General features: G+C 43.8%; 1 protein-coding gene across 2 annotated transcripts; it reads left to right on the top strand.

Annotated features, from left to right (window-relative positions):
- Window positions 1-26,997: 26,997 nt before the first annotated feature.
- On the top strand, window positions 26,998-78,290 carry LOC147890874 (uncharacterized). 2 transcript variants are annotated; one of them, XR_015542548.1, is made up of 9 exons: window positions 26,998-27,174; window positions 30,285-30,469; window positions 41,833-42,208; window positions 42,309-42,585; window positions 42,738-43,444; window positions 43,573-44,586; window positions 64,304-64,676; window positions 77,588-77,765; window positions 78,096-78,290. XR_015542548.1 is itself a non-coding variant. In XM_087389071.1 (8 exons), exons 1-8 carry the CDS (start codon window positions 27,019-27,021, stop codon window positions 77,686-77,688), a joined length of 3,189 nt encoding a protein of 1,062 aa, XP_087245197.1. In that variant the 5' UTR covers window positions 26,998-27,018; the 3' UTR covers window positions 77,689-77,979. The 2 variants fall into 2 exon arrangements, 1 of the variants encoding a protein (XP_087245197.1); XM_087389071.1 differs by lacking the exon at window positions 78,096-78,290 and having other exon boundaries at window positions 77,588-77,979.
- Window positions 78,291-116,107: the final 37,817 nt, after the last annotated feature.

The following is a 116,107-nucleotide window of genomic DNA, read 5'->3' as shown; positions in this document are numbered from 1 at the left end:
TAATTTGCACTAGATTGTTACACGCACACTCACTGGCATATGCATGTTTTTGCACATTTAGGAAGACCTAATCAATTTTGTATTAGGGATGATTGAGTCTTAATTTCCCTATTAAATCCCACAAATAAGCAAATAGTTAGACACATCACGTGCACTCACATGATTTTGCATAGGCACATAATAGATTGCATCAATAATAGTATCACACACTTTCATTCCATACTCTTAAAGCATGCAATGAATTCACAAGCAGGACAAGAAGCTATGCCAAAACTCAAGATGAATTGGCAAAAGAGTCTGCAGCCTCAGCAACGAGAGGCTCACCAAACATAACAGCCGTCTCCTATATGCAAAAATATCAGACTTGCATACAAATTATCTACAAGCTCAATGATACGGGCGCAATCGCATCTAAGATGTATGCAAGATAGCAAGAAATGCCAGCCTAAACAGCGAGACCCCTGCCAAACCTCTTCCCAAGAAGATTCGATGGTAGAGTCCACAACCTCAGCAACAAGATCCCCTTTGAAATTCACAGTCATCTACCCCTCCTTAAGAGGAGATAAGCTTCCTGACTACATACCACAAATTGTGCGGTGCAAAAGCATTACAGCAAGAAAGACTTGCATGCCACAAGCTCAACAACCACCGGGTTATGCACATGGCATCCCAACTCTGAAATCAAAATAAGCCATAACACGAGGACGGGTAATAAAATCGATCCGGGAGTATGTTGACTCTGTGCCAACATGGACTTAGGTAGAATAGAATGTGTGTGTAGAGGAGCGGCAAAGCTCCACTTGTACTTGGATAAGGCTAGAAATAATCCCTCTTAGAAATCCAACTTGCATGTTCTACATGCAAGTTCTACATGCAACTCCTACATGCGAGTTGTACATGCGAGTTCTACATGCAAGTTCTATTGGAGCATTGTGTAGAGTTCTACTTTGGTATTCCAAACAATTGTCTCAAGTGTCCATGCTTCCTTGCACTCCACGTCCAAAAGCATGTCCTAACCTTGCAACTCCTCCCCTCTCCTCCAACCTTGCAAACCGTCATCTCCCTCTCCTCCTTCCTCCTCCTTCTCCCTCCTCCTCCTCCTCCTCTCTCCTCCTCCCTTCTCCTCCTCCTCCCTCCTCCTCCTCCTCCTCCTCCTCCTCCTCCCTCCTCTCTCCTCTCTCCTCTTTCCCCCATGCTCTTATACCTTCTTCCTCTCCCACTCCTATACTCCCCCTAAACCCTTAGTTCCTCAACCCTTAAACTCCATGATCTACGAGGGAGACGAGTTCTCCACCATGTACTCTACCCTGAACTTGGATCCTCCTTCTAACCCTAGACTCCTTCTAAACCTTGGAACCTCCTTCTAACCCTGGAACCTCTCCTAAACTCTGGAACCTCTCTCTAAACCTTGGAACCTCTGTCTAAACCTTGGAACTCCTTTTAACCCTGGAACCTCCTTGTAAACCTTGGAACTCCTTCTAACCCTGGAACCTCCTTCTAACCCTTAAATTTCTCCTAAACCCTGCAACCCACAATGAAGGTGAAACTTCTATATGCAAGTTCTACATGTAGAGAGAGAATGTGTTACAATTCCTACATGCAGAGAGAGAAGCTCTCCAACTTGTATAAATACCCCATAATGGAATGAATCCCACACTCTTTGGGGCATTGTGTTGAGTTCTACTTTGGTATTTCAAACAATTGTCTCAAGTGTCCATGCTTCCTTGCACTCCACGTCCAAAAGCATGTCCTAACCTTGCAACTCCTCCTCCCCTCTCCTCCAACCTTGCAACCCATCCTCTCCCTCTCCTCCTTCCTCCTCCTCCTCCCTCCTTCTCCTCCTCCTCTCTCCTCCTCCCTTCTCCTCCTTCTCCTCCTCCTCCTCCTCCTCCTCCTCCTCCCTCCTCTCTCCTCTCTCCTCTCTCCTCATTCCCCCATGCTCTTACACCTTCTTCCTCTCCCACTCCTATATTCCCCCTAAACCCTTAGTTCCTCAACCCTTAAACTCCATGATCTAGGAGGGAGATGAGTCCTCCACCATGTACTCTACCTTGAACCTTCGAGCCTCCTTCTAACCTTGGACTCCTTCTAAACCTTGGAACCTCCTTCTAACCCTGGAACCTCTCCTAAACTCTGGAACCTCTCTCTAAACCTTGGAACCTCCTTCTAAACCTTGGAACTCCTTACCCTGGAACCTCCTTCTAAACCTTGGAACTCCTTCTAATCCTCGAACCTCCTTCGAACCTTGGAACGTCCTTCTAACCCTTAAACTCCTCCTAAACCCTGCAACCCCAATGAAGGCGAAAACCTTCATTACCTCAATCATGATGATACATGTTCCTTTTACACATGCATGCACTTTGTTTGCTTACCACACTTAAGCCTATGTCTCTCATCGGAACATGACTCGAGGTCCTAAGCTACACATATACTACAACCGACAACCCCAATATATCTATAGGTGACAAAAAGCCTTGGAACCCTGCATACTGAGAATACCCTGCTCTTCCTATGAAAGTCGTAGGAAAGAGCCAACATTTGGCACCATTGTCGGGGAGACTAGCATCTCAAGTAATGAGTAAACATACACAAGTATGTGTAAAAAATACAAACTTCTTCAAACTTTCACGAACATAACACTCAAGGGCAAGGAGTGTAAAAAAATTTCCATTTCTAGCCAAACATATCTACCCCAAGCATACTACCTTAAGAAATTTTCTTTATTTCTTAAATAGAAGCCACTTGCTAAACAATCAGGCTAGATAGTGGACACGAATGCGTAGAGCTTGCAATTTCGATCATTTCACCTTTTTGCAGAAGAGCAAACTGAGCTATCCATAAAAAGTTACGGCTCGGGAAGAGTTTAGGGTTTAATGCTAAACCTAAACTCATTTCCTATAAAAACCCACTCCACCCCCTCATTCTTCATCTTTCACATTTTGCCTCCATCCTCTTCTTCATTCTGAGCCCTACGCAAGACACTCCTTCCTCTCCATCGACCACCACCTTACTCCCATCCTCACATGGTAAGTGACTTCGAGCCCACCTCGCAGTGATAACCTAGCCATCCACCCATCGTCCATTGTTCCTCAACAATCCCATTACATTGAGTAAGACTTGGAGAGCATTCAAGTGGACCACCTCTTCCTCCCTTTGGGATTTCTGTCCTGGATTTCTGTCCATCAAGTTTTTTTTTTCTTCTCTCTTTTTTGCCCCTCCCATTTCCACCACCCCTCCCCATCCCCCCCTCCATCTCCACCATCCCCTCCCCCCTCCCCTCCCCCTCCATCTCCACCACCCTTCCCCCTTTTCCCCCTCCATATGCATCTCTACCACCCCCTCCCCCTCCCCCCTCCCCCCTTCCCCCTTTTCCCCCTCCATCTCCACCACCCCCTCCCCCCTTCCCCCCTCCATCTCCACCACCCCCTCCCCCCTCCATCTCCACCACCACCATCATCCCCTCCCCCTTTTCCCACCTCCATCTCCACCACCCCTTTCCCCCCTCCATCTCCACCACCCCCTCCCCCTCCCCCCTCCATCTCCACCACCATCCCCTCCCCCTTTTCCCCCCTCCGTCTCCACCACCCCTTTCCCCTTTCCCCCCTCCATCTCCACCACCCCTCCCCCCTCCCCCCCTGCCCCCCTCCCCCCTCCATCTCCACCACCCCCTCGCCCCCTCCCTTTCCCCCCTCCATCTCCACCACCCCCTCCCCCCTCCCCCTCCACCACCACCCCCTCCCCCTTTCCCCTCTCTCTCTTTCTTTCTGTCTCTTTCTCTTTCTTTCTCTCTCTTTCCCTCCCTCTCTCTCTTTCTTCTCTCTCTCTCTTTGTCTATCTCTCTATCTCTCTCTTTTTCTTTCTTTCTCTCTCTTTCTCTTTCTTTCTCTCTCTCTTTCCCTCCCCCCTCTCTTTCTTTCTCTCTCTCTTTCCCTCCCTCTCTCTATTTCTTCTCTCTCTCTCTCTCTCTCTCTCTCTCTCTCTCTCTCTCTCTCTCTCTCTTCCCCCCCCCCTCTCTCTCTCTCTCTCTCTCTCTCTCTCTCTCTCTCTCTCTCTCTCTCTCTCTCTCTCTCTCTCTCTCTCTCTCTCTCTCTCTCTCTCTCTCTCTCTCTCTCACTCTCTCTCTCTCTCTTTCCCCCCCCTCTCTCTCTCTTTCCCCCCCCTCTCTCTCTCAATCCCACCCCCCTCCCCTCTCTGCTCTCCCCTTCCCCTCACCACAAACCCCCCCCACAACCACCCCCCCAGTCGAACAAAACCCCCCCCCGCAGACCCGCCCACCCTGCCCTACCCCAGCCCACCACTCGTGCTCACCGCTTGCCCCCTACGCCCCATCACCCGCTGCCTTGCCTCGCCCCGTGCCTGTTGCCCGCCGTGTCGCCCCGCCCCACCCACCCGCTCCCCCTCTCCAACCCTCCCCTTTCCCCCGCCCCACCGTCGCCCACCCCCCGTGCCACCCCTCGCCCTTGTCCCCTCTCCCCCCTACCTTACATCCCTCTGCCCCCTGCCCCCCTCCCTTCCACCCTCCCTTGCACCCCCCTGCATGGAACCCCCCCCCCTCGCCACGCCGCTGCCGGGGAAGCCCCCCCCCCCCACACGGTTTATTTATTTAAATTTTAAAAAAAACTAACCTAACCACTAAACTAACCCTAGGTTAGATTAACCTTGATTAGGTTAGTCACACCTAGGTTAGGTTAGATTAATCTAGATTAGTTTAATTAACCTAGGTTAGTTAGGTTAGTTTAAACTCGGTTAGTTAATAATAGTTAGGTTAGTGTAACTAACCTTCAGTTAATAACTAACTATAGTTAGTCAACTTAGTTAGGTTAACCTCCTAGTTCCAATAACTGGGAGGATCTAGGTTAGTTAACCTAACTAGATTAACTTGGTTCCAACCTCCAGTTGGACTTAAAGTCCATTCATACCACCCTTAGGACCCCCCCTCTCCATAAAAAGAAAATTTTATCCCTACTTTAACCCCCGTAACTCATCCGTTTGGGACCCAAACAAGACCCCGTTTGAGCCCAAATTTCACACACAGAAGCACAACGCTATGGGGTATTTTTCTAGCCCATTGCACACCATTTTGGCATCCCTAGCACTCTCATTCATGCCCCCGTGCGGGCCTTGTTTCACACAAATTCATTCGTATCTTCACGCCGTGACCTCCGATTAATGATCCGTCTACACTGGCACAGTTTCCTACACACACGGGACAATCTTAGGCACATTCTTAACATGACGGTCCCTACACAAACTACCACCACTCTAACCCTCCCCACAAAAAATCATCCACCCCCACACTTGTGTCAGACACACCCTTGGCAAATCTCACCCAATCTGCGTGCAGCTACGTTTCGGCCAATGCCTCTGACTCCAACGCTCGCCACATCCACATATAACTCCACTGCAACCACCACCCCCACCAATCCTCTACCCTGAATCCCTCCCTGACATTCAATCACTCCCTTTAACTCCTCCACACCCCAACATGGCTGGATGCCGCCATCGCGATAATGATGGGGATATCGACCTCGATGCAAAAGCTGACAATTTCTTTAATCGAAGAAATAATAACAATCAAGGCAGACGCCCCTTGGGAAAACTGGAACTTCCCAAATATAATGGTAGGGGAGATTAATCCAGCATTTTGATGCCACATGTCGAGCAAGTGGAGATCAATCCCATGAAACCAAGGTGGCTTGGTTTCCCATGGCCTTAACTAATGAAGTGTCTGAATGGTACCTAGACCTTTTAGTGGAAGAGCACGCCACATGGGACCTACTTCAAACAGAATTCAAATGACACTTTCAAATGGAGAGGCTACAAGATGATCCCGCTCTCCAAGTAAGCAAGATCGAACAAGGCTGGTGAGAAGATGTACGCATGTACCTAGGTAAGATGAAAAGATTAATCACCAAATGTGACCCACACCCAAATGCAAAGTACCTCACGGCATGGTTCATTGTAGGACTAAGAAAGAAAATCCAAAAGAATATGAAAAAGATAAGCAACTATAAAACGTTTAGTGTTGCTAATCCGGTAGCCATTGACATCGATGATGGCATGAATGACTCAGACACTAGTAGTGATGACGGCATATCTAGTGCACATGATAAGCACTCAAAAAAGGGCAAATCAAAGGCCACTACCGAAACATCAAATGAAGATTGCCTAGAGGCCATGACCCTGAAGCTGAAAGAAGACATGATGCAGGCCATGGAACTTGTCTCAGCCGCCAACTTAGACATATCCACAGTGAGAAAATGTCTGGTGTCCACACTGCATGGCCAATCATACAGCAAATGAGTGCCCGATCCTAGGATCCAGGAGCACTGCACAAGAAAATCCACCACCAAGCTTGTGGTGCCATATTTGCATCATCGGCGGTCATGATGAAAATAGTTGCATCTTCAACATGCGCAACAACCCGCCTCGACCTCAACAATACCAAGCACCACCCATGCCAGTGTACAGGCAACTAACACTTGCACAAGTGCCCCTAGCTCCGAGGCTAAATCTTGTTCCCGTTCGAACACAAGTCCCACAACTACTCAAGAATCCGAATCCACGACCATATCCAAGAGTACCAAATCCAACTCCTCAGGTAGTTCCAATACATCAATTACAAGCCGAGGAAGTAGACTTGCCATTTGAGTATGAAGCAGAGTACCCAGTGTACTACGTAGAAGGTGCAGAGGGTCTAATACCAGTTTATGCAAATCAAGTACATCCCAGCACATATCATGCACCAATCAAGTGCTACGGTTGTGGAGAAAATCAGCGGATCACAGAGTGCCCTCATTGTGGTAGCCCAGCTACTTTCCAACCCCTCTGTAGAGATTGTGGCATAGGACATGCCTGTATGGTTGTCCCAGAGGTTAAGCCTGACATCCCAATCCACATCATTGGGGTGGACCATCAAAGTCTGGGTCCCCGGCCAGTGTAATATCACAACCTATAAATGTAATTACATGCCGACAGAAAGAGGCCACCAAGGACCCTAACATTCCAATTTAACCAAAGCAACTTCTGAAAAAGAAAGCATAAGTGCCTCCATCTCCGCCAAGCAATGAGCAGCTGAGCTCATCCACATCAACTCTCGAGCCTCAAATAAAAGCAGCTCCATACTCAAATGCAGAGGTGGAGAAGGCTCGTTTTCAGGCACTTCAACAATGGGTACAAAACAAACAAGCTCAATTTGAGGTTGAGAAACAAGCTCAAGACCCAATCCATGACTTGGCCCTACAAAGTATTGATACTATACTCAAGCCTCTATTCCAACAACAGACTCCACAACATAATGTACCGCCACGTCAACTTGAAGGAGCTGCACTCTCTAGCATCTTGAGTTGCCCTGTGTCAATTCCCATCAGAATCCTCCTACAAAATTGTCCCAATCTTTGGGAGAGTTTCAAAGGATGGATTGAACTCGCAAATCCCCCTTGTGTGGACGGGTGAAAGAGATGATATACGCAATATTACAAGGCATATAATGAAGTCCAAGCCATAGTGGATGGTGGAGCAGGTGTAAATGTCCTATCAAAGGAGCTCTACGAAGAATGGGGTCTCCCACCAATGCAAAAGGCTAATTTCAACATGCACCTTGTCGATGATTCTCGAGCTAAAATCTTGGGAATAGTAAATGGCATGTCCACAAAAATTACAGGAGTCTTTTTTTTCCTTCAATTCACAATCTTGGATCTCCCCAAAAAATCCTATCAAATCTTACTGGGACGTCCTTGGTTACGGGAAGCATCAGTCTTCCATGACTGGGGAACTGATAGACTGACAATCCAAAATCGCAACACTACAATCAGGATGAATGTGGAGACAGGAGCTATAAAACCAATTGTGCCTAGGGCATTGGATGACACATCTTCAACAACAATCTCAAGCAAATCAGCTCCCTTGCAACAGCATGCCATAGTAGGTGACTCACAAAGCAATGTCAATAACTGGATACAAACATTGGCAACCATCGACAACTGCCATTCATTAGACCCCATCTTCTCACAGATAGATGCTACGGTGCTACAGGTAAATCTTCCACTCCCATATGAAGAACCAATCGATCTAGAGATGCCATTATTTATGGCTGACCTCGAGTGGGATAATGAACTTGAAGAAGATACCCATACTAATGATGACTCAGATTTTCCTTTGGACATTGAAACAGACGCTGAGAATGCTGAAATTTAAGATCAAATTTTTGATAATGACATCCATTCTGCATGCCCTAATGGTGGTTGAGCTTCCAAAAGTTGAACCTCCAAAGTTGAATAACAGTAGAAGATCCCGCAAGAAAGCTGAAGGAGGAAATCGCAAAAAAGGCAAGGTTGATCACTTCAATGAATTCAAATGAGCCCAAACAAGGATTGTCGAATTGTACCTTGCAAAGTCAGCTCCCTCAAAATCAGAACCACCACCTCTTGAATGGTCCCCTAAGGGATTGGAAGGAGTGTGTGCAGCAAATGAACCCTTACTTGGAAACACCCTACCAGTGGAAAAGTTACCCCACAGTTCCCAACGTAAGAAGTTTCAAAAATATAAGCCACATGTACGGATGAATCTCGATCAAGAGACTTCAGAAAAAGACAATCAAGAAGAGCCTAACCAATCAGTAAATGCAACTATGCCACCTAGTACACATGACACATCTTAGACTAGTTCAACACCATCAGAGGTCGATCTTCGAGAAGTGCCAGAACACTTCAAAAATTATATAGGTGGCAGTGCGCCAATAGCAATGCCAAGACCACTAAGAGAATCTGAAGTTCAAGAAACTGATAGCATTGGAGAAACTCCAATCTATCAGGGACCGGCAAAAACATGCACAATAAACCTCGCCCTTGAAGGCGACGAAGAAAAACTAGTTTTCATTGGAAAACAGCTTCGACAAGAAGATGAAACCAAACTCAAAGCACTCCTAATGGAATACCGCAACTACCTAGCATGGTCATACAAAGAGATGAAAGGAATTTCACCCGAAATGGCAGTACACACGATACCTATAAGGGAAGGTGCTTACCCTAAGGTATGTGGACCTTATCACACAAATCCTAAATATGGCACCATGGTTTATGACGAGCTGGAAAAACTCCTAGATGTCGGATTCATCTACGAGATAGAGCACACTGATTGGGTTTCACCCATTGTCATTGTGCCTAAATGCAACAAGAAGCTCAAAATATGCATAAACTTAAAAAATGTGAATGCTGCCATAATTAGGGATCACTATCCCCTACCCTTTATAGAAACAGTGTTGGAAAAGGTGGCAGCTTTAGAAATATATAGCTTCTTGGATGGCTTAAGTGGCTATAACCAAGGGCAAATCGCTCCTAAAGACCAATCAAAAATAGCATTTGCTACAGAATGGGATATTTTTGCATATAGAGTCATGCCATTCAGCCTTTGTAATGCCCCGGCCACATTCTAGCAAGTCATGTTCACAGCTTTCAAGTCATTTCTGAATAAGTTTTTACAAGTGTTTTTGGATGATTTGTGCATCCATTCAAACAAACAAGACCACTTCAAATATCTTGAAGCAGTACTAATCAAATGTAGGGAGTTTTGCATCTCCCTAAATCCAACAAAATGCCAGTTCATGGTCACCCACAGACTTGTTTTGGGACACATCATCTCTCAACATGGGATTGCAACTGACATGGACAAAATCAAAATCATCATGGATTGCCTCCTCCTACAAATTCCAAAGGTGTACAGGTCTTTATGGGACATGCCGGCTATTATAGAAGATTCATACTGTGGTATGCCATGATAGCTAGACCACTTTACAAATTATGGACCGAAGAGTGCGACCAAGCTTTTGAGCTTTTAAAGTGGTGCCTAATCACAGCACCCATCCTTATATCTCCCAATTGGGATATTGATTTTCATGTTCATACTGATGGATTCAAGTATGCAATTGAGAGTGTGCTTTGTCAACCTGGTGAACATAAGAAAGACTACCCATTCTACTTCACTAGTTGACAACTCAATGATGCAGAGATCAACTATACCACCACAGAAAGAGAAGCCCTAGCAATGGTGTATAGTGTAAAGAAATTTCGGCACTATCTACTGGCAAATGATTTTGTCTTTTACACCGACCATCAAGCATTGCTTTATCTTGTGAACCGTCTGTGTACAATAGGAAGAATAACGAGATGGCTCCTCTTGCTTAAAGAATTTAACTTCAAAATAGTGGTCCATAAAGGTGCCCAACACTACATTGCCGATCACATGTCTCGTGTCAAGTTGCGAGAAGAAGCCATTGGAGTAGAAGATGACTTACCAGATGCCACACTATTTCAAATAGATGCTGTTCCAAAGTGGTATAGAGATATCATTGTGTACTTGATGGCAAGGAGACCACCACCTGAAATGAAACCAATAGATGCCCGAAAATTGATTCTAAAGGCTGCACCCTACCAACTCATTACAGGACAACTATACAAGATGGACAAGGACCAGATATTGAGACGATGTGTAATGCCTCATGAGATCATGCCAATCTTGAGTGAAATCCATGAAGGCATTGCAGGAGGACACTTCCAAGTGGAAGCCACAACAAGAAAAGTTCTCACAAGCTATTGGTGGCCAACACTGTGGGTAGATGCCTATGAATATGTAAAAGGCTATGATGTATGCCAACGGAATACTAAACCACAACACAAAGACTTCAATCCCCTAACAACAGTTGTTGCACAAAAACCATTTGAAAAATGGGGGATTGACTATGTGGGTCCCATACATCCAACAGAAAAAGGAACACGGGCACGCTACATCGTTGTGGCCACTGATTACTTTACAAAATGGACTGAAGCTAAAGCAGTCAGAAAGGCAGATGCCAGAAGCACAACAAGATTCTTATATGAAAATGTGATCACCCGATTCAGATGCCCCATTGAAATTGTGTCAGATAGAGGCACACATTTTGTCACTGAGGTTATCCAAGAACTCATGTCTAACTTCATGGTAATCCATAGAAAAAGCACATCCTACTACCCCTAAGGGAATGGACAGGCCGAATCCACCAACAAAATAATATGCATTATCCTCACCAAGGTAGTAGAACCACAGCGTTTTGATTGGGCAAAGAAACTGAATGCAGCCTTATGGGCATACAGAATCACATTCAAGGTCAGTACAGGGAACACACCTTTTCAATTGGTGTACAGCCTTGAAGCTTTGATCCTACTCGAATTTGTAATACCAAGCCTACGCATAGTAGTACAAGAACACATGGGAGACCATGAATCCTTGAAAGAAAGGCTCTATCAGTTGGAGAAGCATACAGAGACAAGACTAGTCACCTACCATGCCATGACAACAGAAAAACGTAGAAGAAAGGCATGGTTTGACAGAAATCTGAAAGCTAAAGACATACAAGGAAGGCGACTTAGTCCTATTATACAATGCCAAAGTACACAAGGGGAAACTAAAGTATATAGGCCAAGGACCCTACTGAGTAAGAAAGATGATTCCCATTGGAGCTGTGCTGCTAGAAACATTGGATGGAGTCCAATTCAACACAACAATAAACGGGAGCCGACTGAAGCGCTACTACATCAACACGCAAGCCATCCCCGACAAAAATAAAGATTTGGGAAACCAAGTCTTCCTTAGTTAGGATTAGATTGTATAACGAGCACTCACTAGCATATGCATGTTTTTGCACATATAATTTGCACTAGATTGTTACATGCACACTCACTGGCATATGCTAGTTTTTGCACATTTAGGAAGACCTAATCAATTTTGTATTAGGGATGATTGAGTCTTAATTTCCCTATTAAATCCCACAAATAAGCAAATAGTTAGACACATCACGTGCATTCACACGATTTTGCATAGGCACATAATAGATTGCATCAATAATAGTATTACACACTTTCATTCCATACTCTTAAAGCATGCAATGAATTCACAAGTAGGATAAGAAGCTATGCCAAAACTCAAGATGAATTGGCAAAAGAGCCTATAGCCTCAGCAACGAGACGCTTGCCAAACATAACAGCCGTCTCCTATATGCAAAAATATCATACTTGTATACAAATTATCTACAAGCTGAATGATACGGGTGCAATCGCATCCAAGATGTATGCAAGATAGCAAGAAATGCCAGCCTCAACAACGAGACCCCTGCCAAACCTCTTCCCAAGAAGATTCGATGGCAGAGTCCATAACCTCAGCAACAAGATCCCCTCTGAAATTCAGAGTTGTCTACCCCTCCTTAAGAGGAGATAAGCTTCCTGACTACAGACCACAAATTGTACGGTGCAAAAGCATTACAGCAAGAACGACTTGCATGCCACAAGCTCAACAACCACTGGGTTATGCACATGGCATCCCAACTCCGAAATTAAAATAAGCCATAACACGAGGACAGGTAATGAAATGGATCCGGGAGTATGTTGACTCTATGCCAACATGGACTTAGGTAGAACAGAATGTGTGTGTAGAGTAGCAGCAAAGCTCCACTTATACTTGCATAAGGCTAGAAATAATCCCTCTTAGAAATCCAACTTGCATGTTCTACATGCAAGTTCTACATGCAACTCCTACATGCGAGTTGTACATGCGAGTTCTACATGCAAGTTCTACATATGACTTCTACATACAACTCCTACATGCAACTCCTACATGCGAGTTGTACATGCGAGTTGTACATGCAACTTCTACATACGAGTTGTACATAAAAGTTCTACATATGACTTCTACATGCAACTCCTACATGCAACTTGCACATGCGAGTTCTACATGTGAGTTCTACATACAAGTTGTACATGCGAGTTCTACATGTGAGTTGTACATGCAAGTTTTACATACGAGTTGTACATGCGAGTTCTACATAAAAGTTCTACATACGACTTCTACATGTAGAGAGAAAATGTGTTACAATTCCTACATGCAGAGAGAGAAGCTCTCCAACTTGTATAAATACCCCATAATGGAATGAAGCCCACACTCTTTGGGGCATTGTGTAGAGTTCTACTTTGGTATTCCAAACAATTGTCTCAAATGTCCATGCTTCCTTGCACTCCACGTCCAAAAGCATGTCCCAACCTTGCAACTCCTCCCCTCTCCTCCAACCTTGCAAACCATCCTCTCCCTCTCCTCCTTCCTCCTCCTCCTCCCTCCTCCTCCTCCTCCTCTCTCCTCCTCCCTTCTCTTCCTCCTCCCTCCTCCTCCTCCTCCTCCCTCCTCTCTCCTCTCTCCTCTTTCCCCCATGCTCTTATACCTTCTTCCTCTCCCACTCCTATACTCCCCCTAAACCCTTAGTTCCTCAACCCTTAAACTCCATGATCTATGAGGGAGACGAGTTCTCCACCATGTACTCTACCATGAACCTTGGATCCTCCTTCTAACCCTGGACTCCTTCTAAACCTTGGAACCTCCTTCTAACCCTAAAACCTCTCCTAAACTCTGGAACCTCTCTCTAAACCTTGGAATCTCCTTCTAAACCTTGGAACTCCTTTTAACCCTGGAACCTCCTTCTAAACCTTGGAACTCCTTCTAACCCTGGAACCTCCTTCTAACCCTTAAATTTCTCCTAAACCCTGCAACCCACAATGAAGGCGAAAGCCTTCATTACCTCGATCATGATGATACATGTTCCTTTTACACATGCATGCACTTTGTTTGCTTACCACACTTAAGCCTACATCTCTCACCGGAACATTACTCGAGGTCCTAAGCTACACATATACTACAACCAACAACCCTGATATATTTGTAGATGACAAAAAGCCTCGGAACCCTGCATATTGAGAATACCCTACTCTTCCTACAAAAGCCGTAGGAAAGAGCCAACATTCGCAATGGGAATTGAGGTGCTTGATACTAGCTATGTAATCCCGAAGGGAATCCTTGTCATTTTGCTTCACCTCATATAACTGATTAATTGGGCTCCATTTATGTCTAATGTGGGCAAACCCTACAATGAAGGCTTTTCTCAGTGTCTCCCAGTTGTTCTTCCGAGGTGAGAGCCCTATACCATTGGCCTACTCTGCCATCTAGACTGAGACCAAACACATTAGCCATCTCTAGATCTCCAGGTGCCACAAAGGCTTCACATATCTGCTCAAATCTTTCCACGTGGGAGATCGGGTCTCCTTCACCAAGGAATTTGGTCATCTTTAACTTGGAGATGGCTAGGGTCTGCTCTTTGAAGGATTCATGAACCTTGCTAGAAACACTGGGGCAGGTAGAGGTGGTGTGGCCCCTCATCCTAGCACATTCACTAGGATGCGCATCGCCTCATCTGATAGCATCATCTGGGTTGGCCATTTCAAGGTCGCTTGGTGCACCAAAGGCTTCACAAATCTGCTCAAACCTTTCCACATAAGAGATCGGGTCTCCTTCTCCAAGGAACTTGGTCATTAGCTTGGAAATGGCTATGGGGCGGCTCCTCAAGGGATTCATCATCCCCGTAAGGAACATTGGGGTAGGTGGCAGTGGTGTTGCCCCCCTTCTTAGGGCGTTCACCAAAATATGCATAGCCTCATCGATCAACACTGTTTGAGTAGCTAGCAGAGGTCGTGTGGCTATGGGCCTGATGGGTCACAAAGCTAGGTTTAGGCCTTGCCCAGGTGGTGGTGTCCATGTAGTTGTGCTGGTGTCGGCATTGGGACCAAAGTACCTGTGCCTGTGTTCATTTGCGCAATCGGTATAGATGGGAAGGAACGGACTCCGAAGGTGGGGGGGTCCTGAGGCATGGTAGCATTGGCCCCATGCTGTGGGCGGAAGGGTGGAAACTGCGGCACCCCAATGTTGACGAAGGCTGGTGGGGTCAGGGCGGTTAGAGGGTCATAAGGCATTCCACCTTGGAAGTTTCTAGCATCCCCTTGACTTGGGTCTTGTCTACAGAGTTTCCTCATCCATGGATCCTCATCATCCATGTTCTCCCACTGGGGGCCGGTAGCAAAGGGGTTCTCCATGTCTACCAACTCTGTTCTTCCCAAGCGGCCAAACATATTAGAGAACGTACCTCTAAGCCTAGATGCAACCGAAGGTGCAAGAGAGTTGGGAGAGGCTACACTCATGAAGGGGGCTTCTGATGCCCTTGGACCCGTGGGGTCTTGCATCACTCCTTCAAGACTCTCTGTGTCGTCTGAACTAGATTGAGTTTCTAGATGGGGTCCTACAAATGAGTGGAGACTAGGACGGAGGGTGGGATGAGCATAGCTCGAATCGCTTTCCTATGGCACTAAACCCTTTAGCAAGATCCTTTTAGACCTCGGGTGCATGTGGGGTGCCTCTAACTAGGGACACCTAAGCTGAACTAAGGTTCTGGAATTTTTTGTTAATTCCTTAGCTACCCCAGAGGTACATCATCGGTCGGCGGGGTAACACTACAGCACTGGTTGGGGCTATGGTTATAGCAACGGGCGATGTAGTACGGATTTGGCAATGGCAGCGTGACCTTTTAGTGGACGACGACGATCAATGGAATAAGGAAATGGCATTGGTTGGTGCGATGGATGTATGGCAACGATCAATGGGAAAATAGTTGCCATGTGGTCGGTGTGATCAAAAGAATAAAATATCCCCATAGGAATAGGGATACGGTATGACATCGGTCGGTGGGAAAATGACTCGACGGGATAGTATAGCGACGACGGCGTCGTACGTAGACAACACCAAACGGCAGGATTTCATAGTGATGGGTGGTGCGATGTAGTAATGTGATGGTAGGGGGAAACGATTACGACTACAACTAGAGGGGTAGTTTCATCGCACTGGTGGTGGGATAGTAAAATAACGATGCTCTGTGGGGAACCACTACAGCACTGGTCAACAACCTGTGAGATCGGTGCAGAAGTAACTCTGACAAGCATTAACTCTGGGTGGTGGGATAGACCGTGGTCAAGGGCTAGATCGGCAGGGAAGTGCTACCGCATCGAGTCAATGACATTTGACCGGCGGGATCCGAGTAATGTATCAGTCGGTGGGGAAACTGGTCTGTGCAGTACGCTACCGTGCTGACTCGATGGATAGTCAGACAGTTGCGTCGACTGAGATTGAGTGATTTCTAAGGATTTTGTAGTTTCTCTTCCTGTTTTTTTGTGATTGGGGGGTGCTACACTACCTAATCTACCTACTCAATGAAAAAAAATGGAAAAAAAAACACTTTTTGGAAGTCAAAATGCAAAAACTCAAGAAAGGAAATTCTAGAGCATGAAACTACTTCAAAACTTGACAAAAATCCTTAATTTTGTCATTTTTTGAGGTCTCACTATCCAGTGGGTCATTGCCATCCTAGTATCCCACCGGTCTCGTCGCCTTTTCAATATCCTGGTGGTTGTGGCCATCCCACTGATTGTCACCATCCCAGTATCCTGCCGATCATTGCCTTTTCAATATCCTACTAGTCATCCCATCCCAATATCCCTTCGGTCATCACCTTTTCAATATTCTCTCGATCGTTACCATCTCACTATCCCATCGACCGTCACCTTACACCATCCCCCCACCCGTGGGGATAGCAAATATACATAAAGCAGCCCTATCCCCCCGGGTCATTGTCGCCATAGTAGTTACCCCCATACTCTATCAAAATTCTATCAGAAATCTCCCAGACCCCTGCCCTCCTCCACACAGCAATCTAGCACTCAGTACATGTCCTCAAGCTCCTCCTCTTCCACTGATTCCCTCATCACTCAGTTGCCCTTCTTTTTCCCAATGGATCCGGAGAACGAATTTTTTGAGTTTGAGTCAGAGCTTGGCCTCCACCCCCAACCCCTATCCCGAAATCCACAGGTCCCTCTAACTCACAGAGCACGCCCTCAGCCACGATCTGTATGCCCTCTGACTTCCCAGTTGAAGATTTACAAGCAGAGGAAGAGATATCTATGCAACATGCCACCCAAGAGGTACCGAAAACAGTAGGCACACCCCCCTCAAGGACGTCAAGAAAGCGCACCCCAACCCCCACATAAGGGGAGTACAAATTTGTGAGCTCACAAAAGCACTCGCCGCTTGGAGAGGCATGGGTCCAATAACTCAACGCATGCGCCATCACTCCCATTATGCATACAAGGGTCAAGAGTACACCCTCCACTACCACACCACAATGGTGTATCAAGCGCTAAAGGAGCCGGCAGTTCGGGATGCACTCGTAGTGAGGGCAGGATTGGGATCCCTGTGGCAGACTGCCTTCCTTGTCACTTAGCTATGATGCTCTTGGGAGAGTTCCTCCAGGCCTGTAACTCCAACACGAATGTGGGCATTTTTTGAGATGCAACGGGCACTCCCCACTTCTACGACCTCAACGTGGACGTGGTGCGAGCCACCTTTGGCCTGCCAGTCATCGGCGACAAGTACTCAATGAAGAAGAAGATGCTCGAGGCCCTCCGTACAATCTACCAGTACGACCGCAAAAAGAGCAAGGGGTGCATCCATTTCTTAGAGATTATCAAGTTAGAAATGGAAAAGCCATCAAGGGCCCTCCAATGGTTGACACAAGTCAGGCACATGGACCACCACCAGTCAGTCATGCCAAACATCTTGTTGAGGTTGGCAAAGCCCTAGGTCAAAAATGGGCCGATTACTTATGTAATCAAATGTGGGAGGACTCAAAACACATGGAGAGGTCATCGACAACCCAATGATGTACATGCCAATTCTCTATCATATGTTGCAGTAGCATCTGCCTACCGGCCATGGGTTGGCCGACAAGTCAGCAGCCACGCCGGTACAAGCATATTCGGAAGAAGCCAACTGAAGCAAGCAAGAACAGAGCCCAGTGCCATTCCGGCTAACCGTCCCATGCAACCTGACCCAAGTTAGTTGCTCGCACAATATGAGGATCACCAGCTGTTACTACTGTAGGAATTCCTACGCCATCAGTTACACCTTGAGCAATTGGATCCTCAAGACAAGGGCAAAAGTGTACAATAGGAGCCCATCATGGTGGATGACCTCCCAGGTGAAGAGACAATCACCATTGGCCTCCACCCAGGAGCTCAAGCTATCCCGGCAGCCCCCATTGCGCCCCAAGTCTCGACCTCAGTCATGGCCCATCCTCAGGAGACCACCTCTTTCATCACCGGCTCCTCCTCCTCTCCATGGGCAAGCCTCACAAAGGCCATACAGTTTTGCAGCTAACCCCTTTATCGGGCAACAAGTGGTTATAGCCACATGACAGCAGATCAACTCTCCCATGCTAACCAAATGGAGCAGAATTTATTCGAGGCAATGGCACAACTCCCACAATTGGCATGAACAATCCTACAGAGGTAGCAAGAAGAGGCCTCACAACTCTTTGTGACTCTCCTCCAGGCACAGCTCTCCATGCGCGACAGCCACACCCTAATGGTCGTCGCCCAAGCCACATGGAAAATGGCCCTAGATCGAGTAGAGGAGTACCTCACAAAAGCATAGGAGCTAGAGCTATTAGTCACCAAGCTTAAGGATGAGCTCACCGCAAGCGAATCCTTGGTCTAAACACTCATGGACCAGGTTGACAAAGCTGAGTCCCACCTCTGGATTGCAAACGAAGAATAGGCACAAGCAGAGGCATAGCAAGCACGGACTCAAGAAGGCTATGAACACCAGATCTAGACATTGCAGGATCTCTTGGCATAGGAACGGGCACTGACCATGTCAATGCAGGAATAGAACAAGCAGCTGTATACCCCCGTCCACCCAGAGGACTCAGGATTGGAAGATTGTGAGCAGTGTGAATTTCAGATGTACAGGGAGGTCTCCGCACAATTAGCCACCTACACACTCACCCCATGCACTATCCCCAAACACTCCAAATGCACTTTGATGCACTCCGCACACAAAATCTCCTTTTCCACCTCGACCTCAATGACCCACTCCCTCCTAACGCCCTCTAAGCCATCCATTGCCACCCGCCGCTGTAATCCTGATCATTGCTGCCCCATTATTGCCATGTCTTATTTCTCCTTAGACGACTAGCCATCTAGCCTTTCTTTCCTTTGCCCCTCTAGCCTCCAAACTCTCGCTGCCCATGCAATTAGCAAAGCCTGAGGAGCTCAGCTTATGGATCTGCACTCCAGATAGTCTCTGCAAAAGCTGACATTAATTGGATGCAGACCTACAATTGAGCCTCTGCAATACAAACACAAGTGCATCTCGCGGCTTACCAAATACACCACCTACCATCTCCTCAGCATAATAATACTCTATAATCGGGTGCTACAAGCTCTCCAAGACTCACTTGAGTCCTTGGTGAGAAATTTATGTAGCATAACCCGAGTAAGTTGCCGAGGAGGAAGGCCAAAAAGCTATCACAGTATTTAATTCTTCCGCCCCCCTGCTAAGCTTCCACAACCACCTCCCCTAGATTCCGCCCAGCCCACCCAACCCCTCCCACCCCCCCTTCCTCACACAAGTCTGCATGAGTACTCTTACAATGCCTCTAACACCACCACCACACAACACGAGATCTCCTCATCCATCTCATCTACCACTCCGATCGACCTCCTAGAAGAGGCCCTCAATACACTGCTTAAGTCAACCAATTTTGTACATACATGCGCTGATACGGTGCCCATAGAGATAGCAGAGGAGAAATGAATGCTGATTGAAGATGATGAGGTTCCTCAAACTCCTCCCTCCTCCCTGCCCGAAGATGTACAGTGGAGACCCGACCTGCTAGCGTTCCAAGAACTACTGGATAGTGCCCTCATGTACCATTAGAAGCAATAGCTTGAAGGCTCCCACCTCCACCTCTACAAAATCTTGGAGGTGCGCCCCCTCACACAATTCATCACCTAGTCCTTCAACGACTGCTCAGACATCCAAAGCACACAAGAGGAGGTTACCACCTCGCCCTAATGCTTCATTTCCATTGATCAATGTCGATGCCAGTCTACAGCCTCACTGGTGGCGGATCCCCTTCCTTAAAAAGGAGAAATTTTGGTGTTACTACCATAGTGCCCACATCAATTGATGAATCCACCCCTTGTATATGCCCATGGAACGTTGATGGGCCGAATTTTGAGAGCTCCAACAATGGGATCCCAACATTTTGTACAATTTTCCCAAGTACAACTTCCCGAAAGAGATGACATAGGAGGGATTTTGCTTCCACCTCCAGTCCTTCAATGACATGTATGGCTGTCCTCGATCCAGCCGTCATTATAGTAGCAATCCACTTCAACCGCCTTCTCCTCTTACTCCTCCGTGATCTCCCCACCCATAGTCGGCCCATTGACGATCGGCTACACAATCTGACTAATCAGATTGTCTTTAACCCCGACATCAGTCCCACTCAATTTCAGGACCTTCGTCTCTACCTCTGTGTGTGCAGTCTCCACGGCCATCACATCTGCACGTACAAATATATGCATGCCACCCATTTTTGGAAGTTTCACCCGTACCTAGACTCAGATCACTCCATGCCAACTGGACCACTACGCGGTCTTACAGACGGTCCTCTCCACCCACCTGCTCCAGCGTCGCTGATCCGAGGGCGGCTCAGCAACATGAAGGAGGGCATGTTAACACCCATAGAGTACATTCGCAGAATGTAGGGTAATCAGTGATTAGAGGTGATCAGGCTTCATGATTTACTTCAACGGTTGCAACCATGGAAGGAGTATAGTGCAAGCTCAGGGGGTTTGAGACCCAAATATCCCAAGCAGTCACAGTTCAAGCCGCAAATTGCCACAAATACATCAAGTGGTTATTTGCCTCATGGGGTTTGAGCCACAAGTGGCTCAAGATTGGCCTCGCCACTCCATGTTTTGAGCCTCACATATAGGTTTTGAGCCTCAGATGGCCCAGGACTCGCCCAGGACTCGAAGGCTCACATCTAATACAAGCGCTATTTAGAGCTTTTATATGGTTAACACAAGTGCTATTTTTGACACACAAGAGTGGAACAGTAGGGGAGAGATGGAAAGGACTAAGCTAGCCTCAAATCAAAAATTAATTGCATAAATAGGCTAATTAACCTTATCTACCTGACATCAACCTTCTTAAATCTTAAACAATTTATCTCACATAAAGTAATGAGCCCAAAGGAATAGAGGGCAATGAAGTATGATTCTATCAACAGGCCTCACATAACTTTACCATCATCTTTGGTTGGCTATGAATATTAGGCCAAAATTCACTAAGAAATTAACCTTCGTAATAGTAAAAGAGAGAATATGACAAGCAAGGAACTAGTACAATAAGGCCAAGAAGGCAATAACAATGAATCATGAGCCAAAAGTACTTCTCATAGCCACTAAGTACTACAATAAAACCAACCAACAAGGCAAACAATAAACCACTAAATCAAGGAAAAACAAGCTTCTAAAACTACATCAATGACCAAAAGCCACTGTGTCAATTAGAGCATCCAAAGACTTGCTAGGTACTTGAAAATTTATTACTTGCCCAAACAAGGTTATTGACACCAAATACTACAATGACTAAGCTAGAAAATATAGTAAACATAAGCTAGGTCTAATGGAACACACTCCACATGCTCAATCTCTTGAGCAAAAGAAAATGTAAAGGAGAAAGGTGTTAAAGCTAGTATACCTTGTTAGGAGATACCATAAAGTAACAAGTTATATTAAGTATTGAAGGAGGAGAGGGATGAAATGCAAGGAAAGAGAAGGGAGAAAAGGGAGTGAATATGAAAATGGGGGAGAGGAGAGGTGCTAATAAAGAGAAGAAGAGGAAGGAGAAGAGGAAAAGGAAAGGAAATGATAGTGATAAAATGGAAGGAAAGGAGAGGGGAGAAAAGGGAAGGGAAGAAGAGGATAGTGATAAAATGGGAGGGGAGAAAAGGGAAGAGAGAAGAGGTGTGAAAAGAGAGAGGATAGGGGAAGAAATAGGTCCAAATACATGAGAGGAGAGGTGTGACAAGAGCCCGACAAGAGAGAGGCTAGAAGAAGGAGAAGACGTCCAATTTCATCACAGGAGATAGGAGAAAAGGAAGAGGTGTGAAAAGAGAGAGGATAGAGGAACGAGAAGAGTTCCAAATTCATGAGAGAAGAGGGAGAAAATGAATTAGAGAGAGCAAAGGGATGGGAGAGGCTTGAGGATAGGCATGGAAAGGGAGAAGAGAAAAGGGGTCAAAAGGGGGAAATAAGGAGGGATGTGGACTAAATGGCAAGGTGGAGCACCTTATCAAACATTTAATAAATCCCTTGCACACACTTTGAAATATGATAATTTTACTATTAAAAATGAGTGCCATTCCTAAGACCTTAGCAGAGTAAAAAATGACCGGTTTCTCTGCAAGAGACAATTAAAAAACCACACTAAAAGGAGGGAAAAATAAAAACCATCCATCATATTAACCCAATGCAAATGAGTTCTTGGTAATATTTTCTATGTGCTCTATGAACTAGCATTCAACCTTCCATGTTGCTCCCTTTTGTGTGTATATTGCAATGTAGAGAGAGAGGCCATAGGAAAAGGGAGGGCATGTAATAATTGCTCCATGATCTGGCATTCAACCTCACATCTTGCTCCTTAGGGGGAAATGTAGAGTGAGAGTGAAGGAGGCAATAAGAGAAAGGCATGTATTGGTTGCTGGCATGACGGGATAGGTAAGAGTGAGGCATGATGAGATAAGTAGGAATGAATATCTCTTTTCCATATCCATCCACTTTTTTCCTTTTACAAAGAAGGAAGGGGGGAAACCATATTTTGTATTCTCAAGGTACTATTGGATTCTTCTACATTGCTAGGTACATGAATTTAGTCCAACATCATGGGTAATATTTATTGAGTCCACCCCTTATGCAATGTCTTTATTCATGTCTCCATTAGCCTAGTAGAGCAAAGGGAAGGGTGCATTAGAGTGCATTGAATGATAGGTACAAGGGTAATAGGATAAGGGTAGGTAGGTCTAAATGGGAAGATGAAACTTGAGTGATCTCAAAAAGATGAAACTTGAGTGATCTCAAGGGACATAATGAAGGGGTACTCCCCTTCAATGTGATCATTCATAGCATTCTCTCCACAACTTTGCATTCATCTGCCATCTCTCTCCCAACTTGCATATAGGTCAAAATAGAGACAAGTACTCTCATGAGGGCACTCTTTCCCCATTGGAGGGCCTAATAAGAGTTGAAATTTTGCATGCATTTCACACATTTGCATTCTTGTAAGTCTACACCTTCACATTTTGTATCAGCTTAGTGACAACAAACCGCTACAAGAATGAGAAGAGGAAGAGAAGGCATGAGAAGAAGGAGAAGAGAAGGAGGTGGACAACTAGGGTGGAGCTCTGTAACTACAAACAAGTAGGACACACAATGGCATATGGGCAGGCATACTTAGGACCAACATCACCTGAACAATTGATGTAAATAGTGCACAACCCCAAAAAAAGAGCAAATCAAGACTCGATTGTTAGGGAAGTCCATGTGCACGTGGTCAAAGATCCTGCCCATAAACCTCTAAATTTGAGAACCATAAGCAATTGAATCTCTGCGCACATTTACAAAATTCTACTTGAAAGCTCTGCGCCCATTCTTGAGAAGCTGAAGTAGGTGGGCACACAAGGTTGAAATTTTGAATTATGAGGTAAGGGGATTCCTATTAAATTTTTAGCCCTTGGACAGGTAATGGGGTTAACCCTCGCCTGCCGCCCCCCCTCCCGGCCACCCCCTCACCTTAAAACCTTTAAACTATGAAGAAAAGGGACCCCCTTGTTCTCCCTGATGGGAAGTCGAATTGGAAAAAGGTTTTAAGGGGGGGATCCACCCAGTGAGAGTAGCCCATATAACAGTGTGTAGATGTCCATTTTGCTCAAAGTAGGCAGCTCAGATTGAGTGTACTAGCTCAAATTGAAGATAAGGAAGAAGGCTCAAAAGAGAAGGACAAAGAGCTCCTTTCATATTGTTTTTTGACACAAATGAAGCAAGAGTCGATTAAGTACCACCAACTCTATATAACACTTAAATTTTGTTGTAAACTGAACCTCTATTCTAAAATTACACCGTCATGTCCTCTCTTTCATTATTAAAACCAAAGAATGTAAGAGAAGGGGAGGTATAACAACAAATTTGTCCCTTTTACTCCATTTCCAGAAGGAGAGAGGGGAAAGAAAACCATCATCTCCTCCTGAGAGGATGGATTAGATGAGGGTTACATATCTTGAGTATGAAAAACCACAAATAGAAATACTTCATCTTTCCTTCAAGAACATCTTTGATAGAGAGTTCTCCTTTGAAATTGAAAGGAGAATTGAGTCTACCCAAGAGGAAGGTGATCATTTTGCGCCTTTAACTCAAAATCTCTCACACATGGACTATAATCCAAATGCGAGAGGAAGTCTAGAGAAGTCTCACATTGATAAGCTGATTTTTCAGCTTAGCAATACAATCCAATCCTGACAATATTAGGGACTCAGAGAGTTATAAATTTTGGGGATGAAAATTTGAGTACCCTTTCAAAGAGAGTAAAGTTCCAACCATGAAAGAGATTGAATTCCATAAATATGATGGAGCAAGTGAGGTGAGCAAAATCCTTAATTGGATTCACCATTTTGAGCTGTACTTTGCCCATCAAGACAAGACCAATCAAGAGAAGCTTGCTCTTGCCACATTGCATCTGCAAAAGGATGCTTTAATGTGGTGGCCTTTGTCACAAATGGGAAGAGAGCATATCCTTGAATGGTGGGCTAAGATTGTGGAGCAGTTGAGAGCCACTTTCATGCCACCGAGGCATGAAGAGAACTTGAGCTTTTGTTGGGAAAGGTTTAGGCAATGTGACACTAAGAGTAAGAATAATAAAGGGAAGGGAAAAGCTCTTGTAAGGAATGTGAATAGCGAATCACGTCTCGGATGGGTGCCATTCCCTTCCATGATAGATAAAGAAATTCAACATAGCTCAAAATAGTTTTCGCTAAAGTTTTTCCTTTCTATCATTGTATTTTGCCAAGATGTGTCAACACATGCAAAATGCCTTTTGATTCCATGTTCTTTGTAGAAAATGACATATATTCACCACCTCCATCAAACCTTCTAGCAATATTTGTTATAATCATTAATGGATTAACATAATACCATTAACGCTTTTTGTTAGTTGAATAAACCCAAACATTTGAATATATTAAACCAAAAATTTATTTTGACTCAGTGCTACTTGTATGAAAATTGACCTTGATTTCTTGCCAAAACAACAAGCTTTGCAAACTTTCTAATAAACATCAATTTCAAAATGCCAACAATCATACTTTGATTCTTGAGTCATGTCACCCTTTAGAAATCAACACTTGTATAACTTTGAGAGTTTCATCAACTTATAATAAGTAAGAATAGCATGAAAATTGGAAAGTTATGCAATAATTCTAATAAATCTACCTGCTCTTCTTGCCTTTTCGACAACTTGACATCGTTTGAATCCGTCTTTGATTGACATTAAGCTCCATCATAGGTAACTCATCATTCGGCCAACTAGTAAGAGTTTTTTTCCCTATCATTTATCCGAGTAGTAAGGGCTTTTTTGGTGAGTTTTGAAACATATAATACATCATGAATGTAGCCTTTCTTTCCTTTGAAATTGTCATTAGAACTATTTCACCGCCTTCAATTTCATTTGGATTGTTGTCAAGAGTGTAAATTACATCCCTTTGATTATTCCAAAATCTTCTAAGTAAAACATTTCTTACGTCCTGTCATGTGAGATGATGCTCCACTACCAATATACCATGGATTTTGATTGTCATATTGAGCATGATAACTATGTTCACCTAATCACTTTGCTCTTGAACATTCAACTTCTTCCATGGGACACTTGTGATGTACATATTTTCTATTTTGGTACCATCTTTATATTAGTCTTGTTGTTGAATAGCATAGTGATTTTCAATATGACTTTGTCCATGATAATTTCCTTTGCTGTGAATATTTTGCTGCTATTGATACATTGATTGTCTTGATCATGCTTCCTCTTCTTGCAATTACCTTCATAATACCTAAGCTTGGAGCCATAATTGCTGTAAACATGTGCGAAACCTTTTTGTAGATTTTCCTTTTGCTAGAATGAACCACTATAGTTGAGGACCTTAATTTTTATAATTGCCTCTATGTGAATGTTTGATTGTTTTTTTGGTGATCATATAGATTATTTGGAGAAAAAAGAATGCCATGGTCGCCACTTTCTTATCCGAAACCCAAATTAGTGCCTGATTTTCTATAATTTTCACTCTAATCTTTCACAGTACATTACAATATGAGAAGGCCCCTCTACTCATGGAGTGTGGATGGGTACGATATGAGCAAGCCATGTGAGTTAGACAAAAAAAAGAAAAAAAAGGCACATCGGATAATTTATGTCAGCTCTAGCAATGTAGGGAATTAATAGAGTTTTGATTTTAAATGGAGGGCTCCTTGTGGCATGTTAAATCTCAATAATTGCTTACCTCAATCATTTACATGGATCTACTTTTCTTATTTTTATTTTTCATGTTACCTCTACACACTCATGCACACAAGGAAAGGATGGCCATTGGGCTAGCAACTCCCTCATGGTAACTAATGATCCATGAGAACTGCATGGCAATGTGCCTTGAGCCATTTGCTAAAACCCATACCAGGCTAACTAACAAGCTCATTGGGGCAAGGGTATAAAAAACACTTTCTTTACCCTTCTACCAAAGCCAAACGAAGGCCAAAAAGTTGCATGCGTTGCAAGCAGTTTGAGCTCAAGTAGTTTGGGCAGATGCCCACCTGAGCTGGCTGCCCATGCTCGAATCTTGAGGGGATGCTCCTCTACGATGAACTTAGTGAAACCAAAACTTTTCCAGTACCACTGTTGGTCCCCATGCATTGGAGGACTTGGGTACAACAACTGGAGATTCTCGATCAACAAAAATTGCAAAACGGTGACAAACCTACCTGCTACCTGGCTGCATGCAAACCGGCTGTAAGGGGTCACAGGAGGATGCAATAGGCAAGGTTCACCGGGAACCGGCTACATGCATGAAAGCATGCCCAAATTAAGCTAGTTGCCAAGGTTGGGGGGGGGAGGCTAGACTCTAGAGGCCCAAAAATGCACTAGTGCATTTTTCATAGTCGTCATTCTCGCAGCATGGAAAAGCAAGCAAGGCATTCAGAATGGGCCAAATTCAAGCTTATTGGACGACCCCTCATAACAGGCACAGCTTTAGGGTCCTCCGCCCTTCTCTGGGTCGCTTGCCGGACCTCGCCCCACTTAGTTCACGTCTACGAGGACTCCAACCTCCGGGTTTGAATAACTTTTTTCCCGCCCTCCTTCTTTGGGCTCTTTTGATGACAATGTGTTTCTACTTTCACTTTCTTGGTGGTGTCAGACCCCTTCTCACACGGTAACCGAAGCACGAATCAGCTAAAATATGATACTGAAGCATCCGAGCAAAGTCTCTGCCATGAAACCTTCTTGTCCGTGCAAGAAACACAAACGTTAAAATGAACGTAATCAGAAAAGAAAAACAATCAAGGTACAACATTCATATGTAACTCGTACACGTGACGCACATATGACAAGCGTGGTAGAAGCTTTCCTGAATCACTTCTTAAATTTTCACGTAATATTAGCTCATCTAAAATTCATATCGAAGTCCTTATTTTATATACTAACCCAATTGCCTGACGGTAGCTTTGTAGTATTTCGTTTGCATTTCAGACTCGTAAAAACGTGCAATTATCCTCCTCCTCCTCTGCTTTAAATGCAAGAATTTTGATCCCTTAGGAAAGCTGTTCTAAAAAAGATCCAAACCGTGATGGATAACAATGTTGCTTGCACCTTTCTGGTGTTAAGAGAGATGCATCGAATAATCTACCAAATTTTGTTTAAAAAATATTTGCGCCCATCTCTCTCTCCCTCTCTCCTTCTCTCATACCTGGTAACAAGGTAGGGAACCCAATGAATGTAGGCAACTAATAGACTACCTCAGTTGGCCACTTGATGCCCAAGGTATATGGATCAGCTCTTGAGATACATATCAGCGAGTGCACCAATAGCATAATAACAGCAGGGGTAGGTTTCAGATAAGATGCAGGGGTACGTTTCAGATAAGATCTGTCCACATTGGATCACATGTTCACTCTTAGAGCTCTCATAGAGGAGGCGGCCAGGCACTGGAAGTATAAAGTAGATTGCTGCTGTGTGCCTTTGATTCAGTACCATGGGCTTGCCTTATATGACAACTCCGAGCTTTAGGTATTGTGCACAATGTTATCTAGGTGGTCATGGCTTTGTACGAGAGTCATAGGCAAAGTGCGAACAACATAGGGACTGTCCAAAGAGGTGAGCAGTACCATTGAGGTGAAATATGGGTGCCCCTCATCTCCTATCCTCTTCGGTCTCTACACTTACGAGCTGGACTCTCATACCTATCTTGCTTTGGTACTGATCTTAGTTACAATTGAGGTATTACATATGCATTTGTCAGATGTACAAACCTTTTGTGAGAGTAGATCAACCTGGGGAAAACTAAGGTAATGATCTTCAATACTTAGCTTCAGAGTGAGGCTCTCACTCTTGCAGGGATTGGTTGAGATCATTGTCACTATGAAGCGTCTCATTGAAATGGTTTTAGAGTTTCATAAACGTTTCAATGTGAAAGGTTTCAAGGAAACATTGAAACGTTTTCTAATTAAATGCGTATTACGTGTATACATATAAAAATGTTTGGAGTATATGTTTGGCAAATGTTTTACATACATATTATATATGAAATATATAATTTTATGAAACGTCTGAAATCCATACACATATATATTATATATATTTACATGTACATTATACATGATACGCACATAACATACTTACATGTAATATATATATGTGTGTGTGTGTGTCCCTCCCACCCTGCTTCCTCACCCCCTGCCTTGCTCCCTCATCCCCAACTATCTACGAGACCCCAAACGAGAGCAACCTCTCATCATTCGCTTCAGAGACATCCAAGTCTGCCTTGTGGCACTGCATAGACGAACAATCTTGCGGGCCCACCCATAGATCTACTCAGATGAGGACCTGACACCCTTACAGGCAGAGGAGAGGCGTACCCTCATACAACAGTGGAATGTTGCCCACAAGGAGGAGAAGTGGGCGTAGTCCGAGAGGAGCGGCTCTTGATAGCTCCTTGACGGGGTGGCCCCCCTACATAGGGGGGCAAGGTCTATGAGATTTAGAGCACCGAGCTGCGCAGTACTATATCGATCATCCTTGACTAGGATGATCTCCATCGAGAGACGAGATACATACGCCAAGCTCCTATGGGTTCGGATCCGATGCCCCCTTGAGAGGAGCTCTTCATCGCAGTCAGCTATTTCCCTCCCGAAACCTCACATTTTGCCAAGGACCTAGAGGAGGCTGAGACCTCACTGTACGCAGCCCTCTATTCGGACATCATGGATTTTTTGAGCTGCGGGAAAGTTCTCGTTGTTGGGGATTTCAATGCAGGATAGGTACGTGCCAGGTATCACTTTTGGATTTTCGTGATGATTCTATCTTATTACCGGATGTTGATGTTGATATAGACAAGGCTTCGATGCTCGAGTCTGTGCAGACAGGCGGGCCCATGGACATGCACTACTGGACATGGGCATACATGATCTTATAATCTATAATGGCCTGGATTGCTGGCCCTCCTCAGGTGGGTTCACTTGTTTCCCACATGGGGGGGGGCTTCAGCGTAGTTGACTATCTCATGGGATCTCCTATCTTGACTTCACATATTATTGACTTTTTCGTCCCACCACCACCTCTAGAAGGAGACCACACTTATTTGTTTTTTGGTATATCCACATCAGTGCCTACATCACACACTACGACACCATCCACACACCTACTTACCATGGGGTCGAGGCTCCATCCATCCCGCTGACATATCGCCAGGTAAACCAAGTCATCCGAGAGGATCTCTTACAATTACACACAATCACTCAGGACTTGGTTGGCACCTTGAGAGCTCCTTGTGAAGCTCAGTTTTTATGCCTATGGATTTCAGCAGAGGACCGTTGCATGGCCATAGCCAAGAGACCACAGCGAGCCACACATGTCGACAGCCGCCAGCGTTCCATCACAGGGTTTGCCACCACAGCAGCCTCGTCCAGTGACTCTCCCTTCTCAGGGTTGACGCCCTGCCAGCTGGCAGACATAGGATGAGAGTCTTGGATCACACCTTCTTCTAGTGCTAGTCCGTGACAGTTCGTTTCCTCCTTATGTTTGTCTTGTCTTGTGACAATTTGTAAATAAAAAATGTAATAGGAGAGATTGTGTTCAACGCTGCCATTTTTTGTATCATAATGATTTCAAAGTTTATTGCAAAGGCCTTCTCCACTATTGCTAATTCTGTTGAAACTGCTTTGCAGGCATTATTGCGATTTCCAGACGATCCTGTTTTTCTTCTGTTTGGGCCACCTCAGGAAGATGACAATGCTCAATGCTCCAAGAAAAGTCTAAAATGTCAACCTGTTTGTGCGTCGTTGCTTGTAATCACAGTAGACGGATGTGTGTGGCGGATTCCATTGGTTGATTCTTGCATCACGGGGGATAGGTACAGATTGAGTCATAAAACAGGGTTTAACTTTCAAAGTTGCTTGTTGAATTTATCGAGCCTGTTGGAAGCAACAAGTTGCACCCTTATTTCAGTTTGATAAGTTTTTATGATGAAAAGATTGGAAAGTGTGTATGTAGTTTCATGTCATCTTTTGGCAATTTTGATATTCTCCTATCGGTTTATTTTAAGCACTTTCAGTGATGGATTGTAGGAAGCCCGTGCTTGTGCAAAAATACCTTATTCTAGATCAGTTTGTTAGTGATGCCCTCTTGCTAGTGGGTACTAGTAAACATGGACTGAACTAAAGCTTGGGAGTCTTGGAATAGTCAGGTTTTAGAGATGAGATGTATTCTCATTCTGTTAGAGGGGACACACCTAGGAGACAAAGTGTGCTAGTAGCCCACCCCATGATGGCACACCTGAAAAACATGCTGGCAGCATGAAGCTTGTACAAACTAGGAAGTGAAATCTTGAATTAAACACTTGTGCTAGCATGTTGTTTGGAAAGAAAGAAAGAAAGGAAGATTTATGAACGTGTATAGAAGGCCAAAAAGCCTACAAGACCATGGGATCTGAAGTCATCATGAGAGTAAAAACCCTATGGGGGGAATTAGAGGTGTCTTATCACACCTCTAAGATAGAACTACAGATGAAACTAGGAACTGCATGAAAGAAACTATGTAGGACTTCCTTTCATGTCTTTTCATGTGTTCTATATCATGTCTTGGGCATGAGGGACCTGATCTCTGTGTAGGCTTTGTTGGAGAACTATTTGAACATGTATGTCTGTTTCAAGTCCTTGCCTTTGGTACCATTTTAAGAAACACAATGAAATATTGAATTGCTCAAAGATCACACATGAGGACTCTAGGAATGTGCACGCATACATGTAAATACTCAACTTCAACAGATCCAAAAATGAGTTCTAACAGTAGAACGCCAGATTAAAAAAGGCTATTTTAACAGGTACAAATTTGCAGTGAGCAGTTCTTCAGCCCCTCCGGCATATGTCCTCTCTCAACAATCTTGCAAACAAAGGCCTTGCATTGCAAGTCTGGATCTATAATATTAAGACCCCCTTCCCGCGTGGGGAGAGTCAAGGTCTCCCAAGCCACCCTGGCGATAGCATTTGCTAAACCATTTAGTCCACTCCATAGAAAGTTCCTTACAGGTCTCTTGAGCTAGTTGATGCAGTCCCTAGAATGTCACCAACAAGAGCAAACAAACCACGCTGTGGCCAGCAAAAATTGGTTAACAACCACCACTTTGGAAGCAAGGTCTAGCTTGGCCGAACTCCAACAAAGGAGCTGAGCAAATTGCTGTGATGAAGAGATGCCCATACCAACCTGGCGTCCCAAGTATCTGATTGGAACACCCCTCTGAATCCAAGTGAAACCCTCTTATCGGGAGTGTCCTCGTCATTGATCCACAAGCTATTGGTTTATTCCAATTAATATGTGCACCAGCTGCAATACAAAATAAATTCAAGCGTCCTTGAAAGAAGTGAACGGCTGTGGAGTAGCATCTAAAAACTAACCGTATCATCCGCCAACTAAGTGTCCGAGAGCTCTTCTCCCACCTTAGGGGAAGTATCAGCTCAAATATTTATCAGCTTGAGATTTAAGAAAGACACTCATAGCTTAACTTGGTAGAGCTGCGGGCGGCTAGGCTTCCCTTAAGCTACAAACAAAAAAAGGAAAGGAGCAAGAGGGCATCCTTGACGGACTTATCGCGAAATTTGGAACCTCTCTCCTCTAACCCCTCCAATGTATAAGAAATCACCCAACAGAGGGTACGTACAGTGGAAGACTTATAGAATTGCCTAGAAGCTCACATAGTGTGGTGTGGGGTGTGGAATCACAAACTTCTTAAACTTCTGTGCATAGCATAGGTGTGCAGACTCATCAACAGACAATGAACCAGCCAGATAGAGAAACCACTAAAATAATATATTTCCATCCAAAGCTATGGATACAATACAAAAGAAATAGATCCAGAGTCCCACCAATGGTGTGGTCCTCTGATCGTACCACAAGGTACTCCTCCTCTGTGCTGGCTATCTCTAGACTCGAGCTCGCGTGCTTCACCTCGAGCGTAAGTAGACTTTCCGTCCAGATCTCTTTCACCTGCTGTCTGCAAACCAGCCTAGGTGGGCAGCCCTCTGAGCGAGCTAAGTCTGCTATATTTCCGTCCAAAGCTATGGACACAATACAAAAGAAATAGATCCAAAGTCCCACCAATGGTGTGGTCCTCTGATCGTACCACAAGGTACTCCTCCTATGTGCTGGCTATCTCTAGACTCGAGCCCGCGTGCTCCACCTCGAGCGTAAGTAAACTTTCCGTCCAGATCTCTTTCACCTTGCTGTCTGCAAACCAGCCTAGGTGGGCAGCCCTCTGAGCGAGCTAAGTTGCAGGTCTCCAGCCCGGTTCACCTCCAAGATGAGGCCAAACTGCTGCTGCTGGTGCTGCTCCTTTCTGCTCCTGAAAGCATGCTCCAAGTGATTAATAATGAGGGCCTGGAGGCCCTCCTTTTATAGGCCCCTAGGGGGCTGTCATAAACCGACCAGCCAGCCTCATCCTGGCCGACCAGACTGGCCGACCAGTCTGCTTGCTGGCCAACTTGGTTGGCTGGTCCAACCAGCCCTATATAAGGGCCTTTGCCAGGCCCTTTTTGGGCTGCTGGCTTTGTCCCTGTCTGCGCCTATTGCAGGCCCATGTGCTGCTGCTCTAGGTCTCCCATACAGGCGCCTATTGGCCGTGCTCATGCTGTCTCCTGTGCGCCTCTGCCAGCCCCATGCACTGCTCTTTGCAGGCGCCTTTTGCTACGCCACATGAGGCTTCTGTCCCGCCACTTGTGCACCTCTTTTAGGGGCCTGTTCCAGCCCGTACACACACGCTTTGCTGCGCCTCTGCCAGGCTGTTGTGCTGCCCACATGGCGGCCCATCTGCAGCCCATGTGCCAGCCCCCTCTCCACCATGAGTCTCCTGCCCACATGACAGCCAAGATGCTGTCCATGTGGCAGGCCATTCCACCTATGGTTCACCCCCCCCATGCTTCCATCCAACTTATCCTCTTGTGTGAGGATGCCAAACACTTCATTGGGATTGTTCTGAGCCATAACTGCCAAAGAAAACTAAATGCAGCAAATGTGACAAGAAATATCCCTTCCTGGGATTTCAGAAGCACAACTCAAATCTGAAAAAAATCTGTCCACCATGATAGTTTGCTGTCACAGCCAATCAAAGGCTCAAAATGCAACTTGAATGTCCTGCAAAAGCCCCAAATGCGCCAAAATAACACTGCAAAAATGGCATTTGTCTTCAATGTCTCTCAATCTGAGTCCAAAACTGCCTGCAAAGATGCCAAACGGCTTGTACACAGCAAAATTGCATCCGAATGCCAAAAGCTCCAAATTCTTGCGAGAAATTGCAACTGAAAGAGGGCAAATTTACTGAAAGCCCCAAATCTTGCAATTTTCTGCAAAAGCCCCAAATTTCTCTACAAAAATTGCAAGTAAAACCAAAAGCCTCAAATGCAATTTGCTACTCTCACCTGCAAACGTCACTTGCAAATGTAACTTGCAAATGGCACGGGCTGCACAGTATGGAATCCGTACAAATGTACGGATTGTACGGAGTACGCAGATGCATGCTAGACGGTCGTACGGACAACGGGCTGTGTATGGCCTGGCAGGTACAAATCGAGCATTGTACGGAAATGCTGGGCTGCTGTGGGTATAGGCAAGTACGGCGAATTGATCGTATAGTTGTACGGTTGTATGGGCGATGTACGGGACAGTCGGGCTGCAAGGTAACTATGGCGACCGTACTATATACGGTTGGATTAGCTGGGCCGTACGGCGACCCTACGGGCAGTGTATGGACGAGCGGGCAATCAGTTCGTACAATGTATGGGATTTTATTACGGATAGGTACAGATTCCGTACGGTGGATGGCGAAGTGGAAGATGAGCTCGACAAAGAGGCTATCCGGTCTGATGGCGAGGCCAATGGGAGGTGGTCCTGGAGCAGGTACGTGATGCAGGAGCTAACCTTGCTTTGATACGAAATGAAGGAAATGTAGGAAGCAAGAGAGTTGGAGCAAAATGTAAGTTGAATAGAGTGAGAGTATACAATTTACAAAGGAGAGAAGGTTTTGTCTAAGTGACCCTTACCACTAACTGTAGTTAGGGATCCTAACTGCGGTTAGGGGGAAAAACCTCTAAAGAGAGAAAAGTGCCCCTAACCCACTTATTACATTACATTGGTCACTGCCTAGAATATGGCAATAATTCTAAGAGTGAGCTCTCACCTCTCTACACTCCTTGTCGAACCAAGGATTTTGAGGCATCTTCTTGATTGGGACATGTGCGCATTGAGTCGTGGGGAAAGATTTGATGGTAGTGTCCTGTACCACTGAGACAAGGGGTGTCAGAGACGTGGTCAAGGTCTATATTATCTCCAAGTAGGGCTGGAAGCTCTCGAAGCTAGGTGGCCCACATACACAGGATTAAGGGCACGGTCAAAGTGGGTGTGGGAGGGGCCCTCCCTATGACTGGCATGGCAGCAAAGATACAAAAGGCCAGGTATGAGTAATTGAGCGGGGGAGGCAAAGGATAAGGAACCTAGCAGGTAGTCCCTTGTACTTGTCCCCTTGACATGTGGGAAACAAGTGAGCCCGCTGGAGGATGGCCATCTCTAGAGACCATTACATATGATCAAATCATGAACTCTGCGCTCAAGTACAGTAAATGCCGCCCAGACCTTGTCACATGTGGTGCATTTGCTGAGTGCCTCACTATCCTGAGCTTTGCTGCATCTAACTACGGTACTATTAGAGAATTAGATGCAAAGTCAAGCAAGCCCACCTATCGTGTCTCCTATACTTGATTGAAGTCTCAAAGAAGGAGGGTATCTCCCTACCTGGAGAACTCCGGGATGTCATCATGTATCGTCTTCTATGGGCTGTGTCCCTTTGTGGTGTCCTCACGTGCATAGGAAATGGCACACCGCAATAAAGATCGGTCGTACATTTGGTAGCTGGACTCGTATCCACATATGTGCTGCATGCTCCTCTCTCCGTACCATAGATATGATTGGCCGCAGGTGTGATCTGAAACGGACAGCCACGCCCCCAGAGCCTCATACCCACTGTCTCTCCTCATCTGCTTCTTGGAGCTGACTCCGAACTATATCCTGTCACTGTGGGCAGTCCTCTCTCTCGGCTCTCGTGTCTCGGTATAGAAGATCATATGCATGTCGGTGTATGTCTCCAAGAACCTCCCGGGATCGGACCAAAGGGTGCCATTGCAATTCCACACTGCCATTTTCAGCCCACATTGTGCACTCATCCCATGGGTCCAACACCATCATAACTCCCCATCCTCCTCCTCTTCCTTTTCTTCCGTGTCTACTCTCTCTCGAATGATGACTTTGCCATCCCTATAGTTAAGAAAGGCACAACTGCCTCCAAGAAGGAGTTCATCTCGGATGCTTTGGAAGAGGACAAGAGAAGGAACAACTAGGCCTTAAATGTTTTGGTTCAAGGTCTCACAGTGGGAGACACCCCAATGGGAGATGCCAAGGATTTGTTTACCATAATAGGTGTAAACCTCATGTGCGAGGCAGCTTGGAGAGTGGGCAAGGTTGAGGCACCGGCAAGGCCATCAACTATGAAACTCTGTTGACGCTAACCCCCAAGCTAACCCAAAGGGCTCAGCTTAGCCTGGGGTGAGGGAAAGGGAAAGGGAAAGGACCGTGCGGAGAGGTACTACGGGGAGAGAGTGTGGCAGGTACGACGGACTGTACGGGATTGTACAAGGCTGTACAATAGATATGACGGGATTGTACGGAGACGCTGACGGGGCTGGAGAGAGAGAGAGAGAGAGAAGAAAGAAAGAAAGAAAGTGTATTATTGTCCACTAAAGGCCAAAATGGGCCCATGGGACATCAAGAACTCTGCATACAAGATAGCACAAAATCAAGGTGCCACAAAGAAGAGGCATTGTCGAATATCATCTAAGTGCTACGCAATACAATGCAAGTGAAAGTACATAATGTCAAATCTGAGCCTAAATACAAAGTAAACTAGATGCAAGGAAACCGCCCCTGGGTGCAAAATGGGGGGATGAGTACAATATGCCAATGCAAAGATACAAGTCCAGGTGTCACGGAGTCTGAGAACCAAAATAATACTGGAAATCATGTCCATCGACTCTGCCTCCTGCTATGAGAGTACAAATCTGAGCAAAGGTGAGGTGAGCGGCTGGTGGGGCGAGATCTCCATGAGTAAGTCTCCTCCGAAAAGCTGCCATCATCCTGGATCGTCTGGAGATGAAGCGGCGAGTACGTCCCCTATGTAACAAGATCCTGCGGCGTCTACAAACCATCTCATATGTACATCCACAGGGTGGAGGCATGTGTCCTGTGTGGGCTCTGACCTCCTCGTGCTCCTCCTGGTCTCTGTCCTCTGGTATAGCGTGTGCCTGAGCTCTATCAGGCTGGGCTCTATCACGCTCCGGTCTGTGCTGATGGTCTCTGAGGTAGTCTCGTCGAAGCATAGTGGCCTCCCTGACATAAAGAGCTAGGCAATGCTGATCCTCGTAGTCCATCACTCGTGAGAGAGGTCCAAAGCCATCCGTGAAGAGACAGTGGAATCTACCTCTGAGCTCATAATATAGCGGGCATCTGCAAATGAAGTGCTCCTCTGACTCCACCTCTCCCATGGTGCAACAAGGACAGATCCTGGTCTCTCGGCCTGGTCGCCGTCCATCCTCCATGCGTCACATCCTACCAGCCTCTATCTCGAGCTGATGCGAAGAGACTCTAAGCTGGCCAAGGGCAATCCTCAGTGAGTGGGACATGTGGATACCTGTATAGCCTGGTGGAATGACAAATCCATCCTCTGAGATCCGAAGGAAGTGGTCACTTGATCTCGTGCGGAACTGTAGCCTTGGCCCTAATGAGCCGAGAGAACATGATGATCTGTAACCTCTCTACTCGTCTCCAATCTGCAGTGCCGAGGTCTCCTGCCCAGAAAGGAGCTGCATACATCGCAGCTGGTCTCACCAATGTATCAAAAAGCAAGGATTTCGTATCGGGATGCTGAAAGTGGGACTGAAAACACTGACGCTCAAGATGAGCCAACGAAGCATACCCTTTACTAATCCTATCTCGTGCTGCATATGTCATGGTGAAAACCGGTCCCCTGAAAACTGCCCCCAAATAAGTGTACTCTCTAACAAGCTCAATGGGCTGTCCGTCATAAGTGAAGCAAAACTCATCCGTGCTGTAAATACGATCAGAGGTGTTGAAAACCATAACCTTGGTCTTGCCAAGGTTTACGGTCAACCCCCTGTCCTGGCAAAACCTGTGGAGTTTCTCAATATGTGCCTGGAGGCCCTGAGCAGTAGAGGAAATGAGAACCACATCATCCGCATACAGGAGGATAGGAATGGAGGATCCTGAGAGAGTAGAGCCCACACCGCCTGTCATCTGTACAAACATCTCTAGCTCATCAATATATAATCCAAAGAGAGTAGGAGAGAGCGGGCAACCCTGCTTCACCCCAATCATGCTGCATACCTCCTCTGAGAGCCCCTCACGTGTCCGAACCCGACCAGTGACCCTCTCATACAAAGCCATGATAGCCCACTGTATCTCTCCACTGAAGCCCATCTGGCGAATCCTCTGAAACAATCTGAATCGCGGAACTGTATCAAATGCCTTCCTGAAGTCCACGAAGCAACAATAAAGCCGTTGCCTTCGTGACTTCGCCTCCTCTACCAGTGCCCTGAGTGTGAGGATGTGGTCAAGTGTCGAATGATCCCTGCGAAATCCAGCCTGCCCTCTGGCTCTGAGTCCTGTCGTCTCGGCATGGTCGTTTATACGGCTTTCCAAAACTGATGCATAGATCTTGGCCATAACGTGGCCAATCATGATGGTCCTGTAATTCGACGGCTCCATAGGGTCCCCCGACTTGTGGATAGGTACTATGGTATTGCCTAACCAGGACTGTGGTAGGCCTGTACAAACAGACTCATTGAAGAGACGGGAAAGAACAAAATCTAAGGCATTAATCCCATGGATTACATACTCCGCTTGCAATCCATCATGATCCTTAGCTCTCCTGTTCTTCAATCGGTGGACTGCTGCACGGACACTCTCTGGTGTGAAGAGACTAGATGAAGCTGGCCTAGGGGAATGGGATAAATCGATGGCTGGCTGATCTGGAACATCGTATAGAGCTGAAGTGTATGCAGACCAGACACGTGGATCTGTGAGGGGGCTCTGAGACTTCGAGCGGAGGAATTTTCTCCAGAATTTCTTGGAGTCACAGCTGAAAAGCAAGCTTCTTAGCTCCTCCTCATTCCGGGCTAGAAATTGGCGTTTCTTGCGCCTAACCAACCACTTGTAGTCTCTCTTGGTTTCGGTAAGGAGGGGAGACTTCTCCTTGGTCTCAAGGTGAAGTTTCCTGCGGAGTTCCTTACACTCCTCGTCATACCAACCGTTGCAAGGAACAAGACCAACCGGTGGGGGACTAGACGAATGACATGTGGCAGGGAACGACATGTGAGCGGCAGAAACGAGTGAAGTATGTATAAGTTCCCACCGGTCCTGCGCGGATGGTAGAGCATCTAATAGATGAGGACGGAGTAGGTGGCTAAGGTTCTGGCTATATACATCATCGAACTGGTGGTCGAAATGGACCTCGTAATAGGGTTGGCGGTCATGATAACGAGGGGGGGGTGGGTCATGGGAGACATGAGTCAAAGTAAAGTGGATGAGTGCATGGTCGGCAGAGGGCATGAAGGGGCTAACAGTAAGGCTATGGATGGAAGGGACTAGAGTCGGGGGACCTATGATGTAGTCGATCACGCTAGTACCACGCCCAGAAGCAGAAGAGAATGTAGGCATGGAAGACTGTGGCCACCTGGACAAGCCGTTATAAATGACCATACTGTGCGAGGTGAGGAGCTCCAGTAACTGACGTCCCTGATCTGTGGGCTGTATTGTGCAGTCTGATGAAGTCCGACAGAGGCTATCATCGTGAAATGCTGGGAGTATGACCAGATCCTCCATGAAGTCATAAGTGAGGGCCTGTCTGTCTGAGGTCCTCGCGTTGAAGTCTCCTAAAAGGATGACTTCTCTGGGATGTGAAAAATCTGCAATGTCCGCTGAGAGATCCTCAAATATGGACTGGCCTGGTCCAGTGGAAGAATAGATCGACTGCGCCAGGGGGAAGTAGCAAACTGCAATAAAAAGATCTCGCTGAGGGGCTCTGCGGCGGATGCGTACCCACAAGAATCGGGCATGTGAATCCGCTCTCTCCACTGTGATGCTCCGATCGAGATGCTCTCTGTACAAAATGGCCACTCCTCCAGATCCTCTCACTCCAAATGTTCGAGTGTGCTACCTGAAGGCAGATCTCCATGTATACCCTGTCACTCGTGGCAAAGGTCTCTCTGGACTCTCGTGTGTCTCCGTGAAAAAGATGATATCTCTCCCAAAGAATGCCCCCTGTAGATTGCCTGGCTGTGCTGTAAAAGAACCATTGCAGTTCCATACAGCGATGCGTAGACTATCTGACGGGTGGTGTGTCCCATGGGCCCTGTCCCGTCAAGCGGTCGCAGCAGGAGGTGGAGGTGGGGCTATATCTGCTGGTCTGCCATCTCTAAGCACAGTGGGAGCACACCTCAAGGTGCCTGTGATGAGTCTGCCATCCCTGATCATTGCCCACTTGCCCTGAGCTCGGGCTGCATCTCTCTGAGACATGAGCGCCTTGCGCTCCTCAACCTGTATCTGAGTCAGATCCTCGTCCATGGAAATCTGTGGGTGGTCTCTGAGTGTCCCTCTCCTCTTGAGGGCAGCTAGACGTGCCTGGGCATCTCTGAATCTGATAATGAGGGGCTGCTCTCTAGTACGATCCCTCCCGACTCTATATGATCCTGTACTCCCAGTGTCCGAGAGACAAAGGTCACAGCCTGTGTCATCGTGGACTCTGTCGTCGAGGGCAAGATACCACGAATGCGAATGTTGAGGGCCTTTGTGGCCCTCTGCTGTGACTCGGCCAATGTAGCTGATACAGTCGATCTCTGAGGCTGTGATGGCTGACGGCGGACGACATCCACCCACTCTGTGGCTCTCTGGACCTCTGTCTGAAGGGAGGTCAAACGCTCCTCAACCGCTGCTACTGCTGTAGTGGGAGAGAGAGAGAGAGAGAGGTTTATTAAACTCTTCCGAAGACCGATGGGTCTATGAGGCTGTGAGAAACCTGATACAATAAGTTGAAAGGGTGGAGCTACTGAATGAGCATCATCACCCATTCTAAATGCTAAGTAAAACATTGTCATAGCGTCATCAACACTACATAATCATAACATCATCATCATATCAAATCAGGTCAAATGCCAAGTCTGGTCAGATACATGCCCCAAGAGGAATTGTCCAATAGAGATCATCAGTAAATGTGGGAAGTGGGATCTGGGTATAACCTGGAGGATCAATAAGTCCTTCCTTGGAGATGCGCAAGCAATGATCCCTGTAGAAGTTGAGCTTGACTAGGAGCTCACTTGGTGCCAACCAGGTCTTGAATGTGTATAGCTGTAGAAGGTGGCCTGGTTGACCTTGTGATATTTGAGTGGGAGAGATGGTGCCTCAATGTTGTACTGGAAAGGGGGTAATAGTCCATGTGGAGTGACGAGTCCTAATCTCTCAAACCACCTACATGTGTGCGCATATCAGCATCTCTGATCACCCTCAGCTGCTAGGGCCATAGAGGAGGATAGTGCTAGCCATGGTAGTGTATGTCGCCCTGAGGTGCAATCGCCATACCCTCTGACGCGGTATAGATATGTGATCTGGAATCCCTCATCAAGCTACAACGGAGATGACCTTAGCCTGAATGATGCACAATAACATGAGAATTTGGAGTTGCTCTACCCTAGCCCAGTCTGCCTCTGAGAGATCTGACCCCCAACAAGGGCTGCCATACATGCTTGCTAGCCGGACCAAGGATAGTGGTGATCCATCAAAATTGAACGGCTCTCTATGCATAGCTGCTCGAGACGTGTTGAAGATCATAACCTTGGTCTTACCAAGGTTGTGACCCTCAAATTGTTCGACTCACAAAACACCTGTAATGCATCTAGGTGTCTCTGGAGGTCCTCTGCTGCAGAAGCAGATAATACCACACGTCATCTGTATACAGCAGGATCTGAATCTAGGAACCAGTGGGAGAGCATCCAGCCCCCCCTAATGTCTCCATAAATGTCTTGAGCTTGTCTATGTAGAGGCCAAACACCGGGGAGAGAGAGAGAGAGAGAGAGAGAGAGAGAGATGACAGTATGGCATTTCTTTCAGGTCTGTCAAAAGGTTGAAACATGAGTTTTCAGGGGAAATAGAGAAAGCTGGATCAGAGGGTGTATCTTCAAGGTCAAAATCACATGGAGTACGAGATTCTTGGAAAATTCCAGTGAAGGATGCAGATGATGAGTGGAACCTTTTTCAGGACAGTGAGATCTACAAGGATACAGATTTGTATAGTCCTAATTGCTATGATGCCGAATTGGAAGTACCATGTTGCTCCACAGGAAATACAAAATTGTGCCGGAAACCCTTAAAATTACATACTCCCCAGGATACATCCCAAAGGTTACGGGCAGAGTGTGTTCAGCCTGAAGCTCTGATTGGAAAAGTTCCCGGTGCTTTCCTTGCTGCTTTTGGGCCAGAGAATTTGGTATGAAGTTCTTAATATACAGGAAGGCTTGATGTTTGGAATGAGCTCGCTTCAAAGTTGTCTTTTGTTTTAAATCTGAATCAAAGTCAACTTCCTCCAGATTGTGATTGTTTCAGCTTCAAGAAGCCCCATCTTCTTCAAGGGTAATCTGTTATCTAGTTTTTTGGCACCTGCGCAAGATTCTTATTTGCCTGACAATGGCGGTTCTGCAAAATGTACAAAGCCTACCTGTCTGCTTTTTAGTACAACTCTGGATATAACTCTGGATGGTATCAATGATAGACCTTGGTGGGGAGGCGCTTTCTTGTCCCAACGGTTTTTTGATGGTCTTGTTCGGAAATTTGAGTGCAGTAAACCAAAGCATTTATTGCTTCAAGGTGGGATTTAAATGCTTTCATCCTTGTTCAGGACTAGTTTTCCATTTCCAGCAGGCCTAATTTTCAATAAACAGGCATAGTAAATGCTTCGCTTGAATTTGGAGTCTGGTAGTGACTACAAGCTTGTCCCTTTTCTCATGGGTTTTCTGCAGGGAACATGGCTGGGCAAGTGCACATATTTCCTGTGGAATATCCAAATCAGACATGCTCATCCACTGTATTTTGTGATCTTCAAGAGCCTATATCAGGTCTGAGTGTGGCTCCGTCTCATAAAGAGAGTGATGTGCTATTTATAATAAGCCATTATGGTCGTGTGATTGCAGTTACAGTATCAGAGAAAGAGTCTATAGGTAGTCCATTTGTGAGTGCACTTTGTGGACCTCAATATGCAAGGTTATTTCAAGTTGATCTCAAAGATGGCTTTATTATTCATGAGTGGAAGATTGGAGCACCTATTTATTCACCTACAATGAGTGGATCTAAGCATTTATGCTTCTGCTCCTCATCTAATGTCTGCATTGCTGATCTGTTTGGGAGTGCCGATGGTGAATCTTCATATAAAAGCTATAGAAACTTGGTTCCAACAAAATTATCTGGAGAACTACAGGGTATGGTTCTCAAACGACATCTGGTTTGCAAATGTGTAAAATTTGCTGACGTTGTGATTGCTATTGTTGGGAAGGGCCCTTTTTTTCCTGCCATAAACACAGGGGCTTTAGTTGCTTTGACGTCTCGAGGGCGACTTTTGTCACTAGAAGCTTCAGAGCATGTCCTAGCAACTGAACTTGATGACTATATGACAAGAGAGCAATGCAAGACTTGGAAATCCGGACTACAAAAGAGAGAAGATATTGTGGAGGTATGTGAGTTAGTTAGATTTGAAGGCCCTTTCAGTGTTCACTTGCATTTGGCATGGAAGGATAAAAGGGGATAATTTTTTGTCGTCACCCTTGCATGCTCTGTCAAATGAATATGTTTCTTTGGCAGGAGTTATTACACGATATTGCAACAGTCGAAAGTTACTCAGAAGCTCTTCAAGTCAAGAAGAACTCTGTGAACCTTGCAATAAGTGAGCTGGCATCTGCCTTGAGGTTTTCCTCTGATGTTTTAAGTAACAAACATCGACAGGAGGTGTCTTCACCTCACCTTCCTTTGGCTGTTCCTAACTTAAATGGTCTCCAGTGTGGCCTTGAGGTCACCTCTGTGGTTTCATCTATTTCTACAGAGGGGCTATGTTTTGGGCACTGTTCAAACTTCCAACGGTTCAAGCCCTTTCCCAGATTTGCTGATCTTGGGTTGTGTCTCAAGGTTAGTCTTTTCAATGGTAGCTCTTGCCCAATCTCACCTTATTGGAGTTTAGTCTTGGGGCTCTCCAATCCTGATGCAACACATAGTAACAAAGGTATGAGTTTCTCAAGCATTATAAATGATGGGTATGGTCTAGCTGCTGGAGCTAAATGTACAATAGATGTTCACGTAGAGCATGCTGGAAACTGCTTGAGCCCCTTAGTTGCTTCCATTTTTCTTTGTCATACCCATGACAATCATGATGAGGTTGTAAAGACCTCACCCAGTTCCACTGTCAAGGTTGCTGATGAAAGGATTGAAACTGAAACAAACATGACAAAAAAGTTAAGGGAGTTTATGCAGGCTTTTCGTAATGGTCAGGATGGTGCCACCGTTTTGGGAATCAATCCTGGAGCTGTTTGTCTCTTGGTTGCTAAGTATCGGATCGACATCCTGTCGTTTTTAAGGGCGCCACGAAAGCTACAGTATTCTTCTTATATCAGACCTCCAATGACATCCTACTCGTTTAATCTTCAAAATGGGATAGTGGATTCAGTGCATGCTGGAGCTGAACTTCTGGGACCATTCTCAGGGAAGTTTCAACTAAGGGGCACAAGGGAAGGTGCTACTCCTGTCTGGAATGGGTTGAATGTGGTGCAGAAATGGCAGGAATGCCTTCTAGAAGACCTGGTTGAACATAGTACGCCATCAAAGGTAAAGTTAGAACTTCTGTTTCTAGTAAGGTCAAGATGGGCGCTTCTTTTTCTTCTAATTACAAGCATGCTTTTCTTTTGCCACAAAACATATATTTACTTATTCTGCTAGAATTAAGCTATTATTTTTTAAGAATAATTATTGATCATAACCTTGGATGGTGTTTAGATCGTGATGTATTTGCAGGGTAGCTTGCTGTGATGGATAATCTTGTCTTGTAAAAAAGGATCCTTGAATTAAGAAAACTACAATTCACAGGGAAAGGAAACCTCCTTTCTTATTTGCACAAATCTTGACTTCAATGGCCAAAGTGACCTAACGCAGAAACCACAAAAAAAATCCTTTGTTGGACTGAGTGAGCTCAAAAGAGCAAAGAAGACTTGAGTTAGTGAGGAATGCAAGTTTAAAATAACTTGGCCTGGATTGCCAACGTAGATTTGCTAATCCTCCTGTCACCTAGACAAAAATCCCTTATACCTTGAAGAAAGGCTAAAATGAAGAAAATGCAATCATCTAACCTTGTGCCTATAAAAGGCTATTAGAGTTTCTACCAACTCTGAGGTGAAGAGAACATCAATGATGGAAGCTGGTCCTGTGGTAAGCATCTGGCAAGGCCTCCATGTATCATCTCCATGTAAGCGCTTCTGGAAACTTTTCACAGTAAATAGCTGATCCTCCTGAGAGAGAGTGGACATGCAACAACACAAAAGTCTTGTGATCCGTGCCAATGATTGTCAGAAACTTATCAGAAGCTCCAAAGTCAATACCATGGACTCTCATCAAACCATCTGTAGTGTGCATGAGGCATGGATGCCCCCTGCAAATGCATATCCATTTAGAAAGCTTTGGAATTCCCCCACCTACTTAGCAAAAGGCAGGCTTAAAATAGATAGTAAAAAGGGGGATAATACAATGAACATCCACGAGAGTTAGATCAGAAGGACACTAGTCTAGATAGGTGAAGAAACAGGAGGCTCAACTGCATTACATTATGCATGCCAAGTCCAATGTCTGAATCCCATCGCATAATTGCCAAAGGCCGTTCATCTTCTTAAATATGTGAAGCCTGTTGGTCACAATGAAACAGTGGGGCATCCCTTCTATGAAGAAGTCTTGAAGGGAAATTCCAGTGGATTACATGCCATCCGGTTGTCCATTCCAGAAGCAAAAGATGAAATAAGTGTGATGGGATATTGTGGAGGTTTCCTAGAGGGGAACATTGATCCCAACTAGGTACAATATGATATGGCTCGGTTTAGCTGTCGTCATCTTCGGTTGAAGTTTGTTACATCAAGATTTCTTCATTTATAGCGATACACTTTCCCCTTACACCAATGAAGAGCACGTCTTTTTGGCACTCAAAGCATGGCATGCCAGCCTTTTCCAAGAAGATGCCAAATTGATATCCTATTGTGTTGGCTTTGATCTACTGTTTTCACAGATTTAACTTTAGTCACGTGGGAAAATTCAATATGGTTTTATTGGATTTTTTTCTCATAATCATGGGAAAATTGGCTACCACCTATTGTCTTCTTGTGGAGGAATGCTTGACTGTTGGAGTTTTTGAGGGAGCTTTCCTTTTCTATGTGATGTCCACCACTCTATTGTAAGTGTTGGGATCTTTTGATGCTTGTCCTTTGTAGGTCCTGGCAATGTTAAATGTATTAACCTTGAATTGTTCAAAACTTCCAAGTAAGGGTATAAACATTTAAGACACTAGGAATTGGGAAGTTTGTGATCTCAATTCGAGTGGATGGGGACTCTCTGAATAGGCACTTATCCCTTCGTCAGATTGCTGAAATGGGGGAGTCAAGGCCTCTCATTTATGGCTTGGGTTTACAAGGTGGGACTAGTGTGAAGATAGTGGGAGAGAAGGAAGGAGTCTCACTTGCGGCTTTCTCACATACACAATGGGGGAATACACACAAAGGTGGAGGCTGAAAACAGTTTTTCTCTTCTTAGTTGTGAAAGCCAAAAGAACTCTAGTACAAAGAAATAGAAGAACCCTATATGTGGGTCTCAAAACAAACTCAGCTAACTAAGGTGGCATACTAACTGAGCCACGAACTAGAGTACATAAGGATAGCTGTCATCCAGCTATTATTCGTGGGCGGTGTATCAACCGCATCTGCAGCTAACAAGTCGGTGACATAAATGCACAATGGTTACCTTGGCATATCACGAGTGGAGCTCGATATCTCAACACTCCCTCTCGAGCTCAATTCCAATTCCTGCACACCAAGCAGGTCTCTGAACTTGCGCAGCTTCTCTGCACCCAATGTCTTCGTAAATATGTCAGCTACCTGATCCTCTGTGCTGACATAAACTAGATCAATAAGACCTAGTAAAACCTTCTCCCGCACATAGTGATAATGCACGTCAATGTGCTTTGTTCTAGCATGATAGAGTGGGTTATTTGCCAAGTGTATACTGCTCATGTTGTCACAATAAATAACAACTGACCCATCTGTAGACTGATGCTTATCATAGAGTAGCTTATGCAACCAAGCTACCTCACATGCAGCCATTGCTGCACCTCTGTACTCAGCCTCTGTGCTTGACAAGGCAACTGTAGGCTGTTTCGTGCTGCTCTAAGTGACTGCAGCACTCCCAAAAGAGAACATACATCCATTGGTAGATCGCCATGCAACTGTATCTGAAGGCATTTGTAGCTGAGGATGGAGGCGGGACTGGAAGAGCCAATACATTGGCGACGGACGAAGTAGGTGCTTTCGTAGCCTTTTCGACAAGCCACTTCCGACAATCCTTCTTGCCATGCCCAGCGATGTGGTGGCAATGAAAGCAGCAATGTTCTTGGTGGTACCGCTTCTGCTTGTCAGGCTGTAGATAGCCTCCCGTAATACCCGCTTTAGCCTTCTCATCCGGAGTCATCTTTGGCTTGGACTCCTTTTGACTAGAAGCTTGGTCGTCTTTCTTTTGGAATTGGTTGTCCTTCTTCTTATCCTTACCCGCTGTGTTGTTTGATTGCTGCGGGGCTTTGGAATCTTTCTAGACGTGCTTGGGCTTTCCCTCGTTCAGCATCATCTCCTAATTCTGTGCGAGAGTCAGCGCCCGCTCGCGCGGATCGAAGTTCCGAATGGTAAAACGTATGTTTGTGTCCAATCCTCGAATGAATTGCTTCATCTTGGCACTCTCCGTCACGCCCGATTGTTGTGCCAATGTGATGACCTTGTTACTATATGTCAACACAGGCAAACCATTCTGGGAGAGACGAGCGAACTCATCCTCCAGGTTAAGCAGATATTGGGGTGGGAGAAAACGGGCTTTGAGGTAGGCCACAAACGTTGCCCAAACGAAATTCGTCTTAAACGTGTTTGGGTCACTATGCTTACTAGCCCAATGCTGCCACCAAGTCACCGCCTCACCTGTAAGATGAGGGGTTGCAAGGTGGACTTTATCTTGCTCATCTTGAATCCGTGCTAAGGAAAATGAGCTACAAAGTGATGAATAAACTGTAAAATTGTTGAATGGTCACACTTACCATCATACTTAACAAAATTTAGAGTGGACCGAGTGAGTGATGTTACCTTTGTCGATGGTGAAGCTGCGGAGACGGCTGCTGCGCTCAAACTTGCCTGCATAGCGGCTAACATCTGTTTGTGTTGGAGAAGCATCGCCTCTCAGTCTAGCTTTTGTTGCCTCTCTGCCTCAGCGAGCTCTGCGCGTTGTAGTGCCTCCTCATTTTTGCGTTCCTCACGCATCATCAAGAGCAGTTTTTCAAAATATGTGGTTCCTCTTTCTTCCAGCGGCTTTTCTGCTTCTTTTTCCTCCAGACGTTGTTTTGTCTGGTCCAGTTGTCTTCTGCTTTCTTTCAACTTGGATGAATGTTCTTCGAGTTGCTACAGCATGACCTGATTCTGCTCTAGAAGGTTCGCCATCACTTCTTGAGCATTTGGCGGAAGCATATCTTGTTGGTAGTCTTTAAAGTCTTCGCGGTTGAAATCTTTTCTTGACCCTTCCATGGCGCTTGATTGTGTCCTTTCCGGATCTCAACACAACCATACACTCGCGGTAGTCAAGCTTGATAGAGACCGAAGCTCTGATACCAATGTAACATGCAACGGTTATCTGATCGTGTAATTCACAGCAAGACCTTCTTTAAATCTTTAGTGAGGAATGAGTGTTGTTTACCATAGAGAGAGAAAGGAGATGAGGGTAGAGAGAGAGTAGATTCGACAACCGATTGGGTCCCTATACCCCCCTCCCCCAATCAGGGGAGAATTTGCTTTATACTTGGAGAATTGAGAAATACAAAGAACACTCTTCAAGAGAGCACGGAACACGCTTCTAAAGAGCTCACTATGCACACATATAGCAGACCCAAAGACCTGAGAGGCAACGCCGACCAATACCGAGACCTTGATGCTGTCCACACTGACGATGTAGGACGCTTCTGCAAGGCAAGGAAGAGGCTTGTGCTGTCTACCGGAATGCAGGGTTACTGCGTGAGTGAGAGTGATAGATCCTATGAGAGAACTGAGAGATGATTGAAATATAGAGCTGAGAAAGTTGAGGAAACAGTGTCCAAACCTCTCTCTGTTTGCTGGTCCAAACCTCCGACTGTTGTGCTGCATGGTCACCTTCAGATCAGGCTGAACTGATGGCCAAGGGACTGAGGCTAGAGCAGGGCCAGATCTGAGGATCTCAGGGGCTGCACAGGAGGCTGAAGTGGAGCTGTAGGAGAACTGAAGGCAGGAGCAAACCGAATGAGAAAATAGGGCAGCCAAGGGGCCCTTTTATAGGGCTGGACTGAGCCAACCCAATCTGTAAACAGACCGACTCAGTCTGTTTTACAGACTGGTTGGCCTACAACCAGCCTATAAAAAGCCCTCCCTAGCTCATTTGCCAGGGGAGTTTTTGGGCAGCCTTTGCAGGCTGCCTTCCTTGCTTACCTGTCTAGCCTTTGGGGACCCTAAAGGGACTCCTAACCTAGGCTAAGACCTAAACTATAAGATGGAAACACTTAACCTACTGTTCTCCAGTGGGTACTAGTGAACAAGAACTGACTATTGACTTGACCTAAGGCTAAGAGATTGACCTACGTAGCTTGTGCCTGAGTGTCCCTGGACAAGGGCTCACAAAGGGGTCACAGCATACGACAAAATCTCTTATCTGGGAACTATAATGCACTTGTCGATGTAGCCAGTGTGTCACCTTGCACCCAAGTGCAGGGGTGCATGTGACATTGGGTTTCTCTTTTGGACAAGCCTCCTAGGTTCCTTAGTCTTAGACCCCTTGGGTTTCCCTTTTGGAAGTGATTTGGAATAGAGTGGAGGGGGGAGGGAATTGAGGACGATTGGTGGGGAGCAATCAAGACGGTGGGGTCAAGTGGAGGAGGCGGCAAGGAAAAACTGAGGACAAATGGGGGGAGCAAGCGGGATGAGGGCGGCAAGGGGGAGGGGAGGAAAGGGTCAAGGGGAAAAGAATTGACTGGCTTTGATCCTAGTATTGGTGAAGGGGAATCTAGCACAAGATCTTGCTGCAAATTGGCTGAAGGAAGATTGTTGAAGACTTCCTCTTTCCAGAGGCCATGAGGAGCCTCAACGTTTGCTCATCTTGTGGGGAGCGCACAACCGGAGGTCTCATCCTCTCCTACTATCTACGTCAAGCATGACGTGTGGTAGTCTTTTTTGCTCATTTCCCCCTTGTCTCTCCCACCCGCGGCTCCCTCTCCACCAGTTATTACTCATCACCATCCTCCAACCAAGCGTCATTGTTCCCCCCCTCCTTCCGCTCTCTCCAAGTTTCCCCAACAGTCTCATATCCCTTTGCAGCATCCCCAACCTTAGCCTCCTTCTAACCCCTTTGCCTCTTAAAGACCATCACCGGTCTTTTTGGACTTACGATCTTTGGCTTCTAGAAAGTTCTCTGCTCAAGGATGGAACCCTCTTCTCAAGCTTCCAAGGCGAAATCCCCACCTAGGCTAGCCACTTCTTTAGGAGTTTTGGCATTTGGGACGATGGATATATACAGGTTTTCCTCAACAGTCCCCTATTTCCCTAGAGGTTTAAGTGTTGATCTTGCAACACTTAAAGGGGGCTCAATCGGAGTGGTAGGGAATCCCTTTCATCCTATCACGGACTCTAATTTTGCTTTTAGATGAGAGGAGCAATGGACTCGAGTCCTCTTCGACCTTATGTTGAAGGTCCACTTGATGGAGATGCTTCAAGATTGGATGGGGCAATAAGATCGGGAGCTAGTCATAGCACACAACCACTTTCCAAATTGCTTTCGCTAGAGGCAGGAGACCTAGATGTGGATGTGCACTTGCAATTATCCTTCTAGATGCGAGCAAGAAGCTCAGTCAATTTTCTCATTGGCCCCTAGATTAATGTGCAGTAGATTAGGATCTATGACTTCTTTTTTTCATGCATTGGATCCTCAAGGTGGGTTTGGAGCTAGTGATGGATGTGTGTAGTGTGTCGTTGCTCGCATCTGGACTACTACTACTCTAAACCCCCAACGTAGTCCAATTACTCAAAAGTGGTCAAGCAAGCTTCCATGCACCAAAAGGCCTTGTTTGTCACCTCCCAGCGTTGCCATGAGTTGGACCTAGTGAGTTGGAACGATCCTGGATTTCATAATTGTGCAAGGCAAGAGCCGCAACACTTAATCTTATGTCAAAAGTTGTAGAGTGACAATGGTCAATGGACATTTTGATGCTTTGGGAGCATACGTTCTCAGCCTCAATCACTCGTTGACAAAGCTGCTTCACCAGTTCTCGGACGCTCAAACAAAAGTAGTGGAGTATGCATCTTAATGGGCTAGGCCCTTGCCTTGAGGTTTTTTACCAGGGTCAACTCATTGAGAGACACACCTTTTAGATGGGTTTGAGTGTTTGGGATGCCATGATGGGGATCCTAAATGTCTACACACCGACATGCCACCATTAGAGTGCACCATTTTGGTGTTAGCTTACCAGGTGTCTGCCAAATATGGACTCGTAGAGGGTTATGTCATCCGCCAGATACCTTTGTGGTTCAATTTGATGGTCAAAATTTCCTTCAGGGTAGTTGTTTGTTCGAGTGCTTTTCGTGGAAAAAGGCCTTTGGGGAGTCATATGTGGAACAAAGAAGAAGCTAACAAATAATCAAGGCGTGGGAAAGATGCAAGCCTGGAATTTAAAGAACAAGAGGGCATTTGGTCTTCTGAGAAGGGACTTAGGCATGGAATTCTTCCATCATGTTGATGTCTCGAAGACCGCAACCTAGAACTGGAGCATGTTGAAAGCTCTATTTGGCTTGAGGGTGAGAAACTTGAAGATAATGCTCAAACAAGAGCTTTTTGGCCCAAATGGGAGAAGGAGATTCATCAATGACACACCTCAACAAAATGCACTCCATCAATAAGTAGCTACAAGCTCTTTTGGTTAGAGTTGAAGACGAAGATGCTAAGGCGGTTTTGCTTACAAGTCTTCCACCCAGGTATTCAGAAATTGTAACCATTTTGAGATTGCATCTTGATTCTTTAGGTTTTCATGATGTTGTGTCCATCCTTCTAAGCGAGGAAAGAGAGCCGAAATGAATATGATTGCTAGAGGAAGTGAGCTAGCTTATGCAGCTAAGGGGAAAAGGAATACTAGAGATGGTGGAGGCAAAAAGAGCTCAATGATTTGTGAGTATTGTGGACATGATGGTCATGTGGAAAAGTTCTGCTACAAAAAGGCCTTTGATATGAAGAATTAAAGGGAAAACCTCGGGGGGGCTTGTCAAACCGGCTTCAACTTCTTCTTCAACAGCCTCTAATGCTGGAGAATCCTTAGCTCCGACACACCCGGCAAGAGATCCTGCTAGAGAGGAGAAAGCCTATGGCATCATTGCTCTTGCCTTAGGAGATGACTACATTCATCACATCTCTGACTTAGAGTCTCCTTCAGAAGCTTGGCAGAAGCTTGACATTATTTTTGGTGCTAGCTCTCACATCTCAAAATTGTCACTTAAGATTGCTTTCTTTGAATTGAAGATGGTTAGTGGCACTCCTCTGGCTGCCCATGTCAATCTTATGCGGAGTCTCATGACTCAACTTGCTTCTATCAACTCTCCAATCACTACAGATGATGCAATGGCAGTATTGCTCAAAAGTATGCCTGAAGATTATGATCACGTTGTTACCACTTTGAAAAATCTTCCTAATCCTAATCTTGGAGGTCTTATTTCTGCTCTTCAAGAAGAAGAAAGGCACATGGAACTCCGGAGAGGCAATGACACAGCATACGAGAGAGGCAATGACACAGCCTATGCCATAAAATTTCAAAAGGGCAAGTTTTCACCTTCCAAACATTGTGGGAAGACTAATCACCTCTCAAAAGACTGCACTATGGCAAAAACAATCACCATGAAAAGTATTGTAGAGCCAAAAAGGAAGCAACTACAAAGTCAGGATTGTCGGCCCCCCTATATGCTAACGGACTAGGGGGGTGCACGGGCTATATATAGGGTCCCCTTCGTCCCCTCATTGTTCATCTTAGTGTGCTGCATTTTGAGCACTGTTGTCAGCCCTTGAGCAGCTTGTTGTGCAGAGGTTTTCCCCATAGTAGAGCTGCTCTTGCCTGACTGTCCCACGCTTGCGCCTAATCAGGAGGCTATAAGAGTTGCAGCTCCCATAGATCATGATCTGGGGGGGTCATGAGTCTATATGAATCCGTTAGAGGGAGGGTACGTGCCCTAGGAGGTCTATCAAACTGGGTTGAGAGTGCTATTGGAGTGAAACAAGGCTGCCCTGTCATGGGGGCGTGAAATTCTAAGTACTTTAATGTACTACAAGACTGTGACAACTTTGGTTTTAAAAGTCCAAGCGTGGGCTTAATAATGTGTAATTTAACGTGGCGTGGTGCCTAGCACATAAGCGTAATTAATCCCTAGGCCCAAAGGCATTCCAAGGAATTAAAAGAGTGGTTGTTGGAAAATGATGATGTGGCATTTTTAATGAGCCCCCTAGAGGGCCATGTACCTTCAGTGGCCCCCCTAGAGTTCCAGGTGGCTCTAGTGCCTTCTACATGCTCCTTTGCCATTCTTGGACCTTCCTGAGCCTTCTAAACTTCACATGTGTGGTTTTCTCTCTCATCTTCTCCCTTTGTTGAGATTTTGGACTGGTTTTTCAGCCTCCTTCAGCTGAATTCCATTTTTCTTCATAAGTCCTCACCCGTTTGGATTCCTCGACTTCTGTTTGGCCTAATGGCTTCCCCTCTGCCTCCCCTTCGCAGTGATATGCTTTTCCCTCCGTGCATTTGGTAGGACGGGCAGAGCTGAGCACTTCTTTTGCTGGTCAAATTTGCAAAAGTGGCTTTTTTTGGACCTTTTTGCTTCTACAGCCTCCTGGGCCTCTCCTCTTGCAAAGCTATAGCTTTCTGTTGAATTTTGAGTGGTCCCACACGCTGGTTGACTGGTTTTTCTCAGTTTTGGAGGACTTTCTGGTGATGAAACTTCTCCAAAACCTTCTCAATGCATTCCTCTCTGAAGCACGCTTCTTTTGAGCCCAAGAACTCCACTTTTTTGCGACAGAAGTGCTTCTTTTCGCATTTTTCAGTGGAATTCTTACTGGTCGGCTCTTGTAAATGCTCTTTCTTCATGCCTTTGCACTCCTCTTTGGCTGAGAATGCAATTGGGCATTGGCTACTATGTCGTCTTGGCAATTGAGGACTTGGTTCGATTTTTCAGGGCTTGGTGAGTTGTGATTTTGCTGTTGCAATTTCTTTTTGCCATAAGCTATTGGTTGGCCTCGTGTGCTGCCTCTTTCTTGGTTCACAGGTGCCCAGGCAGTGCTACATGAGTCATTCTTTGGTTGGGTACTTTGCTGATTTTATTTTGGAGCTTTGAAAAGCTTTGTGAATGCCATCTAAAAAACCACTCAAAGAGAGTGCAGCTGGGGTGCAGTGTGATTGCATCTGGACAGCCAATGGAATTGCACTCGGAAAAGAGAATGCCTTTGGGTTGAGCCTATGGGTTAAGTGCACTTATGTGATGGTGTTCTATGCTTGAAAGCTTGGCGAAGGCTCAACGAATTGGGGCTGCGTGCTCAATTGTAGGGAAGGTCTCCTAGATGCAACTTGTAATCATTTCACTGTAAAATATAAAGAAATACCGAAAGGGGCGCCACGATGTTTGGGGCCAATCGGGTGCACTTGTCTATGTTTGTTGAGCAGGGGCATTCTAGCCTCCATCCCTTTTTCAGTGGTTTTGTTTGTGAACAAATTGGTAAATGACAAATGGTGATCATGCAATGGTTAATGGTTGTGATATATGCTTTGTGAGCTGTAAATAAGTACTGAAGTGATTAAAGGTTTAGTTCCACTGTCCTCTGAGTGATTAGAGACCGGTTTCATTGGTTCCATTTGCCGGGATACCACACACTCTTCCTCAAGAGGTGGGCCTCGGTAGTTTGGTGGAAGGATATCTTTGTTGCACTTTTTGACAGTTGAATATTACAGCCATAAACATGGTGAGTACCCATGAGCAAGAGAGCTCCACAACTCTTCAAAGGAGAAGGCAGGAAAGCCTTAATGATCCAGCTAGTGTACAGCTGCGATGTTTTGCTACCATTGAGCTCTTACGTGTTAGATGTGATGAAAGATCAGTATATTAATGATGCTGGTTTTTCAACTATTTATGATCATTTTTCTGATGGTCAAAGGCATGATCACTATATGTTGAAAGAGGGTTTCATTTTGATGCATGGACGACTCTGTGTCACTGATCAGATGTGACAGAAAGTCATAATAGAAAGTCATGCTCCTCCATATGCAGGACATAGAGGAATTACAGCAGTGGAGCAATACTTTTATTGGCCATCTTTGAGGAAAGATGTGGAAGAATATGTGGGAACATGCATGGTTTGTCAGAAAGTAAAGTTTGACAGGCAGAAGGCACCTGGGTTGTTACACCCTTTGCCAATTCCGGATAGACCGTGGCAAAGCATAGCTATGGATTTTGTGTTTGATCTTCCACGTACTCCTACTGGACATGATGGATTGTGGATAATAATTTGCAGGTTTAGCAAACAAGCCCACTTTGTGCTAGTAAGAAAGAAAATTGCAGCAGATGAAATGGCCAAATTGTTTCTGCAGCATGTCTTCAAGTATCATGGGATGCCTGAATCCATAATCAGTGATAGAGATCCGAGGATGACCAGTCTCTTTTGGAGAGGGCTGTTTGAAAATATGGGCACTACACTGAATTTTTCATCATCTTTTCACCCTCAGTCTGATGGACAATCGGAGCAGGAAAACTCTACCATCTTGGATATGTTTAAATGCTATGTCTCAGACCACAAAAGCAAATGGGAGCATTATTTGCCTTTGCTGGAATATGCTTACAATAATACGGTGCACACATCCACAGGTAAAGCACCTTTTGAAATAGTGGAAGGTGCCAAGAAGATACCTCCCATTTTGCATACAAAAGAGAAAATCTTTGAAGCTGATCGTTTTGTGGAAAGCCTTGAAGAGACTTACAAGAAGATCAAATATGCCTTGCAAAGAAGTCAAGACAAGCAGAAAAGAGCAGCAGATAAGCACCGCAGGGAATTGGTATTCACAGAAGGTGATTGGGTTTTGCTGCGTTTTCAGAAGGCAAGGCTGAAAAATAAGAAAGGCAAGGAAAGGTTGTACACAAAGCTGAACATGCATTACTATGGTCAGAAACCTGAGGTTGTACACAAAGCTGAACATGCATTACTATGGTCCTTTCCAGGTTTTTGAAAAGATAAACGAGGTAGCTTATAAGCTGAAGTTGCCTCCGCATTGGAAGATACATAATGCCTTTCATGTGAGCTTGTTAAAGCAATATCATGAAGATATTCCCGAGGATTTACCTGATGAGGTACAGCTTGAAGTGGAAGAACATGATGAACTTCTGATTTTGGCACACAGAGATAGAAAGCTCAAGGGTAAAGTTATCCATCGCTACTTGGTAAAATTTTAAAATTACCCATCACTCGATGCGAAATGGATGGAGGAAGGCGAAATTACCCATCACTACTATATTTCATGCTCGCTCCTGTGTTTTGGGGCAGCAAACTGTGGGTTGCTGTTTCAAGAGAGGGGTATGTCACGGGGGCGGAAATTCTAAGTACTTTAATGTACTACAAGACCGTGACAACTTTGGTTTTAAAAGTCCAAGCGTGGACTTAATAATGTGTAATTAAACACAGCATGGTGCCTAGCACATAAGCGTAATTAATCCCTAGGCCCAAAGGCATTCCAAGGAATTAAAAGAGTGGTTGTCGGGAAATGATGATGTGGCATTTTTAATGGGCCCCCTAGAGGGCCATGTACCTTCAGTGGCCCCCCTAGAGTTCCAGGTGGCTCTAGTGCCTTCTACATGCTTATTTGCCATTCCTGGACCTTCTTGGGCCTTCTAAACTTCATATGTGTGGTTTCTCTCTCATCTTCTCCCTTTGTTGAGATTTTGGACTGGTTTTTCAGCCTCCTTCAGCTGAATTCCGTTTTTCTTCATAAGTCCTCACCCTTTTGGATTCCTTGACTTCCGTTTGGCTTGATGGCTTCCCCTCTGCCTCCCCTTCGCAGTGATATGCTTTTACCTCCTTGTGTTTGGTAGAACGGGCAGAGCTGAGCACTTCTTTTGCTGGTTGAATTTGCAAAAGTGGCTTTTTTTGGACCTTTTTGTGTGTGTTTGGTAGAACAGTTTGAGCTGAGCACTTCTTTTGCTGGTCGAATTTGCAAAAGTGGCTTTTTTTGGACCTTTTTGCTTCTACAGCCTCCTGGGCCTCTCCTTTTGCAAAGCTACAGCTTTCTGTTGAATTTTGAGTGGTCCCATGTGCTGGTTGACTGGTTTTTCTCAGTTTTGAAGGACTTTCTGGCGATGAAACTTCTCCTCAATGCATTCCTCTCTGAAGCACGCTTCTTTTGAGCCCAAGGACTCCCACTTCTTCGCGACAGAAGTGCTTCTTTTCGCATTTTTCAGTGGAATTCTTGCTAGTCGGCTCTTGTAAATGCTCTTTCTTCATGCCTTTGCACTCCTCTTTGGCTGAGAATGCAATTGGGCATTGGCTACTATGTTCGCTTGGCGATTGAGGACTTGGTTCGAGTTTTCAGGGCTTGGTGAGTTGTGATTTTGCTGCTGCAATTTCTTTTTGCCATAAGCTATTGGTTGGCCTCGTGTGCCACCTCTTTCTTGGTTCACAGGTGCCCAGGCAGTGCTACATGAGTCATTCTTTGGTTGGGTACTTTGCTGATTTTATTTTGGATCTTTGAAAAGCTTTGTGAATGCCATCTAAAAAACCACTCAAAGAGAGTGCAACTGGGGTGCAGTGTGATTGCATCTGGACAGCCAATGGAATTGCACTCGGAAAAGAGAGTGCCTTTGGGTTGAGCCTATGGGTTAAGTGTACTTAGGTGATGGTGTTCTATGCTTGAAAGCCTTGCGAAGGCTCAGTGAATTGGGGCTGCGTGCTCAGTTGCAGGGAAGGTCTCCCAGATGCAAACTTGTAATCATTTCATTGTGAAATATAAAGAAATACCGAAAGGGGCACCATGGTGTTTGGGGCCAATCGGGTGCACTTGTCTATGTTTGCTGAGCAGGGGCATTCTAGCCTCCATCCCTTTTTCAGTGGTTTTGTTTGTGAACAAATGGGTAAATGCCAAATGGTAATCATGCAATGGTTAATGGTTGTGATATATGCTTTGTGAGCTGTAAATAAGTGCTGAAGTGATTAAAGGTTTAGTTCCACTGTCCTCTGAGTGATTAGAGATCGGGTTCATTGGTGCCCCCTCTCACCGACTCTCTTCGGGCTCCATATCGATGAGATCACTTCCTTTGTAGATCGCCTAGGTGGAGACGGGTTCACTTCTGGTTGACCTGATGGTGCGGATACTGCTATACACAGATGACATAGTCCTCATATCATTCTCAACAGAGGGAATTGGAGAAACATCTAGAAGCTCTGGAGATGTTCTGTAGAGAGAGAGACTTGACAGTTAACCTTGGGAAGACTAGCGTCCCGTTGCCATAGCTTCACATATTGAAACGAGCCAGTGTAGATAGTACTGTCCTACACATACTTAGGGGTAGTGTTCATTGGAGTAGGTTTCACGATGATCCATGCAGGTACGGCATGACTCACACGAGGACGGGGTGTCTGGTCCGACTAGAGAGGCAATGCTTTCAGGCACACTTCTAGGACCCTTCGATGAAGTGTTGGATTTTTGACACGCTAGTGAGACCAACTGCCATGTATGTAGCACCTTTTTGGGGGATTGATTTTTCAGCAACAGAGTGGAAGAGATTTTAGAGGCTACAGGTCATTATGGTATCCAGGATGATCCGGAGAAAGCCGTCGGTACCCCATCAGATTATACAAGCAGAGTTCGCCATGACATCGTTCCAGGTTGATGCCATCTTTCAGACAGTGACTTTCCTCGATAGAGTCTAGACCTTACCCCAGTGGAGGTTACAGAGGCTAGCATTGGAGTCTTCTAGGTGACTCGCAGATAGCGGTGTTGATACAGCATGGTACACACGGGTATCCACGTGGTTGGTAGTCACGACATTCTGATGGACAGAATTTCCCCCTTTCAGTAAAGTATGGATGCACCACCCGAGATGATCTCGTGGGACTTGCTCCAGCTCCACACATTTAGGGCTTGGGGGGGAGAGGAGTTCCCCACCAAGATCTAGTTTTACCATGATCACTTCTTGAGGGTCTCGGAGCATGGTCTCATCATTAGACCTTAGTACCTCGAGGACAAGAGAGTCTCACATGCATTGAGGATCACCATCGGTCAATTGTGAGTCTCATCACATCAGTTGAGGATTGAGGCAGAGAGAGCTGTAGGCATACCCAAAGAGCAGAGGATTTGCACACTATGCCGGATGGAGGAGATCGAGACAGAGGAGCATTTTCTCTGTGTTTGCCCAGTCTGCTATGAGATCCGAGGGCGAGTATTACTACCTCGTTCAAGAGGGGCATGGCTTTGGTCCACTTACACGACTGATCCAATTCCCCGATCATATTTGTGCTGGGCTCTATCTGATTGAGATGCGACGACAAAGAGAGAGATATTGATCCGATAGACCAGAGAGCAGTAGGGATTGATGCCACAGGTCACCAAGATCGATAGAACACAAACACTTGTTACAGATTTCTATGCATCTGAGTCAGCTGCCAGTGAGGCTGAGGGAGAGGAGCTTGATGACATGAGAGCATCATGGATTAGCAGTGAGAGTCTCCGCCACATTGCCGCCAGACGAGAGACACGCACTCCACATGCGACACTGCGAGGGATTTGAGCACGCACGATCAAGGTCCAGTCTATTTCAGCCCTCCTTGGAGGTGACCGCTAGAGACAAGGCGTCACCCTTGATGTAGGCCCATCATATAGAGAGATTGAGGAGTCCATGCCATCCACAGTGTCGAGAGACAACTTGACAAACACAGATACTAGAGCTCTTGATATCTGATCAGAGAGCCACCAAGTTACCTGTATATATGGAACCTGAGCATGTAATAAGAGAGTTAGCTCTGAGCACCTGATACTCTTCTGATATTTTGCTACTGTACTATTTTGTTCATTGGCTTAGCACTTTAGCTTTCAGCAAGGGCCTTAGTGAGCCCTTTGCTTTAGCCCTTAGTGGCTTGTATGAGTTACCATTTGGTTTGGCATTTTGTCTCATAGGCCCATGAGGCCTCCCGCAGACGTTAATCATCTTTCTTTCTTGTTTCTTTCTTTCCCTCACAGTGTGGTGTGTGTTAGGTTTGCTCTCTCTCTCTCTCTCTCTCTCTCTCTCTCTCTCTCTCTCTCTCTCTCTCTGTGTGTGTCCAGATCCGCTGCTCTTCTCACATGGTATCAGAGCCACTGTTGGCTAGAGACTCGAGGTGTGGAGGGAGTGTTGAGCCAGCACACAGAGAGGAGGTTTAGGGTTGTTGGTCGGAGGTGTTTGTGAGCAGGAGTGTGCTGAGGTGTGGACCGTACGGGTGTCATCAAAGGCATGACTTTGAAGATTCGAAAGGAGGAGGGACAGCGAAGTTGTGAAGGCACATAGGCATAGATCCTCTTCATTTTCTTCTCTAGCCTTCTCCTCTCCTTTCTTCCGTCACTCCCCTTCTCTACCTTTTATCCCATCCACCTCTCCTTTCAGTCTCATTCCTTCTTCAATCCGATAGAGATGGCAGAAAACAAGACCAAAAAATCCAGTTTTGCCCACGTTCCCAATTGACCGCCAGTTGGATGGACTCAATTACTGAGTTGTTCTCAAACACATGCAAGATTATGGGGAGATTTTGTGAGACACTTTTTAAATTCCTAACGGTTGTTCAATGGTGAGTCAATGTTGCTCAAGCTCAAGACTACTTGCGAGTGCAAACTAGCATTGTTTACGATTCAAACCCAGTTTACAGAATGCAGAGGGGGATAGATCAGCGGTTACACTTGCACTTGTCTTGGATGTTAGATTACTCAATTATTGAGTTGTTCTCAAACACATGCAAGATTATGGGGAGATTTTGTGAGACACTTTTTAAATTCCTAACGGTTGCTCAATGGTGAGTCAATGTTGCTCAAGTTCAAGACTACTTGCAAGTACAAACTAGCATTTTTTACGATTCAAACCCATTTTACAGAATGCAGAGGGGGATAGATCAGTGGTTACACTTGCACTTGTCTTGGATGTTAGATTAAGGATATTTGGATGAGATTCAAGAAGTGATGGAGAGACACATACTTCACACTTATAGCCAGAGGATAGATTTCCTGATGTCTTTAATGACGATACTCTCCCCGATGTCCAAGATGAGGGTATGGATGACATTGGTTAGTAACACCCTTTCATTTTTTGTTCCATTCTTATCAAAAATAGGGCCAGAAAAGAGAACCTTGAGGTATGTATAAGATGAGACAATCTCAATCGGCGATCCATCAAAGGTGAACTGCTCTCTATCCATGGTTGCTCGGGAGGTATTGAAGCTCATAACCTTCGTTTCGCCAAGGTTGACCTTCAAATGACTCAGAAAAGGACTATAGTGCATCTAAATGTCTGTGAGGGCCCTTTGCAAAGGAGGATAAAAGCACCACATCATCTGCATACAGCAAGATCTGAATCAGAGTCCCAGCAAGAGAGCATCCAACCCCTCCCAAAATCTACATAAAGGTCTCGAGCTCATCTATGTAGAGACCAAACAGGGTGGGCGAAAGAGGACACTCTTGTTTGACCCCAATAGTACTCATAATCTCCCATGTCCATGCAGCTCCTCTCCGGCTTTGCCTAAGACCCTCTCGTAGAGTGCCATGACCGCCCAAATGATCTCCTAGTCAAAACCCAGATCCTGCACAGTGCAATCGTCTAATGAGGCAAGTCCGTGGTGTATCAAAGGCTTTGCAGAAATCCACAAAGCAGCAATATGCCCACTGCTTTTGTGCTTTTGCCTCCTCGATGAACATCTGAGTGTGAGTATGTGATTCATGGTCCTGTGGTCACGTCGGAGGAGAGAGGAAGGGTGAAGGGTGAGCAGGAGCTTGCAAGTCTACACCTCCTTCCTTCAAAACTTTGTTGCAGCTGTACTTGCTCCCTTACACCTATCGTATTGGCTGATGACTAGCTAGCCACCTTCCCCTTGGCTCCCTGATTCCTACTACGCCTTCTGGCTGCTGGTATCTGGTGTATTTCCTTTCCCATTGGTGCTTGGCTAGAGTAGACTAGGAGAGATGGTCTCTGCCATTGTTGCACGGAAGGGTTTAGGCAGGGGTTTTTGCACTGCTCCACTAGGATCATCTTAGGTTCGAGGCAGATCAGTTGTGTTCTCACACTATGATGTCCCACTTAGTCCCTTGGGTACTTTGTGGGAGAGCCTGCTTTGAGGCCTACTAGGTTCAAGCCGTCGATAATTGACTTGAAACAATTCATACCTAGGAAAGTCTCTAGTGTTGGTTAGGAAGCACTGCTAGCTAGGTAGCCTTGACCTCACCATTGTATTATGCTATGCCCTTTACAAACATGAGATAAATGATATTTGGAACTGTCGCACTTAGGGCATGTCTTGGGTGCCTAGGCTAAATAGGTAGAACCTTAAGACACATCCTCATTGGGATATTCCCAAATGTCATTTATGCGATTTTCCTAGGCTAGCTAGCATTGACCTTACCACACGTGTGTTTCATTTTGGGACATAATATAAAAGCGCTTCAAACATAAATACTAGGTTTCACTTTAGAATTCTTCACATGGATACCCAAAATAGGAGCTACTGTATGAGCATGTGAATTGGACGAGAGGATCTCTTACTGTTGGCGGTGGTGCATCTGTGTTGAAACAAATGGAACAGCTGATAGTAGGTCCTGTCTGTTGCTTTTCTTGAATTCTCTGGAAGGAAACGAGCCAATCATCTTGATTTTTTCCTCTCAGCTGGCACATGTAATGAAAAAGAATTAAAGGTTATTGAAACTGCAAATAGGAAACCAAAACTTGGATCTTTCCTGAAAAGCGCTGCTTACTGTGTTCGACTTTTGTTCTGCTTCTCTATTGCATAGTTACCAGGGAGCACTGTTCCCTTCATATGGAACTTGTGAACGCTGCTCTGCTTAGGATGACTTTTGGGAATGCCTATGTAATGTCCATAGGAAACACATAGTTACCTGGGAATGCCATTCCCTGGGCCATTCCAGAGGGACTAGTTACTAAATGGCAGTTTTCAGCTTTGTAGGAGCCAAGGAGTTCTTCCTCCTTGTGTCCAACTTGATGCTAATTGCTTGCCTTTTGAGGGCCTTTTCCTAATGTCCTTTTTTGTATGCATTTGGCAATCCATATATATATATATATATATGTACATTCTTCAGACTCCTTCACCCTCAACTCCACTATTGGTGATGTGGCATTCCCATTCCCGTCCGTTGATGTCCCCATTCCAGGTAAGTTTGTTTGATTGATTTATCAATCCTTTTGTGGAATGCAAAACAATTGCGAGGGTTTTTCTTTTGTGCTAGATTTAAAGGCACACACACCCTGTTCCATACTGCATGTTAGATTCAAAATGGTTTTGCAATCTTGACACTTATCCATAGTTATTACTTGACGTCACTAGCCATGCCTTTGCTTCAAAATTCCATTTTGTAAACAAAAATTTGTTACTCTTAGTGGCAGGTCCATCTAGGTTACACCACCATGCATTGCCCTTTTAGGGTAACTGGATCGTATAAAAAACAGAGTCTCACATATGTGCCAGTCACCATACAATCGGAAGATCGGCCACATAACAATAATCTTCAGAGAAAAGGTCATTATATTACGTTATGGGGATCCTTCCTAGATATTACAATCGGCCACAGTTTCCTAGCAGGAGGTTGAGGCATAACAATCTTTTTTTATTTTGTAAAAGAAGTTTTTCATTAAGAAGAATGTACATTCATAGATGTCCCAGAGTGGAACAGCTACTACTCAAGACTAAAAACGTTGATAGAGAACTTCCAACTGGGTAAGGGGAATGTCTCCAGAGGAAGGTCAAGGCATAACAATCACTGACTCTTGATTCATTTCGCTTGCCAGAAAAGCATGGCAAGTGAGAAGAGGAAATGCTTAGGAATGATAAAGGTCATTGATTTGTAATTGATAACATTGATTGAGTTAAACTATGAGTTTCTTTTTTAATGAGAGTGATATCTGTTCTTATCAGCTTAATTGCAGAGCAATTATGGACATTTACTGCTTTGATAGTTTGTCGTTGACAAAGCTATAAATCTTTGTGCTTGTAGAATGGGGATCAGTTGACTGCATCAGATCCTAATGGTGGGATGGTATCACTGTCACTAGATTACAACATGACTGGGAGAAATGGATTGTTCTGTCGCGAGATTCAAATTTCAGCATCCCCGTTTCTCTTAGGTTGTCTTATCAGAGAATCCATACTTTGGCGTTTATCCAAATGGAAGAAACATTGGCCCACAAATTCTGAAGGGAAGCCAGAACAGTATCAGCAGGGCTCCCCAAAACTCGCGGGCATTGAACCGGTGGACAGCTTCCATCAAATGATTAGTTTTGTTATAGAGACAGAAAGGAAATTGGATGCTGTTTTGCATGATATAGAGGCAATCAGTAATTTCTGGAGGATTGGGTCTGAACCTTCAGGCATGTATCCTGCTTACCTTTCTTGTCAGCATGGATTACCTAAAAGCATGCATAGCCCGCAGATTTTTCAATCTATATTACAATCCTGAATGTTTTTGGACTGCTAAATGAAATTATAGAATAAATATTTTATTTGTTTTCTTTTTTTTGGTGCCTGCAAAGATTGCTTTATTTATTCTATTTTTGACGCCTTATAGGACTTGTGCGTTTACTTTGTTTTCCTTCATGAACCGTTGCAAAAGAAAAATTCAAAATGGAACAACATTTGGAAAGTCTGCTTTCGCACCAGTAGTTCTCTTTGCAAAATACCTCTAGCTCTTACCAATCCATGGGGTGCCATATTTAGGGGGAGTCAAACTTGTCTCATACATTTGACTTGTGTTTACACCTCTTTCAGTGTGCAAAGTCTTCTGATAGGCGGATAGGCTAATGGGGAATGGGGTATTAATCACTGTCGCATCCTTCACCAGCATAAGTGCTTCCTTATAGCCTTGTCATGTAGCTTTTGGAATAGTAGTACAAAATATTGGATAAGCACAAAAGAAAATATACGACTTTGCAAATGCTTTTGGACCTCAAGATTTGAAAGATGGAGCTTTAGCTAGGAGTGCTGCTTGAAAACTGCTCATGCTAATGACTTTGACAGCCTTCACCTCCTACTACTCAACCCTCCACCTTTCCTTCTTGCTGCCCACAGGGCCTACTCTTCTCCCCTCCTCCTTCGCTGTGCTTGTTTTTCCTATTCCCTTTGCTCTTTGTGATAGCTAAAAAAAAAGGACTTCGCATGTTTTTACATCTCCCAAGAGATTTTTTGAATTGGTGATTTTGTCTTCACTCAAGCATCCATGTATTTCTGCCTGTATCTCCCGACCTCGAAAAAGAACCATCTATTAGAATCTTTGAGAGAAAACAAATTCAGCAATCTGTGTGGTGCTGAAATGAAAAGGTACTAGCTCTCCTGCAGCCTGCCTCTCAGGGTCGCAGCTCACTGTCTAGAGTACCCTTGGAAGTGGGCGCCAATAGCAAGGGGGGATGGGTATACCTTGATCTGCGAGCATAGAAGACACCTGGAGGACAAGCCTTGCAGAAACACTCATGCGAACACCAACGATGGTGGCTGCTGGCCAGGTCTGCTGTCCCCTCAGAACCAGGCTGCAGCGGGCTACCTAGATCTGCAAGCTGTGATTATGGAAATTGTCTCCTAGATACTGTCCTTTGGTGAGAACTTTGGGCACCATCGAGAACCAAGTGCACTCTCTGGATGGGCTGCTTCAGTCTAAGGCCTCAAGTTGGTTGTCTGCCTAGACGAGTGATGTATGAAAAGAAATCACGTCTGCTATCTCCCCACCTTGGATAGCCAATACACTCCTTGGGGTCTCACTGAATTGCTCGAAGCGAATGGGCTTCTTAAAGCCACAAGCACCACATTGGAACTCATCTCTGCATGGTAAGAGCAACTGCGGGCAAAGGCAAAGAATGGGAAAAAACAGCAGCCTGAACTGCAGCAGCAACAAGCTAATATGAATCCCGCACGTGAGCACTTCCTTTGATGCTGTGAGGAAACCTATTGATTCATTTCGGTTGATCTTGGGTCCTGAAGCCCTGCAATAAACTTATAAGAGGTATTCCACCCTCTCTAGGTTGACAGCGAAGCCCTCCACATAAAGGGCTGTGTCATCGGTGAACTTTGATTCCACGAGCTCCTCATCTTGTTGGATCGGTAGGCACATCCCCACTATACCAGCCTCCTCCCTCACTGAGCAGGAGCATAGTTGCATAGAAACACGTTTCAGTTTCATATGTTTAAGAAACTCGTACGAAACACTCGTTTCTAATGAAGTTGCTTTTTCCTAGGTTCGCCTGTTAAGAAAAACATGCAAAAATAAGCCTATTGAGGATGCATTTCAGGAGTCTTGTAGGAGTGCCAGTAGCAGTGAGGCACGATGAGGGCATGGATGCGGATGAGGAGCAGAATGATGATGAGGCTTGACTTTTGATTTGTCACTTGTAGACAGTAGGACAGTAGGAGACGTTTGGATTTTATTTTTGTAGGACACTAGGTAGACTGTAGGACAGTAGTACTAGAACAGTAGGACTTGGGATGTTTGTAGACAGTAGGAGTCAACCTTTTGGACAGTAGACTGTAGGACTCAGGATGTTCAAGGATGATGGAGTCATGGATCATTGATGACTCTGGTTTCATTTTTGGGCTTCATATGTAATCTCCTTTTAGTATTTATTGACTGTTATTCATATATGATCAGTATTTTTTTGGTATAATCATGAATCATGTACGGAGTCACTTACAATTTTTATTTGCACATTTTTGTATATGAAATAATGCATACCTTAGGAAGAAATGTGCATATTTTCAATGTCCGAACGAAACCCGTTTCAAACATTTTACGAAACCATTTCTTTTTTTTCCCCATGAAAGAGACTTCTATTAAGTATGAAAACAAACCCGCGAGAGCAAGCCTGATGCGGAAATACATCATGCTGGACATGAGAAAAAACACTCTAAAAGAGTAAGCAAAAACTCAAAAAGAGCTGGAGATAAACCAAGGTTGAGCCTGAAAATGCCACCTCAACCCTTAAGTAGTCTTCGAGAGAAAAGGGGAGCCCCTCCATTCCGAAAGGAATATAACCCTCCTGGAAGAGGCTGCCCTGGAGGACCCTTGCATGCTCGCCCAATTGGCCATCAAAGTGTGAATGGTATCAGCCCAAATACTGGCCAAGGTATGAGAGAAGGGTGGACTTGAGATCCTTCAATGGCCTCTGTGCATCTGGCCCTCCAGATCTGCCAAGCAGTAATACTACCTAGTATCTCCCAAGCAGAATCCACATCAGCATGCACTGGTCTATATCGGGAGATAGGCACGTCCTCAAGAGAGCAAGGCTTAACTAGGTGCCGTCAAATAGAAATGGCCCAGGAAGCATCCTGCCACTCGTAGAATATGTGAGGACCTGATAAAGAGAGCCAAGCCAGTGATCCCCCCGTCATGAAGAAATGAGGGGTAAAAAGTTGCTGAGAATCCTGGCAGCCCCCATCCAAATGGCTCTCGGATGTCTACAGTCCCATAAGCAATGATGAACCGACTCATCTGCAGACAAGCACCTCGAACGGTTTACGGAGTTCAAAGCATTGGCTAAGAACCAAACCAATTCTAGAATTGGAACACTTAATTCTGACAATGGGGGAGAGTATACTTCACATGCTTTTGAGGGATACTTGAAGGAGCATGGTAAAGCATCACAAAACAGTGCCATACACGCCTCAGCATAATCCGATTGCAGAGAGGAAAAATAGGACTCTCATGGAGATGACACGGTGTATGCTGAAATTTAAGAGAATGTCAAAGGTATTTTGGGGCGAAGCAATTGTTACAGCCATATATATTCAGAATCGCTGCCCTACACAAGCATTGGTCGATAGGATGCCTTTTGAGGCATTTTGTGGGCACTAGCCTAAGGTGAATCATTTCAGAGTGTTTGGGTCTATTGCATATGCTTTGGTACCAACTGAAAATCGATCCAAGCTTGATTATAAAAGCATAAAATGCATCTTTGTGGGGTATAGCATTGAAAGCCGAGGCTTTAGGCTTTATGATGCGTCTATGTAACTCTATACAACCTCTAACCAAATTGGATCGGTACATCAGCACCCTACCGACGAGACGGGATATGCAACTCAACCACAAGGAAAGTAATCATAAGCAAGGATGTTTTGTTTGCAGAGCATGATAGAGTTGCCTCCATATGATGATACACTTTTGGACATCATTCAGTTTGAGGATGATGCCGATTTGAGTTCTCCAGTTGATGTTCCCTCTACCTCTCAGACTCCAGCAGGGTTGCCACATGTTGAGGGTTCTTTTCCCTTGAATGTTTCAGATTTACAGCAACCTCATGGGGAGGGACAGCCCAATATTTGCAAGCATTATCAGCGATGTGCAAAGGATGTTATTCTAGATGCACTTCCAGATGCTTTTTTTTTTTTCAAGAAAATTACTTCATTAAGAATGAACGAAAACCGCGAGGGCCACTTGCAGATGCTAAAGATCAGCCTATATTGGGGAGCATAAGGACCAATACTCAGAATGCTAAGAAGTAGGTGAATTTTGCTCTCATGACCCAAGTGATGGAAGTTGAAACTGAGCCTCAGCGCTTTGAGGATGCACAGGGCAATCCAGCATGGCAGAAAGCCATGAAAGCTGAGATTAGATCCATTCAAAAGAATGCTACATGGGACTTGGTTGATGCGCCCATTGGCAAGAATGTGGTTGGCACCAAATGGATCTAGAAAATAAAGTATCTTGTAGATGGTACAGTTGAGAAGTGCAAAGCTCGTTTAGTTGCCAAGGAGTATGCACAAGAAGAGGGGATAGATTGTGAGGAGACTTTTGCTCCGGTGGCCAAGATGACTACCATTCGCTCTGTAGGAGGAGGTCTATTTGCATCAGCACGAGGGTTTTGTTGTTCAGGGACAAGAGCACAAGGTCTATAAGCTCAGGAAAGCCTTGTGTGGGATGAAGCAAGCGCCTCGTGCATGGTATCATAAGATACATCAGTTCTTGCTGTCCCAGGGCTTTGTCAACACTCACATAGAGTCAAATTTTATATGTTCTGCAACAAAATTCAGATTTGGTCATGCTTGTGCTTTATGTCGATGACATCATACTCACTGGCAGTAATTTGTATCAAATTTGGGCCTCTTACACTACTGTCTTGGCATTGAATTTTGGCAAACCTAAGGGGGAATTTCTCTGTCACAGACAAAATATTCGAAGGGGTTGTTGCAGAAATTTAAGATGGAGAGCTGTAATCCTATGGCCGCTCCATTGGAAAAGGGAATCAAGCTGAGTAAGCATGATACAATTGAAAATTTTAATGGCACATTGTACAGGCCGTTGGTGGGCAGTTTGATCTACTTATGCTCCACATGGCCAGACACTGCCTATGCAACATGGCTTCTTAGCCAGTTCATGCATTGTCCCACAGTCACGCATTGGAATGCAACGAAGAGGGTTCTCAGATATGTACAGGGTACACTTTCCTATGGGCTGTATTATGCTTCAGATGGTGACATTTCTCTGAGTGGCTTCAGTGACTCAGATTGGTTAGGGGACATCAATGATCGCAGGTCCACTTCCGGCTATTGCTTCTCATTGGGCTCAGCGTGCATCTCATGGCTCAGTAAGAAGCAAGACCGTTGTGTGACGAAAAATGTAAATACGGTGTGTTGTACAAGAGATGTGCTTGGACGATCAGGGAGCTGTATAGTGTGTGGTGGGTGCGGTTTTTTACAGTGTGGGTGCACCAGACATCCTAGAGCATGGTATCCAGTGTGCAACGATGTTTTGTTACGGGATGACGTGTTCTTTGTGATTATCCGGAGTCATATGTGTATGAGGGCAATAGTTTTTTTGTTGAGGGCGTCTTGCAAATTTTCCAGTGTGTCGGAATCGGGTTTATATGTGGATAGTCAGTAGGTAATGAAGTCTAAGTGTGGTGTGCATTAGTGTGCACAAAGTCTAAGTGTGGTGCATTAAAGCCTTGGTCCAAGTTTTGGGGAAAAAACCTTTGAGAGTGGTAAAAGCATGGGTTGACGTGGCTGATTTTTGGAGAAGAGGAGTATGCACGCAGACCTGGCTACGTGATGAGGAAAGGTAAGCTTCTGGATTGTGAGAGCTGGCGCATATGTGGAGCTTGGGCTTGCAGGAGAATTTCAGAAGGTTTCGTGGGCACACAGAGAATGGGCACACGAGCTCAGGGACTGAGAGCTTCTTGTGAAGGAGGCGTCTATTCTTTGTAGGCCAGGAGGACCAAGAGAGCTTGGAGAGCAGTGGTGTATGAGCTCGCAGTAGTTGTGGTGGTGGGCTTCCCTTCCCTTTGCTGGCACTGCTCTCTGGTGGGCTGTTGCTTTTGAGAGAGGAGATGGGCTTGCATAGCTGTCGCGTCGCCCCTATGCAGGCCTAGAGTACCTTGACGGGAGTCCGTGAGTGGTTTGTACTATGTGAGAAGAGAGTAATTGCAGTGCTATGATCACGTGGAGGTGACGGGCAATGGAGTCTACAAGCTCCATGAATTTTGTGAGCAAGAGATAGTCGCACTGCTGGGAGAGAGCTTTGAAGGGTTGGGCTTTGGCGACAGAGGAGGATAAGCTGTAGTGTTTGGATTATCACTCAAAGGCGGGATCCTGTTTGAAGGACAGATTGTGCGAGCTGGAGCTTCATGGTCTTGTGAAAAGGCGTCGCTACTTCACGGGCAGATTGTTTGGGGAGTGCCGTGAGCTCTGTATGTATTGTGAGTAGAAGAGGAGCTACAGGGAGTCGGGGGATTCTGCTGGAAGGGTGGTCGATTGCCCTTGCTGAGAGCTTCTTGAATGGAGTGCTGGACTTGACGACAAAAGGGCCGTTGCTCTTGCTGGAGGCTTGGGGAATGTGGATCACGACTGTGCGGACTTGGAGTAGATAGGCTCCGGGTGCTTTATGAGAGAAGTGAAGCTGAGGCAATAGTGATCATTATATGAAGGAGATGGGTGACAGCAGAGGTCATGTGTGAGTAGTAGAAAAGCCACAGATGGGCAATGAGGGTGGCTGGCTAGTCATTGGATGCACACAAAAGCTTTGAAGCTGGAAGGTAGAGAAGGCTTTGGCCACATGCAGGTGCCGGGTGTTGTTGCAGAGACCTCAACTGATGGGATCTCTCGAGATGGCGGGTTGCATCATTTCTAGTGCTTGTTGATGATTTTGGGAAGATGTGATAGGATTTTTGACCGTGGCCAGCTTGTGGCTTGATGTCTTGATGAGTCATGATGAGAGTCTTCATGTGGGTTGTGGGTTGGATGCATTTTGAAGCTGAATGCTTTTTGAGTTGTTGAGGGAAGTCCAGTTCTGAAGTCCACTTGTCTTGAGCTGTGTAGTCCATTGGGTTCTTTTTGAGGTTGTGTGGTCCATTATTAGTCAGTTTTTGTGGGGGGTTGTCTAGGTTCCTAGTTCAAGGATCCATGCTCTGGTTGCTGGAATATAGCTCCATAAGCTACCCATGCTTTTTTGATCCCATTAGGTCTTGGCCATAAATGCTATCTACTGTTGCAGTAAAAGATGGTGTTGTTCAATGGTTTTAAATGTGGATGAGGGTGGCTGTGAAGGTGGACTAGGCTCTATCTTTTTTGTTCATCCACTGCATGTCTCTCTCCTCCAGTGAAGCAGAATACAAAGCTGCAAATTCAGCCAATATGGAATGTATGTGGTTAAGGAAGCTTCTACATGGCTTGCATCATACTCAGGATGGTGACACAACTACGATCTTCTGTGACAGCAAGAGTTGCATTGCTATTGGAAACAAACATGTATTTCATGCTCGCATGAAACACATAGAAAATCACTATCATTATCTGGGGATTGTATCATAGATGGCTTCATTAATCTCACATATTGTTCCATTGAGGACAATGTGGCATATATCTTCACTAAAAGCCTATCAGTGCCTCTCTTTCACGCTACAGGTGCTTTTGAGATCATTCCAAAGCATTTCAGCCATATCGTTGAGAGGGGATTTGTAGAGATATATACAATGAAATGGTAGTGTAGGATAGACTAGTACTTAGTCTAGTTTAGAGTTTTTGTGTACTCTAGTACTTGGACTATATATACCAAGTACTTGTACTTCATTTGGTTGAACATCTCAGTTGGAGTTCACTTCTTGTTCTCATGTGTTCACAACTCTTCTCCATTCTTGTTCCTACACTTATTATTTATAATGGTCTTGATAGATGGCCCTCCTCAGGTGGTTTTACCTGCTTCCCACATGGAGGGGGCTTTAGCGTTGCTGATTACATCATGGGATCCCCTGCTGTCACCTCTCGTATCACTGGTTTTACTGTTGCACCCTGTCCTCCCAGGGCTGTGATCACACATACCTCTTCTTTAGTACATCTACACCCCATCTCACGATACCTTCCACACCACAGATCACTCACACCACTTATCATGACATACATTTCGATTGCGTTCTCTCGCCTATATATTCAGCTCGCCTTTACATACTTCTCACATATATTGACTTTTGGCGGAGATTTCTAGAGGGTCGTTTCCCTTCACCACACTGACACTCAAGTCTGGCATAATTATGCACGCACACTTTATTATATCCTAGCCTTCTCCTCAATCTCGCTTCCACTCAGCCTCGCTTCCCCTCTCCCTCTATCTCTCATTCCCTCTCAGCATCCCTCCCATCTCCCTCCCTCCCCTCTCTCTCACTCTACATCGCATGCATCCCCTCTATATAGTCTCTCAAGCAGCAAGATGCTTCTGGAGACACCTACGTCATTGCCACTGCCACTGTAATTCGATTTTAAGATTAGGTTAATTTGCCCTCAGTGCCCACGTGCTAATACTAATGCCTATTTTCAAGATTGTGGGCACGTACTTGGTGAGGTGTCTGACTTGGGTCAGACAGCGCAATGTTACTGGAGATGGACCTACCAGTGTCGGGGGTGGGTTAGGGGAGTGCAATTCATGCTCTTATTTTCCACCTTGCTTTATAGAATCACATATTTTTACGACGTCTCAATAGCAAACTTTTTATGGGGTTACTTGGAGACTTGACATCAAAGTGAGTGTTCTTCTTAATCGTGACCTTGTTCTCCTGGCACTTGGGTCTTGGAGACTCTGGTTGTATGGTGGTTCCCCCATTAGGTTCTTGCAGTGGGACTCAGGGGAGTGGGAATGGATTGATGAAGGGCACTGAGAGAAGAGCATTCCCTTCTTTCGTTACACAATTAGAAATGCCAGGAGATTTCAGCTTAGCACTAGAGGTTGGAGGCGCTCCAGAGCGCTCCTCATTGGAATAGTTTTCATATTTCTGTAGAGGTGCATAAAAACTTTTGGAGGAGGCTCTGGAAATCCCTCAGGAATAGAAAGGTCACTCTCTTCTTCTTTTTTTTCAAAAAGATTACTTCATTAAGTATGAATGAAAATCGCAATAGCAAGCTCAAGTGCGGGAGTACATCATGCCATGCGTGAGAAAAAAAACCCAGCTCAAAACGAGCTAACAAAAATCCAAGGTGGAGGCTGAAAGTGCCACCTCAACCCTGAAGGAGACTCAGAGAAGAAAGGAGATCCTCTTCAAACTTTGAAAAAAGTACCTCTCTTGCATGCTCTTCCAGATGGCCACCAATGTGTGTTTAGTATCTCAGTCCATATAGTAGCCATAGCTGGGAGGGGTGAACGTGGGAATACTCCATCGCCTCCGTACATCTGGCCCTCTAAATATGCCAAGCTGCAATGCTAACCAGAATCTCCCATGATGTGTCCACCGAGGCATGAGTAGCTCTGAAAGGAGTGAAGGGAACATCTTGGAGAGAACAAGACTCCATAGAGTGTCGTCGTATAACGAAGGCTGAGTCTAAGTAATGCATCAACTGCAATGTGTCAAAGTTGTCCCTCAGCATAAAATAGCATCTGTGTGCTAAGCGTCCATCTATAAAGCATCCCACAAGGCAATCTGGGTGTATCAGCACATCCAACAAGGATCACAATTCATCCAAATGGCTTGTAAAGCATCCATTGCAACCCAATGCACACCACGAATGAGCGCACACGGCTCAAACTGCAACCATAGTTATCTGCACAAGGTATGTCCAAAAAATCACAGCCCTACGGCAATGACCGCTAGTGAAAATAGAAGCTGAGATGCCTTGAAACATGGGCGTCACTGCATAATTGGACTCAACAAGACAATCTGTAAATATCTCTCTTCTATTGGAACTGCGAAATCCCAACCGATGAATGGGAAACGAGGAGTCAACCCTTTCAATTGACCAGGAAATAAAACCTTAGGAAAGAAACCTTAGCAAATAAAACCACGTGGCACCTGTGTGCAAATGTGAAGAAATCTATAACAGAGGAAAGAATCGTCGACACAGAGGATCACAACTCGGAGAAGCCTTCACAGAATTGCCTGAAAATTTGCAGACAACAGTTTTGGCCTGTCCCCAATCCATCGGAATAGACTGATCCGAAAATGGTAGCTTGAGCAAGCGGGTCGAGTAGACGAGCGTCCAGACGTAGGAAGAGATTAAAGAAGACAAAATGCTTGATTCAGAAGCTTATTGCTGCTCCTGCTCCTTCTCCCGCGCTAGTTGGAAGCTGAATGGAGGCCTGTAAGGCTTTGGCAGTGGAACTTGAACCGGAGCTCATGGGTCACGAAAAATAGCATCAGTAGCAACCAGATTCACAATAACGGGAACCTTCCTTGCTCGAGGCTTTCACAGAGCTCACAAAATGAGCAACAGAGTCCAGAGCCAGGGAATGCCAGCACCCATGAGATGATTCTAGAAGAAATCAGCTCACTCAGGATCAGAAAACGTCAGAGGCTCCAAAACCACCCAAATATTTATTTTTTTCCCCTCAAAACCACGTATAGCTTGCCAAAACCACTCACAGACCTTTGGAAAACTACACAGAGCTTTTTACAAACCACTTGGGGCTGCTCTATAGCTCTTTTGCAGCTCGTATGTGTCCTAGAAAGAAGGCAGCTGCTCCTTTGCAGTCCTGTAGCACCAACAAAAACGTTTTTGCAGCTCTCTCCTGAATGACAGCTCCACTGGAGTCCCAACATGCAAGATGACACTCTCTCGCAACTTCTTCCTAGATCGAATGTCTTGAATACACACCTTCCCAGCTTTGATACCAGTTGTGAGCATACAACGGAAACCTACGGGAAGGGAGAGGAGCAAAACAGGGGCCAGTAGTTTGGTGGGTGCAAGATCACCCTAATCTTCTGTATGATCTTATTTACATGTTTGAGTATATGGACATGTGTATAACCGGGGTTACCTAGGCACAGGGGCCTTTAACCTCACAGAGGTGAGGAGGGGGAGGGAGAGGGATCTGGGGGAGAGGAGGGCGGGGAGAAATAGGGCTGATCACAGGCTCACCGTGTTGATCAAGCTCGTTGGGGCTTTGGATCCCCTCCTCCTCAACCGATGCCGGGCTAACCTCTGAAGCTTCCACCATCGCAACGTCAGAAACTCGTGAGGCTCGCTGCTGATGCATGGGTGACTGCGGTCATTGGACCTCCACTATGGGAGGATCGCCTGGGTGGATAGTGGCCCCTGCCGCTAGGGAGCGGGGGGGTCGGCGGCTCTTGCAATTGCTCTCCGCGGGTGCCTCTCGAATTGCTCTCTCTCCCCCCCTGTGTCTAGCCCATTGCCTATAGCACTTTCGAGCCACTTTGCTTGGTTTCTTTTTCTTTTTTACCTAGGTCCATTCTTCCTTTGAAGATGTCGACCAAGGATCTGAGACTCCTCCTGCTCTTGTCTGAGGGGGTGTTCAGCCTTGTCTCGTTGACTCTGCCTGCCCTGCGGGGGTGGGGGGGGAGGAGCCCGGCCTTGGCCACGAGGGCAGTCTCTGGCTAAATGACCCATCTGCCTACAACGAAGACACTGGCCTGGTAACCCAAAAATCTCCACTCTGATGAAGTGTACCCCCCTCAAGGGTCTCGAGGAGGATCAACTCTTGGAGGGAATCTGGGCTCTCAACCACAAGTCTAATCCTGGGGACCCCGTCGTCTGCTACCACTAACGCTGTCGAATCTAGCGAGGACTCCAGCACCGTGCCAAACGCTCTACCAATGGAGGGGAGGATGGCTTTGTATTCCTTTGGGAGCCCCGGCAAGCGGAGCATCACCGGGAATCAGGGAACATGGTGTGTCGTGTCCATGTCCTCCACTGTAAAGCCATAGTACCAAGGGAAGAGGTATACCAAATGCGGGCCAAGGAGGATGGGGCTCTACTCCACAAGTGTCAAGGTGGTAGCAGGGGAGCTCAGTTGGATGAGGAAGACGCCTCTTCAATAGATGGTGACCTCCTGAATGTGGTCGCCCCCTAGTGCCAGACTCACTTGGATCCACTCTTTCACCTGTCGACCTTAACGGCTGTGGGATTCGAGGGTGGTGCCATAGAGTCCCTCTAGCCAGAGACCAAGGGTCACCACCAAGGTTTCATTTTCTCCGAAACAAACACAAAACTCACCACTACTGCAGTGAAGGGAGGGAAAAGAAACGGCGAAACCAGCCCTAAGGGCTCCAAGAAACTCAGAAAGGGAAAAAAAGGGGGCTGGGTTGCAACTGCTCCAATTTTACGAGGTCCGGTACCGGCCCAATGTAGGGCTGCTTCCCAAGAAACACCGCCTGGAAGAGGTAAGTATACATCGTACACGGGCTCCACGGGCAGCACCAAAAGGCTTCCCATGGAGCTAGGGGAGTTGGCGGCCGCACAAGACTATCTACTCCTACTTAGACACAGAATCGTCTCAAGGCCTCACTTAGTGTGTTATCCATATTTAAGTCAGGTAGTTTAAATATCCAATAAAAGGAATAGTCAGACTATGAAGTAGGAAATGCCCAATTTAATGTGTCTAAATTTTATAATCGCATCCAAGCTAAACTAAACAAATTGAAGTGTTGCTACAAGGTATAACACATTATACACTATGAAATCAAAGGGTATTAGATGATGAACTATGAGTTGATCTTAAAGACCCAATTTTCTAAATGCATGTGTCAATTCTGGTCATCAAAAAATGTACAAGGGCCAAATATGTAGCTATCCAGATTCCACATGCATAAACATGAACAAAGCTCTCTTACTTTGATGGCCCAAAAGAGTTTGTACTTCATGATTTTGGTGAATTTACTTTGTTGGAGAAACTTTAAAAACAGTTGAAATTCTCCTTTATCTATGTGGACACACTTTTTTGTGTGAAAATTTTGATGCTTTATATTACAAAATAGCTTCCTCTGAAAGGGGAGCTCTCACTCACACACACACACACACACACACAGAATATCCACTACTAACAGAGATTGCTATACTAACTAATGTTTTTCCCCTGTTTGTATAGACCAAACATTGGAACGAGCATGTAAGGTTGTTATAAGCCTTGCAGAAACATACAGGATATATCGTGAAAATGTTGTATCAGATCCGTTTATAATATTATAAGGCCAGGGCCCAGAGCAGTTTCATATCACTTTCAAGGCATGGCGTCAGATAGTTTACCTCAGAGCTTGCAAGTTGGGGTGAGAGTCTTTATTGCATCATTTATTGAGGTGCACCATTTCCTGCAGACAAAGGCAGCCACCTGAAGTGAGATGGTTGGCTTGGTTACTCATTTGTTTTTTGGTTTATTATGATTATCCTTCCTTCATTGGAAAAGTTTAAAATGTATTATCTTTTTCTAATGGGTACTTTTTAATAGGACAATCATGACATATTACTTCACGGCATTATGGAATTACATGCATCATACTGGTCATTCTGTTCTCGTGTTGCTGTGCAGTTTTAAACAACCTGCAGATCTCATTATGAAGCTCACTTCTGTTTTTTTGTTCTTGATTTTACCTCAGTAGATTCCAAAATGTACTTAGCTACATCGAAGATGTGTGCAAGAGCATGCACACGGCACACTTCACAATTATAGGGGGTGAAGTAGTAAATGCACTTGTGCTCTATGCATGGAAGCTGCGTTTGTGAAATGCATGCCAATGCACACACAGAGAAACAGAAAGCGACATCATAATGGTATAACTGCTAGTCTATCATAATGGTATAACTGCTAGCCTCCTCTCTTTCTTGTTTGTACCGTACATTTAAGAAAGTTCAGTACAGTTTCTTGTAAGGTGAGCTTGCAATTTAAGGTTCGGTTCTCAAGGTGGGGCCTGACAAGGAAAGTAATGAGTGAGGAAAAAGTATGCTTGGGAAGAAGTTTTTATCAACCAAGTTTTGCAGCTTGAAAAGAAAAATAACTTGCATTCTTGCGGGAATTCCATGTCAGGGCGGGCCCTGGTCCTTTGAAGTTGTGTTGCCTCTTGAATCATAAGGCATTGTGTTATCTTATGCATGTGGGCATGAGGCATTCCTCTCATTCCAGACTTTTTATTCTATTGCAGTTTAGTCTGTAAATAGTCTCATTGTTTAGAGACTTCTTGTCGTGGTAGTTGGTGGCCCTATTTTAGAAAACTAGTCTGAATATTCAGTTATTATTTTAGAGGGAGATCAGCTGAAGAAAAGTTCCGTTGCTTCAGCAAGGTAGAATTGCTCCACAGATTCATCAGGATTTTCAAGTTTCATATATGCAGTCAAATATTCAACAGGTTGGGAAATTTATTGAGGCAACAGAGATACAGAAAATTACCTTTCAAAAGTAATTTATCAGAGACTATTTAGCCGGCTGTTGTATAGTTTTAATAAAATGATTTCTGCTCCATATGTATGCAGCATGTATTTCAATTTGATGTAAAAGATTTACAAAACTTGATAATTTAATCAGCAGTGTATCAAGGACACTTCCGTAAGCCTCAGGTAAGGGGTTAATTTATTGAGCCTAATATACTGTCCTTACTTGCCTTCCATATAGCTTTACATGTGCCATCTACACAGTTGGCTCTTATTTCGCCTTTCTTCAAGGTATATGTTAGGTTGTTGAATGGATTCTCAAAAAAGATTTTATCAAAGTGATCGCATTGCAAAGCTTGCTTAACCCAATTTTGATCATGGGATTTAATTGTTTTGAAGACTCAATTGTTGTATGGCTATTTTCAGCATCTGTCCCCCCCCCCCCCCCCCCCCCCCCCCGGCGCCCCGAGAAAAGAGCTTGTATTGATGCTTGAAAAACAACCATACAAATCAGCAATTCAATAGGCGCTGATCGTGGAAAAAGAGAAAAAATTGGCTGTTGGGGAAAACCGCCTGTTTCTAGAGAACCCAACTCACTACCTAGACAATCTTTGCAACAAGGGCTAACAACTAGGGGGAGGTCTATACATTCAGCCAATACCTCTCGTGGTAATAATATAAAAGCTACCTCCAGGGCAAGCCTTGCAGAAGTGCTCACACCTCTCGGCCGTCACTCTAAAGCCTGAAGTATGTACCCCATATGCTGTGCGCAATGTATATAATATCCAGCTAGATACCAACTAGGGTGGCTGCCTGGTGAACCTAATGGCCTCCCATCACAAAACTACAACGGGCAACCCAAATGTTCCATGCAGTGATGTTGGACACCATCTCCCAAACACTATCCTCCGGTGAAGGCAAAGGGCGCATGCGTGAACGAGGCGTCACGTCATGCGCCTCTATCCTGAAAACTCGTTGGCCTTGATCCTATGGGCTGTAGAGTTTGGGTCAATAGAGAAGGCATGGCCTCCCTTTGTCAACCATGCAACCACCCCCTAAGTGAAGTCTCATTGCATCCTTTGCATGCCGGCCACAATACCAAGGGCTTTTCAGATCCTTTGTGTTGTTGGGTAGCCTGAGAGACAATGTGGGATCGTCTCCAAATCTCTATCTGTGTGAAGTGTCATCTACCATCTACCTACATCTACTCCAATGGGTAGCCTCCATACACCATCATCTAGAAGAAATCTTCCATGGGTAGCCTCCATACACCATCATCTAGAAGAAATCTTCCACGGCTTGTGCGGCGGGATCCAAAGATGTGCCCAAAAACGGGAGAGAACCTCTACGGGAACCTCCTGCTCCAGCCAGTGGGAGACCTTGCTACTGCCTCCAACTAAAGCCACCACCTTGTGCAGGTTGTGTAAGAGAAAAAGGGCACCTCCACTCTGTCTAAGCGCCCTACCTAAATGAGCCAAAATCACTTCCTTGGATCCCACTGAAAGAGGTGGGCCCTCCCATAACCAAAGATGCTACCTTGCTTCCTTGTCGTGCAGAGATTGGAATTGTGTGAATGGTCCAATCCTTGCTCAACTGGCCTACTACCTTGACCCTCAATCACTCGAGCATATCCAAAACCTCATCAGCCTCAAGGTCCCTGGGTTGGCGAAGGCCCCCATTCCCCACTCTACAAAGTATGCATCGGTAGGACCTTGAGAGGTACCCGGTCCTTGAGAACTATTTGTACTAGTGATGGTGACTCGATGTGCTTTGCAATCCCTCCTACCATGCCTCAAGGATCATCACGTTGATCTTTGCCATTCATGTGCCTGTGCCCCTCAAGTGAGCCACTGAGCCCAGTCGATGTGTGTTTGTTACCCAAGCATGAGTCCCTCCCGATTCCTAACTTCAGGGATGTTTTTATCGCATTAGTTTTGTTAATAAGCGAAAGCTTTATATGTCTTGTGAAAGTTTATATGCTTTTATAAAAATAAAAGCTCAGTATATTCGTCACAATTTGAAACTAAAATTAAAAAAAGAGCTAGGTTTAGCCTTTAAGATTATAAAATTATAAATAAAGTCCATGAAAATTTGCCAAAGTTTTATATAATAAATAAATATATTTGGAAATTTTCGCCAACGTATAAAGTGTTATATAATAAATAAATATATTTGGAAATTTTCGCCAACGTATTAAATATAAAATTTAAACATTTGGCTAGATCTATAGAATTAAGCACAAAAAGCAAAGTTTTTTAGAATGATAATAATGTGGAGATTTTATCTATTTGAAAATGGAGTTGTTTGATATTGCATAAAATGTAAATGCAATGTACTATTGTCACCAATATATCCAAGATAGTATAAATTGAACTCAGTACTCAATCAATACCTTAGCTGGACCAATGTGTGGCCTTATATCCAACACATATTTGGCTAACTTAAGCCTATGGTAGGCCCATCACCAGCACTATGTCTACTCCTCGTCAAGTCATATAGTAGGGATATATGTCTTCATGCTTCTATCTTCAACAATGACATGGAAGGACACTACATACATAGGTAAACATAAGCAACAAGTAGATTCTTCAAATGATTTAAATGACACAAAATTAAAGAATGACATTTTCTATGTGGACTTTTTGGGTGACATTCTCTATGTAGACTTTGTTAATATGGATCCATATGGTGGCACATGAGATAAAAAGATGTGTATGTGGAGTGTACATGTGTAATGTATGGTTGTTTCTTTGCTATGTATATGTGTATTAAACTATATACATATATATGTGTGTATCTTATATTACACACACACACACACACATCTGCTCAATCTTCTCGTCCTCCTCGGCCTGAATGACTTTTCTCACTTCTGGAAGAAGTTGACTCACCCTTGTGTGATCTTCTCGGTGTATTTATTAACTATAACGTTACCCTTTATTGCATTTTTAATACTAGTACATGGTTTTATGCTTTTTGAAATTATTAAGTGTTGAAAAATGTATTTTCATATTGTGCAGGAAATTTGATAGTACACGCCTCAATGATTTTCCCGCCGCTTCAAATTCTCAGGTATTCAACCTTTACTCTAGGTCCACCAGCAGGGTCACAATCTGAGCATCCTCAGGCTTGTCTTCCCAGGAAATTCTCAAGCTCTACATTAGCTTTGTATTTTGCTTACCTCTCTTGCTTCTCCCAACTTCTAGCTGCCCATACAACAGCTCTCATTGCAAGGTCCCACCTTAGGCACGGGCCATTTTCTTGAACCCTAGCCACCCTCCACATCTTCCTAATTAGCTTGGAAAAAATTTAGACTTTAAGAATTTATTATTGAACTTAAAGGGGATGCCAAAAGATCTCCTAATCACTGAGGGAACCCCAAACCTCCAGATAACTAGAAGATGGTTCGAGATGCAAGTCTCGAGCACAAATTCACGCTCCATCATTTGAAGGACCTTGAGTCTTGTCAGTCATCTCAGAAGCCTCAGAAACCTCATCTTCACACTTCGACCATCTCGAGCACTTCGCCACGACCTTTAGTTTGTGGAGGAGAGAGCTTCTCATGCATGAGCTTCCCGCTCAGCTCCTTCCCACTCCAACCTTTTCAAGTCAAGTTTTGTCACTTTGTGTATATGCCAACACGGCCGCAAACTATGAATAGTGTTGAGAATGGAATCCTTCTCCCAAAGTGAAAGCTGAAATTTCTCATGGGATGATGGATCTTAATCTTGCCATATCTTGCAAAATTGAATCGCTCAATCTTGCCAAAATCTTAGCGCCACTTTTGAAATCTCCTTCTCCTTTTCCTCCCTCCTCCTTGCTACCTCCTTCTCCCCTAGGCTCCACGACATCCTCTTTCTAAAACAGCACCTCTCTTCTCCCTCTCCTCCTCTAGTGACCTCTTGTGTCTTGCTAGAATGACAACATAACCATCCAACTAGCCATGGAAATTCATTATGACGAACGAGACACAGTAGATGGGGCCAAAATGTTTTATCTTAATATCCTCAAAACCCCTATTGGTTAGGCTCTTGCTCCATCGGCTAGCTTGACAACCAAATTGGTGCTTTTGATTTCAAGCCTTCTCCACTTGGCCCCACACTATTTGGTGACAATGCTAACACCTACACCTCCATCCAAGATCACCGTAGCATTCTTGTTTTGATAGGTGATCAAAAGTACAGCATTGGTATCGTCACTTTCAAAGTATTGGCCTAGTTTATTGATCGGTATCTTTAGCGGGTTTAGCTCTTCCGCACTCTTCCGCAAGGCTTTGACTACCTTGATGGCCACTTCCTCAACGGTGACCATCTGTCCATTCATCCAGTTAAAGAGATCTCTGCAAATTCCCTCTTAATAAGGATGCTATAGGCATTTTTACCTCCGTGGACAAGAATGTGGCTAGCACTATCACATCTCAAGGTTGGATGATGGGTGGTAGCATTTTTGGCTGGACTAAAAAGCAGTGTCCATGGACATTGCTTTTTTAGTGCTTGTAAAAGCATCTTTCAAACTGATTGTGAGAAAGGTCAAGACTGTAAATTTAAAAATTAAAACCACGTTCCGCGTCCATGATGCGTAACTAACAAAGACACTATAACTGCCAGTCCCGCTTCTCTTTTTGAAACCTCCCGCTTTGAATATGCAACCTGGAATGATCTCTCTCTCTCTCTCTCTCTCTCTCTCTCTCTCTCTCTCAAATATCGTGAATATTGTATCACACAATCTGTCTCAGAATAGTTGCTCTCTTATTCCCTTCCACAAAAGGAAGGAGACACTTGTATTGTTGTGCTTATGGGTTCCATGGGTCGGTTTCTCAGCCCCCGGAGGACGATAATACATTCTTCTTCTTCTTCTTCTTCTCTCTCTCTCTCTCTCTCTCTCTCTCTCTCGGTGCTCTTGGTTCTTTCTTTGCATTCTATCTCTCGAAAATAGCCTCAGAGTAGCAGCACTTTAAACAAATGTCGGAAGAGGTGAGATCTTAAGTGGAGTGGAGTCTACGAATTCCACTACCAGTGAGGAACAAATGAACTTGAGACCAGAGTAGAGTAGCATCACTTCAAACCAATGAAATTTGCAAACACTCTTGCTGAATTAACAACGTTCCCAAGACCATCAAAGTTCATACTCAAATTTCCATTCGAAAAATTATACGTGTCTCTGCAGGAAACGTGTTTGCTCTTCTATTTCTTAAATGACATTGCAAATGAGTTCATGCGGCGATGCTTTATGCTACTTTTTGTAGGTGCGTCTAGTTTATTTGTCTCCAGGACTTGAGGATGTTAATGCAGAGACATTGACGCAACTAATCCATCAAGAAAAAGAGGTAGACGCTGTCAAAGAGTACGAGGCTATAAAGAAAAGAAAGCAATGACAGAAAGCAAGGGCGAAGCGAGCTATGGTAGATCAGGAAATTGTTGTATCTGACATGGATAAGAGACGAAAGATAGCAAAGGAGGTTGTTTCCTTCTTTGAAGAAAAAACAAAAGGAATGGACTCAGAAACCAGAAAGGATATCTTCATGTAAATCTTGTTTCATCCCAATATCAAGCATTTGTACAATACCAACGAAGAAGTTCAGTTGTTGTAGGAAACAATCGTAACCAATATATGGAGAACCTTAACCCATGTCAAACAACCATAGAGCCATAATGAAGTTTTCTTCAAAAGGTCTACTATGATGATGTTGATGAATTCTGATGGCCAAGAATGCCAAGATTTCAGCATAGCAAAGGCTTCCAAGCTTTTGGGTGTCCACAAGAGAGACTTCTACTCTGTAAGATCTCACTTGCCCATCTAAATGTAAAGAATAAGGGAGAGAGATAGGAGACTCAAGTTCAGCTTTCTTCACAACACACAAAAGAGAGAGGACACAAGGTTGGAGGGTGAAGCCTTTCTTCACTTTTGCACACAACAACAATACAATAGAAGAGGGAAATACCCTATATGTCAAACCCTAGAATACGTGGTTCATATGTGAACCCAAACCAAAAACATACGTGGTAGTCTAACTACACCACGAGTACAACTAACATAGGCGGTGACATAAATGATAGTCATCCAGGAGATATATCGGGGGTAGAGCTTGATATCTCAACACTCCCCCTCAAGCTCAAATCCATCTCACGTACACCAAGCAAGCTCCTAAATCTGCGAAGCTTCTCGGTATCCAATGCCTTCGTAAAAATATCAGCCACCTGCTCCTCAGTGCTGACATAGACAAGATCAATCTCACCAGCTAGAACCTTCTCTCTCACAAAGTGATAATGCACCTCAATGTGCTTCGTTCTAGCATGATAAACTGGGTTATTAGCAAGCATGATGCTGCTAATGTTGTCACAATGAATGACAACTGCTGCATGAATTGACTGTCCCATATCTGCAAGTAGCTTCCGTAACCAAGCTACCTCACATGCAGCCATTGCTGCACCCCTGTACTCAGCCTCTGTGCTCGACAAGGCAACTATTGGCTGCTTCTTGCTGCTCCAACTGATGGCACCACTCCCAAGGGAAAACATAAAACCACTAGTAGATCTCCTGTCTGAGACACTACCAGCCCAGTCAGCATCTGTGTATCCATGTACCTGTAATGCACACCCAGCTTCATAAAACAGTCCATAATGCAATGTGGACTTCACATACCGTAGTATGCGCCTAGCCGCATCCAAATGTGGCTTCCTCGGTGCCTGCATAAACTGACTCACCAGCCCCACAGCAGCATAGCTCAAATCTGGTCTGGTTATAGTCATGTAAATCAAGCTACCTACTATGCGCCTGTACATAGTAATATCTTCAAGAAGCTCACCTGTCTCTGCATTGAGCTTCACATTCTGCTCCAATGGAACAGAGATAGGCTTACAGCCTGTCATCCCATATTTGGACAGCATGTCCAAACCGTATTGCCTTTGCAACACCCATATCCCACTCGGGGATCTAATAACCTCAATGCCCAAGAAGTAACGCAGCTCTCCCAAATCCTTCATCTCAAATTTCTGCTTCAACAGCAGCTTCACTTCATTAATGTCTGCATCACTATCACCTGTAATAATCAAGTCATCAACATAGATGACTACAAGCACAATCCCTCTGTTTGTCCTTTTCACATAAAGTGAAAAATCTGAATTGGAAATCTGAAATCCAATAGTGACAAGATATTGCCCTATCTTGTCTGACCATGCCCTCGGCGCCTGTTTTAAGCCATACAAGGCTTTGCGCAACCTGCATACAAAATCGGGGTGTGAATTATCCTCATAACCTTCTGGCTGCATCATATAAACCTCTTCCTGCAAATCACCATGCAAGAAGGCATTTTTCACATCCATCTGATGCAAAGACCATCATATCTCAGCCTGTCAACTGGATACTTAATACGAGTGGACCTCCGTACAACTGGATCAGTTGCAGGAGTCTTTAAATCATGCCTGCTTTTCCTTGCACCAGGTGTAACAACAGAAGGAATCCCAAGTTCCTCATCAAGGCTCATTTCAGAGCCGCTTGACTCTCCATCAACATGAGAGCTACCAGCAGACACATCAAACACTGGAGCATGGTCTACTTTTTCTTTTCCCTTATGTGATACCTGCACAACACTATCAGGGCTGCCATGTGACGATTCACTAGATCTCAATCTCCCTGTCCATGCATTAGATCCACTAGTAGAGGACTCTCTGGGTCCACTCAAGGCTTGAGATTGCTGCTCTGCATTTATTGCAGCATTCCCATTTCCTGCATCTGCATCTCCTACCATAACAGTTGGTGCATACCAGCTGCTCATTTCATCAAAAACAACATCTCTGCTCACTTGCATTTTGCGGGTGGAAGGGTTATAACAGCGATACCCTTTCTGGTGCAGAGCATATCCAATAAAGATGCATTTTTCTGCCTTTGGATCCAGCTTTGTTCTCTTCTCATCAGGAACATGAACATAAGCTATGCAACCAAATACCTTCAAGTGAGAAATATCTGGTTTTTGGCCTGTATACATTTCTTCAGGTGTCATGCCATGGACAGCTGCAGTGGGGGTTCTGTTCATAATATAAACAGCAGTTGCTACTGCTTCAGCCCAAAAATAATCAGGCATGTTTTTCTCATTTAGGATCGCCCGTCCTACTTCTGCAATATGCCTGTTCTTCCTTTCTGCAACCCCATTCTGCTGAGGGGTAGACCTGCATGAGTACTTCCTTTGAATTCCCTGTTCTTTCAGATATTCACAAAATTCTTCTGAAAAGTACTCTCCCCCTCCATCAGATCTTAGCACTTTAATATGCACACCTTTCTCTTTTTCAACCATGGCCTTAAAAGCCTTGAAATGGCTGAACACTTCACTTTTGTGCTTCATAAAATAAATCCACACCTTCCTAGTGTAGTCATCAATAAACGTCACATAATAATGGCATCCACCAATAGAAGCAGCTTTGGTTGTCCAAACATCTGATGGATCACTTCCAAAGGTCTTCTACTCACCTTAGCATTTTTGGGAAATGCATGTCTGGCCTGCTTACCCATTTGGCATGCTTCACATACCTTTTGCATTCCCTCAACTCTGAATTTAGGCAAACCTGCAACAATGTTTTTCGTTTGCATAGATTTCAGCCTTTGTATATTCACGTGCCCAATGCGCTTGTGCCATATCTCAATATCTGCAATGACACCTCTCCCATGCGCAAACATAGCAGCTTTCACCTCAGGCATATCAACATCCAAGGTGAACATTCTGCCATTTTTGTTGCCTTTTGCAACCAAGCGGCACTTATTTTTCAAGTCCTCAACAAAGCATCCATCAGGATTAAATCTAACCTGCAGACCTTGCTCAACCATCTGGCCAACTGAAACCAGGTTCTTAGTGATTTTTGGAACATGAAGTACATCTGCCAAGTACTTCGTTTTGCCATCCTGCATAGCCAATGGCACTTTACCAACCTGCGTAATTGGGTGCGCAGTATCATCACCTGTTTCAACATAACCTGGCTTATCCAAATTTCTAACATCATGAAACCACTCACCATGACTGGTCATGTGGTTAGAGGCACCTGAATCAACATACCAAACATCATTGCAAGCTGCAGCATCTCCTGACATGGAGTTAACCATATGCTGCATCACAAAAAGGTGCTCATTTCTGTCGTCACCATGCCCACTTGATGATGCATAGTTGCTTTGCTGCAACTTCCCACTTTTGATGTCATTCTGCTTTTTATAGCATGTATTCTCCTTGTGTCCAGGCTTTCCACAATAATAGCATTCTGTGCTGCTATTTACTTGCTGGTTCCTTTGCCATGAACCACGGCCTCTTTGGCTCCCCCTGCCTCTAGAACTACCACGTCCTCCTCCATAGGACTGGTTTTCCTGTTGTTGCTGTTGGTTCTGATTTCCTGCACGGCCACCAAAACGGCCTCTTCCTCTACCCCTGCCTCTACCTGTATTCGAGTAGAAAGCAGTCTCTTGAGAAGTTGAGGTGGCTGAACCACCATTCCTTTGCTCTTCACTCAGCAAGAGAGCAATAAGTTCCTGAAAATCAGGAAATGTTTCACGGACTCCAATGGATGTCCGAAACTGTGCATAATCTTTCCCAAGACCATTCAAGGTCACGGACACTAAGTCCTCATCATCAACAGGTGCTCCAATGGAGGCAAGAGAATCTGCAAGGCCTTTCACCTTCAAGGAATACTCATTTATATTCAGATTTTTCCTTTGCACATTGTGCAACTCCTACTTTAGCTGCATCTTTCGTGCTTTGGTATTTGTGCTATACAGCTTCACCAATGTATCCCATGCCTCCTTAGGCGTCTCTACATCCTGTATATGCACAATCATAGAATCTGAAATGCTAACAGACAGCCAATACAGGCATTTTCTGGCTTTTTCATGCCATTCTTTAAAGGCCTTCAATTCAGCAGGAGTGGGAGCAGCACCCAAAACTGGTTCTGCAGTTTCACCACTGATGTACTCCCAAACTCCCTTTCCCATAAGGAAGTTTGTTATCCTGAACTTCCATGCTTGGAAGTTGTTCTTGTCAAGCTTCTCACTGACAATGGTAAACAGATTCTCAGACATTTTACAAATCACGAATTGCAACAGCAACCTGTAAACACAGCAAATGCCTCACAAGGACAAATAGCAAAACTTCTGCAAAAAGCCTCACAGGGGCAGATCTGCAACACTGACGAAAGTGGTATTTCACCACACAGTCACTTCCTAGTGACGATTTTGCATCAACAGGCAACAGGCATGAATCTGCAACTCCCAATATCTCTGCACACAGGCATACGATGCAATTTCTGTGGCACCTTTCCACCGACTAGCCGCGCAGTGGTCGTACAGCAAAAAACAGGGCCTTTTTTTGAGTGCCTGCGAAGAACTTCCGCCTTCAAAACGGGCCCTAAAACGGCCTCAAATCAAAAAAATATATGCTGCGCTCTCGCGGTGTGGCGAGAGCGCAGCATATACTGCGCTCTCGCCACACCGCGAAGGGCCTCTCAATCTGAAACAGTGCACTCCTGCACTTCTGGCTGTGCTACCTGCAGAGATTTGCTCCCAAACTCGAAATAGGAAAGCAACACTGGTCCTCTTACCAGGACACCACAAACTTGGCTTGCTTTCTTGAGCTCCTTACCACGAACAAGGCTCTGATACCATGTAAAGAATAAGGGAGAGAGATAGGAGACTCAAGTTCAGCTTTCTTCACAACACACAAAAGAGAGAGGACACAAGGTTGGAGGGTGAAGCCTTTCTTCACTTTTGCACACAACAACAATACAATAGAAGAGGGAAATACCCTATATGTCAAACCCTAGAATACGTGGTTCATATGTGAACCCAAACCAAAAACATACGTGGTAGTCTAACTACACCACGAGTACAACTAACATAGGCGGTGACATAAATGATAGTCATCCAGGAGATATATCGGGGGTAGAGCTTGATATCTCAACACTAAGAACAAGGAAGGTCATTGCTATTCTCCTGCCGAAGACAACAACAACAATGTAGTAGCATTACATAGGAGGTTCAAGATATTGTGTCTACATTTTGGACTCAGGAAACACAGGTGTCTCTCAATAAGAAAGATGTTTGTAGAAAGAGGATAAGCAGAAAAGCCTATGTGAAGCACCACCCTATCCATCCTCTTGAGGAACCTTTGGTTTGGATTCACCTTCCCATGATTCCTCGTCTGAGTCATAATGAACTGCTTCTAGATTGGTTTTTGCCATGATGAACTGCTTCTAGACTAGTTTTTGCCATGATGAACTGCTTCTAGACTGGTTTCTGCCATGATGAACTGCTTCTAGATTGGTTTTTGCCATTATGAACTGCTTCTAGACAGGTTTTTGCCATGATGAATTGATTTGAGGTTGCATTCTCAGTGCTATGTGACTGCCTGGAGCCATGTAGACTCCAAGTTAAGGCACACATTCAGGTGAATCTTCTGTTGGATTGCTTTGTCAATGCAACTTGGTCCTCTATGTCACTCATAGCTTCTCTTGTAACTGCTTTGAGAATGGTTTGTGACTAGTTTTTGCTTGTGCTTTACAGTGTGCTTTGCATGTGCTTTAGCAATGCTAGAAGTGTTTTCACATGTACCCAGTTGGGTCTGTCACTTTAGAAGTGCTCTTGTAAGTGCTTCAGCGCTGTCTTTTCACTTTAGAAGCTTCTATGGTATTGGACTCATGCTCAGTGAGATTGCTTTACCACTGCTTTCTTTTTAAAAACTTCTTTTTCACAGCTTGATTTTTTGACTGGTTGTCAATGCTTTTTTAGCAATGCTTTGTGACTGCTTTGCATGTGCTTGTTAATGCTTTGGCAATGCTTTATGACTGCTTGTCCTTTACTTAACTACTTTATGAGTGCTTTTCCACTGCTTTCTACTTGTAATGTGCTTTGCATGAAATTTACAAGTTCTTTGTATGTGCTTTGTAACTGCTCTGAAAGTGCTTTAACATTGATTTGTGGCCACTTGTCCACTGCTTTCTATTTGAGGAGTGCTTTACATCTGCTTTTCAGTGCTATGACAATGCTTTAGTGCTACTTTGTCACTGCTTACTTTTGTGATTGGTTTGGTAGTGTTTTAGCAAAGCTCTGTATGTGGTTTGGCATGTTATTTGCATGTGCTTTTGACTTCTTAGATTCTGCTAAGAATTGCTCAATGACTACTTTACCACTGCTTTCTTTTTAAAAATTACTTTTTGACAGCTTGATTTTTTGATTGTTTGTCAGTGCTTTGGCACTGCTTGTGCAGTTTTTGACATGTGCTTGTTATTGCTTTAGCAATGCTTTATGACTACTTGTCCTTTTCTTGACTGCTTTATGACTGCTTTTCCTTTTCTTGACTTCTTTATGAGTGCTTTTCCACTGCTTTCTACTTGTAATGTGCTTTACATGAAATTTACAGGTTCTCTGTAAGTGCTTTGTGATTGCTTTGAAAGTGCCTTAACATTGATTTGTGGCTGCTTGTCCATTGCTTTCTATTTGAAGAGTGCTTTACATGTGCTTTGCATGTGCTTTGGCAGTGCTTTGCATGTGCGTGTTATTGCTTTGGCAGTGCTTTATGACTGCTTGTCCTTTTTTTGACTGCTTTATGAGTGCTTCTCTACTGCTTTTCACTTGTAATGTGCTTTGCATGATTTGTGGCAACTTATCCACTGCTTTCTATTTGAAGATTGCTTTACATGTGCTTTGGCAGAGCTTTACATGTGCTTTGGCAGTGCTTTGCATATGCTTTACATGTGCTTTGCATGTGCTTGTTACTATTTGAAGATTGCTTTACATGTGCTTTGCATGTGCTTTGGCAGAGCTTTACATGTGCTTTGGCAGTGCTTTGCATATGCTTTATATGTGTTTTGCATGTGCTTATTACTGCTTTGGCAGTGCTTTATGACTGCTTGTCCTTTTCTTGATTGCTTTATGAGTGCTTTTCCAATGCTTTCCACTTGTAATGTGCTTTGCATGATTTGTGGCAACTTGTCTACTGCTTTCTATTTGAAGAGTACTTTACATGTGCTGTGCATGTGCTTTAGCAGAGCTTTACACGTGCTTTGGCAGTGCTTTACATGTGGTTTGCATGTGGTTTGCATGTGCCTGTTACTGCTTTGACAGTGTTACATGACTACTTGTCCTTTTTTTGACTGCTTTATGAGTGCTTTCCCACTGCTTTACACTTGTAATGTGCTATGCATTATTTGCGGGAACTTGTCCACTGCTTTCTATTTGAAGAGTGCTTTACATGTGCTTTGGATGTGCTTTGGCAGAGCTTTACATGTGCTTTGGCAATGCTTTGCATGTGCTTTACATGTGCTTTGCATGTGCTTATGTGCTTGTTAGTGCTTTGGTAGTGCTTTAAGACTGCTTGTCCTTTTTTTGACTGCTTTATAAGTGCTTTTCCACTACTTTCCACTTGTAATGTGCTTTGCATGATTTGTGGCAACTTGTCCACTGCTTTCTATTTGAAGAGTTCTATACATGTGCTTCGGCAGAGCTTTACATGTGCTTTGGCAATGCTTTGCATGTGCTTGTTATTGCTTTGGCAGTGCTTTATGAATGCTTGTCCTTTTCTTGACTGCTTTATGAGTGCTTTTCCACTGCTTTCCACTTGTAATATGCTTTGCATGATTTGTGGTAACTTTTCCATGCTTTCTATTTGAAGAGTTCTTTACATGTGCTTTGATAGAGCTTTAGATGTGCTTTGGCAGTGCTTTGCATGTTCTTTGCATGTGCTTCTACTGCTTTGGCTGTGCTTTATGACTGCTTGTCCTTTTCTTGACTGCGTTATGAGTGCTTTAACATTAATTTGTGGCTGCTTGCCCACTGCTTTCTATTTGAGGAGTGTTTTATGTTGGGGTAAAGGGTAGTGTGCCCACCCACTTGTACAAGGTCCATATATACTCATATATATATGCGGTGTCTCTTATCTCTTCATGAGTGCTCCCTCTTCTCCCACAACTGGTATCAGAGTACCACGGCTTCAGGCCTGTGGTGTGTGTGGGCGTAGGCGACGCTATGAGCTTCGAGTCAGAGCTTCGAGTCGAGGTATTTCGCGAGGGAGACGGGCTTGCCATAGCTGGAGCATTGGAGCTCGGAGGAGGTACGAGGAGGAGAAGAAGCTTGTGAAGCTTTGAGCACGCAAATCGAGTTTTGCACAAGGGCTGATTTGGGTGCGAATTGAGCCTTAGCAAAATCGATTTTGAGAAGAAGAATAGTGACAGGCAAAATCGTGTGTGGGAACGCCTTTGGGTGTGCTTGTTTTTTCTCAGTTTCTTGAGCTTGGAGCTCATTAAAATCGGTTCTCAAGCTCTTTTGCAGCTGGTCTTGAGCTGATTTGCAGTCATTTGCTGATTTGAGAAGGAAAAGAGCTCCCAGGCCAGGCGCCTTTTGCTGTAGCAGGGCAGTGATAGTTTTTCTCACAGCAGGGTCATTTCTTCACCATTTTGCGAGCTGTCAGTTTCATCGGAGCACAAGGATGAAGGCTATCAGGCCAGGAACAAGGGGCATTACATCCTGCTGAGTTTCGGAGGCATCCCGGTTTAGGCACATTGCCATTTTTGAAGCTTCTCAGGTGTTGTTTTGGGCATATTTTTCTGCCATTTTGCGGAGCTTGTTCGGAAGCCGTCCAGGAGCTTGTTGAGCAGCTGGTGGTGGCAAAGTTGATGTATGGTGATAGGACTCAAGGCCTATCTAGTCACTTTGCTGTGGATATGGCGTTTGGCAGGTGCTTGCAGGCCGTTTTATGGGCATTTTCGGTGATTTTTGCAGTTTGTGCAGGTTCAGATCTGGCAGCATCTTGTGCTTGTGCACTGAGCAGCTAGTGTTGGTCGCTTGAGAGCAGTGTTTACTCATCTTATCAGTGCATTTTGGTCCTTGTACGGACATTCTACAGTGGATCTTGCCCGTGTGGACATTCAGCTTTTCAGTTGGTTTTTGGCTTGGCTTGGGGGTATAGTTAGGCACCCTGAGCAACAGTAGGCTGACATTGAGACTCACGGTTTAGGAGTTCTCTTGTCAGAGGCCATTGCAGATACTTTTGTCGACTATGGACACATGCTTTGAGGTCATTTTGATGGTGATTCAATGGACATTTTGATGGTTTTACACCTACATGTATGGTGGTGTTTATGTCAGTTCATTGAGCAGCTGAGGAGGATGTATTGTCAATGATTTGCTGTTGTTTGGAGCACATTTCGGGGCTGTTTTACCAGTGCTTTTGGGCTATTTTATCGCTGATCTGTGAGCATTCTCGGGGCTGATTTGGTTGGGTATTGTACTTGCCATTTTGCTGGTGTTGCAGTTGACATACGAGGTGATCTACTGGATGTATTTTGACCATTTTTGGGGCTGTTTTGCCAGAGCAGACTGCTGTAAAGGGCAGCAAGCATTTAAGGAAGCTGCTGTTGCTGTTTTTATTACAAAACATTCATTTTCAGGACATACGAGGTGATCTGCTGGATGTATTTTGACCATTTTTTGGGCTGTTTTGCCGGAGCAGAGTGCTGTAAAGGGTAGCAAGCATACAAGGAAGCTGCTGTTGCTGTTTTTATTACAAAACATTCATTTTCAGGACTGAATATCTCTTTCCTGGTGCGGAATTACACTTTGTGCCGAACTGGAAAGTTGTAGTTCGCAGAACAGACAACAACTTTTTTTTTGAAAGCAAGTTGATCCGGTATACACTCTGCAGGAGTTACAGCCTCTGCAATACCACAAAAAGTTACAGTCTACTGTCTATTTGTGACCAATGTGCAGGAAGCTGTTTTCAGGTGAGAATATCTAAGAATCCACAAGGATTTGGCTCTTGAGGTCAACTGACAAGTTGTAGATCTTTCTACAAGTTACAACTTTGCTGTTTACAGCTTTGGCATCCGGTCTTTCGGTGAAAAGATATCACTGTTCAAAAACAAAGACGGCATGTTATCTTGCCCAAAGTGGATGTGAGGTATTGTTGTAGGAATTTCTCTTGCACAACAGTGAATTGGGAACTCACAGTAAATTACAGAAAGTGATTGGGATCTCACTTCAGTCTAAGGGCATTATTGGCATTTTGGCAAGTCACTTTGGCACATTTGGCAAGTGGTGAATGCTTGATTTTGATGCCAAAGGGTTACACACTTGAGGTGATGCATTGGTGATGTAGTAAATGCCATTTTGATGCATATCATTGATGCACATGCCTGCTCGAGGTGACAGTTTTGTCATTGGACACTTGGATAGTGGATTTCTTGCACACATTTTGGTGTATGCATTGAGACCTTTGCAGGGGACACTCTACTGGATTTATGCGAGGCATTGGCAGGTTACCGGGCTGCATATATTCTTGTTTATGCCTCTTTATGGCTGAGTGCTTTTAAGCCTTGGATTAGCCAGTTTATTTGGAGACATGATTGGTCTGGACAGCACTATATTTTTTGGTCATTTGGGTTGCCTATTGCACTGTACAGCTCTTTGGTTGTGAGCTATTGTGCCACAGATATGGCATCTACAGCTAGTAGTGCCCTCTTTGATATTGAGAGGTTGGATGGATCGAACTTTCAGTATTGAAAAGAGCAAATTTATGATGTATTAGTGCAGAAGAGGCAATATAAGCCCGTTTAATGTAAAGGTGTCAAGCCTAATAGCATTAAACAGAGTAATTGGGATGACATGGATGAGCAAGCACGCTCTATCATTCAGTCATCACTCTCGAAGTCTACTTGCAGGTACAGGATGGTGTACAAGGTGTAGACCGCCATGCATATGAGTTCTATACTCGTATATGCCGGATGTATGACCGTGATAGTGTTATGTTACAGCATGATGGGTTGAACTTACAAGTTGTTGATGGGCTGAAATACAGCCTTGACATGCAATCCAGAGGTAGATCAATTGGTAGAAATAGGTCATGTTCAAGGGGGATTTCCAAGAGCAAGTCTAGCTCTCGGACTTATGTTAGATGTTTCTATTGTGGAAAGTATGGCCACATGAAAAAGTAATGCTGGAAATGGCTAAGAAATGCAAGAAGAAGAGCAAGGTTAAGAATGACAGGAAGAAGGAGAAGCAGCATGTTGAGCTTCAAGGCGTGGATGCCAAGGTTTCCACTGACAGTAGCAGTGATGAAGGCATTCTTTTGTCTATGTCTAACACCTCCTTCTTGGCCACTAATGGACCCATTCTTGGTGATTGGATGTTAGATCCATGTGCTTCATGTCATATGACTCCTCATAGGTCATGGTTCAGTGCATATCAGGAATGCATTGTGGAGAGCAGTTTGATGGGCATTGATCATTCTATGGATGTCTATGGTTATGGGGATATCCACCTTGTTATGCCTAGTGGCTCTATTCTTGTTCTACAGAGGATTAGACATATACCAGGACTTGCTATGAGCAAGATCAGTACTGGACAGTTGGTTGAGGTAGGTTATCATGTCTCTCTGGTATCATGCATGGAAGATTGCTAGAGGCAATTCGGTTATGGCTATGGGATCACGGGTTGGATTCTCTTATGCATTGCATGTATCAAGTGTCCAGGATCAAATGCTTATGATTAGTAAGCAGCCATCAGTTAGTTTATGGTATGCCAGACTTGATATGTTTGCTGCAATATGGAAGTCCTTACAACATTGAGATACATTCCTGTTATGGATGTCTCTCAAATTTTATGTCATGATTGTCACACGTGCAAGTGGTAGGTTGAACAGTTCAAAGAGTGTCTACTAAGGTTTCTTAAAGATGTGGTTTCAGTGGTGGACTTTGCATAGAACTATTCTTTCAAGGAGCAAAATGAGATTCAGACCATGCAGTGGCTCTCTAGCCAGGTTACAATTTTTGTCCACATAACAAATTATGTTCGTATTGAATGTGAGGTGAAGAAGACATTTCATTTTTTCATTTTAGATGACAAGGTGCACGACACCCTCTTTGTCCAGCATTGCTTTATGTTGCATCATAGGTGGTTGTCAGATCAAGGGTTGGAGCTGACTAGGCATTGGGTTTAGTTAGATGAAGCAGCCTCTCAATTCAAGGCTAGAAGACCTTTCTATTTTGTTTCTAGATTTGAACAGCTAGTGGGTTTGAAGATGACATGGAATTTCTTTGGATGGAAAGGGCGAGCACGATGGGGCTGGGGTTGGGGTTGTTGTGAAGAGAGTATTGAGACATGAATATCTAAAGCCAAATGGACCCACCTTAAAAAATGCAAGTGATGTCGTGGATTTTTTGAGGATCAACTTTTCTCATGGGGCTCAAGCTAGCTATGCATCTAAGGAGAGGAATGTAGCACGAGTGTTTTGGGAGGTTAAGGAAGGGGATATTGATAGATCTAAATAGTGGGACTGTCAACTGGTGCCACAGAAACAATCCATGCATTGTATACGAGGAGCTGCGTAAGAGGTTGCTAGTCAAATAGCTATGAAAAGGTTGTCGTGCTATTGCAATCCTTGTATTCAAGAGTCTTGGAGACACTGCACCAATAAGAAGCATGTGTCTAGTTGGGAATATCACATCATTGTTCTTGACGATGCAGGTGTTTTGGATATTGATGAGGAGCTCATTGAGGAGCCTCTCTTTGAAGGGCATCATGAAATGCTTAGCGATGCTCTTTGCGTGGGGGACAACTTCGCAGTGAATGTAGAGGTAGACAATGAAGAGGGTGCAAACTTCTACATCTTGAAGTGTACCAAAGCTAAGGAGAGAGCCAAAAGGCTACAAAGGGTGCTTGAGGCAACATAATTGCTGCAAGCTCCTTTGTTGTGAAGGGTCATCAAGGTGACCTCCACTACAAGCTTCTTGATCATGAACCTGAGGGCATTTTATATTCCCATCTTGTAAGGTCAATCAAGTTTTCACTGGAAGCCATTAAGGGAGAGAGAACTTTTACTTGCTATCACTTGAAGAGTACGACGATGTCTACAAGAGCATGCCTTATGATCTTTAGACAACACTCTAATTAATTTATTTTCCATGCTTGCTTTCATTTTCTACGATTTTTTATTTGCCTATCATTTTCTATGATTGTTTATTTGTCTCCTCTCAAAAAAGAAGCCAAGTATGATTGGTTGTACCAAATATGTGAGAAACCATTGTATATACATCAATCAAGTAATGGTCATGATCCATTAGCAAAAGTAATACTTCATGATCCAACCATAGAACACATGATCCAAGTTACTGATAATATTTACAAGCAGTCAAAAAGCACTATAGCTAGGCAAGACATGATGCAAGTCACAAAGAATAATTACATGGTCTGGTATTATAATCTAGCTAGCAATTGTACATGATCCAATAGCCAAGAATTACACCTCATGAAACAACAAGGTACATGACCAAGGTTACAAGTTGTATTTGTAGCCCTTGAACAATTTCACAGATAACAGCTTGTAAACTGCGTCCCCCACCTCGGTTTGATAAACATGTCACGTGTCCAAGAAGCAATGAGCTCCACAATTAGGGCTGTCGCCCATCCAAGCTATACAGCATACTTTTCTGCAACTAGCGGGCTATCTGTATCTTCCCAAGCACCAAAGTAGTCTTTAGATGCAAACTGTTGGCAATCCCATGAGTTCAACCATCGCCATAACCAGTGTCCTACATGCTTAACCAAAAAATTGTACTGCCAATGCATAGGGACTGAATCTAACTTTGGATTACACAAAATGTCCCTTTTGGATTTCTTATACACTTGTAAAAGTTATCATCTAGAAGCACGATGCTCGATACATCGTAGAAAGGGTATTTCTCCCAGAAATACCACAGGTTTTTGAAAAAGATTAGTTTCCCATCAGAAATGGTGAAATGTGCTCTATCACAATATTCCTGATCGAAAAATCTTGAGATAACTTTCTCCCAGCTAAGAAAGCACAACTTAAAGCGCTGCAACAGGTTGCGTCTTTGTTGGGAGCTCCATATATATACGTCAAACCATCGAGCAACCCAACACAGAAAAGTCTATGTCCTCTGGTACCAAAAATATCAAGTCAGGATCGGGCCCTTCGTGGAGGTCTCATACTTGCCATGCGTGACGATGCCATTGAGGCCAAAATAGCTGCTTTTCATGGTTGTGATGATAAATCAGCACACCATTCATGTCTATCACAAGTACACGTCGTTCTACATTCTTGCTCTTTGGAATCATGTAATTGTCAGGTCCTAGGGGAGACAACAAAATCCTACTCTCTGAGTTCATGAGGGGGTATTGCGATATTGTTGGTATAGTGAATAATCCCTATCTTTGTAGCATATCTTTTTAGTGCTCTCTTGTGCTGACCTGGATGTGAACCACATGCTATCTTTGCACTCATCTCAGGTCGGAGTTTGAAAGGACCTCTTTTGTACATGACCAATGCTAATTTTTGATCACCTATACAAACCACAACATGATACGAGCTTCATCAAGGCACCTCTCTACATCTCTCGCTCTATCATTAAGTTAACACATGTTTACGCACGGGTGCAAATATCTACAACTCTCAATTTTTGAACTGTAATTTTAATAAAATACAATTCCCTGTCAGCTTTTAAGTTCTTCGAGGGGAGTGATGAGGTAAGCGGTCACAAATCTCAAATGCAAGATAGTATAAGATTAATGTATGATAATCAAATTAATTAAAGGTTTATGATCTCTGTTCAAATCGAGAGCATGCATAATAACTGGAAGACATTTAGACTACAATAAGAGACATCACAATACCAATGACTTGATTAAGATGGCATTTCATTACATGGGGTAAACCCAAATTCTAAATCTAAAAATTACAATCTTTTTGTGGTCCCGTGGGTGGTGCATACTTGCTTTCACCACTCACAAGCAGTGCAAAAGCAATGTCTTGAGGGAGCAATATCAGTACCCTTGTCAATATGGCCCTTGTCCCTAAAGGGGACCCCTTAAGGGCCATATTGACAAACAAATTTATCTCTCGAGACTTTTCTAGAGATAAACATTTGTCAATATGGCCCTTGAGGGATCCCCTGTAGGGGCAAGGGCCATATTGACCACCGTTTATCTCTAGAAAGGAGCACAGCTTTTATCTCTGCTCTAGCGACTTACCTCTAGATATCGGAGCCTTGCTAGTTAGCATAGAATACATGTTAGGTAGCATAGACCAAATGCTTGCCTGACACACAAAAATGCTAATAGATAGCAAATATATTATAAATAGCAGACAATAAATGCTAACTACTAGAGAACACATGGTACCTAACACAGAACATACACAGCAGTTTTAAAAGAGAAAGCAGTGGCAAAGCAGTTTACACGGAAAGCAATTTTAAATGAGAAAGCAGTGGTAAAGCAATCACAAAGCACTGCTAAGCACTGACAAGCACACATACAAAGCAGTGCTAAAGTAGCGAGACCCACAAAGTACTCTTGTATGGGTCTCGTTGCTTTAGCACTGCTTTGTATGTGTGCTTGTCAATGCTTAGCAGTGACCAAGTAGCCAGAAAGCAGTGCCAAAGTAGTACCGAACCACTCACAAGCAGTGCTCAAGCACTACAAAGGCACTCAAAAAAGCAAGTAGTCACAAAGCAGTGCCAAAGCACATGTAGAGTACTTTGCATATTCCATATAAAGCAGTCTAAAAATGCAAAGTAGTGACCAAGTAGTCAAAAAGTAGTGCTAAAGCACTACCAAACTAGTCACAAGCAATGCAAAGCACTACAAAAGCAAGTAGTCACAAAGCAGTGCCAAAGCATACTGAAAGCAATGACTGTTTGCATTGAAAGCAATGACTCTTTTAAGTGAAAGCAGTTTTAAAAGAGAAAGCCGTGGTAAAGTAGTCACAAAGCACTGCTTTGCATTGATAAGCACACATACAAAGAATGCTAAAGCAGTGAGACCCACAAAGCACATGTAGAGTACTTTGTATATTCCATGTAAAGCAGCCTAAAAATGCAAAGCAATGACCAAGCGGTTAGAAAGTAGTGCCAAAGCACTACCAAACTACTCACAAGTAGTGCTAAAGCACTCACAAAAGCAATCAGTGACAAAGTAGTGCCAAAGCATACTGAAAGCAATGATTGTTTACAGGGAAAGTAGTTTTGAAAGACAAACCAATGGTAAAGTAGTCACAAATCACTGCTAAGCATTGACAAGCACACATACAAAACAGTGCTAAAGCAGTGAGACCCACAAAGCACATGTAGAGTCCTTTGCATATTCCATGAAGTAGTCTAAAAATGCAAAGCGATGACCAAGCAATCTCAAAAAGCAATGCCAAAGCACTACCAAACCACTCACAAGCAGTGCTAACTTATTAGGGGAGAAATGGGGTCTCAAAAGGGCCTCCAATTAGTGTTTCCTAATTTTAAGGGATTAGAGAGGGATTTGAGGTGTACTAATGAGAGATCTCCTTTATGTGGGGCAATGGTATGTTGAGGTGGAGGGATGGCAGGCATGTAGAGATCCCCTATTGTGGACTACCCAAACCATCCTTCCCCCCCTTAATCCATGCTTGACCACCCTCCCATGTGCACCCACCCCAGATCATCCCCAAATCTCATTTATGTCTGTGGGCCCTTGTGGGCAAATTTCTCTTCTCCTTAGGTGTGTTATAGGTCTGCCCCCTCTTTCTCTGCTCCTCTGCTCTGGTCCAACTGCTCTGGTCCAACTGCCCTCTCCCTCCATTTTGTACCTTTTGGACAAATTTATTTTGTCCTTTAGCCTACTGTAGGTCTGCCCCCTTTCTCTGCTCCTCTGCTCTGGTCCAACTACCCTCTCCCTCCATTGTGGGACCTTTTGGATGAATTTCTTTTGTCCTCTAGCCTACTACAGGTTTGCACCCTTTCTCTGCTCCTCTGCTCTGATCCAACTTCCCTCTCCCTCCATTGTGGGACCTTTTGGACGAATTTCTTTTGTCCTCTAGCCTATTGCAGGCCTTGCCCCTCTCTCTCTTCTCCTTTGCTCTAGTCCAGTTGCTCTCTCCCTCCATTTTTTAAAATTTGGGTTGTAGCACCTCCTACAGCTGGTCTTCTCTCTCTTGCTCTTCTCACTATTTCTGTGCCTTCTCTTGCTTTATCCCCTCATGCTCTACCTCTACCTTCTCTTTCCTCTTGATCTACCCTCTCTTGCTCTATGGCCTCTTGCTTAGTCGCCATATCCTACATATTCTCTTTCCCTTCTGTAGGCGCTTCTCCTTCTGGTATAGGTGCTCTTTTCCCTCCTATAGGCACTTTTCCTTCCGCTACAGCAACTCTTTGCCCTCCTACAGGAGCTTTTTCTCTCTTTCTTTTCCTTCTCATATAGGATACAACTGCTATTTCCTCTCCTACAGCTATTGTTTTCCCAACAAGCATGGTTTGGAACACAGTGACACAAGGTTGTAATGCTATTAGCTCTAGTGTGTTCTAGAGGCATGGTCAAGAAGAAAGTGACACAAGCTGGCAATATTGTGAGCTCTAGTATGTTGTAGAGGAATGGTCAGGAACAAAGTGACCAAAGTGGCCAAAGATGGCAATATTGTGAGCTCTAGTGTGTTCTAGAGGCATGGTCAGGAAGAAAGTGATAGAAGTTGACAATATTGTGAGCTCTAGTGTGTTCTAGAACATGAAAAATACATTGGATGAACTTATAGTTTGACTAACTAGATAGTCATGGAAGGTTTTGCCAAGGGTCCACATAGGCTTCCCAAGAGGAAGTATGTATTTCTTAGACTATGTACCTTCACTACCTATCTTCTTTGCAAGATCCTATTTTAACATAGGAGTGGGAAGTAGTGGAATCTTTGATATAACTGACAATGGACTGTCTGTAAGTTATGTGCAGGAATACCTTATAGTCATGGAAAATGAAATGTATAATCCTTCAACTTTACTTGAAATGGTGAAATAGCAGGCAAGAATCTAGAGAAATGCATGAAAATGTCCATTTTATCCCTCGTGCAACATCAAAGAATGTGTTTGACTAGTACAAGCTGTCCATAAATTGTAGGTTGGGCATTTTGGAATTAAATAGATTTTCTTCATGACTTGGAGGACATTAAAAGCATTGATGAATTTTATTTTGATGGTTTTATTGTGTGGTTTCGTGTCCAAATTTTTCAGGTAATATGTCTAAAGTTTACAGTTTATACCTATTTGCCTTGCTTGCATCATTAAAGGAGACAATGCCATGATGGTAAGCATCCTATGTATTGATTTATATTTATGGTCTTTTAATGTAATGTGCTTTGTTAGATCTGCTAATGTAATGGTTGTTAAATTGATGCAAGAGGCATTTGAGATCACTCATTGGTGCACTATATTAGTCGAGTAGGAGAATACGTGGTGGTCTTCCACATCCAATTTTTAGAATGGCCTACTTAACTACTGAAGTGCATCAAAGTATTAATAGCTTAATCATTGTGATCCACATCACATGAACTTTCCTATTGCATTGTATCCCATTGGCAATGGTGTAAAAAAGTTTGTGCCTGACTACCCTGAGAGGAGAGCCTTAATGGTATTAGTATTAGGATCTCACTTGGGGATTTCAAAAGCCTCTTTTTTCTATGTATTAGAGGTAGCAAAGAGGAGGTACAGGCTATGAAGACTCTTTGTATTTGAATGGAGAGATTATAATACAAAAATATACATTTTATCATATTCTCTTCCTTGTAAGATACCATGTCATAAGCAATAATTTGGATTCAGTCATGGTTGAAATTTTGAATGTGTTGTTAATTCAATATAAGGTAATGTCGCTTTGAATTGTAGAGTATTGAATACACCACCTCCAAGTTTATTGTGTAGAGAGATGACCTTTTACATGCAAACTTGTCCCTTTTCCTTCATTTGTATCCAAAGTAATTACAAATTTATGACCCCCTCAACTTGTGACTGATTTTTGAAAGTCTTCTACATTGAATTTGAACATTCAAGGAAATATCATAGAGCTACTCATGTTCTTGATTTTGAACTTAAAAAATTTGCAATTGGAGTTATAGCACAAAAGTTATAGCTATCTTTCTAGTCAAATATCATAGAGCTACTCATGCTCTCGATTTTGAACTAAAAAATTTGCAATCGGAGTTACAACACAAAAGTTTTTTGTAAAATAACTTTAGGAAAATATCATGAATATTCTAAATCAAAATAATACTCTCAACCAAGTTTGGTAATTTTAGTGACCATATTTGGCAAATGTAGGAGGAATTTGACCATGGTACAGAAGGCAAAGTTGGTCAGGACATCATGGGGTGTCAAAAAATGGACAAACCTGCCACGGCGCAAATTTGGCCATCAAGAGGGTGTCGAGATGGCCAAATTTGTGCCGTTGCGGGTTTGTGCATTTTTTGCCACCCCATGATGTCCTGACCAACTTTGCCTTCTGTGTCGTGGTCAAATTCCTCCTTTATTTGCCAAAAATGGACATTAAAATGGCCGAAATTGTCAAACTCCTTCATCTACCCCTTCAAAATCTATATTTCTTCATAGGAAATCATGAAGTGCATCAATCCTTTACAAGGTGATATAGTAGCCAACCTAAAAATTAAAATAAAAGGTACATGGACATAGCCAACCTCCATGACCAAGAAAACATAGAAAATGAAAATTTTAGATTCAAAAAATATATTTTCTCATGTAATGCATCAAATTATATCAAGGTGATTTAGTGATATGAAATCAAATATTTCATTGACATAGCCAACCTAAAAGCTGCCTAAAAGGTGGCTCCAAAGGAAAGATAAACAAAGAAAATGAAAATTTACAAGGTGATGTAGTGGAAGATCAAAGTCTTCTAGATTAAATAAAAAATTACATTGACATAGCCAACCTACAAGGTTCCTCCAAAGTGCAAGAAATTATATAGAAAATATATTACCTAAGGGTCTTACCAGAGCTGTGCTACAAGGCACATAAGTTGTCATATTTGGTAAGTTACTTTGTAAATATTTTCTTTTCCATGTTTATCTATGTTTAAGTTGATGCATCTATAAAGACACATGGATTTCAATCAGGTAGATGAAGGAATTTGACAATTTGGGCCATTCCAATGTCCATTTTTTGCAAATGTTGAAGGAATTTGATCGCGGCATTGAAGGCAAAGTTGATATCCAAATGGCCAAATTCACGCCATGGTGGAATTTTGCATTTTTGGACACCCCATGATGTCCCGACCAACTTTGCCTTCTCCACCGCAGTCAAATTCCTCCATTTGCCAAAAATTGACATTGAAATGGCCAAAGTTGTTAAATTTCTTCATCTACCCCTTCAAAATCTATATTTCTTCGTAGAAAATCATGAAATGCATCAATCCTTTACAAGGTGATGTAGGAAAATCTCAAATTTTGGTTTTTAAACACCCCATCTAATCAATGTGGTGCCATGGTCAAATCCCTTCTACATATGTATTGGAATGGCCAAACTTGGCAAACAACATTTTATTTACTTGTAAGTTACATCAAAATGTGATATAACTTTTGTGTGCAAGCTGATATAAAAAAAGATGCAATATTAAAAACAAGAGAATTAAAATAGACATAACAAAAGATTCACCATTTGGCCATAGATACATTAAATGTTTTTGCTTTAGATATAAGAATATTATTAGAAATAGGTGTTTGTATTTCAAATTGTATTACAAAGAGGCTTCATAGCCTGTTTCTCTTCTTCAACTCTAATACACTAATAATAGGGTCTTTGAATCCTCGACTAAGTCCTTAGAAAGACCGCTATGCTATTTGGAATCTCACATTCAACTCGTAAGTTCTTATAATCTCATGTACAACACATTGGAATGGATCACTAGGTTGCCTTGGGTCATTACTGTGAATTCTCCATGCCTTCTTGTTCTAAATGGATAGATTCTCCATTCCTGCTTGCTATTACACACATGAAGAAACATCATTTTAGAAATTTAAATTTAATTAGACGTAATGCATCATGTGAATTCTTCTTCTTCAATAAACTTTTGAGCTTCAAGACTTACATTAGCAGCATCACAAGCTTCAGGCATCTCCTTTGCATCACCATTCCCTTCAAGTCCTGCATCACCTCCAAAACAACTTGCTCATGCATGACTTTGTGTCTTTCGATATGAAAAGTCCATATCATCCATGCCCACCATTCTGATATCATCCTCGATGAAGTTCCTGAAAGTTCAACTAAGGGAACCCTAGCAAAAGCAATGCACCACTGTGGATAATCCAAAGTAAGAAATTACATTGAAACACTACGAAATTAACATGTTATCTCATATTCTCCTCTTTAGAACACCTACTAAGGTTCAAGATGCTTCTTTTCTTGAAAAAAACAATCATGGATCACATATTGATCCTGCAATTGTAGGATCACATGGTAACATGGGAGATCTCCTCAAATGGTGCCATCAATAGTCACAGAGTTTATAGAGATTATGATAGGCCATGATAGAAGGTAGGTGATGTTTGAGGAGGGATGAGAATGACCATGAATGACTACGAGGGAGAAGAAGCAAGCGAAGGACTAGGTGTGAGGATGAGGGTCGACGAATACGCATGAGTAGGAGGAGTAGAAGCAACAGGAGCAGGCATGAGCATGAGGCAAGAGGAGCTTGCATGAGTAGGAGGAAGGAGGAGTAGGCATGAGCATGAGGGAAGATGAGAATGGATGAGCATGAGGGAGGAGGAGGAGTAGGAAAAAGCAGTAGGGGGGGAGGAGAAGGACGCATGTGGGAGGAGGAGGAAAAAGCAGTGGGGGGGGGGAGGAGGAGGATGCATGTAGGAGGGAGGAGGAGGCGTGTGGACAAAGGGAGGAGGAGGGGGGGAGAGAGGAGGGAGGCAGGGGGAGGGAGGAGGAGGAGGAGGAGGAGGAATGAGACATGTCGAAGAGGAGGAGGGAGGAGGGAGACAAGGAGGAGGATGGGGGGAGGAGAAGGGAATTCAAATTCAAAATTCAAAATTCAAAAGTTTGACTTTGGAGGATGGGGGGAGGAGGGAGAGAGAGGGAATTCAAATTCAAAATTCAAAATTTTGACTTTGGGAGAAGTGCCCCCTCGGTGTAAGAGGTGTAAGAGGTGGCCCCCTCCTAGGTGTAAGAGGTGGGATCAACTGGGCTTAACCCACCTAGGTAGGGGGGGTTAGGACTCCCTTGGACCCCACAAGAGGACTTTTAATCCATTTCTTAACCCATTCCTTATGAGGCTCTTTTGAGACCCCAATTCTCCCCTAATGAGCACTAAAAAGCACTCACAAAAGCAAGCAGTCACAAAGCAGTGCCAAAGCAATGATTGTTTACATGCAAAGTAGTTTTAGAAGAAAAAGCACTGGTAAAGTAGTCACAAAGCACTGCTGAGCATTGACAAGCACACATACAAAGCAGTGAACCCACAAAGCACATGTAGAGTACTTTGCATATTCCATGTAAAGCAGTCTAAAAATGCAACGCAATGACCAATCAGTGACCAAGCAATCAAAAGTAGTACCAAAGCACTACCAAACTAGTCAAAGCAGTGCTAAAGCACTGCAAAAGCACTCACAAAGCAAGCAAAGCAATGGTTGTTTACATGGAAAGCACTTTTAAAAGAGAAAGCAGTGGTAAAGTAGTCACACAGCACTGCTAAGTGTTGAAAAGCACACATACAAAGTAGTGCTAAGGTAGTGAGACCCACAAAGCACATGGAGTACTTTGCATATTCCATGTAAAGCACTCTAAAAATGCAAATCAGTGACCAAGCAGTCAAAAAGCAATGCCAAAGCACTACCAAACCACTCACAAGAAGTGCTAAAGCACTACAAAAGCACTCACAAAAGCAAGCAGTCACAAAGCAATGCCAAAGCAATCTGAAAGCAATGACTGTTTACTGGAAAACAATTTTAAAAGAGAAAGCAGTGGTAAAGCAGTCACAAAGCATTGGTAAAGCATTGTAAAACCACTAAAAAGCACATGTAAAGCATTACAGAAACAGAAAAATAGAAAGTAGTGGGCAACCAGTCACAAATCAAATATGAAATACATAAAAGCCAAACAAAACAGGGAGTGAGGCATACCAATGGATGAGCCTAAAATCATCGGTTTTGCTACTATGGGGATTTTTTCCAAGCAACCCTCCACCCTACAATGTGTGTCTTCTAAACACAGATTTGCAAAACAAAACTAGTGGTAAGGATGGCCACATGCAAGCACACACACCACAATAAATTCTTTTTAGTCAATAGTAAATCACATCCACCATAGGGCTATGTAATCATAAGACACGTTGAACCCTCATCTTCTGTGCTGGTAATTGTTGGTGGGGATGGGAAAATACAAAGAGGTGGGTTGGACTGGACTCTTTCCATCATTTTTCTGGCAAAATAATATTGTTGTTGCCTCATCTGAAAGACAACAAACTTTTCATGTAATTGCGCCTACATGTCGAAACAACAAAAAAGTTGAACTCAGGTAAACACAATGGACCGAGGAAACATCACAAAAAAACTTAAGGACTAACCCAAAGTGTATGATAAATTTTATAGTCTTACCTCCAAATGAGGTATGCTCTTCTCAAAATTTGGGGCTTCTACTTTGAATCCCAGGATCTCCAATGTGCTTGTGAATGAGGCAATGTCTGCCTGCAATTTTTTGAAATGCTCTGGGTCAATTGAAGGAGCCAAAACTGATATTTCATTTTGTGCTTCCTGGAGCTTTGTCCTCAACATATGTACTGCAATTCTCTTGGCATAGCCTATCTTTCTTGGCCTTATCTATTGCTTTTATAGCTGCATCCACCTGTTCACTTGCCTAGTCAAGTCTCATCTTCGCAGGATGCAAGATTTTTTGTGACCAGCTCAGGCATTGTGTAGTTTACAGACGGTGTACCACAGCCATGTGAGATTTGGGCAGACAAAGACCCTGGCCCATGAGAAATGGAGTGCCGCCGCAATTCCCCCTCCCTATACCTCAATACACTTTTGACATGTTCCTCCATTGCTATTTTGGAGCGTGGGGCACCAACTCCCTTTAGTAAGAAAACCTATCAAAATCTTGAGTATGAGATGAATTTAACAATATGCCATGAGTAGAAATTATTCAAATTAATATGGTTGTGTTCTACACTAAAAGAGCTTCAAATATGTCTTTACACCTTGAAATTCGGGTAACACATAAAAGAGTTACATTAATTTGAAAGGAGATGGGTTTTTATATTTTAGTGTATTTTCTATTTTACCCCCCCTCATCCAAAAGACCGCCCCCTTGGGTTTCACATATTATGAAAAATATGTAAAAATCTTAAAATTTTGCATATTTTTCAAGGTACATACCTTATATTTTGTGGGAGGGGGGCCATGAAATTTTCATATTTTTCCCTTGCATATTTGATTTTTAAAAAGGAAATCCATGCATATTATATATGGACCTTGTCCCCCCCCATACCCTAGATTTTTGACAAGGGTAGTAACATATCACATATTGAGTTGGTACCCAAGGTTTCGCAGGGGTCAGCTGACAGATTATTATTTTGTTGGAATTGTTCAATTTTTTATTGGAGCTTACCTTGTTGTTGGATCGTACAAACCACACTTTCAACAAATTTAGCCTAGTTGACAATGAAATTATCCTTTGTAGGGGCATTTTTTGCAGCCTTGCAATGCTCAAGGGCAAAACCTTGAGCACATGCAATCCCAAACTGCATATTGGGGGTTGCCTCCTAGTAAACCAGAAAGTGAAGGTCCAGAGCCTCTTGTAGAAGGTCCGGGTCCAAAGACTTTTGGCCTTCACCCTTTTGGCCTATTTGTGTTTTGAAGCATTTGAGGCCACATTACAGTTGTTTGGGATATCCAATTCTACTGACGTGTATCATCGAAGGGGGAAAAATCGACAACTGGAAATTTTGCTACTCCCGTGAATTTCAAATTTTCACACCTCCCACCCATCAAATCTTGAAATATTAAGTATTTATAACCTACCCACACCCTACAACCTGCACGCACCTCGGTGTGACCTTGCCCAAACTTTGGTTTGGCATTGTCTTATTTTGCGTAAGTTGTCTTCTATTCTTTGCTCACCTCACAAGCTAGCTTCACTAGGTCTATTCTGGACTAATCGTGGTCATGGCGTGTAAAAAGCAAACTGGACACAAAGTATTTGAGGAGCACATCATACACATGCTTGATACAATCCAGGTTAGTGATGCCCAAACTAGCCCAGTGGTTGTTTGTGATTGAGCTTTGGGATAGCTTACTTGTTTCATTTCTTAAACCAGGCTTGGACTAAATTTGTCCTAAACCAGTCCATTGGTTGAAACATCATGTAACTGTAGGCTAGTTCAACTCAATTACCAGTTATGTGATTGTCCTGAACCAACATGGTTGAACAGACATTAGTTGTTGGACTAGTCCAGTGGCGTTTCTCTTACCGAAAGGTTGTCATTTGTAAGCCTTCGCAGGTTCTTCCAAACCATTGTAAGACCATAAACGTCATGAAAATCTACAACAGTACAACAAAATCTCTTGGCTTGCAGGTCTGTGGATGATCAAGACATGCTTGTAGCACCCTCTCAAATCTTTCATTCAAATGTATGAAGAAGATCTAATGATGGCTCGTGGGAGGCTCAAATCTCTCAAGCCTAGTGGAAGCTTCCCTATTAATAGCTCAGGCTTTGTAATTACTTATGAGCCAAATGCATGATAAAAGATTTATTCTTTGAGAACTATACTATTGTGCTTCCATATTGTTGAATTTTTTCTTCTTTGATTTATTTCGAAGTGCACAAATACTTTGGTTTGGAATAGTAGAAATGGATGTTGAAGTACTTCTACAAAAAAGACAACTATTAAAAGATAAACAATTTATTGAGGCGAACCTTGCCAACACAAATGTTGTGAATTGTATTCTTCGTTTCATAAAATCATCAATATTTGACCAATTGATAAATTGTTTTCTTGAAAGCATTATTTCGGATGGTAAAAACTTGCCTACTCCTTGGCAAATCTTCCAATCAATTTCTCAAAAAGACTTTCTCATGATTGAAAATGTTAAAAAATATTTCTTGCATTAATTGTGGACATTCTAAAGCGCTTTAACTTAATCTTTGGTACATCATTTGCCTTGCTTTGCTACAATGGTGTAAACATCCAAATCAATTTTGTTGTAGGATCAAATAATTGAAAATCTAGAAATCATTTATTTTTGGACCAAACCAATTACGTCCATACAACTATTCCTTTAATTTGTTCATCTGAAAAACGTACTTACCAAACATGGAGAGTAGACGATGAACAAAAATTAAAACAAATAGTCCATGAAAACCCATGCTTGCTAGCAAAAGATATTGTTTCATTGTTTTTAGAAACAAATTTCAATACTGCTTGTACAATGAAAGCAACCTTAAACAAAATATACAAATTTCATAGAATTGTCTTTGGTTCTACTTCTATCTTAGTCAAAGACAATCCTCCAATAGATGAATTACCATTAAGAGAAAGATGGATGTTGAAAAAGAAAAAGAACTGAAAATAAACATCACCAACAATATTACAAGAAAATCTTGGATACTCCTAGTTCTCCATGTTGTTGTGGGTCGCTCAAATTTTCCTTGAAGTTAAAAAAACTTAAAGAAGATATGCCAATGTTCCTCCTAAACAATTCAATCAAAATATCATCAACCCAAATACACAAAAATTGTTGTGTTCCCTTTGCTACTACAAAGATATATCAAAGAAGAAGATGCCATTGCTCAACAAGAAAAATCTTCAAATGACTCCAATCCAAACATCCACAAACAAATTAAACAAGAAGCGCACTTAGTTTCCATTCATATTCCTTTCGCACAAATTCGTGAGCTCTCTTATGAAGGTCAATATGGATTGCATGGAAGTGTTGTGAATGTGTTTGCAGATGTTGATAGAGCTCAAAGCATATTACTTAGGTTCATAGACCAAAACGACACAGTTGCAATGGTAATTGAGTGTTAGTTGTTGTACAAGCATAGCTCCATGAGTGGTGTTGTACGACCAACTTTAACTATGATTTCTTTGATGGAGTACTACATACACCTCTATATAAACAATTCAACGTCGTTCAAATATATCATCTTTGGGAAAATCACATGAAAAATATACAACAACATGAAAATGATTTGCAAAAAGAGATGCAAGAACCCTTTCTAGAAGAAGAAGATGAACTCATAAAAGATACTTTATGCATGGATTATATGCAAGTCAACAAGTTGTGGACTTTGAGAATCAAACTATTGTTGTAGCTCCATCAGAAGGTTTCTCACCTTTGAGTATATTCAAAGACAAGAACTAGCCTACCCATAACTTTTTTTTGTAAATCAAAGATAGTACAACATTCCAAAATGCACATCCTACGAAAGTATTGCTTCTTGGGAACTCACAAGTGTCGATCGTTGCTTCGCAATATCAATTGAAAACCTCTTCTTCAAAACAATGAAAATTTTGGTACGACAAGTTCTTTCTTCCTCATGGGTATGTATGCGTAAAGGTCAAACACAAGGGAGAACATTGCAAGTAAAAGACGCTCTCTTGGATACAAATATTGAAAAACTTCTTCAATCAAATATAGGTTTTCGTGATTTCACACACTTGAGAACTTCTATTGATTACAAGCACTACCTCAAAAAAAACCTATTTGCTATGTTGCAATAATTGGGTCCTCCATGTTTCTTCCTAACACTTTCGGCTGCAGAAAGACTTTGGCAACCACTACTAGAATGTCTACAACGATTAAATCCTTCAAAAGAACAAAGCGACATCAATTCAAATGTAGAAACATGCAACATGATTCGGTCTGATCCTGTGACCACATCACAATATTATGTAAACAAATTCAAAGCACTCAAAACACTATTAAGAAAAGATGAAAGCATTATAGGGAAGATTAATGACTTCTTCTTTGTCACAAAATTCCAAAATTGAGGTAGCCAACATGATCATGGACTCCTGTGGGTCCAAGATGCACCTGTATTTGGAATGTCGTCTAACCATGACATTAAATCCTTCGTTGATAAATACACCTCCACTGATATAAACCAATTTCCATATGACAAGCACCACATGCAAACACATAAACATCACAAAGCATGCTTTAAGACAAAGAACAAGTGCAGATTTGGATTCCCACGATTACCTATGGGAACCACAAAAGTTTTGATGCCATTACAACATGATGGTGACATCAAAATCATGAGAAAACAAATGAAAAAAAATTCTTTCCTATTGGAAGAAAATACACAATCCCTAGATTACACTTCATTCTCACAAGCACTGCACATGTCTGAGGAAGAATACATCAACTTTATTAGATCAAGCATTTCACAACCAATGTTGTTCTTAAGAAGAAAACCCAAAGACATATACACAAATAATTTCGATCGAGCATTGTCTAAATTATGGGAAGCTAATACAGATGTTCAATTTATACTAAATCCACATGGAGCAGCAGCATATTGCACATCATACATAACTAAAATAGACAGAAACAACACAAGTAGTTAAAATTGCAATGACAAAAAGCATTGCAAACAATGCAGCACCAAATGAACGTATTTGTAAAGTCGGCAATGCTATTCTTAACACACAACATATAAGCTCCCAACAAACTGTATATTTGGCCCTATCAATGCCACTCTCATCCTCTATAAGACAATTTCAATATATTAACATGAGCCCTCCTGAGAAGCGAACATACTTATTGAAAAGGAGAGAACAATTGCAACAATTGAACCCCGAAAGTACTAACATCTTCTTCGACGACATTATGATGAAATACTTGAAACGTTCTAGTACTCTTAAAAATATTTGTTTGGCAACATTTACAAGTGAATACACAATCAAACCATCTACAACAAAAAAAAGGAAGAAAGCCAAAATCATACGATTCAATAACTACAACCAGATACATGATCCAGAGAACTACTACAGAGAAAAATGTATTCTCTTCCTTCCTTATCAACAACAATGGAATAACACTTACTGAAAGTATGCAAACATGGCATGACACGCATTACAACAACAAAGATATAATACAATCAAATGAGAGTAAATTTGTCAAACTACTACCAAAATTTCCAACAAAATCACATGAAAAAAGAACATTATCTTCAACAAACACATCAACTTTCAAAAACATGGACACATACGACATTAGTATGGATACATGGGTTAACATATACAGCTCTCTCACATATATGTGACCCTATCAATTTATACCTAGTTAACCCAATCCAACACATAAAAGTTGACAAAAAAGTACTACAAGAAATTGAGCGCCTCAGAGATGAATGACTTTGGCAACGAAAACAAACAAACTTATCCACAATAACAAACACATTGCAATTTCTTAACATAAGAGCAATAACTTCACACTACATAGGCATTATTAATGACAATAGCATCTTAGGTGCCACAGTACTTTGTCTTCAAGAATTACATTGTAAGAATAATGAAAAAGTTTCATTGCCCAGATTCACATGCTTACAAAATGACTTAGAAGTTGGGATTGCAACATGTTACAAAAGATGCTTACAATTACATAGACAAGAATACATTATACACAAAAGATGTGAATGCTTTTTAACAACTTTTACAACAGAAAATCTTTCAAAATTTGCAAATAATTAACATATACAAGTCCCCTTCCACTCCAACTTCAACTCTACTCTGCCTATTGCAAACATTGTTAGACAAACTAGAAAATAACATACATATTAAAATAATAGGAGACTTCAATATTCACTATGACAAATACAAAAAATAAATAATCAAACAATTGATAGAGGAACCAACAAATACTCATGGTTCAACTATTGACCACATATAGACAAACCATTACAATGACAATACAAAGTTTGGTTCAAACTGCATTTACTATTGAGACCACTCACTAATCTATACCAAAATCATATAATAGGGCAGACCTAGTGAATGAAATTCAACTTGTTTTCAAATATTCGCATATCGATGTTTCTAGAGGCTCGTTTCTTCTGCCAAGAGCCGTTTCTTCACTTAACGCTTCCTTCCACAATTGCGAATTCCTAGCCATAAAAAACTCTCGAAACAAATCGGCCCACGAATGATGAACCAACAACCGTATATTATAACGTTTTCTTTTTTTTTCCCAAGTTTCCAACAAATGTAAAGCCCGATAAGGAATATGTGGGTGCTGCCAAGAGGTGACTAACGATCCAAAATGTGAAAGTGCATCGAGATCCCCTTTGAGAGCATAGGAAAGAATCCACATGAGGAAAGATGTTTCTCTCTGTGATCTCACATCCAAGAGCTTCTTCCTCCTACTTGAGATGCGCAGGCTCAACCTCAGTAGTCTTGGTCGATGCAAATTACAGTGGCAGGGAATTTTGCCCAAGTTCCCACTATTCTGATTCCTTCTCCTCAGTTTTGGCACGTCCTATAGAATTGTGTATTCGCTAAAACGCCACTCATCGCTCTTCCCTTCTGCATGGCCACCCAAGGTTCAAGAGGTTCAATCCTTCATGTCCTATCCGTATGCATATTCAAGCATATTCTGGGAGGCCATGACCCTCAACAATCTCCTGCGGCATCCCCAAATCAAACTTGTCGCCGGGCAAACTTCCTTTGAGCGGCAACGATGCCAGTGATCATGAAACCGCATTGTTGCCTTTCCAGGCTTGTACCCCCGCATTGGCGCCCCCCGACTTGCTCTTAAAGATTTCTCAATCCTTCTGATCCCCCTTGGATTCTGTTCAAACATTAGTAAATCCTTTTCCATTGTAGTATAATTCCTGCATTGAGTTGTTGGTAAGCTCCCCGTACTTCAAGGCTCCAGCAGGTAAACTTTCACGAACGAAATCGAATGGAATCAAAAGAGCATACGCAAGTGCAACAAATTCACCACCACCATCAAAACAGCCGCTGTTATTCATAAAGAAAAAGATTAGGGAGCGATTGGGGGAAATGAAAAATCATTTAGACACATCACCAGGTCAAATTCTGTGTGTGAAGTCCCATGTTCCACACAGATGCGGAACGCTTAGAGGAATCATGCTAGTAAAACAAAACTTGGAAGATGCCCAAGGGAATCCGTCAACAAACAGAGCAATTGATTAAACTTTCACATACCAATTGATCGCTTCGATCTATTGAACTCTTGAATTATCTTTGACTACGAATGTCCTTCCAATGTGCTTTTTCAATCCAAAGCGTACGTATTCAAAGACAAAGAGGCGCAAAGACGAAGAAGCATACAATGGAGAATGGAGACGTTTGACACATGTAACTACCTCCACGTTTTCCATCCAATCCCATGGTCTACATTTCCAATCCAATCTAATGGTCTACATTCGTACATCCAATCCAATGGTCTACATTTCTCCAATCCAATCCAATGGTCTACATCTCCCCAATCTT

The sequence above is a fragment of the Dipteris shenzhenensis genome, chromosome 18, assembly GCF_047967505.1.
Source record: "Dipteris shenzhenensis isolate YYH24624 ecotype China chromosome 18, Dip_SZ_1.0, whole genome shotgun sequence".
NCBI classification, from domain to species: Eukaryota; Viridiplantae; Streptophyta; class Polypodiopsida; order Gleicheniales; family Dipteridaceae; genus Dipteris; species Dipteris shenzhenensis.
This window is presented reverse-complemented; position numbering and strand designations above follow the sequence as displayed.

Bases quoted from the DNA above. Each gene is read 5' to 3' on its own strand.
- LOC147890874 (XM_087389071.1), top strand. From the start codon at position 27,019: ATGGAAAAGCAAGCAAGGCATTCAGAATGGGCCAAATTCAAGCTTATT. The intron at 27,175-30,284 runs GTTTGAATAACT...ACTGCTTTGCAG, and splicing joins ACGAGGACTCCAACCTCCGG to GCATTATTGCGATTTCCAGA. The intron at 64,677-77,587 runs GCATGTATCCTG...CTGTTTGTATAG, and splicing joins GATTGGGTCTGAACCTTCAG to ACCAAACATTGGAACGAGCA.